This window comes from Artemia sp. Qi Xiang Cuo, chromosome 3 (assembly GCF_049724085.1).
Source record: "Artemia sp. Qi Xiang Cuo chromosome 3, ASM4972408v1, whole genome shotgun sequence".
Lineage (NCBI taxonomy): Eukaryota > Metazoa > Arthropoda > Branchiopoda > Anostraca > Artemiidae > Artemia > Artemia sp. Qi Xiang Cuo.
The window spans coordinates 51,256,655-51,378,550 of record NC_142796.1 but is presented as its reverse complement, the minus strand read 5'-3'; the positions used below and the strand labels follow the sequence as shown (position 1 = coordinate 51,378,550).

The 121,896-nt window shown below is 35.3% G+C and overlaps 1 protein-coding gene and 1 long non-coding RNA gene across 2 annotated transcripts; both read left to right on the top strand.

Moving 5' to 3' along the window:
- Positions 1-280: 280 nt before the first annotated feature.
- Positions 281-77,561, top strand: LOC148954251 (uncharacterized). The gene is made up of 6 exons (XM_089087003.1): positions 281-317; positions 10,804-10,955; positions 15,204-15,380; positions 23,050-23,236; positions 38,101-38,219; positions 76,409-77,561. Exons 1-6 carry the CDS (start codon positions 296-298, stop codon positions 76,604-76,606), a joined length of 855 nt encoding a protein of 284 aa, XP_088943129.1. The 5' UTR covers positions 281-295; the 3' UTR covers positions 76,607-77,561.
- Positions 48,331-51,344, top strand: LOC148954252 (uncharacterized). The gene is made up of 2 exons (XR_016141583.1): positions 48,331-48,501; positions 51,107-51,344. It is a non-coding gene; the product is annotated as an uncharacterized LOC148954252 (long non-coding RNA).
- Positions 77,562-121,896: the final 44,335 nt, after the last annotated feature.

Genomic DNA, 121,896 nt, shown 5'->3' with positions numbered 1-121,896 from the left:
CCCAAATTTTTTATACCTTGCACCTTTTTGGCGTACCTTTTCGGCAACGGAATTAAAGCCTCAGACGAATTTATTATCGGTATGCTGAATATCTTCTCGGCCTCCCCCCCCCCTTGGGCAAATAATTCTTGGGCCAACAGGAAATACGGTCTAATTGACCCCAATGCTGCCATCGACAGATGCATTGCAGCTTACAATAGGGGAGTAAATGGACACCCATGGTGTTCCATTTTAAAACAATAGGTCCTTCACATATTGGCAACTGTCCGAATTTGAAAATTCGAATTCTAAGGTCATGGCGGTCGAATTTTTACAAAGTAATTAATAATTCGAAGAAATGCTAGTAAAACAGATTAAAGTTTGAGTATTTTGCCATTCATGTCGTCATTTTCTTTGTTTATCTCAAATATTTAGAAAAGAGATTATCCTGAGAGTCAATCATAAAAGAGCATGGGCTAGGCTAGCATAATTTCAGGTTGCCAATAATGTTCAGTATGTTTAGTTATAAGGCAGAAATAAGATCATGAAAAAGAAACACCATTCAATTCCCATCCCCCTTAGGGCTAGGCTACTGAAGATAGCATAACCTTAATCTATATCAAATCTAGCCTTAGCATACCCTTAGTCTATAAAAGTTTGATGATTTATTGTTTATTCTCAAGCTCAGGTAAATTTATTGAAGTTTTAGATGTCTTTACCATTGATATGCCTTTTAATGCAGACTCTAAGCAGCCTAGGCTATCCTTATTTCTACCTTATTAGTACACTCCACTCACCTAAAGAGGCTAGATAGGCTATAACATTTTAGGATCTATCCATAGGCCAAGTAGCTTCATTGAGTTGCAATATGGAATATCACTAGATAAAATTTGAAGTGGATTGAACAAATTGAACAACAACAGCAACCTTATAAGAAAATTAAAATATATTTTCTTGTGAATTATTATTATTTTTCTAATCAGCAGTTTTACCAAACCAATCCTGCTCAACTCATACTCAGGGCTATACTGTGGTGTTTCTTCTCCCCATAGTATAGTGCAGACGGTTTGATATCATTCTATTTTCCCTTCTTGTTTTTGTTTTTTTTTTGTTTAAAGCTTTGTCCAATAGGAAATGTTTAGATGTCCTCCAAAAAAAAAAGTCCCACAAGATCCCAAATCAAATGCCAGTGAAAGTGACATAGTGAAAGATACCCATATTGGCTGGTCAAGCACACTATCTCAAAGTTCAAATGATAGCTCCAATTTGTAGAATAGGACAATGATAAGTGTAGGGGCTAATGTAACCATAAATGATGATAATGGGTTTCAAGAGGTCCTCTCTAGAAGCTCAAAAAAAAGGAAAAAAATCTCCCCAACCAAAAGCATTTCCCCTGTCCCTGCCCAAGATCCTCCCTCCAAAAATTTAGGAATTTACCTTAAAATTACTCTTACTACCCCCTTTGAAATAAAAAAGATTAGTGAAATAAGAGTTGCAATTTTTAAATTGCTAAAATCAATGTTCTCTCTTAATATTAACCATGATGGATCTCTGCTAATAGCTGTAGAAGATCAGAAATCAGCAGATACAATAATAAACCTAAAATCCCTTCTGAATACCCCAATTATTGCATCTAATTGGAACCCAAAACAATCACCAACAAAAACAGTAGTTTATAATGTTCCCCCAGAGATATCCACTCAGAGCTCTAACACTCCAAATATCAACAGAGAAGGCCATCCCATACCCCTTTGCAGCAATGGAAGCAAATGCTGCCCAACAATACCAAATGAAGCCTTTAATGAAACCAACCAAAACCCCCAAGTCAAATGCTCCCAATGCATCAAGCACCCCATATAAAACACCATCTTCTAAGCCCCCAAGCTCAAATCCCTATAAGAAAGAATCACCGAGCCAACAAGTCTCCTTGTCTGGTGAGATGAGGTCAGCCTGGCCCCCCCCTCCCAAGACGAAACAAACCAGAAACAATACCAGGAATCAATCCCTTAACCGACAAACAGGATGCACAACCAAAAATGCAATCTCCAAATATATGCTTATTCATTCTAAACTGTAATGCAGTTCAGGCCATGAACATACATCAACTACAGAAAACAAAAATCTTTGCATAATTGGCAAAAATCTACATCCCTGATGATAAGCTCATTCAAGCAAAAAAAGATCTTGCTTTACTTTTAACAAAGCTGAACATTAATACACAGCCATATGAAGAATAAATTAACAACACAACATATATCAATACTCCAATGGAATGCAAGATCACTCACCAAAAATAAGCTAAATGAACTAATATCTTTTATGAACAATAATTCCATTAATATTGCTTGCCTCCAGGAAATTCATTTAACCCAAAATCAACAAATTAAGTCTCTGGGATATACTATCCTCACTCAGAAAGGATAGATCTTCAGAGAGAAAAGGAGGTGGGGTAGCTTTATTAGTTAAAAATAATATAAAATTTTGTGGCATCAATTTTCCAGATTTTGCAAATGATGTTGATGTAATTGGTATCAGTGTTTGGCTGAATAATTTAAAAACCTACATTATAAGCTTTTATAACCCTAATGGCCAAACTACAGATGCCAAGGATTTCTTTAATTATATAAATAATTCTAATATGTTAAAAAATATCATTATTTGTGGATATTTCAATGACCATAGCCTTTTGTGGGGGAATAAACCAGCAAATAAAGCTGGTAAATTCATTGAGCATATTACTTCAAATAATAATGAATTAGCTGTTGCTACCCCTCCAAACCTGAATTCATATTTCAACCCCAAAAGTGGCAGATTCTCTACAATTGACCTACAAATTGTGTCATTAAATTTTTTGAACAAAATTTACATAAATAAAATTGATAGTCTATGTACTGACCACTTTACTATAGTTTGCTCCCTAAATGAACCTGCTGAAACTTTATCTCATACCTCCAAATATATCAACACTAAAGCAAATGGGTCTATTTTCCAAAATAAGCTAAATGATGAAATTACAAGTTTCACCCAAAGTTCAAGCATTTCTAACACAACAGTTGACACCCATGTTGAAGCCTTGACATCTTTACTAATAAATACAGCTAATCATGCTATCCCCAGGTCAATACCTAAAAAAACATTCCCTAAACAAATTTCTAAAGCATGGTGGACAAATGAGTGCCTAAATAAATGGAGGATAAAAAAGACAGCTAGGCCAGAATTCATATAAAAAAAAACATCACCTACTACATATTTAAAAAAATTACAAGCAGAATCTAATCTAAAAAGGACTATAATAGATGCTAAATATAACTACTGGAATAATTTTGCAAATAGTCTCTCAAGAGAAACACATGAGCCAATTATACATAAAATCATAAGCCACATCTGTGGGAAAAAGACTTCCCCCAACCCACTCCTGTATGAGCTTATACATAATAATACCCATTATGACAATGATAATGAAAAAGCTAACCTATTTGCAACTCTTTTGTTAATAAGCTAACAACAAATAATCAAAGCAAACTGTCCACAATTCCTATGAGCCCAAGTTACCAACCATGCCCAGGATCTGAGTAGATAACTAATCCATTTTCAATCCAGGAATTGAATAATGCAATAAATCATATTAGGACCAAAACTAGCGGTAGCTATGACAATATACACCCTACATGGATAAAGAATCTCACACCTTCATACAAACAAGAACTGCTAAATTGTTATAATCACGCTTGGGCATCTTCTAGGTTCTCCAATATATGGAAATGTTCGTCCCTCCTACCAATCCTAAAGAAAAATAAACCCAAAGATAACCCTGAGTCTTATAGGCCCATAATGATTACTCCTGTCATGGGGAAAATAATGGAAAAACTGATCTATCACAGACTCCTCTGGTTTGTTGTAAAAAATAATATGATCCCTGACACTCAAACTGGATTCAGGAAACACCACTCCTCAACAGATGCTTTCATTTTGCTAACAAATGCAATGAATGAATCTTTCTCAAAAAATAATGTCCTAGTTGCAGCTTTCCTAGATTTTGAAGGGGCATATGACAATGTGAACCACCAAATCCTTTTAAACAAACTTGCAAACCTTGGAGTACCTCCTAAGCTAGCATCTTTTATTAAATTTTTTGTGTTGGTTCAGCCTTTTCACCCCAAAAGACAACCAAAGGCCTACCTCAGGGAGTAGTCCTCAGTTGCCTCCTATTTGCCCTATATCTCTGGGACATGAACCTACCCCACACAAATCTACAATATGCTGATGATCTGGTGCTATGGCAATCTGGCAACACCTTTCAGATAGCACAGTCAAATCTGCAAAAGTCACTTTTCCAGTTTGAAAAATTCTCTCAACATTCAGATTTACTCATTGCACCCACCAAGTCAAAAATAATCCAATTTCACTGGAAGCAAAACCATGTTAATGCAAAACTAACTCTAAATAAAACAACTATTCCAGAAGATAATCATATTAATTACCTAGGTCTCATGCTTGACCAAAAACTTAATTTCCACCTCCATATTTCAAACACAATAAAAAAATGCTATAGAAAAGCAAATATACTAAAAAGACTTCTTTCCACACCCTGGGGTTGTAAGGAGAAAACCTTACTCCATTTTTATAAATCACATATAAGGCCCCATATTGACTATGGGCTCATTGTGTATGGTGCATGTGCAAAGACCCAGATGCAAAAATTGAAACAACACAAAATGATATAATACGTCTCATATTTGGTCTTAGGAAACCCACAAGCACCAAGTTTCTGCTTATGGAGAGTGGATTAACAACAATAAGGGAGAGACGTAGGTTTTTCTTGACAAAACATCTTAAAAAATTGAATCAAATAGCTCACACACATTACATAATTGGTTAAGAAATCCATCCATGTATAGAGGTATTGTAGATGAGTATGCCAATATTCAGAAGAAGTTCCCCATACCAGCAAAGTCTATTGCACCCACTTTCCCCCAATCCCCCCTATGGAATTGGTCAAGTCCAATAATAAATAATGAATTCTCAAAGTGGAATAAAGATTTAACCCACATTGCTTTTGTCCAGAAAATTTGCAGAACTTAATACAATTACCTCTAAAAATCACTTCAAAACATTTGTTGATGGGTCAAAAATGAATGAGAAGCTTGCAAGTGGTGTTTTCCTTCCTCACCTGAAAATTGCAATGGGCAAGAAATTATATAATAATTTATCTGTAATGTCTGCTGAGTTAAATGCCATAATCATGGCATTAGAACACCTTAAGGAAAACCAACCTTTGGTTGCAAATTCAAATAATATTATCATATTTTCTGACTCTCTATCAAGCCTTGAGTTGCTGGCCTCAGCTCATCAATATAAGTTGGACATTGACACTTATCATTGTCTCAGTATTATTGATAATCTTGCTTCAAGTGGCATAAAAACTTATTTTCAGTACATTCCTAGCCACTCTGGCATAAGTGGTAATCATCAGGTTGATGAAATAGCAAAAAATGCTATAAATATTGACCAGCCTAGTGGGAGACCAATCCCAATTAGAGATGTTTACCGATGGAGGCTATCAGATATTAATTTTAATAAGATTAATCCTATCCTTTCCCCCTTTCCCAATAAGTATCTTTCTAAAATTTATCATAGAATGTGTTCTGGAACAAATGGACTAAATTTCCTTGCATTCTCATATAAGCTTTCTAATTCAAGTGGTTCAATTCCCCTGTCCCCTCTTTGCAGGCATTGTAACATGATTAATGAAACAATTGACCATTGCCTGTTTGAATGTAATATGCTGACGTCTGCACAACATACCTTGCTTTGTAAACTGTTAAAATGCTTCAAACACCACAAAATCTCACTATCAGGCAAGAGCCTAGCCAACTATACCTGCACACAGAGCATAGAAATTGATATCTATCATCTTATATTTGAACTCCTTGAGTCAAAAGATCTACTGAAAGATATATGAGAATATCTAATAAATAAGAGACAACCAAGACCGTAGCTCTGTAGCCCACAGTGTGAAGCAAAAAGAAGAGGGCTAAATAGTACCAACTGAATAGCCTGCCTGGTGTGAATTAGAAGAAGAAGTGGATTAGGAGGATCTCTTTAGCAATTAGCAAATATAATAGCTTTGGTTATACTAATTGAAATTGGAAAACCAAAAGCTTAAAAAAATCTCTGAACTAATCTTACATCCTGTTGATTAAGGCTTTGAAGAAGTACAATATTCTTTCTATACTTCCAAATACTCCCCCTTTCTCAATAAGTATCTTTCTAAAATTTATCATAGAATTCGTTCTGGAACAAATGGACTAAATTTCCTTGCATTCTCATATAAGCTTTCTAATTCAAGTGGTTCAATTCCCCTGTCCCCTCTTTGCAGGCATTGTAATATGAATAATGAAACAATTGACCATTGCCTATTTGAATGTAATATGCTGACGTCTGCACAACATACCTTGCTTTGTAAACTGTTAAAATACTTCAAACACCACAAAATCCCACTATCAGCCAAGAGCCTAGCCAACTGTACCTGCACACAGAGCATAGAAATCAACATCTATCATCTTATATTTGAACTCCTAGAGTCGAAAGATATCTGAATATATCTAATAAATATGAGGCAATCAAGCCAGTAGCTCTGTAGCCCACAGAGTGAAGCAAAAGGAAAAGGGATAAATAGTTATACTTAAAAGCCCGCCTGCTGTTAAATATAAGAAGAAGAAGTCAAATCATCTGCATAAAGGCCAAACAATGAATTAGATAATTGAAATTCTGAAATATTCAAATTGAACAGAAGAGGACTTGAAATTGCTCCTTGGGGAAGACCTCTAGTAATGGGACTTGTCTCTCCCCTATACTCATTAACTTGAACATAAAAACTTCTATCATTTAAAAAGGACTTCATGAATCTTATGAAAGAGTATGGAAAGTCCAGACTAATTAAAAGATCAATCAGTTTTATCATGGACTACATTTCCATAGGCATCTGACCAGTCAAACAGGATGGCCATTGTGGCCTGTCTGGTTTTAAGAGAATTAAAAGCATCAATTTCAAGGTAAGTGATGTTATTGATAGACCTATGGCCTTTTCTGAAGCCCATTTATTCACTTGGAAAAAGATTATTAATTTCAGCATTTGTAGATTTAATGGTTTAAAGATTTAATGGTTGAGAGGAATGAGGGATTGAATCTTGCACAAAGATGGCATTTCCTCCTCCCTTTCGATTTGTAGATCTATCTTTCCAGTAGCATTTGTAGCCAGGAATTTTAATTTTCTTAAACTGATGAAGATTGGTCTCTTGTAGAAATACAATATCAATTTTATTATTAGATGCATATTGGATGAGATCACCAAGTTTATTTGAGTTAAGAGAGACACAATTCTATTGTAGGATCTGCAGTTTAAACGTCATGGGTTGAGTTGAATAGGTGACATGCTCAATATTTGGTGAGAATTGAAGATAAGTCCTTTCCTATCTCATCAAAGATAGAATTAGAAAAGTAATATTTAGTAATATCTTTTGTTAAAGTGGCTTTTAGGGCTTTGGCCAAATTTGATTGAATGATTTGATTCACTGATGTCACATACTTAATTAGTTATGACATATAAAGACCATCTCTGCCTTGCACAGTATTTACTTGAGTGGATATATTTTTGTGAGGCTGCCACTCTTTCCACCCATGATTTCTGACTAAATCTAGGATTTTGGAGGGCTGGGCTTGCTTTGATTACATTAGGGTGCTCGTTGTCATTCAGTGAATGACAACGGACAAAGACTGCTCCAGCTCTGCAATATGCATAATCTGGTCATATCAAACACGCTCTTTCAGAGACAAGATATACACAAATACACTTGGTATAGTAACGACGGCCAGACAAAGAAGATGGTCGATTATGTTATGATCTCGGGTCGCTGGCGCTCATCAATAACAAATTGCTGGACTTATAGGTCAGCCGAGCTTATAGGTCAGCCAAGCACAGACCATAGGATGGTAGTCACCACACTCAGGCTACGCCTGAGCACGAGGACAAGAAAGACGGCCTCCCAAGCTCGATCTGAGTAGTCTGGCTACATCTGAGATGCAACAGAAGTATGCTCTCGATATCTTTAACCCGTTCAGCTGTCTCCAAGTTCTGGACGACCCTGAAGTAGCCTGGAAGTCTTTCAAAGATAATATACTCGATTCTGCTGGCAGTACCATTGGCCGCAGCAGACACAAGGATAAACCCTGGATATCCCAGGAGACTCTGTCTGTAATCAAGCTGTGCTGGAAGGACCGCTTAGCAAAGAATACGCCAGAGTACAGACGACTCAATGGCCTGCGTAATAGCCTACTGCACAGTGATAGGAAGACCTTTGTCGACAAGAAAGCCAGCGATCTTGAAGATGCCTCAAAAAAAGGAGACACCTGCTCCCTGTACAAACACCTCCGTGAGCTGCCGGAAGGGAAGACTTCCACCGTGAGCCATGTTTTGCCTGCTGACGGAAGCATGCCAGATGACAATGCAGGCCAACTCTCTGCCTGGAGCAGTCACTTCTCAATGCTTCTGAATGCTGAGGCAGTTGCTGGCAGTGCACACCCGAGGCTACTTCCGACCTCGTATTGCAACCATTTCCCACCTTTGAGATCCAAAATGCTGTAAAACAGTTAAATAATAATTGAGCCCCCAGCGTCTGTGGTATTTCTGCAGAACTCCTCAAGTACGGTGGTGCAGCAATGATTCTGTGGCTCTAGATAATCTTCATAGCTGTATGGACGCCAGAAAGCATACCGAATGACTGGCGTGCTGGCATCATATTGCCGCTCTGGAAATGTAAGAGCAGCTGTCAAATCTGCTCCAATTATCATGGGATCATGCTTCTCTCCGTTCCTGGTAAACCCTTTTTGCCATGTCACTCCTGGACAGGTGTTCCACCTTTCTGAGTAGAAAGAGAAGAGTCCAGCAAGCCGGGTTCATGCCTGGCAGGTCGACGACGGAGAAAATTTTCACTATGCGCCAGTTGATCGAGAAGACGCGAGAGTTCCACCAAAAAGCGTGTATCGCATTTGTGGACTTTAAGGCTGCCTTCAATTCTGCTGATCGCCGTTCACTTTGGCTGATGCTAAGAACTACCGGTCTACCCAAGAAATATTGCTCACTTTTTGAAAAGCTGTATGAGAACACGAATAGCTGCATGCAAGTCAATGGAAGACGCAGTCCAACATTCGCAGTGAATACTGGCGTCCAGAAAGATTGTACCACCGCTCTCGAGCTCTTCAATTGCATGACAGACCATGATATGACCAGCGCGACGAATCACCTTCAGTTCGGTCTTCAGTTCGGAGATCGGTTACTCTCTGATGCTGACTTCGCCAACGACATAGCACTAATTGCGAACACCGTCAAAGAGGTCACCAAATCTCTCCAGGTGCTCTCAGAAGAAGCTTTGAAAGTTGGACTGAAGATCAACTTGCAGAAAACCAAATTTATGCTCCTTGAGCCCCCTATGTCCCGTTCTACTGTAAAGGAGGTCAACATCGGAAACAACCGAGTAGATGTGGTTGAAGACTTCACTTATCTGGGATCTATTCTGTCGAATGATGGCTTGATCACAAATGAGCTTACATCTCGAATTGCCAAAGCTTCAGCACTTGTTGGGGGGCTTAGCAGCATCTGGCGAAAGCCAAACATAAGCCGCTTTACCAAAATGCGCATTTAAAATGCGTCAGTCAGCACCGTCCTGCTGTATGGAGCGGAGACGTGGCTAGCTGCAAAATCTATCCTCAGTGCCGTCGATTTCGCACAGACGAAACATCTATGAAGAATCGAAAGACTTCACTGGACGGACTTCGTTAGCAACCAGACTCTCTTATCATATACTGCTTAAACTCCTTTCTCGACGCACCTCGGCCAGTGTACTGTTCGGTGGTACGGCCACCTCCTTCGCATGCCACGCGACGCCCCAACACGGGTCGCATTCGACTTCGACCCCACCCTACACGCATGGAAGCAACCCAGAGGATGCCCACCCACCAGGTGGAAAGACAAAGCCGATGAATTCCTTACCCAAGCCCACATCCCGGTGGAAGAAGCTGCGATCCTGGCAAGCGATAGGTCAACCTGGAGGCGCCTAGTCTCTTCGTTCTCTACGCCGAACCCTCGGCAGGAGCCTTAAGTCAAGTAAGTCAAGACATATTAGTTATTAGTTAGTTTATTTTAATATCATAAAATTCTTATTTTAGTATGAAGATTATGCAAAGATTGTACTTATATTACAAGTTATAAATCTCTTTTGATTATTTTTTTTAAAAACGATACATTTAAAGCCAAAAACCGTTATTCTTTTGAAAATAAAATCTTTGCTCGTTTTTAACTCTTGTGTTGTGTTCACTTTATCTCAAGTCTTAGGTACGGGTTATTTTTAGCACTTCTTCTTATATTTATTTATCCTCTTTTACATATTTATTGACTGGCAGAGTTTGATGTCTGCACTCTACTCTAACTTTTATTAATTCTCCAGACTCTTTTTAAACCGTTTACACACAGGGTTAAGCGAACAGCTGTTCATGTTCCTCCATTACTCACTTTATTCATGACCTACCCCATTATATACAAGCTTTCCTATAACACAAATAGTACTAATTAGATAGATAAATATACACAATAGTGCTATAAAATGTGATGTTTTGAAGCATTATTTTGTTTAATATACAATAAAAGTAAATTTTTGTATACTTGGTGCGAGGGTAGAATGTGGCTAACACCCCCCACCCCCCTTCAGTACAGTTTTGCCTCTAATTACTTCAGTAGTAGAAACTTGAAAAATTTAGTTTTTCTTTCAGGATGCCTGGAGAAAGAGCAGTCTTTTGTTTGGTATTCATCCAAAGCAATATTAGAAGATAACTCAGAAACTTTAAATGATGCTGTCAAACAGAATCCAGAACAAGCCTGCAAACTCTTTAAGAATGCATTGGCTCCTAATTGCTCAGAATTGGTAAATAATACTTTGAAGTCATGTATTAACACATTTTTCTATCCTCCATTATTTATAGGATCCCTCACAACTAATAACATCGTTTGGAGTAAGATGTCAAAACCCATTAAAATTTCAAAACTGGGCCTAAAGACATGCATTGTTTTGGTATCTGACCCTTTCCTGCTCAGGTCAGATAATATGATAATGGTCCTTTAAATGTAAAGCCCAAAGAGTATAGAACCAATGAGAGGAGAAACATTGGTTTAATGGGAATTATATACTACTAGGGTCTATGGGCAAGGCAATGATTGCTGTAAGGTTAAAAGTTGGTGTTTTAAAGATGTCTATTATATATTTTTTTTTTTTTTTAAGAATTTCCTATTGCCATATTTCTCATTATTATAGTGTATATGCTATAGGGACTTTAAAACCTTAAATATAAAGTGGGTTTCATCCTATGTATATAATTACATGTGCCAAGTAGTTAAGTTACAACAAACTAACCATAACCTTTCATACTTTAAACAAGCTTGTTCACACTGAGTACAAATAAAAATCCATAAACCCATCATAACCATTGTTGATTATCATCACAATCATCATAAGCTGACAATTGAAAAATTAAAAATGCAGAATGTAGTTCTTGTCAAATATAATGAGGTAGCGGACCAACTGGCCAGTAGCTCCTTAAATAATCTACTCGACCCTAGATTGAAAGCCCAGACCTTCAGAGATATGCTTAGAAGAATGGCTCCTTCAAAAACAAAATGCTCTCTCTATTCATATTTTCTTCACAGGCAGACAATATTCTTTATTATAGAATCAAAAGCAACTCTTTGATCCTGAGAAAAGAGGAGCTGATCCCTACTACAGATTTTGCAAAGGCTTTCTTGGAATAGTTTATTAATTTATTTGAAAAATTTGTTCATTGTTCATCCAGAACCTCCATTTTGTTGGTTCTATGTTGACTTTCCCATAAAATAGCATAAACATATGTGAAATAAACTTTTATGTAGGGATTGAGTCTACATGGAACTTCCTATATTAAAAACAAAATTTGCTCCATTGCCCTATTGCATAACGTAGTACAAAGTCTTAAGTTAAACTAATGCGAAAGACTATAAAGCATAGTGTACAAGCACCTTTATTCTCTGGGTTACAACAAACATTGTGACATTACATTTTTGAACCAAAATTTGGAGGCTACATGCGGTAAACTTGAAACATGCTTACTTATTTTACATTATTCTTTTTTTTGTGTATGTATAAGAAATTCCTGCATAGCATCTTTTTCATTAAAAGCTTTTACAGAATTGATTGCAAAGGGGTATCTTGACTTATTCATCAATGACCTCAGTATTTCCCTAATCTCCCCTTGCTAATATCCCTTACACTATATTTAGTCCTTTACCTGACATTATCAATAAAATAATTTACAACAAAAATTAAATGAAATAAATCAATAAGCTTCTTGCAATATATAGCAGTCAGGCAATCTTCTTGTAATAGCCTATATAGCACCCCATGACCTAGTAGATATGAAGGTAGGCTACCAATAAAAACTATTGCCCTTCCTATTGTGTTTCGTCTCCTAACGGTGAACCTATCTTTAGTGGTGGAATTCCATGACATGCTTGTAAGCATGAATTTGGAATGTCCCCAGAAAAGGTTTTTGTTAATCTCATTCCTTTTCTGACAACAGAAGGGGCTTTGCACTGGCAAAAGGGGGGATTTTAAAGGCTCTGCTTACAGACTGCTTTATTGACTGAAAGGTCTGCCGAAATTTCTGGTAGCAAGTCGAAGGTGAAAAAATGGGCGATCTATGCTGTAGATTTGGGACTTAAGCAAAACTGCAATGTATTCAAGATTTTGTAATGCTAGTTCCCTTCCGCTTCTGACAACAGGAGTGGTATCTGATTTACACTGGTTTGACGACTGGCAAGTCTGCTAAAATTTCAGGTAAGCAAATTCGGTTTAAAGTTTATTTACTAAGAGTGATTAACTCATTAATTACTTAAACTAAATATCTAAAGGATCTTGATTGGCTAGAGCCTTTGTTTGTACTTTTTTTTATGTACTTGGTGAGCTGCAAATTTCCACACATGTGTTTCATTGTTAAACAAAACAGAAAATAAAACAAATTAAATTTTATTTAAAAAAAAAAATTAAACGGCGATATTGAAGTCGTATAATTAATAACACCATTTAGAAACAAAATCATGTAATAAGTCAAACTTAAAACAAATGATTAATTCAGACTGAAAAGGAAAAGAAATTACTGAGAATAAATAAGTGAAACCTAAAATGACCAGAAATTAGAAAGAAGGATCAGCGGATAATTTTTATCTATGTCAAGCAGTGCTGTCATTTGGTGTTCCATAGAAAAATTAATCATGGGAAGCTCCGTTTTCCTATGCTGTGCTGAAACATAGTTTTCATTCCATTTACTGGTTGATTTTCTTCGTATTTCACCCTTAAAACGCCAAATTGAAGTGGTTATTAATGAGGTCGTTGATAACGCAAGCTGTTCATATAGGACCTTAAAAAAATGATTATGGCATTCCTATGTATACTGAAATTCTTTTTTCATAGTCTGTGCAGTAGCGTGACTTTTTAAAAAGATTTTCCCCCAGTTTCACCATATAGAAGGGACGGCCATAGAAGCTTGGGGGAGGTCTCACTTGAGGGGTTTTTCCACTGTCCAAACAAAAAACTGTTAGCTAACAATTCTTCCAACAATAGTGTTTCCACCATCGAACTAAAAACTGTTAGCTAACATTGTTAGAAAATATCTTTAACAATATCGAATACTTGTTGGATAAAATTGGCGGATGATTTATTTCTTTTAGCTATCAATTCTCTTTCCACGGTCCAAACAAACACCTGTTAGCTAACATTGTTAGCAAACATTTGGACTGCAGAAAAATCAAATTGATCTGAAGTTGAAATCTGTTATTCCAAAAACTACGATATATTTCATGTGATCCTATTATATCCTGGTAAAGTGAGTATATCCTGATCTAATTGAGTGTCTCTGAAAATTCTTACTACGAAGCATTCTGTCTGTAGAGTCATTTAAAAAGAAAATTGTTATCATCGATCGACTTCGAAAAAGACGCAGAGAATTCTAATTAGTTACTTCAAGTTTTTCAAACTCTCAGTCACATGAAAATGAAAATTTTCAATTTTGCCAGCAATTTCAATGGAAATTGCCAGGGGCTTATTTTTGTAAATTTGAGGTATGGACGGACGTAGCGTTTTACACGCTAAAAACGGCCGTATGTATTTAATGTGGGCATATTTTGCGCCAGCTTCTGAACTAAGATTTCTTTCTTGGCTAACTGTCAATTTGAGTTTTTTTTATGCTGAATTCTAATTGTTAGAATATTTTCAATACAAGATTTTCGGAGATATTTACTAGCTCAGGTTATATACACTTGATGGCTTGTCCAGTATGCTCCCAAAAATGCTGAAAGAAAACGCTATGTCTTTCTACTGTTTTATATCTGGGAATAATCCATCCCGAGTGGAGATTTCATTCTGGGAGTCAATATGGCAGGGATTGTGCTTTGACCTGACTGTCTTGCAATTTGTTGATGGAGTCCTCGACGAGAAGTCATGGCAAGTTGTACTTATGTGATGATTCAACAGAAGAAATGTAGCTAATAATTACCAACATATGCGCTTATAAGTATGGAGATAAAATTTGAAAACGATTTGAATTTTAGTTTGGCCAAGAACAAATTTAATTGAACAACCATGTTTTTGGGGAACATCTCCGGGATATTTTTTTTTAACAGCAAATAAGATCAAAATTATAAACTAGCCAAGACAAACTTAAACAATTCAAAATATTGTCCCGTTTTTTTTGGAAATTGTTTTCATATTTATTATAGACGGATTTTGTGGTCGTAGAATCTATTTGTCTAATTATTATGAATTGTGCTGACTACAATACCCAATCGGTTGTTTAAAATTTTTGAATTTTCTTTGCATTTCATTGCTTTTTTTGCATTTGAAAAGTTATTTTTTGCTTAAACCAAGAGATAATAAGTAAAAATTACCTTCATGGAACTCTGTTGACTGTTGAATTTAAACATGTCGAAAGTAAAAGAAGAACATATTCAATGAAAATTAAACAAAGAAAAGTAAATATCATTAAAAGAGAAATTATTAAACTAAGAAGTAAAAAGTCCTTTTTTCACACCTTAATCCACACAAGTTTTTCTTTTGAGATTCAAGTTTTTCTATTTTTTGTTTTTACAGGCTGTTGAATTTAAACATGTCGAAGGTAAAAGAAGAACATATTTCTCCTGTTTGTACGCCCTTGGGCAAAAGAAGAACAAAAAATCTCAGAAACCACGCTCAGTTGGCCTTGTCTTTTCTCACGAACAAGATGTTATCTTTTCCACTACGTCTAAGATTAATCAAATAATAATTGATGTAAGTGCAAAATTGTATACGTTATTTTAACATTATTCAGTTACAGGGCAATTTGACAAGTACGCTCCAGGAAAGTCTTTCGGATCTATTGTTTTTTATAACTCCATTTTAGAAAGTTTTTTTTTTCAGCAACAGAAAAGAAACAAATTTACACAGGGGACGGTATTATTTGAAAATTTGTAATGATAATCTTAAAAGTTTCTTGGAATGATTTTCAAGATACCAGCTACTCTACCTATCTCCTTTGTGAATTCCTAGGTGTATTCTAGTAATTAAGGGCATTATGAATAGTATAAATAATTTATTTTTTCTCTAGTTTTTTTGTTAAACGACACATTTGAAAAATATAGCTTCGTTGATAGGGTGAAGAAACAGGTTTAGTCACATGTTATTTCTTTATATTATACGTATTTATATTAAGTATTAATAGAATCAGAAAATGCTTAAATTGGCTTGTACCGAAATGCCTGTAGCCAAGGAAGAAGAAGAAAGATGTTAGTTGAATGGAATACAGTTGTTCATTGCAATAGCTTTCAGCTTACATGGGCATGTTATTATCGGTTCCATTGCAACTGAACCACCGTGTAACTGAACCCCATGCAACTGAACCACCAGGCAACTGAACCACCGTGCAACTGGATTACCGTGCAGCTGAACCACCATGCAACTGAACCGCAGTACAACTGAACCCCCTTGTAACTGAACCCTCGTGTAACTGAACCCTCGTGCAACTGAATCCCATTTAACTCAGCCCTCGTGCAACTCAACCCCCGTGCAACTGAACCCCATTTAATTAAACCCTCTTGTAACGGAACCCCCGTGCAACTGAACCCCCGTGCAACTGAACCACCGTGCAACTGAACCACCGTGCAACTGAACGCTCGTATAACTGAACTCACTTGCAACTCAACCACCGCACTTACACTGAGTAAAACACAAGTTGAAGCTTTACATGTTCAACCTTGTTGGAATTGTTTGCTTTTTAAAATCATAATAGAAATGAATGTCAAGATGATTAATAAAAAAGCTCTGTTTTGTTGTGACAAAAACAAAGAAAATCAGACGTCTTAAATTTAGCTTTATTTCTCCTTTTTTATGTCTGTGAATGGGGATTCCCTTTGCCCTGTCACTGTCTATTGGTGTAGGCCTTTATCCCCCCCCCTCTCCCATGGAAAACCCCCTCCCCTGGAAAATATCTCCTCGCGGAAAATAGGGTTTTCCAAATTGGACTATTTTATTTGGGTTCTGTTATTTTTTAGTTTAGCTGAGAAGTGCTTAAGAAAGCGGAAAAGAGGAATTCATGTGTAAGTTTTGCCCCCCCCCTCCGTGCAAAAATGTTCTTCTTATGGAAAATCCTCCAGAAACTCTCCCCCCTTCAGAAAACCCCACGCGAAAAATTTTCGTATGTTTCTCAATAACAAACAGTATCTGTAATAAATGGACAAATTACAGAACTTGAAAAGGTACTTAATCTTCTGCAATGGGTTTTTCTGATTGTTTTGTAGCCAGGGAGAGAGGGAGATACCTCAAAAGGCGCATTTTAATGCCAAAACATCTCAACTCTCATTCAGCCTTTGGATAAATACAGAATCAGCTCTAGGGGAGAGACAAGAGGAAGGTGGAGGTAAAAATTAGTTATAATCCCCATGCATTTCTAGTCTTTTTTTATAAGTCGAAAGTGATTGGATACCAACCAACCGCAAGGGGTATTTTTCACGGGGAAGTATTTTCCAGGGGGAGGGGGTATTTTCCGTGAGGTGGTTTTTCCCGGAGATATTTTCCACAGGAGGAGTTTTTCCCGGGGGGAGGGGGCTGGTTGGCCGCCAAAAACTTTTGACTTTTAAAAAGGGCACTAAAACTTTAAATTTTCAAACGAACAATAAAACGTGATTAACGGAAAACCCCACAGTCCTCGGGGCAAGTGCTGTAGGTTATTGCAAGTTACCCATTGTTAAGATTTCAGGATTTTATAGAAGGTATGGTCGTACAAACTTTGAAGAGGGCTCATTCGATTGGAAATTGAAAATTCAATTTTGAAGAATCACAGGTAATCAGAGGACAATCAGCCTCTCCCTGTTAACCACCATTTCCCCCCAAATGTATTCGATCAACATGTAAAAAAAAATGTTTTTTCAAAATAGTCTAAAGGTCAAAGAACCATGCCTCTGGGGTTAACAACCCTACCAACAGCTGTTGGAGCAAGAGCTATAAGTTTTGCTAGTTACTCAATGTTAACAAATAAGGTTTTTATAGAAAATATTTGTTTATGAACTTTGGCTCATTCGATTTGGAAATCAAAAGTTCCACTGTACTTTTTAAGAGGTAATCGAAGGGCTTCCACCCCCACCCTCTTTTTTCCCCAAATACATCCTATAGATAATTGAGATGACCATTTTATTTAAAACAGGACAGTGGTTAAATAACTATGTATCCAGCGTTCCTAATAGCTAGCCTCCGGGGCAGGGGCTTTAGGCTTCGCAATCTTTTTATTGTTAACAAGAAAGGTGTTTTTTTTTTATCTAGAAAAGAGGACATGTTTGATCCTATAAATAAAAAAAGCATGGAGCATCAAGGTCAAACCTTAGGGAAATGTCAAGAAGAATGCCAAACACAATCAAAAGAAATTTTTTCTTTATTGGTTGTGAAAAGGAAATACCAGTAATATTTATAATGGCTGATGGTATCAAACAAGGTAAAATTTCTAACTTGTATTTTACTCAATGATATTGCCTCATATTTTTGAAATAGGCTACTGAAAAACTAAGCTCAGTGGTTCAGTTGAACGATGGTTCAGTTACACGAGGGTTCAGTTGTACGGTGGTTCAGTTGCACAGGGGTTCAATTACACGGGGGTTCAGTTAAATGGGGTTGGGTTGCACAGAGGTTCAGTTACCCGAAGGTTTAGTTAAACAGGGTTTAGTTGCCTGGTGGTTCAGTTAAACGAGGGTTCAGTTGCACAGGGGTTCGGTTATGCAGGCGTTCAGTTGCACGGTGGTTCAGTTACAGGGTTTCAGTTGCTTTTGGTTCAGTTACACGCACACCGTTATTATCATAAAAAATAGTAAAATAATGAAGCTACAAAAAACAGCACTGACAAGAATTTAAAATAGTGACCCCTATTTCAGCATCAACCCTAAGTTGTGCTGGTAGGGAGGAAGAATGTGAATGTGATGGCGAAAGTCAGACAGGAGACATTTCATTCCCGAGTCTATGATAATTTTGTACCGTTTTATTTCCTATGTAGTCAGATGAAGCCCCTTGAAATTTTTATCCGACTCGTAAAAACGTAACAAAAATGTATATAAATAAATTTCTGATGCGCCATTTGTATTATCTTTTAAAGAATTAGATTTTTGTATATTCTCAATTTTAGATTTCATTTATTCCTAAATTCGCGGAACCAGGTATAATTAAATATCTGATTTGTCACTAGTCTTTTATTTGGGTTTTAGGGAACTGCTGAAATTTTGATTAGATAAGGATTCCCAATGGCACAGACGTAGTTCAAGTGAGGGTTGAACATGAGAAAAATGAATACTTGTTAAACTAGTTGTCTGAGTACTTCATACTGCGTTAGGTGAAAAATTTTGGTTAGCAGTTTATATTTCATTGTAGATGCCCAAAAAATCTGATGTTGTGCAGTGGTTTCAATTTGAGTAGGGGTGGCATTGAGGCCTATGTCACGTAATTTTTTCCCTCCCCTCTAGATTTTGAGCATTATCATTTTTGGTGTATTTTAATCGGAAAATGTCGGTTTTTGCTATTTTCATTGAAAAAGCGGCAAATTTGCCCCCCCTATACAAAAAAAAAAAAGATTTTGCCCTCCTCCCTAAATTGCGAATTGACTGGACTGATATATTGACCGGACGAATTGACCGGGAACTGCTGAAATTTTGATTAGATAAGGATTCCCAATGGCACAGACGTAGTCAAGTGAGGGTTGAACATGAGAAAAATGAATACTTGTTAAACTAGTTGTCTGAGTACTTCATACTGCGTTAGGTTAAAAATCTTGGTTAGCAGTTTATATTTCATTGTAGATGCCCAAAAAATCTGATGTTGTGCAGTGGTTTCAATTTGAGTAGGGGTGGCATTGAGGCCTATGTCACGTCATTTTTTCCCTCCCCTCTAGATTTTGAGCATTATCATTTTTGGTGTATTTTAATCGGAAAATGTCGGTTTTTGCTATTTTCATTGAAAAAGCGGCAAATTTGCCCCCCCCCTATACATAAAAAAAAAAAAAAAGATTTTGCCCTCCTCCCTAAATTGCGAATTGACTGGACTGATATTTTGACCGGACGAATTGACCGGGAACTGCTGAAATTTTGATTAGATAAGGATTCCCAATGGCACAGACGTAGTCAAGTGAGGGTTGAACATGAGAAAAATGAATACTTGTTAAACTAGTTGTCTGAGTACTTCATACTGCGTTAGGTTAAAAATCTTGGTTAGCAGTTTATATTTCATTGTAGATGCCCAAAAAATCTGATGTTGTGCAGTGGTTTCAATTTGAGTAGGGGTGGCATTGAGGCCTATGCCACGTAATTTTTTCCCTCCCCTCTAGATTTTGAGCATTATCTTTTTTGGTGTATTTTAATCGGAAAATGTCGGTTTTTGCTATTTTCATTGAAAAAGCGGCAAATTTGCCCCCCCCCCTATACATAAAAAAAAAAGATTTTGCCCTCCTCCCTAAATTGCGAATTGACTGGACTGATATATTGAACGGACGAATTGACCGGGAACTGCTGAAATTTTGATTAGATAAGGATTCCCAATGGCACAGACGTAGTCAAGTGAGGGTTGAACATGAGAAAAATGAATACTTGTTAAACTAGTTGTCTGAGTACTTCATACTGCGTTAGGTTAAAAATCTTGGTTAGCAGTTTATATTTCATTGTAGATGCCCAAAAAGCTGATGTTGTGCAGTGGTTTCAATTTGAGTAGGGGTGGCATTGAGGCCTATGCCACGTCATTTTTTCCCTCCCCTCTAGATTTTGAGCATTATCTTTTTTGGGGTATTTTAATCGAAAAATGTCGGTTTTTGCTATTTTCATTGAAAAAGCGGCAAATTTGCCCCCCCTATACATAAAAAAAAAAGATTTTGCCCTCCTCCCTAAATTGCGAATTGACCAGACTGATCCTGTGGGTGTTGAGAAGGAGGGAGGAGGTCTCTTCCCATGTTGTAGGGATGTAGCTTGTCACATAACCATTAATGCTTCCCATTGGGGATACGCTTTTACTATTATGAATATTCGTCTCCAGTGATCCTTGTAAATTAATATGCAAGACCACTTTCGGAACCTATTCTCCTCTGTTTGTCATCTTCGCTTAGGTTTGGTATCGTCACCTGAGTTTTTTTTATCAGTGACTATTGTTTTATATCGTCTTTGCTCTCGATAATGGCCTCTATTTAAAAAAAATAGTTCAATATTGTATTTGAAATTACTTTATATCCTAATTCATTAGGGGATAAACCTTTTACCGGTGGGCTCTCATATCACCCTCCGCTGTCTTATCAGTCTTCTACCTACGCTGGAAAGCTCAGCGCCTTTTCTGGTTATTTTTCAGGTTCAATTTTTGTTAAAGCCTTTTTTAGTTTAAAAATTTAATCAACCTCTTCTCAGAAATCAATGGTGGTATTCCTAAACGGTATATATTACAAAAAAAAAAAAAATTAAAAATACTAGGTAGCAATATTTGAATTCAAATATTCAAAAGTTTAATAAAATTTGAATCTAATTTGGGGGTTGCCAGTGGATGATTCAGAATTTATATACCAGGTTTGCTGCAGTTTTGGTAGTTTTCGACTCTTTATTTTTAGGTGGCTGTTGTCTGCGCACTTATAACCTCTGCTTTGAGGCAATTAAATGACAGCATAAAATCGAAACCCTGTTTCTACCCGCCGGTATATGGTATTATATCTTAGATTTATTTTATAATAACAACAATTATCTCAATATTTTAGGTTCATATAAATATACGGGAACTGGACAGATATTTGGGAATATAACCCCTTTCATCTAAAATCTCAAATATTTTTACGATGTTGCCATAATTTTCCATATTTTTCATAAATGTCACATATTTTATATGTTTGTTCTCAAATTTATTTCTTTAAAAAATTTCCCCAAAATCTCCTTTCAATTGCCAAGAGACTGTCATAAATTAAATTGTATGCAGTAGTATGGATTGTGGAAATTTGTATTTTCATTGGCAGTCTAAAAACAAAAAGTCTTAACTAAAATCTTTTTATATACGCTACCAAGTCGAAGTCTCTTAGCAGATTAAACACATTGGTTTTTGTAGATTTTTCATTTTCAGACATTTGAAATGAAAACTAAGTGTTTATAAATTTATACATTAAAAGTCGATCTAATTATGAGGTTTTCTGTGAGCAGAATGTACATGATTGGCTATATACACATCCTATTGCTCTTCACTCTTCTGAAGTCAATCCATACAAGAGCCCCGTTGAAGTTACCATAACTACCATAACTTTACCGTTGGATTTATACCTTTTATGTCGGCTTATAATAGCATATTGAACGTATTCAAAGAGATTATACTTTTCATACTCTATTAATCAACTAAATTAATATTTGATAAAACTAATTATTCCATTTTAATGTGCTTACAAATCTTGAACACAAACAAATCATCATTTTGAAAAAGCAAATGTCGTCAATTCACCTTTTATTGTGAATTTGCTGATTAAATTTATATTTTCTATGTCGCCATTGAAAACAATGACCTTTTTCTATCATCAAAAGACGACAAATTATCGGCGTGGTGTCGATATTTTGCTAATCGAACGCCCATTGTGTAGAATCAAATAAAAAGGAAAAATTTTGTTTCATGTCGATAGCGATGCTAATTCAAACGCGGTTAAGGTTTATGTATCATAATCAGTGCAATTGCGCCGTTTAAGTAAAGAGCGACGTGGGCACAATGCGTTACTCATTTATTATTATTTTTGGGTTTTAATTTTTTTTTTTAGACCAGAGCACTTCTTATAAAAGGAGTTGTCGTAAATACTTCAAAAGGGGCTCATTTGATTGGAATTGCAAGTTCTGGTGTCCTTTTTAGTAGTTGAAAGTGATTGAAGGGCAACCATCCCGCCTTCCCCCATACCCATATTTTTCCCAAACCCATCCAATCAAAATACATGTTTGATGGCTATTATAAAGTTTTTTTTTGCAAAAACATTCCTCACCCCTCCCAAAACAAAATCCTGGATACGGCCATGATATATATATATATATATATATATATATATATATATATATATATATATATATATATATATATATATATATATATATATATATATATATATATATATATATATATATATATATATATATATATATATATATATAAATATATAAATATATATATATATATATATATATATATATATATATATATATATATATATATATATATATATATATATATATATATATAATATATATATATATATATATATATATATATATATATATATATATATATATATATATATATATATATATATATATATATATATATATATATATATATATATATATATATATATATATATATATATATATATATATATATATATATATATATATATATATATATATATATATGGTAACATTAATATGAAATTTCAACATTCTAGGCGCTTTCAGAGATTTGCGGTATAGAACAAATCCAAAGTTTGCCATTAGATGGTCGAGACATTGATTCTTTAGTCAAAATGGTTGCTTGGAAGGGTAAAAAGCGAGTTCCCGTACCAAGACAAAGTATACACACCTCGGTTGTTTCTGCCCCACCAGCCAGAAAACGACGCATCGAGGCACTATCAGGTAAAATACGGTTTATTAAACTCTACTGTGACAGGAGTGCTAATTCACGACAATGACGAAGGGGACAAGGATTTTTCTTTAACTATTTTTAACGGAAGTACCATAAAAGGTATTTTTCAGAACCTAGGAAGGGCAATTTTTTTCAATAGAAATACCAAAAAAGGGTATTTGTCAAAATATACAGGGGACAATTAAAATAAATTCAAAGCGAATTTAAATTGAATTTAATTTCTTTTGTAAAAATTGGATTAAATTTAACTAATAAAATTAGGATTAATATTTAATTAAGGGTCTAAGTTTCTTTGAATCTAAACCTGGTATTTTCTTAAAGTAAGCTTTTTTTAAAAGTAAAATTTTTTGATTTGAAGCTCTTTATTTTGATTATACATGGCTTGGACTATGTTTTATTCAGAACACAGGCTAGTTTTAAAAATATGCTCAAATACACGGTGCTCATTATATCGTATCTAAAAATTGTGTTTGTATCTTCGCCCCAGTGTAAAAAAAAGAAAATTTAAACGACAAAAAAAGAAAAGAAAAAAAGTGCCCATCACATTAGTTAAAACTATCATGTTTTAACTATTAAAACTATTATGGTTTTATAAGTATCTTTGTTCTTCTGCTGGAAATAGCATATCATATTTTGGTAATATTTAGTATCTATGTCCTTAAATATAAAAGCAAGTTAAACATCATGTTTATTGTTGCCACCCTGATAAAATCAAATCTATAATTTAGTTTGCCATATATAATTGAATAAAAGCTGACTGACAATTCCTCCCTCCCCATAAGGCTAGACATCCGTAGTGATCAAGCTAAAAACGGCCGAATATATTCAATACGGCCATATTTCAGACCAGCTTTCAAATTAGGATTTATTTCTAGATTAACACTCATTCTAAACATTTTTTTACGCTGACTTGCTAAACCCGAGAAATTATCCCTATAAATTAGAAAATATATAAATTGAATATACATTTAGAATACAGATTAGAAACAAACAAAATATAAATTATACTATTTTAAAGTCATGCAATCTCCCTTAACATTCTACTTGATGGCTAGGCCCAATGAATTTATTTTGTTGAGTGTCCATATGTTTCACATTTAAAATGTTTGCCGAGAATGCACTGTCTTTTCTTTGAAAAAAAAAGAGCTCTCTACTCGCACGTATGCTTTTGAAAACACTGAAAGAAAACGCTACACCCGTGCAACTCTTCAAGTACCAAGGACAGTGACAATGGAATCTGATTGTTTGAATTGGTTAAGTGGAAACTTAACATAACCATGCATATCTTAAAAAAATGGAAAAAATCGAAATTTCAATTTTTTATGAAAAAGACCTCATATGCAGTTATGCAGTTTTAGGTATTACCGGGTGCCACATTTAAAAAAAGGAAACTTTACCCGTGTAGACACTGTCTTATCTCAGAATCTAAAGTATATTGAAAAATCCTGATTTGTTGTTGATGAAAAATCAGTACAAACTAAGCTGAATAAATGCGATACCAAACAGTTTAAGAAGGTTTAGCTCTCCCTTGATGTTGTAGTTGTCCTTGGGAATCAAAAGATTGTTAACGTTTAAATTTTGAAGGAAGAGAAACGCTGTACGATTTAACTAATTAATTCTGCTTATTTGTTTTCACGGTTCAATGTGGCAATACTACTGAAAGTGTGGTACTGCTCTAAAATTCCATAATTTTGTGAGAACCCAAAGAGAAATCTTAGAAGATCGTGAATTTTCCAAGATTTCGTATCTTCAGATTCATATCTTATGATATGAATAGACCTAAGATGGATCCATTTGCAAGAAAACCGTTTTATTTTAACATCCTTTGAATATAAGAGATAGATTCCCAACCTGAATCTCCTGGTCCTAAAAGCGTGGTTAAAACTCATCAGTGAATTCGTCAGGTTTACATTGGGGACCCTGACTCTCAACTTATGCCCGTGAGAGGCCAGAATTATTCAGCAGGGCTTTAAGATGTTGTGGCCATGCTTCTTTTTTAGAAGAATTTAACGTCTCAATGTAAACCGCCCTTGCCAGGTGATTATCAGGAAAACGTGATATCTCTAGCCGAAGCTTAATCACCTAAATGACCCTCAAATAGGATAGATGCAGTAAGTCTAGGTCACTCTTAAGAACCAAAATTCTAAAATTATTTTGATAACCCTTTTAAAATACATAAATTTCAGAGACTCGAGTTGTTTCTGGTGGGTTTTTAGCCATGAATAGGTGCTTGTGTATCTTCATGTTCTTAACTCCTATAGTGTAAGTGTTGTGTTGGGGGTCATTTTGCGCGGGCGACAATAACGGGCAATTGGTAGGACCTTAGCCACGAAAATTTCCTGGTGCATCTTAGTATTCTTAATTCCCATGGTGTAAGTGTTCCGTTAGTGGTCATTATGTACCGCGCAACACCACAATTTGCGCCGAGCACGACGGGAACGCCATTTGGTCACAATTTATGAGACACTCGAGAATTTTATTACGATCTAAGAGGTTTACATAAAACTTGCCATCTTCCAGCAGCATAGTGCAACCCCTTTGCACAATTTTGTAGTAACAAGTTAAAAAAAAGGTTAAATAGCTAAAATGGAGATGCAGGAGTGAACAGCTATTAATGACAGTCATGTAGCGGAGTTGATTCCAGTCAACTTGAAAGGATTTTTCTTATTGTATTATTATCAAGACATTTTTCTCATGCCCTCTCCCATTATCAGACTGTGGAAAATGTAACAATTATGTCGTTGACATGGAGATTTTTGTTTTTGATAGATCCCTGTGTCCCTACATGTCCCTATGTTTCTAGATCCCCACTTTTGAACTAAAGGTCACAACATAAGTTTGTCCTATAGATTATTTTTTTAGTTTTTTCATATAGCATACTTTTTCTTAGCATAATAAAAGTGTTTTTTATCTTCACAGGGTTTTTTCATCAGTTTTCAAAATCAATTTTCATTATTTTCACCGTTAAATTTATTCTTGGTACAAACGGTCAGAATTTATGGGGAAGGGGATCTGGAAACTTTCTCTGAATGGGCTAAAACCTTCAAAAACAGGCAATTTTAGAGCATATATTTTATGGACACCCCCACCCCGTCCCCATATTGCTCAGTCCTGAATAGTTTAATGGGATGGCTTGTAATAATTTATTTCTGAAGGGGAGAGGAGGTGAAAGATAATGGCTAAATTGATCATAAACGGATTATTTTTGGACCCTAATTACTTATCGAAGAGGGGTATACCAACTACCCTGCAATTGTGATAACTAAATAAATAAATACCCTCAAAAATCGTGAACAAGTCTTGAACATCACGAATAGAGTAACAATGCAAGCAGTGAATTTTAATACAAAGCTAGCTGCAGTAAAAAATTTAGCATAAAAAAATAAAGAAAAAAACTGAATAGGAAACTACCAAAAAATAAAGATTTTTGTTAGCATCTGTATCAAATGAAGTGTGGTTTTATGGGTAAAGAAAAAAAATGTGTTGAGCACGTCTGGTTCTGAGTAATTTTAGGTGGTCTTTTTTTTCATTTGCTTTTTTATAGCAGTTAATTTTTATAAAACACAAATTGTTTTAGTATTTGCGCTATTGTACTACTATTGCTAGCAACTCACTAAAGTACCAAACAGCCAGGCTAACACAGCCGCGCATGTTCTCCTCCATCCCAATGTATTCAAAGGCTCCCTGTTTATCCTTTCCCTGGTAGTTCCAATTTCCCTTAAATCCTTCCTTATGACCTTTTCCACCCCATTCAAGGACGACCTGCTTCGTAAAATTTCAGAATAGATTACGTATGTATTGTAATACAAACTATTTTAAAATCTATATGTATAGTTTAACACAGTGTAAGAGCTGAATCTGCACCTGGAAACTCTGGAGACTCTGTGAACTTTCTTATACCAAAAACCTTGTATATTTATTTTTCAAATTTCTGGAAAATCTCAAAATCCTCCTTTTTCATTTTTGGAACGAGAGAAATAGATGAAGATACAGGATTTCATCAGTATGTTTTTCGAAATCCATTCTTTTCTTCTATTTGCTACTCCTGTTTCGCTAAATGTTTATATTGGGTCTTGCTTGATTTGCTGGATTTGGCTGTGAAAACCAGCGGACCCTTTTCTTTACCCGTTTAGACACTGTCTTATCTCAGAATCTAAAGTATATTGAAAAATCCTGATTTGTTGTTGGACTTGCCGTGTTAAAATCGGAGAAGGTACAACTTAACTCAGAATAAGATTTTGTGTAGATGCTAGGTTTGGCCTAGTTCAATCCTGCCTGTCACATTGACCTTCTCTTGGAAGGGGGTTGCAACTCTTATGCGGGACTCCCACGATGTCAATAAAGCTAATGACATTTTTCATGAAATTGCAACCAAAAAGTTGTCCCGCTCACACAAGCAATTCACCTTTTTGACTTTACAGCAGTTTTTCATAGAAAACAACTGAATTAATCAGACATGGAGCTGAGAAAACTATCTTTTTAAGATTTTTGCTTTTATTATATAAGGCTTATATAATTTTTTTTTGTCAAACCCTTATCCTTTTACCACGTAAAATATTTAAACAAGCATACCCTATTGTATATATATATATATATATATATATATATATATATATATATATATATATATATATATATATATATATATATATATATATATATATATATATATATATGTTGGATGTTGTATATATGTTGGATTGTAAGTAAATGTTGGAACCTTTGGTCCCAGTTTGTTCAGATAAATGTCCCTCCCAGATTCATTTCTTTTGGCCCCTTAATTATTTTCCTTCCCCGAGTAATAAATATTAATTTTCCTTTTATTTTGTGACGCCATTTTGGGTCCTCTTAATTGCGTACGTGCTTAATAGACCACGAGGTAAGAAATTGCGCAGTTAGGGGGGTTGACCAGTAAATTAGTAAGTCCTAGGATTGGCTGGAAAGATTCATTTACCACCCTCGTAACCCCTGTCGCAGCACGTGACTAGCGGAGCGGGCTGGGAGAAAGAGTCCTTTTGAAATCAGTTCTTTTATACAACGTGTAGTGATTACAATAAGCTTTTTTTTACTATGTACTCTTTTAACTTTTCAGCTTAGGTCGAGTCTAAAGAGATACTTAGAAATCTTATCGGTAAACTTTGGCTTTAAATGTGGCCATAGACCATCCGATCACGTTGGTATATACGGAACCGTTGGAGTAACCGCGGAAATCCCACTAATTTAGGGCCGACGAGGGATCTCCCCTCCAGTAAGTGGCATAGCAACTCTTTGCGCCATTTTTGCCTTTAAAAGTGGTGACCCCCGCACATTAAACATCCAATAAGTGGTGGCAGCGGTACTCACACATCCAATAAGCGGTGGCAGCGATTTAAGGTCCTATCAGTAAAACTGATAATAAAAGAATTCTGCGTTTTCGAAGAGACGGGTTAATTTGGCCTAGAAAGCAGCCTATTGTGGGTACATATATACAAATCGCAGCGATAAAATTTTAATCTGAGCTGTGCCTAGTCGGATAATAATAGGTAATAAAATTTAAGAATCAATAAACCATGCGAATAATTAACTTGTAAGACAAGGGAGGCTGCGACACCCACAGATAATCGACAAATTAAAAGGAAATCATTTTTCACGACAGGATAAAAAGAGACATTGATAAAAGGATTTTCATTTGAACGAAAGACGTTAAATAAAGCTTGAAATAATGGCGTACAAACGAAGAATTCAGACAAGATCTACCACGGTAAAACAAAAATCGGATTCAGACAAACAATTGTATGCGACTCCCGCTGGAAATACCCTAAGAAAAACACCATCAGATAGAACCATATATCACTCAACAGATGAAGTAGACATTTCTGAGACATGTGAAGAGGATATCTTCAAACCAAAATCAGTAATAGAGCGATCCCCGGCTCGAGCCAGAGAAGAAGAGACAAGTCTAAAACAAGTGCAGAAAAAATCACTCGCAGATAGAGAAACCCGAACAAAAGAAACAGTGGCGATAATACACGAGGAAAAATCATTACATGAAAGAACGAATATAACAAAACAAACTCACCCTTCAGAGAAGGTACAAAAAGTAGGGGAGTTGCGGGGAGAATAAAATATTATACAACGAGCAGACTCAGAAAATGAATTAAGAGAATATAAAGACAATGAGATTCAGAGTAGGCCAAGTAGCAGGAGTAGTAGAAGTTCAATTTCGAGCAGGAGCTCACGAAAAAGCACTCAAATAGATATGACGCAGCAACTTTTAAATTTCATAGAGAATGAAAGATTAGACAGAGTACCAAAAGAGAAGGATGAAAGAGAACAAAGAGAAAGAGATAGAGTAGCCAAAGAAAAAAGGAGGAGGCAGACAGAGAGGAAAGAAAATACATAATGGAAATGATTGCAGGGAGAAATTACCAAGAGCCTCAGAAGTCGTCTACAATAGAGATAATGCAGGCAGTAAACCTTCAACCAATGAAAGAACATGAAGATGTACATTTATACAAATACAATTTTGAAAACAAGGTAGAATTAAACGGATTGCCGAGAGAACATTGGGTAACAAGGATACAGCCCCTCCTTAACTACAAAGCACCACTTGCATATAAAGCATTATCGATGGACTACTCAAAATATTTTGAAAGACTGAAACAAGCTATTTTTGAAAATTTCAACTCTCCCCCGAGCACTTTCAAAGAAGGTTTAGAAGCAAAAGAAAACGAGACAACAAAACATATAAAGAATTTGGGTACAAATTGAAAGATATGTGTTTAAAATGGCTAGAGTTAGAAAATTATAGAATGTATGAAGACCCGGAAGAGATAAAAGAAAAATTGACGGAAGTGGTAAATAAGACAGTAGGCCTAATGGAACAATTTTTAGAAAACACCCACAGAGAATTGAAAATATATTTGAAAGAAAAGAACCCAAAAACAAGCGAAGAAATCGCGTAAATTGTGAATAGGTGGACCGAAATAAGGGGAAAAATTGAGGAGACGGACATATTTCTAAACAAAGAATGTAACAAAAATCTGAGTTATACCATAGCGAAAGTAAGAGGTAATGGATAGAACTGTGGTACCCGAGGTCATTTTGCGAAAAAAGACTCAAATATATATGATCATGAACAACTTAACACGATAGCCTGGGCCATGACCCATAATAGGGAAAAAAATTACGCATTTGCAGAGTCGCACAAGATATACGGAAAATTGAACGGGGAATTAGTTGAAATGGTAATTGATTCTTGCAGTGATCAAACTTATGTGCGAACTGACCTAATTAATAGAACAGGGATAGACCATAAAAATAAAATTACAACATTATGTTATCATGAAGACAAGCACCCATACCCGTCTGCTTGGGTAAGAATAGAAAATCCAAAGAAAGACGGTACAAACGATAAAGTAGACTTATTACCTACTCTAGCAGTGGATGCTTTAGTAGGAGGAGACTTTGGAGATATCGGAAATCTCTTATCGTTAGAAGCGACTTCTTTAACAGAGGAAAAATTACACTACGACGGAAGAATATGCTACTTCATTGACAAGGCGGGGAGGTGGACCGGCCCATAAAACAAATTGGGAGGCTGTGCCACCCTGTCAGAAAAATGAAATACTTGATACTCGGGTTCAAAATGTTGATAATCCACAAAAATGGGATGCGGAAGTAAAAAGACCACAAAATATTGAAAAAAAGACGCGCGAGAATGATTTTTCGGGAAAATTTCCAAAAAATGGAAAACTTGAAAATACTTTTAATGAATATGAGGCGCTAACAAGTATAGGCCAAAATGAAACACTGATTGTACCAAAGAAAAATGAGACGAAATTTAATGTACGCGCTTTTCCTCGAAAAGTTCGAGAAATTTTGGTAGAATATGAAAAACAGAATGTTGGAGTTCAATTCCCATTTGATGATGAAATATTTGTTTCTGTGTTAATAATAAAGAAGAATAAAATAGAGAATAAAGACATGAAGCTTAAATACCATAAAGAAAGACAGTCGAAGATGGACAATGGAGTACAGTTAAGATTTCATGCTATTTTATTTGATGTTACTACAAAACAAAAAAAAACAAAAAAAGAGAAAAGAGATAATAAACAGAGTTACAATGAAATGATGCAGTCAAAGATGGTGGACACTGGAGTCCAAATCAGATTTAAAAATGATTTATTATTTTGCGCGAATGACAAAACTGAGAAAAGTAGAGATGAAAAGAGAAGTGTAGAAAAAAGACAAACTTTGGAGATTCAGTATGCTGTGGAGAAAAATAAAAAACTATCTGGGCTGTGCCTAGATAAAATAAATAAGAGTGGCGAAAAAGAGGTCCAAGACCCACAGGAAAAATTTCAAAATTACGATAAAACAGAAAAACTTAGGAGGGAGGAGAAGACCCATTACAAATTAAGAGAAACTACAGAAAATCTTGACATAGAATTGACTTGTCAACAACGGGTTACGGAAAGATTAAAAGGCACTGAATTTTGGGTTGGATCGAAGAAAGTTTGGAAGGAATCTGATATTGATCTGATCAACTCAAAAGAGGGTTTGTTCCTTTATGAGGGGGACGATTTCCTTGGGGAAGATCCCCTGCGGGAAGTCGTGAAAGATTGCTCTTTTCCTCAATACACAACTGGCGGACCAGTTGTGATCCCTTTACTGAAGCCTTGTCTTTCCAGTCTTCAATATTATCTTCATCCCTCATTGCCGAGTATTATTCATTCGATTATTTTAGGGGATGGGAACCAGAAAAAAGCGATTCAAGGTTCGCTTAGATTCTTACTTCATTTTCCTGAACTCCTATCGTTTTCACAGGCCTGTGTATTTTCGGCCTTAGACTATTTGAAATTATGCCAAGGGGCAATTTAATTTTTTATTGAGATGTGGGGTTGTTTCCACAGATGGAAATTAAGAGGCTAGTGCAGCCAATTTTTATTGCAGCCAATATATATATATATATATAAGTAAATGTTGGAACTCTTGGTCCCAGTTTGTTCAGATAAATGTCCCTCACAGATTCATTTCTTTTGGCCCCTTAATTATTTTCCTTCCCCGAGTAATAAATATTAATTTTCCTTTTATTTTGTGACGCCATTTTGGACCCTCTTAATCGCGTACGTGCTTAATAGACCACGAGGTAAGAAATTGCGCAGTTAGGGAGGTTGACCAGTAAATTAGTAAGTCCTAGGATTGGCTGGAAAGATTCATTTACCACCCTCGTAAACCCTGTTGCAGCACGCGACTAGCAGATTTGGCTGGGAGAAAGAGTCCTTTTGAAATCAGTTCTTTTATACAACGTGTAGTGATTATAGTAAGCTTTTTTTTTACTATGTACTCTTTTAACTTTTAAGCTTAGGTAGAGTCTAAAGAGATAGTTAGAAATCTTATCGGTAAACTTTGGCTTTAAATGTGGCCATAGACCATCCGATCACGTTGGTATATACGGAAACGTTGGAGTAACCGCGGAAATTCCACTAATTTGGGGCCGACGAGGGATATCCCCCTCCAGCAAGTGGCAAAGCAACTCTTTGCGCCATTTTTGCCTCTAAAAGTGGTGACCCCCGTACATTAAACCTCCCATAAGTGGTGCCAGCGGTACCCACACATCCAATAAGTGGTGGCAGCGATTTAAGGTCCTATCAGTAAAGCTGATAATAAAAGAATTCCGCGTTTTCGAAAAGACGGGTTAATTTGGCCTAGAAAGTGGCCTATTGTGGGTACATATATACAAATCGCAACGAGAAAATTTTTATCTGAGCTGTGCCTAGTCGGATAATAATAGGTAATAAAATTTAAGAATCAGTAGATCACGTGAATAATTAACTTGTGAGACAAGGGAGGCTGCGCCACCCACGGATAATCGGCCAATTAAAAGGAATTAAGTTTTCACGAAAGGATAAAAAGAGACATTGATAAAAGGATTTTCATTTGAACGAAAGACGTTAAATAAAGCTTGAAATAATGGCGGACAAACGAAGAATTCAGACAAGATCTACCGCGGTAAAACAAAAATCGGATTCAGACAAACAATTGTATGCGACTCCCGCTGGAAATACCCTAAGAAAAACACCATCAGATAGAACCATATATCACTCAACAGATGAAATAGACATTTCTGAGACATGTGAAGAGGATATTTTCAAACCAAAATAAGTAACAGAGCGATCCCCGGCACGAACCAGAGAAGAAGAGAAAAGTCTAAAACAAATGCAGAAAGAATTACTCGCAGATAGAGAAACCCGAACAAAAGAAACAGTGGCGATAATACATGAGGAAAAATCAATACATGAAAGAACGAATATAACAAAACAAACTCACCCTTCAGAGAAGGTACAAAAAGTAGGGGAGTTGCGGGCAGAAGAAAATATTATACACCGAGCAGACTCAGAAAACGAATTAAGAGAATATAAAGACAATGAGATTCAGAGTAGGCCAAGTAGCAGGAGTAGTAGAAGTTCAATTTCCAGCAGAAGCTCACGAAAAAGCACTCAAATAGATATGACACAACAACTTTTAAATTTCATAGAGAATGAAAGATTAGACAGAGTACGAAAAGAGAAGGAAGATAGAGAACAAAGAGAAAGAGAGGAGGAGGCAGACAAAGAGGAAAGAAAATACATAATGGAAATGATTGCAGGGAGAAATTACCAAGAGCCTCAGAAATCGTCTACAATAGAGAGAATGCAGGCAATAAACCTTCAACCAATGAAAGAAAATGAAGATGTACATTTATACTTATACAATTTTGAAAAAACGGCGGAATTAAGCGGGTTGTCGAGAGAAAATTGGGTGACAAGAATACAGCTCCTCCTTAACTACAAAGCACAAATTGCATATAGAGCATTACCAATGGACTACTCAAAAGATTTTGAAAGACTAAAACAAGCTATTTTTGAAAAATTTCAACTCCCCCGAGCACTTTCAAAGAAGGTTTAGAAGCGAAAGAAAAGGAGACAATGAAACATATAAAGAATTCGGGTACAAATCGAAAGATATGCGTTTAAAATGGCTAGAGTTAGAAAATTCTAGAACATATGTAGACCCGGAAGCAATTAAAAAAAAAATGACGGAAATGTTAAATAAAACATCAATTGAACAATTTTTAGAAAACACCCACAGAGAATTGAAAATATATTTGAAAGCAAAGAACCCAAAAACAAGCGAAGAAATGGCGGAAATGACGAATAGGTGGACTGAAATAAGAGAAGAAATTGAGGAGATAGACACATTTCAAAATGAGTATAACAAAGATAGGCATTATAACACAGCGCAAGGAGGATTAACTTGCTATAACTGTGGTACCACGGGGCATTTTGCGAAAAACGATTCCAATATATGTGACCAAAAACAACATAGAACGATAGCCTGGGCCATGACCCAAAATAGGGAAAAAAATTACGCATTTGCAGAGTCGCATAAGATATACGGAAAATTGAACGGGAAATTAGTTGAAATAGCCATTGATTCTGGAAGCAATGAAACTTACGTGTAAACTAACCAAACAAATACAAAAAAAATTGACCATAAAAATAAAATTACAACATAATATTATCATGGAGACGAGCATCCTTGCCCATCTACTTGGGTAAGAATAGATATTACAAAGAAGGACGGTACGGTCCAGAAAAAAACGATAAAATTAGGCTTAGTACCTACGCTAGCAGTGGATGTTTTAGTAGGAGGAGACTTTGGAGATGTCGAGAATCTCTTATCGTTAGAAGCGACTTCTTTAACAGAGGAACAATTACAAAATTACATTACGACGGAAGGATATGCTACTTCATTGACAAGGTGGGGAGGTGGTCCCGCCCATAAAACAAATTGGGAGGTTGTGCCAACCTGTCGGGAAAATGAAATACTTGATACGCGGGTTCAAAATGTTGATAATCCACAAAAATGGGATGCGGAAGTACAAAGACCACAAAATATCGAAAAAAAGACGCGCGAGAATGATTTTTCGGGAAAATTTCCAGAAATGGAAAACTTGAAAACACTTTTAATGAATATGAGACGCTAACAAGTATAGGCCAAAATGAAACACTGATTGTACCAAAGAAAAATGAGACGAAATTTATTGTACGCGCTTTTCCTCGGAGAGTTCGAGAAATTTTAGTAGAATATGAAAAACCAAATGTCGGAGTTCACTTCCCATTTGATGACGAAATGTTTGTAGCTGCGGTAAGAATAAAAAAGACTAAAAGAGAGAAGAAAGATATTAAGCGGTACTACAATAAAGAAAGACAGTCGAAGATGGACACTAGAGTCCAATTCAGATTTCATGACGTTTTATTTAATGCTACTACAAAAGAAAAGAAAACTAAGAGAGAGAAAAGAGATATTAAACGGAGCTACAATGAAGTGATGCAGTCAAAGATGGTGAACACTGGAGTCCAAATCAGATTTAAAAATGACTTATTATTTTGCGCGAATGACAAAACTGAGAAAAGTATAGATTAAAAGATAAGTTTAGAAAAAAGACAAACTTTAGAGATTCAGTATGCTGTAGAGAAAAATATAAGACTATCTTGGCTGTGCCTAGATAAAATAAATAACAGTTACGAAAAAGAGGTCCAAAATCCACGGGATAAATTGCGAAATTACGATAAGATAGAAAAACTTAGGAGGGAGAAGAAAACCCACGACAAATTAAGAGAAACTACAGATAATCTTGACATAGAATTGACTTGTCAACAAAGGGTTACGGAAAGATTGAAAGGTACTGAATTTTGGGTTGGATCGAAGAGATTTGGGAAGGCATCTGATATTGGTCTGATCAACTTAAAAGAGGGTTTCTTCCTTTATGAGGGGGAGGAATCTCTTGGAGAAGATCCCCTGTGGAAAGATGCGAAAGATTGCCCTTTTCCTAGATGCAAAACTGGCAGACGATTTGTGATCCCTTTACGGGAGTCTGGTCTTTCCAGTCTTCAATATAATCTTCATCCCTCATCGCCGAGTATTATTCATTCGATTATTTTAGGGGATGTGAACCAGAAAAAAGCGATTCAAGGGTCGCTCAGATTCTTACTTCATTTTCCTGAACTCCTATCGTTTTCACAGGCCTGTGCATTTTCAGCCTTGGGCTGTTTGAAATTATGCCAAGGGGCAATTTACTTTTTTATTGAGATGTGGGGTTGTTTCCTCAGATGGAAATTAAGAGGCTAGTCCAGCCAATTTTTCACGATGGCTGGCATCATCGAAAGTGCCAGGAACTGATTCTCAGCTCCTCTCAAATGTAAATTCGTGAGAGCAAGAAAATTTTTGTTTCTGATTGTGCTGTGCACAATGAATTTCTACGAATCTTGTGGACGTCAACTTTGAAAACAAAATGCGGATGTTAGACGATCTAGACAATGGTGGTCCTACAGTAGAGACGTGTCGAGGACGACCGATATTGTGCCAAGCGGAGGAAGCCCAGGCATTGATAGAAGAGAAGATAAACAAGTTTAGTGATTTTAAGTTTGGTGTTATTTATTTTATGTCTGAGTTTCCAGTCAATCCAGCCGGAGATGCAGGCCATTTATCTTAGGAGGGAGGTGTTGGAACCCTTGGTCCCAGTTTGTTCAGATAAATGTCCCTCCCAGATTCATTTCTTTTGGCTACTTAATTATTTTCCTTCCCCGAGTAATAAATATTAATTTTCCTTTTATTTTGTGACGCCATTTTGGTCCCTCTTAATTGCGTACGTGCTTAATAGACCACGAGGTAAGAAATTGCGCAGTTAGGGAGGTTGACCAGTAAATTAGTAAGTCCTAGGATTGGCTGGAAAGATTCATTTACCACCCTTGTAACCCCTGTCGCAGCACGCGGCTAGCGGAGCGGGCTGGGAGAAAGAGTCCTTTTTAAATCAGTTCTTTTATACAACGTGTAGTGATTACGCTAAGCTTTTTTTTACTATGTACTCTTTTAACTTTTCAGCTTAGGTCGAGTCTAAAGAGATAGGTAGAAATCTTATCGGTAAACTTTGGTTTTAAATGTGGCCATAGACCATCCAATCACGTTAGTAAATACGGAACCGTTGGAGTAACCGCGGAAATCCCACTAATTTGGGGCCGACGAGGGATCTCCCCCTCCAGTAAGTGGCATAGCAACTCTTTGTGCCATTTTTGCCTTTAAAAGTGGTGACCCCCGCACATTAAACCTCCAATAGTAAACATACCCAAAAAACTGACACGACATTGTGCTGTGTTTACTTCACATGGGTATGTGTTGTAAGGAGTTGTTGGTGGAAGTAGTAATAGTAGTACATCACAGTACCAAGGACATCAAAGGTTAAATCACCTATTGGCTTCCTGTGCCCATCTTAGGTCTATTCATGGGTGAAAACGACGATATTCTAAGTTTTTCATTTGTTTGTTCCAGAACTATGAAGTTTTAGGGCAGTATCACGTTTTCGTCAGCATTACCACCGTAAACCATGAAAATAAATAAGCAAAACTTGTTAATTAAATTGGACAACGCTTTTTGTCCGTAAGTATTGAAACAGTAACAGTTTCTTGATTCCCAAAGACCATTAGACGTTCAAAGCAAAACTATAGTTTCTCAAGCCGTTTGGTGCCATGTATTTTTAGCTTATTTTTTGCTGGTTTTTCCACCAGGCTTTTTTTTAAATATTTATTTTGCGCCCTCTACTGCCAAAAAGTGAATAACTCTGCAGGAGATAATCAATTCGGTTTCGAATAAAAATCCAATACCACATTTCTTATGATTTTGTAAAGATATATCTGGTTGTGTAAGATTTCACTTAACTAACTCAAACATCGAGGATTTATTTACACTGTCCTTGGTACTTTGATAATATATTAGTTAAATTAAGTTGCGTAATTTAGTACTAATTTTTAGAATAATACTATTTCTATTTTAGCGTCTGGACAGCATGAAATTAAATACTTAGACAGGTCTGTGCTACGAGAGCGAATGGAAAATTTTGACAAAGCATTCCCTCCTGCAAATCGCCCTAAGCTTAATCGCTACGTCATATCGGTGAGTACTCGACTTTTATTATTATTTCGTCTTGACTTGGACCTTACTTCTATGCGGCAATTAAGAAGGTATTAATTGCCTTATAATAAATTATATTTTAATGTAACATATAAAATTAAAGATAGTAATTGCCTTATTTTATATGATATAGGTTCTACAGGGAATGGAAAAGATTGCAAAATAAATGTCGTGTTTTCCAACTGCTCATAACGACTATTTGTGGGCAAAAATAGGGTTTTTACAGTATCAAGTTAATGGCAAAAAAATTTGATATTTTAAGGTCCGATTTCTAGCCATTTCTGTATTAAAAAAAAAAAAAATTCTGAGAGCACGCTAGCTAAGTATGACAAAATGAGAAGACGTAACGCAGAAAAAAAACGAGAATAATCACAGCTAGTGTTATTTAGCGTTGGTTTTTAAGGTTTTTCTTTTTATATTGTCCTATTCACTTTTATCTTTATTTTTATTCTTAATTTTGCACTGGTGATGGTTGAGCGGATTTCCCAACCTAAGTTTTTGCATTATGTTTTTCTTTTTTTCATTGGCTCGTGACCATATTCTGGTTGTTTTTTTCCTTCGTTATTTTTTTTCTCGTTTTATCATAGGCAGCGCAATAGCGCTGCCTGAGTAAGGAACGATGTTAGCACAATGTATTATTTATTTATTTTTTTGGTTTGTTTGTTTTAGACCAGGGCACGTTGTAAAGAAGGAGTTGCCGTAAAAACTTCAAAAAGGGCTCATTCAATTGGAAATTGAAAGGACTAGTGCCCTTTTTTTTATAGTGAAAGTGATTGGAGGGCAACCAGCCCCTCCCACACCCATCATTTCTTCTAACACATCCAATAAAAATTTTGAGATAGTCATTTTGTTCAGCATAGTTGAAAGTTCCAGAAATTACGTTTTTGAGGATGTTCACCCACAGCCCTCAGGGCATGGGCTGTAAGTTATGTCCTGGGGGTATATAAGGTTTTTATAGAAAGGGTGGTCGTATAAACTTCGGAGGTGGCTCATTGGATTGGTAGTCAGAAGCTCTAATGCCATTTATAAGAGTAACAGTGATCGGAGGGCAGCTACCCGCCCCCTACCCCCCCCCCATACACATACACGTCGTAGTGTCCCGAAGTGCATCCAATTGAAATTTTGAGATAGCAATTTTTCAAGATAGTCCAAAGATCATATAACAAGGCTTTTGGGGTTGAAACAAATCCTCAGAGCCGGGGGGTAAGGGTTGTAGGCTGTGCCCCGGGAGTATTTAAGGTTTTTATGAAATGGATGGTTGTATAAACTTTAGAGGAGTCTCATTTGGTTGGAAATTGAAGCTATAGTTCCCTTTTAAGAGTCAAAAGTGACGGAGGGAAAATCCCCCCCCTGACTGCCCCACTTTTCACAAAACGCATCTGATCGAAATAATGAGATAGCCGTTTTGTTCAAAATAGTCCAAAGAGCATATAGCAATGCCTCTAGGGCTGGCACAACCCCCCAGAGCGCTGGGGCAAGGGTTGTAAGTTATGCCCTGGGGGCATATAAGGGTTTATGGAGTGGCTGGTCGTATAAACTTCATCTGGGGCTCATTTGATTTGAAATCGGAAGCTATAGGGCCCTTTTTAAGAGTCAAAAGTGATTTGAGAGCACGCAGCCCCCCCTCCACACCCATCATTTTCCCCAACACATCCAATCAAAATTTTGAGATAGCAATTTTGTTCAGTGTAGTTGAAGGATCCTGACATTATGTCTTTGAAGATGACAACCACGGCAGCTACCCCCCACACGTCGTGTTTTCCCGAAATGCAGACAACAGAAATTGTGAGATAGCCATTTTATTCAAAAGAATCCAAAGATCATCTAACAAGGCTTTTGGGGTTGTTACAAACCACCAGAGCCTGAGGACAAGGGTTGTAAGTTATGCCCTGGGGGCATTTAAGGTTTTTATGGAAGGTATGTTTATATAAAATTTAGAGGTGGCTCGTTTGATTTGAAATTGGAAGTTATGGTGCCCTTTTTAAGATTCAAAAGTGACTTGAGAGCAACCAGCCTCCCCCTCACGCCCATCATTTCCCAAAAAAAAATCCAAACAAAGTTTTGAGGCATCTATTTTTTCAGAATTGTTGAAAGGTACAGTAATTATGCCTTTGGGGATGGCAACCATCCTCCCCCCTCCCCGAGGCATCATGGCAAGGGCTGTAAGTTACGCAATTTGTTCATTGTTTCCATATAATATATGTTATTGAGAAAAGGTATGCATGTTTGACTACTACTTTCCCAAAATATGAAGGGCATTAACGTGAGTCTTGCAAGGAACGTTTAGGGGAGTGTTGATCTAAATCAAAACATGTTAAGTTGTCAAAAGGATGTAACTCAGGAATGACTGAGTAAATTAATTTGGAACTTTCAGGAAATGATTAGGGAGATGATCAATTGACCAAAAAGGCAATATTTGCACGCTACTACTGCTACAACTATCGCTGCTTCTACTGCTACCACAACTACTACTATCAATAAATCTACTACTTCTGTAGTGGGTACTACTAAGGCTGAGGATATTGAAATAAACATCTGAGGAAATGTTGAAGGGAATCGTTGAACTAAATCAAAGCATATTGTGTGCATATAGATTGCTATATTTTTAGAACGGATTATCGTATCAAGAGGAAACTTCAGGGGTATCATGAGCGGGACATTCAGTTGATCAAAAGGCAAAATGTACCTGCTACTATTGCTATTATTGCTGCTGATGCAAATGCTACTATTACTAATAATAATACACTATTACTGCTACTACTGTTACCTACTACTACCTCTACTACTATGATACTAGTACAATAGGGTAAGCGTATGAAGGTGAAAATTTGACAGAATATTGAGTGGGGAATTTGCTCTAAATCAGAAAACACTATGTGCATGCAGATTGTCAAAAGGGCATATCTCAAGAATGGATTTGGGTATTAAGTTGGAACTTTCAGAGGATACTTCAAGGTGAAGATCAATTGACAAAAAGGTAATTTATGCATGTCACTATTAGCCTACCTCTACTACCACTGCTGCTTTTACTATTACTAGTACTGCTACTAAACTACTCCAACTACTACGTCAAGTGCAACACCTTGTAAGGCTTAGAGTATTAAGGTGAAAAGGGCGTCAAAAGAGGGTCAAAAGTGCACATCAGCAATATTTTTGGAACGGCTTACCATTTCTAGGTTAAACTTCCTGGGCATCATGAAAGGAATGTTCAACTGACCAAAAGACAAGATGTACATGCTGCTGCTACTACTGTTACTACTACTATTAACACAACAATAACACTGCAACCACTTCTCCTACTACCACCGCAACTACTGTGATATTAGTACTATTAAGGCTAAGTCTATGAAAGTAAAATTTGGGAGAATATTGATGGCAAATTTGAACAAACAAAAGACACTGTGTGCATTTACACTGTCAAAAGAGCGTATCTTTAGAATTGATTTGTGTATTTAGTTGGAACCTGGGGTGTTGAAGGGGATGTTGAAAGAAAAAGATGGTATGTGCATACTGCTACTAATGCTACTACAACTATTGCTACTACACAAGCTAAGGGTATTAAGGGTAAGTTTTCAAGGAATATTTAGGCTGATGTTGAACTAAATCAAATCCAACTGTGATAACGTAGATCGTCAATAGGATGATAAAGCAATATCGTAATAACGGCTGATATTATCTACGTAAGACTTTTCAAGGTAAATTGTGGCAGATTTCGAACTATGCCAAAAGACAATATGTATGCTTTTAATACTACTTCTACGGTTACTGTAACTAATGACAGTAAGGGTAATTTGAAACTTTTAGGGAACATTTAGGGGGAGTTTCAATTGAACGAAAAAACTATATACACGCCTGTATTAAAAGGGCATATAAACAACATCCTAGGCAGCGATGCTCTATCGTAACTAGTAATATCTTTGATATTTTAAAGGAGCTAATTTGATTGGAAATTAAAAGTTCTACTTCCCCTTTTAAGAGTCAAAAGTGATTGGAGGGTAGTCACCTTTCCAATCCTATTTCCCTGAAAAGACTGTGTTAATATAAAACGAACAGAAAATAATTTAAAAAAAACTCTTCCCACAAAATAATTTTTCAAGGAAAAGCAAAGAACTCCATTAAACCAATAATGAGCAAAATAGAATAAAATAACCTACCAAGCGTAAAACTAACATCAAATAAACACAAATAAACAAATAAAATAAACTCAAATAAACACATCAGCATCAATAAATAAATGAAATCCAAAACGAACCGAAATTACAATGAATAACCGAGTCAAACTCAAAATGAGCAGAAATTGACATGATTAGGGCTTACAACCCCTGTCCCTTCTCAAGGCCAGAATATAATTTGCACTTTACTGAAAAAAAAAATTCCATGTTTGAACTTTTACAACTTTAATAAATAAAAATTATTAATATTTTTAAGAATAAATATGAACATATATATATATATATATATATATATATATATATATATATATATATATATATATATATATATATATATATATATATATATATATATATATATATATATATATATATATATATATATATATATATATATATATATATATATTAAACTGACAATGCACATTCATCTGTATTTTTTTAATACAACTAAAACAATAATACAATACACACAATATTTGTTAATACTAATACAACGTATACAATGCATTCATTCCAAAATACAAGATAGATAGATAGATAGAGAGTTTATTTTAGCCCACCATCAAAACAACAAAATGGCAGAGTAAAGAAAAAAAAGATGAAAAACAATACTTGACTAATTAACGATTTACTATTAACGATTATTTTTTTTTTTTGAAAGGTCGAGCGGCAACTTACCAAGAGTGGGGATACATTTTCCTTAGTTTATTCAAACATACAAATTGTTAATTGAGTAGTATTACTCCACAAAAAAGACCAAGTAATTAGTCATCGTTGTCCATGCTCCTATGATTTACAACTCAGGTTACTATTATGTCACCAGGGGGACGTTGGAAGGTCCATGGTGTATCTCCAATGATTCAGATATAGAAATGGTAGTTCGCTTGAAAATTGGGCCCAAAAAAAGACATTATAACTTTAAGTCTAATGTGCAATGTATTTTGGGGGGCATCGTCCCCCTACTAGATATTGGCCCCGAAAGAGCTAAACAAATTTTTTTGTAATGGCTTGGCACTTCTAAGTACCATTGGTAAGCTAAGGGGACCATCCAGCTCTGTTGAGAGGGTGTTATGGGCCCAGGAAACGGGCCGAAACATTATTTGTCCTTGATTAGTTTCAAGATTACAGTTGTAATTCCCTGGACCAATGGAACCCAATGTAAAAAAATAAAAAATATTTGGGCCAGATTGGGCCAAAAACTTGGGTTTCTCTAACTCTAATTTTTCAAAACCATACATAGATATTTCACGGTCGGTTTTAAATTAACACGTAGACAGAGCCAAGAGAATTTTAGGCTGAATGCCACGTCGAGTGATAATAGTCACAGTGATTACAATAGACTTTATGAAGTTGAAACTGCTTTGGTTAGAAGTATCTATGAGAAAATACATTCTTACACATTCATCTTGAGATTCTAAACTGTATTAACTGCAATGTTTGATACACTGAATTTTATCATTTTTCTATTCAGCTAAGACTTATTATGTCCCGCCCATTTTGAATTCAACTTCTTTTTAGAATCAGAAATCATTAATTATTTCACAAACGCGGAGTAGAAATGATCTAAAGGGCGGGATCTAATTTTGTCAATCCAGCGATATGGAAAGCACCCTTAATGAAGACAAACGATCGGTTCGTGACGTCAGAAATTGTCTACCACCCGACATAGTATATTGCGTTTTTGTCATACGTACCTTATTCATGAAATGATTCTATTTTTGTACCATTATTTGTGTTGTTTTGCTAATTTAAAGTAAATAAGATCAATTACCGATTATATAGTTATATCCGTTCTGTTAAATGAAATCCTCGATGGCGCCATTAGAAATTGCATCAGTGTTACATAGAATTTTCCAATTTTACAAATCAGAAAAGTCACATAAAGAAAGCAATTTTAGTTTATTTATTGACAAAAAAGAAATGTAAAGTTGTTGAAAATTCTCCTTCCATAGTTGCTCTCCCCCTTTCAATCAAATCAAATGTAAAGATGACAGATGTTGTTATGAATGAATAGATGAATCCGAAAAATAAAATAAATTAAATTTGATATTCAGGTCAAACTTAAAAGAAATAGATATTAGCACAGATAAGGTAGGAATTTCACCCTCTAAAGCAAGTAAAGGCCAAACCATGATGTGCACTTATCCGACCCTTATAAAGATCACTAGAACATTTTAATGGGTCCCCTCCCATGTTTTTTACGTATGCTGTGGGCGAAAAAAAAAACACATTGAAGATACATGGATCTTTACTAAGGCAAGGGTGCGCTGTAGCGTTACCTCTGAAAATTACAGGAATCCGCAGAATTTCAAATGGAGGTTTCAAAAATCGAAAAAAACATTTGCTGAAACCTGGGATTGAACCAGGGACTTTTAGATTTTCGGTATACTGCTCTCCCAACAGAGCTATTTCGGCTTATCTGTATAGTAAGTAAATGTATATGCTGTAATTAAAGAAAGAAAAACAATAACAACTTGGTATTATTATAACCTTCTTTGGACATTTTCCCTAAATTTCAAGGACCTTCAAATACTGCTCATCTAGAATTTTACCCGAAACGTAGGCTATAATATTGTAGCAGTTGGTCTCCATGTGTAGAAATTCATTTTTGGGTTGGTGTAGAGCTTAAAAAAACATTAAAGCCAAATTATGTAGAAAACATGACAAATTATCAAGGGCACCGGCAGAAAATTTTCCAGGGGGGGGGGGGAACTCCAAAATATGAGTGGTGGTTGGTTGACAGGGAATATAATTGAGGAATTTTTTTCGTAGGAATAAGTTTATTTTTAAATAATTATAGGAAAAAACTCTTTCCAAAACTTTATGCTCTTTCCAAATATAATAATCATTTTTGTCGGATATGAATTTTACCCCCACCCCTATTTATACCAATTCAGGGTATATATTTGCACATTACGGGGGTGGGGGTAAATTTTATTTCTGATTTAAATGAGAGGTAAGGTTAAACTCCCCCCCGAAAAAAGGGGGAAAGACCCCCTCCAAGTCATATAATTTTAATGAAAATCACACCACCGGGTTCAACATATCAAAGAACCCTACTTTAGAGGTTTCAAGCTCACATCTGCAAAAATGTGGAATTTTGTAATTTTTGCCAGAAGAAACATCACGGATGCGTGTTTATTGGTTCTTCTTTTTTTTTTTTCAGGGGTGACCGTATCGACCCAGTGGACTTAAAACGTTGAGAGAGGGCTCATTCTAATGGAAATGAGAAGTACATGTGCCCTTTTTCAGTGACCAAAAAAATGGAGGGCAACTAGGCTCCCTCTCACGCCACTTTTTTACCCAAAATTGTCTGATCCAAAATTTTGAGATAGCTTTTTTCTTCAGCAAAGGTGAAAGGACGAATAACTATATCCTTAGAGACAAAATTATCGCCTACAGCCCCTGGTGAAAGGTTTTTAAGTTAAAAAATAAAATTTACCATTGTTTTATTTGCTATTGGTAAGTATGCATACATTTTTTGGGTGGGGAGGGGAGGACGAGTTTTCGCTGGGAGGATTTTGCACGGAGGGAAGTTTCCAGGGGGTGAAATATTGAGGGGAAGTTTTACACTGGAGGAATTTGCCAGAATTTCAATACGAAATTTCTTTATACGTTTTGTTTTTTCTTTACCGATTCAATTTTAGGCGTGGAGATGTTAAGGGTAATTGTCCGGGGTAAATTTACGCCAGGATTGAATGGAAAGATCTTAAGACGAACTGGCCAGTCATGACAAAAAACCAACAAAGAGAAAAATCTCAATGAAAAAAAAAACAACAACAAACGAGACTGCGGCCAGTGGAGAGTAAAGACAAAAAATGTAAAACAACGCGGATATTTCGCCTGTATCAAAACAAGGCGTCTCAGCAACGAGAGAAATACAAGAAGAACAAGATAAAAAACCAAACTAAAACTAAAAACAAATTTAACCACCACCAAAACAAATATACAAATGGCACCAACTAACCTAAGTAGGAAAAGATGCTATTAGAGTTAGGCTACTTCAGTGAGAACACCAGAGTAGCCTAACTCTAATAGCATCTTTTCCCTACGTGGATTAGTTTGCACCAATTGTATATTTTTTTGGGGTGGTTTTATTTGTTTTTAGTTTTAGTTTGTTTTTTTTTATCTTGTTCTTCTTGTATTTCTCTCGTGCTGAAGTCACCTTGTTTTATACAGGCGAAATATCCGCGTTGTTTTACATTTTTCGTCTTTACTCTCCACTGGCCGCAGTCTCGTTTGTTGTTGTTTGTTTTTTTTTCTATTGAGATTTTTCTCTCTGTTGTTTTTTTGGGGATTTATTTGCCCAGAGAATATTTATGTGGGGAGGGGGATTTTTCCGTGGAGTTGGAGCCAGGTATCCTGGCGTTATTTAAAAAACGACCAGAAATTAAATTAAAATAAACAAGTTTTTTCAACTGAAAGTAAGGAGTAGCATTAAAACTTAAAATGAACAGAAATTGTTATGTATATAAGAAGGTTACCCCCTCCTCAATACCTCGCTCTTTACGCTAAAGTTTAAATTTTGCTCCAGTTCTTTAAAAACAACTCCGGAAACACAAGGGTCGTATAATTAGAACAATACGTGACTTTTTTTTAAGTGCCGAAAGACTGTAGCTTGAAGAGCGAGGTTTTGAGCTGGAGGGCATCTCCCCTCATATACGTAATAATTTCTTTTCGTTTTAAATTTTGATGTTGCTCCTTACTTTCAGTTAAAAAAAACTTCGCTTTTTTATTTACTTAAGCTTAGAGACAAACAATTTTCTAAAGGCAACGGAAAAAGTATGTCAATTAAAGTAAAAGTATATAAAAAGAAAAAAAGCAATTAATAACAAAAAATACGCAAAACAATAGCCTACTTACAAAAACTAAGATATAAAATCCCAGCATACAGTTCTGCTGAGCAATGCCGAAGCGTTGGACGGATATTTTTTAACAATATCGACAGTTTTGAACTTGGCTATCAAACACCAAAATATTGAATGCCTTTAGAGTCAATTGCTTATAAAAAGTATCGCATTATCAAAGTAGTTTGTTCAAAGTAAAACACTAAAACTAAAATAAAGAAAATCAAATAAAAAATTTTAATTCAATTTTTTAATCTAATTTTTAATACCAAAAAACAATATGTTCGACACCTTAATGCTTCATAACTGTAAAAAATTAAATCTTTTTCGGAGTGACAACCAGATAAATACAATCACTCTTGGGGAAAAAAAAAATGGTGATAAAAAACAAAAAACTTATCCGTTCAGGGGGAAAATACAAAAATTCCCAGCATTCCGTTCAGGGAAAATATTTCTAATTATAGTGGCTTCATATATCAGCTCATGGGTACTCTTGCAATGCAAGCAAAAGTTGACGGCATATTTTTTTGTACCGAAATTACCCCTTATTAAGGCGAATGTCGCTAAATTCATTGCAATGTTAATTTTCCTATGCTACGAAAAGAGATCTTGCTCTGACCCAGCATACCAGCACAATGAAATTTTGTACAAGTGATCTTTGGACAAGTATCTAAAATTTGGCCTGTTTTTTTTCTGATTTAATTCCTAGGAAATAGAAAAAAAATCTAATGTGACACCTGGTAGGTTTTTTTTTAAAAAAGGTCTGGAGCCTAAGAAATGGAAAATTTGAGGTAATCGAAATTACTATAAATTCAAAAAAAAAATTGAAATTAAGTGGCCGGATTGAAAATTCTATATTATTTTAATTTATTCCTTCGTACTTATGTTTATTTTTTTATATGTTTGAACGTTGCACGGCATGGATAAAAGTGAAAAAATTGAAAATAGCTTCAAATTGTAGCTCTTTTTATTTAGTTTATTCCAAACTTTTCAGCTTTCTACTCCAATTCAGTAATTATAAATATATTTATAAATAAAATTAAATTTTTACTCTGTTTCTCCTGTCTTACATAACCCCACTTTACACCCCCTGAATGGAAACATACCTCAGGCTAGGACGGGTAATGCTTGCGTTTAACTGTCAACTTGTCTTTAATTGGAGTTTGTCAGCTAAGAGAACTACATAAAAATGACCAGAAGAAAAAAGATGAACAAAGGATGGCTTAATCTAAAACCAATGCGGTAAGTACATAAATTATAAAACTATCAACACAGTTTTTTCGTAGTTTGAAAAAGATCTTGAAGGAGGGGGCCCCGGGCTCATGACAGATTTGGAGACCAATTTGGCAGAACAAACGAAATACATTAAAAATCGAAAAGATTATATCCAAATATCGTATATGGAATAAGAAAGATCGTGTAAAAGCGATAATAGACAAAGGCATACACGTCGTAAGTGGACTGGGGGGGGGGGGGTGGAGGTCTTTAATCTATTTTGCTGGTTAGCAAACTCAGAATTGAGTTGATACCATTACTAAATTAAATTAGATGGATTATGTAGTCTGAAAAAGTAAGAGCATGGGCAGACTGACACCACGAAGAAGGCACTAAGTTTGAACTGTGGACGGTACCAAAAAGGGGAGTGGTATAAAATTTATAGAATCTGAGAGTCAGGAGGCCCTCCCCCCAAAATAAATGCAAAATTTATCATCCTATTTTATAGGGTATGTCAAAATAGCAAAGCTTCGTCGAATCTCAGTATTTTTCATAGTTGAAAAACCCAGTAACTATGTTTTTGAGGATAACACCACCCCCCACAGCCCCAGGGAGAAAAGTTTGCAAGTAAATGTATTTGTCCATAATTTACCAATAGTATTTCTTATTGGGAAGTAGACAGAGATTTTTCGGGGAGGAGGGGAATTTTTTACGGGGATGACAAAAGCGGTAAGTACATAAATTATAAAACTATCAACATAGTTTTTTCATAGTTTGAAAAAAATCTTGAAGAAGGGGGCCCGGGGCTCATGACAGATTTGGAGACTAATTTGACAGAAGCAACGAAATACATTAAAAATCGAAAAAGATTATATCCAAATATCGTATATGGAATAAGAAAAATCGTGTAAAAGCGATAACAGACAAAGGCATACACGTCGTAAGTGGACGGGGGGGGGGGCGGAGGTCTTTTAATCTATTTTGCTGGTTAGCAAACTCTGAATTGAATTGCTACCATTACTAAATTAAATTAGATGGATTATGTAGTCTGAAAATGTAAGAGCATGGGCAGACTGACACCACAAAGAAGGCGCTAAGTTTGAACTGTGGAGGGCACCAAAACGGGGAGTCGTCTAAAATCTATAAAATCTGAGATTAAGGCGGACCCCCCTCCCCACAAAAGTGCAAAATTTATCATCCTATTTTATAGGGTATGACAAAATAGCAAAGCTTCGTCGAATCTCAGTATTTTTCATAGTTGAAAAACCCAGTAACTATGTTTTTGAGGATAACACCACCCCCCACAGCCCCTGGGGGAAAAGTTTGCAAGTAAATAAATTTTTCCATTATTTACCAATAGTATTTCTTATTGGGAAGTAGACAGACATTTTTCGGGGAGGAGGAGAATTTTCTACGGGGATGACAAATGCGGTAAGTACATAAATTATAAAACTATCAACACAGTTTTTCATAGTTTGAAAAAGATCTTGAAGGAGGGGGCCCGGGGCTCATGACAGATTTGGAGAACAATTTGGCAGAAGCAACGAAATACATTAAAAATCGAAAATATTATATCCAAGTATCGTATATGGAATAAGAAAAATCGTGTAAAAAATACAATAGACAAAGTTATATGCGTCTTTTGTTTCTGAACGGGACTAAATATCTCTTTGGCTCTTTCTCCAACTCTCTCTAGCTCTCTCTCTCTGTCGCCCTCTCTCGAGCTCGCGAGCTCGCTCGTGCGCTCGCTCTCGCTCACTCGCTATATCTCTCCCTCTCTCGTTCTATCAGTCCCTCTACATTCTTTTGTAACAGTTTGTTATTTAATTTGTAAAAAAAAAAACATTGCCATTCGATCTAGCCTCAGTCCTGTATATTATTTTGTTTTTAAAAGTAAATTATTATGGAAATGATATAAAAATCTTATGGTAATGCCAGTAATGAATATATTTAGATTATATCTTAATCTTTTAGATATATTATTTATATTTAGGCTAAAAGAATATATTCCATGTCGCGTATGTGGAACACGGTATATATAATAGAACACTGTATATCAATAATTATATATACAATGATACGAAACAAGAAAAATCGTGTAAAAGAGATAATAGACAAAGGCATGCACGTCGTAAGTGGACTGGGGGGGGGTGGAGGTCTTTAATCTATTTTGCTGGTTAGAAAACACTAACTTGAATTGCTACCATTACTTAGTTAAACTAGTTGGAGTATGTAGTATGAAAAAGTAAGCACCGGGGCAGATGGACATCACGAATCCGGCACTGAGTTGTGCCGGGGGAGGGACCCAAAAAGGGGGGTTGTCTAAAATTTATAGAATTTCAGAATCAGGGGGCCCTCCCCCCCCAAAAAAAAAGTTGCAAAATTTATCATTCTATTTTTTCGGGTACGTCAAAATAGCAAAGCTTCGTCGAATTTCAGTATTTTTCTATAACAGTTTTAAATTAAATGACCATACATATGGCACATTATTAATTCTAAAAAAATCAACATAATTCAAAAGGATATATGGAGAAGCTGGTCGAACTAGAAAGTGCAAATTTATGAAAAATGTTAGCAGGACAATGATACGCCAAATGCAGTCACTGTTGTTGATATATATTTTTATTTATAGGAGGCAAGGTAACCCAGAAGAATCTATCCCTCTTATTGCCACAGGCAACACTCAGTGCAGAGATGAGTCAGAGGCTTCAGGAAGTAGTACACCTCAGTCATCGTCTCCGCCCCTGACGAATCGACATTTATCTGATGGGAAAGATATCTCCATGGTTCCTAGCGTCAACTGCATTGTGAACATGTCCCATTTTGTTGACGAGCCTAGTGGCGTTATGATTCACAGATTCAAGTGCTGAAACCTAGATTCCAATCTGTGTATAACTAAAGTGTTCTCCATTGGACTCAAAACAAGCATAGTCACGGAATGTGGTCTCTGTAAGTAGAAAAAAATCGTAAAAAACGAACCTGACTCTCCCATGATAAATGTAAGACTATTTGACAACCTTTACTGACAGCAAGCCTAAAGGAACAGCTGAGCGCTATACCAATGTACGAGGAGATGTGAACTTTAAGGCTGTGTGAGGTGTTAGGGGGACAGGCGGAGGCTATGCCACCCTATCTGAAAGATCGGAGATCTTAGGCATCTGTCCTGTATCAAAAAAGACATTCATGAAGCAACAATTGGCACGGTAAGGATGGAGCCATTGACAGAATTCTTACAGCAGAACGGAGAGGAGTCACTGAAAAAAGTAATTCACGAATACAAGGTCTTTAACAGTTCCTATTAGACTAGAGTAGTGTGTGACGGGGAACGGAATAAACGCAGCAAGGGCCATGACTACACAGCCAAAGGATGTGTAGGGGTCATTATTGATGCGTTCACTAAAAAACTATTATATGTGGGGATAAAAAATAAATATTGTTATATTTGCTTCAAAGTTGTTAAAAAGGGGGAAAATCCCTTCAGTCATGCATGCTTCATGAACTATAAGGGTCCGTCTAAAAGTATGGAGACAGACATTCTTGTTGAAGGGTTTCGCATTAGTGAAGAGATGCACGGGTTACAGCATCTTTGGTACACTGGAGACAGAGATTCTAGCGTTTTTTATAGACTAAAGCAAAGCGTCTCATATGGCTCGATTTGTGAAAAAGAATAATATGCAAACCATGTAGCAAAAAACTATACAAAATATCTCTACGGCCTTATCAAAGCAAAAAAAGGAATTTAAGCTAAAGGTCTACCAAATAACATGATCCAAAAACTTACAAAAAACCTTCGGGGAGCAATAAAGAAGAACTCAAAAGACCAAGGTACGGCTGAGAAGCTGAGAGACCTGCTCCGAAGAGGCCCCGAGCATGTTTTCGGGAATCATTTAAAATGTGATGATGCTTTTCCAGAGAAAGCTGGAGTACCCGAAGGGTGCTTAACAGAGGTTTAGTGGAGAAGCGTATCAAAAAAAGTTTTTCAAGATACAAGCTGTTATTGAAACTGTCTACTAGAAAACAGACATGCTCCACTCGTATTTGACAACCAATCTTGAGGAGAACTATGAGTCTGTAGCCATGAAATTTTGCGATAAAAAGAAAATTAGTTACTCAAAACGTTGGGCATACCTTTCACGTATAGATGGAGCAAGTCTTCCTTATCCATTGGGTCTTAAATTGCATATCCATACCTGTAAAGAAGCTTTTGGCTCTCGCCCAGCCAAAATTATGAAGCAATACTGCGAGAAGACCAGCAGACTTCGAACGCAGTCGAGAAGAAACTTAAATCAAGACCATGTTTCAATGGGTGGTAGGTATCAGGTTAAAAGGAAAAATAATCAAAGCATTTCTAGATTTCCTGATTATGAGTCCATAGTGCGACAGAACTGACAGGAGACAATAGGAGCTGGCAGGTGCCAAGTCCAAATATACGGTAATTTTTGTGAACTACGATCAAGCTACTTTGCAGCAGATCTATGAGAAGACAAAAGGGCAATCTTCCAATGAACAATGGATTTCTGAAAGAAGCAAAAAAATCACAAGTACTCCTTTTCATCAGATAACTTCTTGGAAAGAAATCACTAAAACAGGCCCCATTGTAAGAGACATCCAGATCAGCGGCAGCAATTATCGCTCGGCTGAAATGATAAAGGGACATGAATTAGAAGAAGTAGCTCTTACATTTTACGAAAAAAAAATTGGCCAGTCGATTACTAAAGGTAATAACATTGGACTTTTAGTCCACCCAACGTGTCAATATCTCACTGCATCTTTTGACAGACTTTTGCCCGATGGAACACCAGTTGAAGTAGAGACAGTACATAACATACCACAAGGGAAAACTATAGAGGACGGAGCTTGTACCAAAGACCAAATATAGTGATTCTTCCTCCGGGTAACTAGTTCAGGACTCAAGCTAAAAGAAAACCACAAATACTACAGCAGTAGTAACCTATGTGCTGATTTCACAAGTGATTGCGTAACATGTCTTACTACGGGCCAGTGACCTATTGCTACGAACGGTACATGCCTTACCAGACGGGTTTTCTGAGGTAACACCCATTTTTTTGGGGGTCAAACAGAGAGAGAGAGCGGCGGTTAGTCCAATATACAGTAACTTGATTAGTAGGTTTTTTTAAAAACTTGGCGAAGTATAATGTACTCAAGCATGTTTTGAGAGTTTGATTACATGTCTTACCAGACGGGTTTCTAAGGTGACAAAGGTATTGCGTTGATTAATAAAGCGTAGCGGGTAATTGAAGTATGAGGAATGGGATGCTATAATTAGAATGGTTTTAAGTTGAAAATTATAACGTAAAAATAACTCTATTTGCGAATTTTTTGCGAAAAGGTATTTGCTTAAAGGTATTGCGCTAGTTAAAAATGCCTCACGGGTAGTTAAAGAATGAGGAATGGGATGCTTGCATCAACAATACAAAGAATATGCTCAGATACTTAATAGATTTGACGCCTACAAGAGACTTTGGTAAAAGGTATTCAATAGCTTAATTGAAAAGTAACGATAGAATGACATTGTGACTTGACCTAGCTTTACCTCTCCGATGTGGTCTGTATAATACACAGGTAACGTTTGAAAAGTATTGTCAATTTAAAATAGGATCTAACGTTCCCTTCATTCCCCCATTTCTGAGGGGCAGGGGAGGGTAGGAGAGGGGGAGGGGGAGTCAATTTTGGAGGTAACATTCTAAATGAGAAATCGTAAAATAGCCGAGACAATGAACAAGTCCCAATATGGCAAGTATTTAGTTAATATAATGCTTGGAAGAGAAATTAAGTTTTGAGGGGGGTGTAAAAATGGTACTTATTTAATATCCCGGTAAACATACGACTAGAAATGCCTCAGGAGAAATAGACTATTGGAGTATTTATATTCTTGTCACTTTTCGGTCCCCCAATTTTTCCTAGCGGGTGTTTATAACTAAGGGGGAAACTGGCCCGAACTAAGAGTTTTTATATTCTTGTAACTTTTCGTTCCCCCAATTTTTGAAAGCGGGTGTTTACAACTAAGGGGGAAACTGGCCCGACCAAAGAGTATTTATATTTGTGTCACCTTTCGTTCACCCAATTTTTCAAAGTGGGTGTTTACAACTTAGGGGGAAACTGGCCCGACCAAAGAGTATTTATATTCTTGTAACTTTTCGTTCCCCCAATTTTTCAAAGCGGGTAATTTACAACTAAGGGGGAAACTGGACCGACCAAAGAGTATTTATATTCTTGTCACTTTTCGTTCCCCCAATTTTTCAAAGCGGGTGTTTACAACTAAGGGGGAAACTGGCCCGACCAAAGAGTATTTATATTCTTGTCACTTTTCGTTCCCCCAATTTTTCAAAGCGGGTGTTTACAACTAAGGGGGAAACTGGCCCGACCAAAGAGTGTTTATATTCTTGTCACCTTTCGTTCCCCCAATTTTTCAAAGAGGGTGTTTACAACTAAGGGGGAAACTGGCCCGACAAAAGAGTATTTATATTCTTGTCACATTTCTTTCCCCCAATTTTTCAAAACGGGTGTTTATAACTAAGGGGGAAACTGGCCCGACCAAAGAGTGTTTATATTCTTGTCACCTTTCGTTCCCCCAATTTTTCAAAGTGGGTGTTTACAACTAAGGGGGAAACTGGCCCGACCAAAGAGTATTTATATTCTTGTCACCTTTCGTTCACCCAATTTTTCAAAGTGGGTGTTTAAAACTAAGGGGGAAACTGGCCCGACCAAAGAGTATTTATATTCTTGTCACTTTTCGTTACCCAAATTTTTCAAAGTGGGGTTTTACAACTAAGAGGAATGGCAGAAGGGTGTATTTGCGAAGTTATAGTGGAGGACGAGTTGCTAGTGAAAAACCCGTGTGGATGAGTTGAAATAAAAATTTTAATGAGAAATGACTGAAAAGTGTTTTGGGGGATATGGCTTGATTGGCAGAAGGATGTATTAGCGAAGTTATAGTGGAGGGCGAGTTGCTAGCGAAAAACCCTTGTGGATGAGTTGAAATAATTTTTTTTTTAACAAGAAATGTCTTAAAAGTGTTTGATGGGCAGAAGGATGTATTAGCGAAGTTATAGTGGAGGGCGAGTTGCTAGTGAAAAACCCGTGTGGATGAGTTGAAATAAAAATTTTTTTTTACAAGAAATGACTGAAAAGTGTTTTGGGGGAGATGGGTTGATAACCCCGAGGGAGTTGTTAACTCAGGTAATTTGTTATAAATTTGAAACAACATCAGTCTATGAAAATGACTAACGACGATAGAATGACATTGTGAGTTGACCCAGCTTTACCTCTTCGATTTCTGCTGGAACTAGCTTCAAATATTGAACCTAAAATATTCATATTACCATGGGTACGAAATGTTTATAGAATTGGTGGTCTTTAAAAAGACTGTTGGGTATTCATGGGTGTGATGGCTATTGTAAAAATTCATCATTGTTCGTCATCCACTCGGTATGATTCCAATCTATATCATGGATTTGTTTGTTCTTCTTCTTCCTAAGAAATCTCACACACATATTCCGGGAAGGAATATCTATTGGTACCTATTTGCTAAAAAATCGAACCTCGTCCTCTGGGTTGTGTATCTTACTCGGAAATACTTCACAACTAAAATCTTCTAAGTTGAACACTGGTATATCTGATTTGCATTTTTTGATCAAAAGTTTATCAGTGGGAAAATTCCGTTTTGTGTACAGTGCTGTTACGCCAAAAAAACAGCATATCCCTCTAACTTCCTCTTGTACGTAGGATAAATCCTTCCCTTTGTTATAGGATGGAAGAATCATTCTATTATATAAACCTATTTTGTTTATAAAGTATAGTGTATTGCGCCACCTGTCTTCATTGTACTCATACATATTATAGTTTATATACCAATGGTAACAAGAGACTTCTTGATGATCAGTAGTCAACAGTAGAAACGCGCATTCAAAAATCACTCCACATGCCGATTTCTTCACGCCAATGTATTCGCAGTCAAAAACGCCATACATCTTTGAAGTTATATTGATAGAATGGAATATTCAAACTGTTTAAAGTTCCAAATTGAAACTACATTATATACTAAAGAAACTGAATATATTAACATCTAAAACAAGACACACTGGTTTATATTTAATAAAAATTATTTTTATTATTAAGACCTCAGAATATTTATCTTCACGAATGATAAGTAACAATTTTCCTTAAATTAGAATATTAAATAGATATCGCATGTAAACGAGAAAAAACCGGTGATTTAGACGTAATTTTCTCACACCTAGAAGAGACATGCATCTCATTAGTCCGAATATACATGCTAATTCGATTTCATCTCATGACATATTTTTACATGTCAATTGCTAAAGAACTTTATTCATCTCAAACATAGAAATCAAACCCAGGTTTTTTAGATTTTCGTGAATGTTTGTTTCTTGGAGTTTATTAATTGAGAAGTTAACTTTAATATTTCGTGGTTTTGCCGTGACTGAAATCATGAATTAGAATAGTTAATAGTTCGTCCTTTTCTAACTGTAATAGAGTATATAAATTCATGTCTTACTGCTATTTATTCTTCCTAAGCCTAGTAAACGCATTATTAATATTTCATAAGAAACATAAAAATTCGGTCAGTCCTTTTTTTATAAACTACATCAAACTGCAATGTATACCCTTCCTATACCATTAAGTTAAATGTTAACTATTAAAGGCTATGAGCCTGAGAAAATTTACCTGCTTTTCGCTAAAGGGGGAAAACCCCCCTAAAAGGCATAATATCTTAAAAGCAACACCATCAGGTTCCGCATATCAGGAATCTTGACTGCCTCCTATCTGCAAAAATGTGGAATTTTTGTATTTTTTTTTTTAGAAGAAATATTACTTGTAGTTTTATTCCCAAGGGTGATCATATCGATCTAGTGTTGCTAAAATATCGTAATAGGGTTCAGTTGACTGGAAATTAAAAGTTCTAGTGCCATTTTTAAGGGACAAAAAAGATTGGATGGTAACTACGCCGCCTCTCATGCCTCTTTTTTTCCAAAATCGTGCGGTCAAAATTTTGAGATTGCCATTTTCTTCATCATTGTTGAAACGCCTAATAGCTATGTCTTTGAATATAACATGAAACCCCCCTCACATCCCCAGGGGAAACATCTTTAAGTTATGAAATTTGTCTATTCTTTACGCATAGTATTGGTTATTTGGAAGTATGTATAAATTTTTTTTGGGGGGGAGGGAGGGAGGGATTTCTCCGTGGAGGTGGGGCTAGATTTACTGGCATTATTTAGAAAACGATAATACAATAAATAAAAAAGTTTTTTCAAGTGAAAGTAAAGAGCAAAATTAAAAATTAAAACGAAGAGAAATATTACGTATACGAAGGGGATTTCCCTCTCATAACCTCGCTCTTTGCACTAAAGTTTGAATTTTGTTCCAATTCCTTAAGAATAACTCCTAAAACACAAGGTTCGTTTGATTAGAACAATAAGAAGCTCTTTTAAAAGTACCAGGATTTTAGTGCAAAGAGTGAGGTGTTGAGGAGCGGTGCAATCTCGTTCATATACGTAATAATTTTCATTTGTTTTAAGTTCTAATGTTGCTCCTTACTTTCAATTGGAAAAATATGTTTTTTTAATTTAATTTATATGTAATGATTTCGTCAAATAATATCAAGAGGATTTTTTTTACACTGCTCACAGTGTAGAATGTGTTACTAAGATTTTGTTTCAAAATATTTTTGGTCTATCGACCTAGTGGTACTAAATTATCGTAAGAGGGCACATTTGACTGGAAATTAAAAGTTCTAGTGCCATTTTTAAGTGACCAAAAAGATTGGATGAAAACTACGCCGCCTCTCACGCCTCTTACTGGCATTATTTAGAAAACGATACTACAATATATAAAAAAAGTTTTTTCAACTGGAAGTAAGGAGCAAAATTAAAACTTAAAACGAATAGAATTATTACGCATACGATAGGGATTTCCATCCCATAACCTCACTCTTAGCACTACAGTTTAAATTTTTTTCCAATTCCTTAAGAACGACTCCTAAAACATAAGGTTCGTTTAATTAAAACAATAAGAAGCTCTTTTAAAAGTACTAAGATTTTAGCGCAAAAAGTGAGGTGTTGAGGAACGGTGCAATCTCATTCATATATGCAATAATTTTCGTTTGTTTTAAGTTCTAATGTTGCTCCTTACTTTCAGTTGGAAAAATATGTTTTTTTTAATTTAATTTTTATGTAACGATTTCTTCAAATAATATCAAGAGGATTTGTTTTTACACTGCTCACAGTGTATACATTCTTAGACCACACTGGCTATACATGACAAACGAAACTCAGAGAGGAGAGAAAGTAACAAATTAAAAATCAAATAAAAAAAGGGGGAAAAAACGAGGATTTTGTCAGCCAGCGAACAAGGAAGATGACAAAATATAAGCAAATATTTCAACAAGGACCTCTGCCAAGTCGTCCTAAGTGATAAACAAAATACGAAAAAAAACGAAAATCTAACCTTTCGAAGTTTACTGTACAAAGACAGAACAGTCAGAACAATCTGTTCAGAGTGTCTGTTCTGTCTTTGTACAGTAAATTTCGAAAGGTTAGATTTTCGTTTTTTTTTTAGCACTGAGGACGACTTGGCGGAGGTCCTTGTCGAAATATTTGATTATATTTTGTCATCTTCATGGTTCGCTGGATGACAAAATCCTCGTTTTTTCACCCTTTTTTTATTTTATTTTTCATTTTGTTACTTTCTCTCCTCTCTGAGTTTCGTTTGCTCACAGTGTAGAATGTGTTACTAAAATTTTGTTTCAAAATATTTTTGACCTAAACTTGTTTTGTGCATTGCGCGTTTATGTTTTAGTAGAGCATCATCGGTCGGAAAAAAAAAGTGTTGATAATTTTGTTGTATGGTTTCACATGTTATAAAACTGAACGTAAGGGCGCCACTAATGAGAAATGACCAAAAAGATTGGATGGTAACTACGCCGCCTCTCACGCCTCTTTTTTCCGAAATCGTGCGGTCAAAATTTTAAGATTACCATTTTCTTCATCATTGTTGAAACGCCTAATAGCTATGTCTTTGAATATAACATGAAACCCCCCTCACACCCCCAACTCACACCTCATAACCTCGTTCTTTGCACTAAAGTTTGAATTTTGTTCCAATTCCTTAAGAACGACTCCTAAAACACAAGGTTCCTTTAATTAGAACAATAAGAAGCTCTTTTAAAAGTACCAAGATTTTAGCGCAAAGAGTGAGGTGTTGAGGAGCGGTGCAATCTCGATCATATACGTAATAATTTTCATTTGTTTTAAGTTCTAATGTTGCTCCTTACTTTCAATTGGAAAAATATGTTTTTTTTAAATTTAATTTTTATGTAATGATTTCTTCAATTAATATCAAGAGGATTTGTTTTTACACTGCTCACAGTGTAGAATGTGCAACTAAAATTTTGTTTCAAAATATTTTTGGTCTATCGACCTAGTGGTACTAAAATATCGTAAGAGGGCTCATTTGACTGGAAATTAAAAGTTCTAGTGCCATTTTTAAGTGACCAAAAAGATTGGATGGTAACTACGCCGCCTCTCACGCCTCTTTTTTCCGTAATCGTGCAGTCAAAATTTGACACGACACACAAACAGAGTCATAGTGAGAGAGATATCCAAAAATTTGGGTTGATCTAGGTTCACTTAGAGTGGCGCGCCACTTAGAGTGAACCTAGATCAACCCAACTTTTTGGATATCTCTCTCACTATGACTCTGTTTGTGTGTCGTGTCAAATTTTGACTGCACGATTACGGAAAAAAGAGGCGTGAGAGGCGGCGTAGTTACCTTCCAAGAGAAGTTAGCGTAGTTACCTTACTTAGAGTGGCGCGCCACTCTAAGTGAACCTAGATCAACCCAACTTTTTGGATATCTCTCTCACTATGACTCTGTTTGTGTGTCGTGTCAAATTTTGACTGCACGATTACGGAAAAAAGAGGCGTGAGAGGCGGCGTAGTTACCATCCAATCTTTTTGGTCACTTAAAAATGGCACTAGAACTTTTAATTTCCAGTGAAATGAGCCCTCTTACGATATTTTAGTACCACTAGGTCGATAGACCAAAAATATTTTGAAACAAAATTTTAGTAGGATATTCTACACTGTGAGCAATATAAAAACAAATACCCTTGATATTATTTGAAGAAATCATTACATAAAAATTAAATTAAAAAAAAACATATTTTTCCCATTGAAAGTAAGAAGGAACATTAGAACTTAACACAAATGAAAATTTTTACGTATATGAACGAGAGTGCACCGCTCGTCAACACCTCACTCTTTGCGCTAAAATCTTGGTACTTTTAAAAGAGCTTCTTATTGTTCTAATTAAACGAACCTTGTGTTTTAGGAGTCGTTTTTAAGGAATTGGAACAAAATTCAAACTTTAGTGCAAAGAGCGAGGTTATGAGGTGTGAGTTGGGGGTGTGTAGGGGGGTTTCATGTTATACTCAAAGACAAAGCTATTAGGCGTTTCAACAATGATGAAGAAAACGGTAATCTCAAAATTTTGACCGCGCGATTTCGGAAAAAAGAGGCGTGAGAGGCGGCGTAGTTACCATCCAATCTTTTTCGTCACTTCTCATTAGTGGCACCCTTACGTTCAGTTTTATAACATGTGAAACCATACAACAAAATTATCAACACTTTTTTTTCGACCGATGATGCTCTACTAAAACATAAACGCGCAATGCACAAAACAAGTTTAGGTCAAAAATATTTTGAAACAAAATTTTAGTAACACATTTTACACTGTGAGCAGTCTAAAAACAAATCCTCTTGATATTATTTGAAGAAATCATTACATAAAAATTAAATTAAAAAACACATATTTTTCCAACTGAAAGTAAGGAGCAACATTAGAACTTAAAACAAACGAAAATTATTACGTATATGAATGAGATTCCACCGCTCCTCAACACCTCACTCTTTGCGCTAAAATCTTAGTATTTTTAAAAGAGCTTCTTATTGTTCTAATTAAACGAACCTTGTGTTTTAGCAGTCGTTCTTAAGGAATTGGAACAAAATTCAAACTTTAGTGCGAAGAGCGAGGTTATGAGAGGGAAATCCCCTTCGTATACGTAATAATTCTCTTCGTTTTAAGTTTTAATTTTGCTCCTTACTTTCAGCTGAAAAAACTTTTTATATATTGTATTATCGTTTTCTAAATAATGCCAGTAAGAGGCGTGAGAGGCGGCGTAGTAACCATCCAATCTTTTTGGTCACTTAAAAATGGCACTAGAACTTTTAATTTCCAGTCAAATGTGCCCTCTTACGATATTTTAGTACCACTAGGTCGATAGACCAAAAATATTTTGAAACAAAATCTTAGTAACACATTCTACACTGTGAGCAGTGTAAAAACAAATCCTCTTGATATTATTTGAAGAAATCATTAAATAAAAATAAAATTAAAAAAACATATTTTTCCAATTGAAAGTAAGGAGCAACATTAGAACTTAAAACAAATGAAAATTATTACGTATATGAACGAGATTGCACCGCTCCTCAACACCTCACTCTTTGCACTAAAATCTTGGTACTTTTAAAAGAGCTTCTTATTGTTCTAATTAAACGAACCTTGTGTTTTAGGAGTTTTTCTTAAGGAATTTGAAAAAAATTCAAACTTTAGAGCAAAGAACGAGGTTATCAGGTGTGATTTGGAGGTGTGTAGGGGGGTTTCATGTGATATTCAAAGACAAAGATATGAGGCGTCTCAACAATGATGAAGAAAACGGTAATCTCAAAATTTTGACCGCACGATTTCGGAAAAAGAGGCGTGAGAGGTGGCGTAGTTACCATCCAATCTTTTTGGTCACTTCTCATTAGTGGCGCCCTTACGTTCAGTTTTATAACATGTGAAAGCATACAACAAAATTATCAACACTTTTTTTTCGACCGATGATGCTCTACTAAAACATAAACGCGCAATGCAAAAAACAAGTTTAGGTCAAAAATATTTTGAAACAAAAATTAAGTAACACATTCTACACTGTGAGCAGTGTAAAAGCAAATCCTTTTGATATTATTTGAAGAAATCATTACATAAAAACTAAATTAAAGAAATATATTTTTCCAACTGAAAGTAAGGAGCAGCATTAGAACTTAAAACAAACGAAAATTATTGCGTATATGAATGAGATTGCACCGCTCCTCAACACCTCACTCTTTGCGCTAAAATCTTAGTACTTTTAAAAGAGCTTCTTATTGTTTTAATTAAACGAACCTTGTGCTTCAGAAGTCGTTCTTAAGGAATTGGAACAAAATTCAAACTTTAGTGCAAAGAGCGAGGTTATGAGATGGAAATTCCTTTCGTATACATAATAATTCTCTTTGTTTTAAGTTTTAATTTGGCTCCTTACTTCCAGTTGAAAAAACTTTTTTTTATATATTGTTGTATCGTTGTCTAAATGATGACAGTAAGAGATGTGAGAGGTAGCGTAGTAACCATCCAATTTTTTCGGTCACTTTTAAATGTCACTAGCAATTTTAAATTCTAGTCAAATGGGCCATCTTACGATAATTTAGTACTACTAGGTCGATAGACCAAAAATATTTTGAAATAAAATTTTAGTAACACATTCTACACTGTGAGCAGTGTAAAAACAAATCCTCTTGATATTATTTGAAGAAATCATTAAATAAAAATAAAATTAAAAAAACATATTTTTCCAATTGAAAGTAAGGAGCAACATTAGAACTTAAAACAAATGAAAATTATTACGTATATGAACGAGATTGCACCGCTCCTCAACACCTCACTCTTTGCGCTAAAATCTTGGTACTTTTAAAAGAGCTTCTTATTGTTCTAATTAAACGAACCTTGTGTTTTAGGAGTCGTTCTTAAGGAATTGGAACAAAATTCAAACTTTAGTGCAAAGAGCGAGGTTATGAGAGGGAAATCCCCTTCATATACGTAATAATTCTCTTCGTTTTAAGTTTTAATTTTGCTCCTTACTTTCAGTTGAAAAAACTTTTTTTATTTATTGTATTACCGTTTTCTAAATAATGCCAGTAAATCTAACCCCACCTCCACGGAGAAATCCCTCCCTCCCCCCCCCAAAAAAAAATGTTATACATACTTCCAAATAACCAATACTATGCGTAAAGAATAGACAAATTTCATAACTTAAAGATATTTCCCCTGGGGATGTGAGGGCGGTTTCATATTATATTCAAAGACATATCTATTAGGCGTTTCAACAATGATGAAGAAAATGGCAATCTCGAAATTTTTACCGCACGATTTCGGAAAAAAGAGGCGTGAGAGGTGGCGTAGTTACCATCCAATCTTTTTGGTCACTTCTCATTAGTGGCGCCCTTACGTTCAGTTTTATAACATGTGAAACCATACAACAAAATTATCAACACTTTTTTTTATCGAGCGACGATGCTCTACTAAAACACAAGCACGCAATGCACAAAACAAGTTTAGGTCAAAAATATTTTGAAACAAAATTTTAGTAACACATTCTACACTTTGAGCAGTGTAAAAACAAATCCTCTTGATATTATTTGAAGAAATCATTACATAAAAATTAAATTTAAAAAAAATATTTTTCCAACTGAAAGTAAGGAGCAACATTAGAACTTAAAACAAACGAAAATTATTACGTATATGAATGAGATTGCACCGCTCCTCAACACCTCACTCTTTGCGCTAAAATCTTGGTACTTTTAAAAGATCTTCTTATTGTTCTAATTAAACGAACCTTGTGTTTTAGGAGTCGTTCTTAAGGAATTGGAACAAAATTCAAACTTTAGTGCAATGAGCGAGGTTATGAGAGGGAAATCCCCTTCCTATACGTAATAATTCTCTTAGTTTTAAGTTTTAATTTTGCTCCTTACTTTCACTTGAAAAAACTTTTTATTTATTGTATTATCGTTTTCTAAATAATGCCAGTAAATCTAGCCCCACCTCCACGGAGAAATCCCTCCATCCCCCCCCCCAAAAAAAATGTATACATACTTCCAAATAATCAAAACTATGAGTAAAGAATAGACAAATTTAATAACTTAAATATGTTTCCCCTGGGGATGTGAGGGGGGTTTCATGTTATATTCAAGGACATATCTATTAGGCGTTTCAACAGTGATGAAGAAAATGGCAATCTCAAAATTTTGACCGCACGATTTCGGAAAAAAGAGGCGTGAGTGGCGGCGTAGTTACCATCCAATCTTTTTTGTCACTTAAAAATGGCACTAGAACTTTTAATTTCCAGTCAAATGAACCCTATTACGATATTTTAGTACCACTAGGTCGATATGATCACCCTTGGGAATAAAACTACAAGTAATCTTTCTTCTAAAAAAAAAATACAAAAATTCCACATTTTTGCAGATAGGAGCTTGAAACCTCTGCAGTCAGGTTTCCTGATATGCCGAACCTGATGGTGTGGCTTTTAAGATAGTATGCCTTTTAGGGGGATTTTCCCCCTTTTGTTAAAATCAGGTAAATTTTCTCAGGCTCATAGCCTTTAACAGTTAATATTTAACTTAATGGTATAGGAAGGGTATACATTGCAGTTTGATGTAGCTTATAAAAAAAGGACTGACGGAATTTTTATGTTTCTTATGAAATATTAATAATGCGTTTACTAGGCTTAGGAAGAATAAATAGCAGTAAGACATGACTTTATATACTCTATTACAGTTAGAAAAGGACGAACTATTAACTATTCTAATTCATGATTTCAGTCACGGCAAAACCACGAAATATTAAAGTTAACTTCTCAATTAATAAACTCCAAGAAACAAACACTCATGAAAATCTAAAAAACCTAGGTCTGATTTCTATGTTTGAGATGAATAAAGTTCTTTAGCAATTGACATGTAAAAATATGTCATGAGATGAAATCGAATTAGCATGTATATTCGGACTAATGACATGCATGTCTCTTCTAGGTGTGAGAAAATTACGTCTAAATCACCGGTTTTTTCTCGTTTACATGCGATATCTATTTAATATTCTAATTTAAGGAAAATTGTTACTTATCATTCGTGAAGATAAATATTCTGAGGTCTTATAATAAAAATAATTTTTATTAAATATAAACCAGTGTGACTTGTTTTAGATGTTAATATATTCAGTTTCTTTAGTATATAATGTAGTTTCAATTTGGAACTTTAAACAGTTTGAAAATTCCATTCTATCAATATAACTTCAAAGATGTATGGCGTTTTTGACTGCGAATACATTGGCGTGAAAGAATCGGCGTGTGGAGTGATTTTTGAATGCGCGTTTCTACTGTTGACTACTGATCATCAAGAAGTCTCTTGTTACCACTGGTATATAAACTATAATATGTATGAGTACAATGAAGCCAGGTGGCGCAATACACTATACTTTATGAACAAAATAGGTTTATATAATAGAATGATTCTTCCATCCTATAACAAAGGGAAGGATTTATCCTGCGTACAAGAGGAAGTTAGAGGGATATGCTGTTTTTTTGGCGTAACAGCACTGTACACAAAAGGGAATGTGCCCACTGATAAACTTTTGATCAAAAAATGCAAATCAGATATACCATTATTCAACTTGGAAGATTTTAGTTGTGAAGTATTTCCGAGTAAGATACACAACCCAGAGGACGAGGTTCGATTTTTTAGCAAATAGGTACCAATAGATATTCCTTCCCTGAATATGTGTGTGAGATTTCCTAGGAAGAAGAAGAACAAACAAATCCATGATATAGATTGGAATCATACCGAGTGGATGACAAACAATAATGAATTTTTACAATAGCCATCACACCCAAGACTACCCAACGGTCTTTTTAAAGACCACCAATTCTATAAACAATTCGTAACCATGGTAATATGAATCTTTTAGGTTCAATATTTGAAGCTAGTTCCAGCAGAAATCGGAGAGGTAAAGCTGGGTCAACTCACAATGTCATTCTATCGTCGTTAGTCATTTTCATAGACTGATGTTGTTTCAAATTTATAAAAAATTACCTGAGTTAACAACTCCCTTGGGGTTATCAACCCATTTCCCCCAAAACACTTTTAAGTCATTTATTGTTAAAAAAATTTTTTATTCCAATCATCCACACGGGTTTTTCGCTAGCAACTCGCCCTCCACTATAACTTCGCTAATACATACATCTGATAATCAAGAACTTTTCAGTAATTTTTTTTTAAAAAAAAATTATTTCAACTCATCCACATGGGTTTTTCGCTAGCAACTCGCCCTCCACTATAACTTCGCTAATACATCCTTCTGCCAATCAAGCCATATCCCCCAAAACACTTCAGTCATTTCTCATTAAAATTTTTATTTCAACTCATCCACACGGGTTTTCGCTAGCAAATTATCCTCCACTATAACATTGCAAATACCCCCGTCTGCCATTCTCCCTAGTGCTAAACTCCCGTTTTGAAAAATTGGGTGAACGGAAGGTTACAATAATATAAATACTCTTTGGTTGGTCCATTTTCCCCCATAGTTGTAGACATCAACTTTGAAAACTGGGGTTACCGAAAAGCGATAAGAATATAAAACCACTTTGTCCAGGCCAGTTTCCCCCCTTAGTTGTGAACTCCCACTTGGAAAAATTCAGGGAACTAAAGGTGACAAGAATATAAAAACTCTTTGGTCGGGCCAGTTTCCGCCTTAGTTGTAAACACCCTCTTTGAAAAATTGGGGGAACGATAAGTGAAAAGAATATAAATACTATTTGGTGGGGCCAGTTTCCGCCTTAGTTGTAAACACCCGCTTTGAAAAATTGGGGGAACGAAAGGTGACAAGAATATACAGACTCTTTGGTCGGGCCAGTTTCCCCCTTAGTTGTAAACACCCGCTTTGAAAAATTGGGGGAACGAAAAGTGACAAGAATATAAATACTCTTTGGTCGGGCCAGTTCCCCCCTTAGTTGTAAACACCCTCTTTGAAAAATTGGGGGAACGAAAAGTGACAAGAATATAAATACTCTTTTGTAGGTCCAGTTTCCCACTTAGTTGTAAACAACCTCTTTGAACAATTGGGTGAACTAAAGCTTGCAAGAATATAATTTCACTTTTGTGGGGCCAGTTTCCCCCTTAGTTGTAAACATCCACTTTGAAAATTTTGGTGAATGAAAGGTGACAAGAATATAAACATTCTTTGGTCGGGCAGTTTCCCCCTTAGTTGTAAACACCCACTTTGAAAAATTGGGGGAATGAAAGGTGACAAGAATATGAACACTCTTTGGTCGGGCCAGTTTCCCTCTTAGTTGTAAACACCCGCATTGAAGAATTGGGGGAACGAAAAGTGACAAGAATATAAATACTCCAATAGTCTATTTCTCCTGAGGCATTTCTAGTCGTATGTTTACCGGGATATTAAATAAGTACCATTTTTACACCCCCCTCAAAACTTAATTTCTCTTCCAAGCATTATATTAACTAAATACTTGCCATATTGGGACTTGTTCATTGTCTCGAGTATTTTACGATTTCTCATTTAGAATGTGTTACCTCCAAAATTGACTCCCCCTCCCCCACTCCAACCCGCCCCAGCCCCACAGAAATGGGGGAACCAAGGGAACGGTAGATCCTATTTAAAATTGACAATACTTTTCAAACGTTACCTGTGTATTATTCAGACCACATCGGAGAGGTAAAGCTAGGTCAAGTCACAATGTCATTCTATCGTTACTTTTCAATTAAGCTATTGAATACCTTTTACCAATGTCTCTTGTAGGCGTCAAATCTATTAAGTATTTGAGCATATTCTTTGTATTGTTGATGCAAGCATCCCATTTCTCATTCTTTAATTACCCGTGAGGCATTCTTAGCCAACGCAATACCTTTACGCAAATACCTTTTCGCAAAAAATTTGCAAATGGAGTTATTTTTACGTCACAATTTTCAACTTAAAACCATTCTAATTATAGCATCCCATTCCTCATACTTTAATTACCCGTTACGCTTTCTTAATCAACGCATTACCTTTGTCACCTTAGAAACCCGTCCCGTAAGGCATGTAATCAAACTCTCAAAACATGGTTGAGTACATTATACTTTGCCAAGTTTTTAAAAAAACCAACTAATCAAGTTACTGTATATTGGACTAACCGCCGCTCTCTCTCTCTGTTTGACCCCAAAAAATGGGTGTTACCTCAGAAAACCCCTGTGGTAAGGCAAGTACCGTTCGTAGTAATAGGTGACTGACCCGGGGTAAGGCATATTACGCAATCACTTTTGAAATCAGCACATAGGTTACTACTTACACCCAAATTCAGGGCAAGCTAGAGATGACTAACCAAGAGCAATGTCATTTGCTGGTCTACAATAATGAAGAATACTGTAAAATAATAATAGTTAAACGATCAAGGGATTACTGGTCAAAAGTATTTCCGAAATTTGAGTGTTTTTGGACGGAGTGACTGTTACCTGAAATACTTGACTCGAGACTGGAAAGGAACCTAGAACCAAAAGAGAAAACATTTTTCACCCTAGCCATAGATAAAAAACAAACAGTCGTTTCTATTTACAATGAAAAACGAGCATCAATTTATGAAGAGGCAATCAGGGAAAAACGAAATATTGACCAAGATTTTTCAGACAGCAAAGATTATTCGTTGATTCATTGATCGGAATTGGACAATGAGCAATAGTTTTATATTTTAATTTGTTACTGTAAAAGGATAGCAAGCAGCTTCTACTTTCGTGTTTGATCCGATTTCGACATCTTGAAGCTTTTTCTTTTGCTTTGCATAGTTTTTGCGAATAACGATCTGCCACGTCCTTACTTGTGGGTAGGGTTGCTGTCCCTTGTGGTTTCTCACTATCTATATTAATTTTTATGTTGCTTAATGATTTTTTGGGCTAGTAATTTTAATTAATTATTTCCAAAACATATTTTTTTCTCAAAGCTTGGGATTTCTTACGACTTAGCAGGTAAATTCTTGCAAATAAATCACCCAGGAAGCGAATTATTGAAAGCTAAAGGGATGCTTTAGTGAAAGCTCTTTATGAAAAAAGCTCTTTTTATGGAACATTTCAATTGCTTTTGTTGCTTTATTTTTATTAGCACTGTTATTGGACAATGAGCAATAGTTTTATATTTTAATATGTTACTGTAAAAGGATAGCAAGCAGCTTCTACTTTCGTGTTTGACCCGATTTCGACATCTTAAAGTTTTTTCTTTTGCTTTGATTAGTTTCTTCGAATAGCGATCTGACATGTCCTTACTTGTGTGTAGGGTTACCCTCCCTTGTGGTTTCTCACTATTTATATTAATTTTTCTATTGCTTACTGATTTTTGGGCCAGTAATTTTAATTAATTATTCCCAAAACATATTTTTTTCCCAAAGCTTGTGATTTTTTATGATTTAGCAGGTAAATTCTTGCGAATAAATCACCCAGGAAGCGAATTATTGAAAGCTAAAGGGATGCTTTAGTGAAAGCTCTTTATGAAAAAGGCTCTTTTTATGAACCATTTCAATTGCTTTTTTTGCTTTATTTTTATTAGCATTGTTATTAGGAAAGCCAGGTTACAGCTTTGATATTTAAATATCCTAACGGTTGTCACTTCAGGACCAACGTTTGTTTGCTTCAGTATAAAGGTGTATATTTATTTAGCAGATAGGCCTACAAGAAGAAAAAGTCTGACCATAATGAAAAAATAAATGTAAAAATCTCCTTTCATGGCAAAAATAGCTTAAAGGAACAGTTAAACAGCTAACAAGCTGTTCGAACAGTCAGTGTACACCAAAAATCTATGGAAACAACCCCTCAGCTGAGTGAAAATATACAAATCTCTTTTGTGTCAGAGCAGTTCCTCACCTAACACAAAGCACCGTGGATGCTAATGCTATGCTTCCAAGGTCTCTGGTTACAAAAGATGTCCTTATTTCTAAAAAATAGAATTTATTCTGAACAAGTAATGTGTCTTCTTTTTTGGTGTACTCTATCTTTGAACCTATCGGCTTTTTGTTGGATTAAAAATATAATTATCATCACTAGTATTGTTCTCTTGTAATAGATTCAGTTTCTGATACGCATTGTTTGCTACGATCAAGCGAGTACCCAGACCCCTTCATTCAAATCCTGGGTCTTAGGACAGAACCGTTATTGATAGATTTTTGATAGAAAATTTATTCATTTAAAATTTATCGCTGCTCCATGGCAAAGATGGTTCTAGACGTTTACCCTCCAAGAAAATAACCCCTGGGCCCCTCCTCCAATGGAAAATACATCCCCTCAAAAAAATTAGTCCCGACAAATACCCCCAAACTAGACACCCCCCCCCCCCCGCTGCAGAAAACTCCCCCGCGAATCATGTTCGTATGTTTCCCAATAGCAAATACTATCTGTAAGCAATGGACAAATTACAAAACTTAAAAAGGCGCTTGAACTTCTATAATGAGGCTCTATGATTTTTTTTAGCTAGGGAGGGAGGGAGATACCTCAAAGGGTGCACTTTGATGCCAAAACATCCCAGCTCTCATTGAGCCATCGGAATTAGTTCTAACGGGAAGATGAGGAGAGTGTGGAGGTAGGAATTGATGTATAATCCCCGAGGCCATAACGAGGATTTGTTTTGGGGTGAGGACGTATTTTTTTAGGGAGAGTGGGTACAAAAGCAACTTTAAAAAACATATCAAATATGAAATTGATATATACTCCCTTTTGATTTCTGGGAATATTTCTGGTCTATGCTTTTATTCTGGATATAAAGAGTAACATTAAACCCCAAAATGAGCATAATCTATTTCGTATAGAAGATGGACTGCCCTTCCTCATCCACACCTCCGCCTCATGATCGGAGAAACTTCAGAGGGTGCTCATTAGATTAGAAATTGAGAGTTCTAGTCTTGAGAGTATAAGTTCTTGAAACGTATTTACAACGCTATTTTATTAGGTGGCCAGCAATTACCCCCCGGATAATACCCCCCACCATAAAATAACGCCTCGCAAATATTACCCCCGGCGGAAAATCCCCTCCCCCAGGAAAATAACCCCCTGTGGAAAATAAGGCTTTCCAAATTTGAGAATTTTATTCGAGTTTTAGTTTTTTAATTTCCGTAGGGAAAAGAAATTTTGGTACTTGTGTATTATGCGCCATTCACTCCAGTTTACACTATGTGTAAAACACGAGAAAAAACCGGTTTCTTCGTTACTTTATAAACAAATTTCGGCGATAGATTTGCACATACGGAGGGGGGGGAGTATAGTGGGGCTGTATCGAAAATATGTTAGATGCAATTATTTTGCATATAACGAAGTAAGAAGTTCTTTCTGTCTTCAAACTATCCAAATAATTAGCCCCCCCCCCCTTATGTGCAAATATATAGCCCAAATGGTACTTGTGTAGAATCTGGGTATGCACGCGAGAAGGGAGGTCTCGTTAATGCTAGTGAAATAAAACAAAATAAGATGAAAATATAATAGTTCAGGAACAGTACAATACTGCCTCGCGCAAATAACCCCCGGCGGAAAATCCCCGCCCCCCCGAAAATAACCCCCCGTGGAAAATAAGGCTTTCCAAATTTGAGAATTTACGAAGTAAGAATTATTTTCTGTCTTCAAACTATCCAAATACTCTGCCCCCCCCCCCCCCCTAATATGCAAAAATATATCCAACATGGTACTTGTGTAGAATCTGGGTACACACGCAAGAAGGGACGCTTCGTTAATGCTAGTGAAATAAAACAAAATAAGATGAAAATATAATAGTTCAGAAACAAATTTGGGCTATATATTTGCATATTAGGGGGGAGGGTAAAGCATAGCACATATTAAATACGTAGGTACTTTTCAATTAGCTGGTACCCACGCGATAATGCGAAAATCAGATAGGATAAAAACCTGTTAGTCTGCACCACGCGAGACAGATACCCGGTACTAAAACAGGGGTACTAAAATAAAACAAAATAGGATCAAAATATAATGGTTTATAAACAAAATTATAAGATTTACAAATTACAATTATGCGCCCAAAACACTGTAATATAGTGGGTACTGTCTTTGGCAGAACCCACTCTTTTTCTGTCTTTGGCAAATCCCAACTTGTAATTTTAACGTCCATTCAGTTACTTATCTTTGCAGACTAACAGGTTTTTATCTGATCTTCGCATTATTGCGAGGGTACCAGCTAATTGAAAAGTACCAATATGTAACCTAGCCTAACCTAGCTACCTTTTAGTCCCCCTAAACCCCAAAATATTAAAGTTTAAATCTTTGTAACGGAGTATCTCACTATGCAGCGGAAACCTGTTTATCTACAGCGGCTTTGAGATTTCGATGCGGTCTTTCTTTTGTGTGTCTTTGTCTTGTCTTGCGCTAAGCTGAAAGAAACTAACGAATAAACGGGTTTGTTCTCTAGTTTTACACAGCTTAAACCTGAGTGTGTGGGGCATAATACATAAGTGTCAAAATTCCTTCCCTCTACGGAAATAAAAAAAAAACAAAAAACAACTCAAATAAAATTCCCAAATTTGAAAAGCCTAATTATCCACGGGGGGGGGGGCATCTTTCATGTGCATTTTCCCCGGAAGGGGGGGTGTCAACGCCTAGAACCATTTTATTAGTTATTCTTTTTTCCTTTTCAAATTATCGAAAACTTTCGGCCTTTTCAAGACAAGATATCTTGTCCAAGACAAGATTTGATATCTCCTCGAAGCTTGTCCTTTACCTGCTGGTTTGACAAGTGTCAATCCCCTGTATTATCACCTCTGAAGACGAAGGATTTTTTTATTATTATACCGGCCTACCGGGTGTTTACTATTGACGGGTGATACTATTCCAGTTTTTGGGCTGTGACGTTGTCATCTGAAAGGCTGTGACGTTGTCGTCCCAAAGAAACAGGCACATTGGCCTTAAGTTGTTTTCCTTGTGTTTTCTATAATTATACGAAATTTCTTGTGTACTAAAAATTGCACTAATTACTAATAAACAAAGACATATGTAGAATCACCATAAGAAACTGATTCTTTAATTTAATGTTATCAATAGTTAGGCTGTTAGACTTTCGTTATTGACAAGGATAATTAATTACTTGCCATTCATTACTACGAATAATTTGATTTTTTTTATTCTGTGTTACTCCAACTTTCCTTATTAAGTTAAATTTTCGTTATTAAGGGTCAAAATCTATTGTCAGGCAGCCAACAATGGGGCAACACACATTTTTTCCATGGTTTTCACCTATTCTGCTTTCTTTCCTTTGGTTTCCTTATAATTACTTTATAGTCTCGAATTTCCAGGGGGGCATGTCCCCCTGCCCCCCTCTCGGCACCCATGGAAATTATGGCAATATTTTTGCATCTTTACCCGTCTAAAACTAACTACACTGACAACAAAATTATGACTTCATTCGTAACAAATAAACGACTTGATTTATTTTTATTGGTCATTTTCAGTTTAATTGCATGCCACCCCCACCCCTGCCTGAAAACTGGATTAATTCCTAGATACAGATCTTTCAAGAGGAATAAAAACTGCAAACGAAAAAATCAGCAACCTTAGTGTCCAGGCTGTATCCAGGGGGGGGGGGATTGATTTGTTCGACCCCCTCCCCTGTCCCAATTTTTTTTTAAATTCATAAAAACGTAAAAAAAAATGCATATAAACAAAATTTTGATGCGTTTTAAAGTTTTTTTTATACCCCTCCGACCAAAAATTCTAGATACGTCTTTCTTAGTATTTAACCTAATAGAGCCGTTTGTAGGGTTGGTGGCACCTGGGGCAAAATTAATAGACCCCCCTCCCTTTGAAAAAAAATATGCAAACTAGTAAATGAACGGACTCAATCGCTTTTAGAAAAGAAATCTTGACTGCAGTACCCTGCCCAGCCACGACGTCCGGAGCAGCTGACCCGGTCGCCTCCCTTTTTAACAGCCTAAGGCTATAGCCATGCATTATGAGGGCGTGGGGCTGGGATGCATTTAAACCAAACCTACTATGAAAGTCCATTAAATAACAATTTTATGAAAGTTAATAGAGCAATAACTTGCGTTTAGTTCACGAGAGGCGAAAAACTGTCGCTGAAAAATCGTAAACATTGAAACACAGACGTAGGATCATTGACTCCAATCGAGGGGTGTGGCTATTCCGAAAAAAAAATAAAATCTTTATTCCTCCCCCAACGTTTTCGTGAATTGGCGTCATTGACGAGGACACGAGCTCGAAGACCCTCTAGAGATTAATGAAGCAAGCTGAACTGTATAAAGGGGACCAATGAATTTATAGGGGTTTTTGTTTGTTTTCACTAAAATAGGATGAAAAATTATTATACTATTTCACATTTAATTTAACATTCCTTTTCTTTTATCTATTTTAGAATTTAAATGAAGGCTCACTGGAAGAATCTTTCTGTTTTTCACTGAAAGGTAGACAAAAATTGTTTAAACATAAAAACCCAAAAGATTAATTTTTCCACTTAAAGACGTTTTAACGTTTAGCGTTTAATTTCACGTGTAATTTTTCATTTAGTATTTAAATGATTGTTTAATATTAATAGTTAAATTAACCTCGTGTTAATTTCGAAGAATTTTTCGCGTTTTTGCTAAAAAGTGTCAGAAAGTTTTTTTTTAAGTTGATTGTTTTTTTTGTTTTTTTTTTGCACTTTAACACTAGAGGAATTTTTCAGTGTGCTACACGTTATGCTAATAATGTAAGGACAGACCCAGCTGTTAAAACTAGATCTTTATTTCCAATACGTCATAGTGGGCCAAATGTTTGGAATAATTTGCCCGAATCTTTGAAAAAGACGGCTATGGTGGGATTTTCGTACAGATCTTAGAATAATTTGTCTCCGATTGAAGGATTTCGAAGTACAGTTAAACTGAATTTCATTCGCTCTCAAGTTCCCTCCCAAAAGATAAAAATGGAAAAAAATCTGTTTAATTTTTTTTTGGATGGAAGGGTTTTTGGGTTTGTCGGTAAGTGGAAGGAATTTGTGTTAGGATGGGTTGTTGCGACCAGGAGCCGCGCAAATGCAGATTTTTTTTTTCTATCTTTCTTTTCTTCTCTTTTTTAAGCTTTATTCCTATGTTTAAGGGGCTACTCCAAGCAAGCAAAAGCTTAAGGAAGGTTAAGTGTTCTATTGTATAATTTTTTGAATAAACCCTCTATCTCTCTGATTGAAGATTTTGTCTCGTTTTAACTAAAAAGTGCACAGACATAAACATTTAACATTAACAACAGACATTTAACATTTTTTTCATCAGGATTTTTTTCGTCCTCTCTTAAGTGACAAAAATATTATTTTTAATATGGAACATTTCGGTTTTTGATTTTTCCATTCTGGGTCATTTTAAAAATATTCAGTCTCTCTAATTTATTTCAGTATTAAAATTTGGTCGAATTTTTATTTCATTGTTTATTTTTAGTTTAGTATTTATCACATAGTCGTGCCTTTTTGATTAAAATCGGACATGGACCAGAACGTTCACAGGCAAGGGCTAAGGGTGTTTTAGCCTCCCCAAGGGGAAACAGATACTTTCGGACATTGCAATACTTAGTAACATACGGAAAAAACATCATACATTTCTGAAAAATTTGTTTCTCAAACCTTAGCCGCATACCCCATAAAACTCCTTTGGACGCCTCTGCCTGCGAACCATATACTGTGCAACCAAGTAGGGTTCAAACAAAGAGATGTTACTTTCCTGTGATTACGTAGCTTGCTTCATTTTCACTCGTTAACATCTATGTTGTATTTTTGTAAGCCCGGTCAAACTATTTTAAGTGTTTGTCAAAAAGAAAAGCCAAATAACGGAACCTTTTTAAAACCTGATTTGTTCTTCTGTGTGAAATTTTGAGCCAGTTAAACGAACAATAAATTAAATTTCGTTTAATTGGTTCCTCTGTGTGAAATTTAAAGCCAGTACCGAGAAAGAAACGTTTTTGAGTCACAAGATTTTTTAAAATGTAGTCCCTCTATTTTTCTGTTGCTTAAACACCCGCTCTTTACTTAGGTCAAAGAAGAAAATCCAAGAGCAGCATCTGGATTTAGCGTCTCCAAATTGGAAATACGTTCTTCTAACCTAGTGGAGACGCTTGAGGAAATGGTTTCTGACGGAGTCATTCCAAATCCAATGCCTGAACACTTTCAGAAGCTCCTAGTTTCAGGAAAAAATCATGTCGAAATTATAGTGCCCAAATCTTCAGTTTAATTAACTTTTTGAGTGTATCGTAATTCAGATGATTTTGTATACAAAGATGATAAAACTGTGACTGCGTACTAACATCTGTTATGCGACTTGCCCGCTTAATATTAGCTTCCTCGGATATAATTCGTAAAGCTAACAACAAATGCTTAACTGGCAACTTGTCAACTGAAACGCTATAGGTAACTAAACGAATAAACACAGTAATCACGTGTACTCCACTGTAAATATAGCTTAATTAGAAACCCCGTGAAGTTGTGCCACATTTCACAGTTACTGTCGCTTTTTTGTTCTCTGCATCTAATTTCACATATTTTTCCAGTTTTGAAAAGGTTTTGGTTAATATATGACGTAAATTTTCCTCTGTAATCCTATATTTTCCAGGATTAGCAGGTATAACCTATCCGACAACTAATCCAGACCGTTTCAAGTAGTAATCCTACTAACCTATGACGTCATGTACGTCTCATGAATGCTAAGGAAAAGTAATCGGGCTTGTTGGATAAGTAATCGTAGAATGTTTGAAGGCACTATGTATATATTTCTTAGTCTTTTTTTAGATGTCTCTGGCAGTACAGACAATCTAATTTAAAAATATATATACGTGCAGTGTTCATTGTTATGAGAAACCGTGGCTCGGTGATGAGAAATACAGATTGATAGTAAAAAATGATTAAAAAAGGGAGCTTCAAATGTTCCTTGTGTTTTGTTGTTGCTGTAATGATCTTCAGAATATAGAAAGGCGTTAGAATGCTACAGTCAGCAATTAAAGGTGACTGATCTGAACCAAATGAGCCTTAATTTTTAAAATTTAATCCAATGACAAAGGGAAAAATTCAAAATTTCCTTGTGTTTTCCTATTGCTGTAACTGTTTTTGTATGCACAAAGGCCTTAGTACTTGTCACCAAATAATAGTGGCTTATCTCGTTTCTGGTGAAACGATACTGATTAATTCTAAAAGCTAATTATACTGACAAATAAAGGGAGCTTTAGATATACCTTGTGTTTTGTTGTGTCTACAAAGAATGTGTAAAATATGCAAAGGTGTTAGAATAATACAGTCGCCGAAGAACTATTGTTCGTCTGGTTTACAGTGAAACGAAACTAACGTCAATTCAAAAATTGACTAAACGACAAATGAAGGCGGAGCTTCATATCCGCGTTGTATTTTCTTGTTGCTATAGATAGATAAGATAACGTATATTTCAAGCCAAAATGTGGCCATGTACACAAATAACATACAAGATTAATAAATTACAGCACTCGTTACAATAATAAAGAAAAAAATAAAATAAAAACTACTCTCTTCTTTTTGCAAAATACTCGTCAAGATATCTTCCCACTAGACAAATAAATTGTGACGACGTACTTTTCAAGGCATCAGGAAGCAGCACCCATCATTCCCAAATAAATTTTCCCTTACCCCCAAAAGACCTCGACAACGACTCAGACAATGCTCCAAATTCTCCTCCTCTTCTTGGCAAAGAGGGAAAGCAAACCTTCCGTCCTGAACACTTTCCCTCCTCTCAAAAACTTTCAATCTCGAACGATTCGAATGGCACATAGATCGTAGCTGTATCCAATATGTAAGGTATCTAGACGGTAAATTTAACTTTAAGTAAAATTCCTGACCATGAATTATCTTAACCTCATTAAAATACCTTAAAGTTTCCGAATTCTTAATATCCTCACCCCATTTATGTATCGTCTGGTCGTCCAGTACCCGTTTAATTTTCTTGTCCAACTGTAATTGTTGACTATTTGGTCCAAGGCCCTCATTCCATGCAAAAGACAAACCCGTTTTATCCAATACCTCTTTAACTTTAAAAGGCCAAGATCTTTTCCTATGTAGCTGAAGTAACTCATCATGTGCAGCCTTCAGTAGTCTATCACTGGGTAATTGTACAACCCTTAGCCAAAATTTTACCATTTGGACTGTCCTATAACTTTTAAGAGACCACAGTCCAAGGTCTCCTTTAAGAAACTGGGTATGGGTCATTCTATGCAACCCGTACAATCTCTTAAAATAACCTAGCTGAAGGCTGTCTAACTGGGCAGAGTTCTCATGTCCCCAGATATCTGCCCCGTAATGGAGAATCGTAATAATCTTAGATAAAAAAAAGCCCTCTTATACAAAGGTAAATTCTTCATTCAACTAATTTTATTCCTGTAAAGCAAAAATTTTGTAGTTGTTCCTCTATTTAATACGTCTTTAATATGAGAACTCCATCCGCCATTACTGTGGAAGATATAACCAAGATACTTTATTTTTTCAACTACTTCTAATTGCTGTCCTCCAAATACAAATATATTATCTATTTTTTCATTCCTTTTACTGAAAACAACGACTTTAGTTTTCATAACGTTCAGCTGTAACTTTTTCATTTGTAAATATTCCTCAATTAAATCCAGTAACATCTGAAGCTCCTTTGCCGATTTCGCCACCAATGCAGTGTCATCCGCAAACAATAACACCGAAAAATTAATTTTTCCAAGACACAACTTTGGAGCCAAGTTTTTTCCAAAAACTCCCCCATATCATTCAAAAACAAACCGAACAGCCTCGAGGACATAGTACTACCCTGCTTAACTCCTGCTTTATGGTCAAATAACTTTGAAAATCTTAAACCTGCAACCCTGACCACAAATTTAGTCCTAGAATACATACCAACATATAAACGAATAAAACTTAAAGGTAGATAAAACGTAAATGTTTTCCTATTGCTGTAACTGTTTTTGTATGCACAAAGGCCTTAGTACTTGCCACCAAATAATAGTGGCTTATCTCGTTTCTGGTGAAACGATGCTGATTAATTCTAAAAGCTAATTATACTGACAAATTAAGGGAGCTTTAGATATACCTTGTGTTTTGTTGTTGCTACAAAGAATGTGTAAAATATGCAAAGGCGTTAGAATAATACACTCGCCGAAGAACTGTTGTTCATCTGGTTTACAGTGAAACGAAACAAATGTTAATTCAAAAACTGACTAAACGACGAATGAAGGCGGAGCTTCATATCCGCGTTGTATTTTCTTGTTGCTATAATGGTGTGTGTAATGTTCAAAATCATTAGAATACTACATAGTACAGTCATTAAATAGCCGGGGCTCGACTGGTTTACGGTGAAACGAAACATACGTGAATCCTAAAAATTGATTAAACAGCAAATGAAGGCTGGAGCTTCATATCTGCATTGTATTTGTTGTTGCTATAATAGTGTGCGGAATGTTCAAAATCATTAGAATACTACATGGTACAGTCATTAAATAGCTGGGGCTTGCCTGGTTTACGGTGAAACGAAGCAAACGTTAATCCTAAAAATTGATTAAACAACAAATGAAGGCTGGAGCTTCATATCCGCATTGTATTTGTTGTTGCTATAATGATGCGCAGAATGTAAAAAGGCATTAGAATACCACAGTCATTGAATAACTACGACTCGCCTGGTTTACGGTGAAATGAAAAAACATTAATTCGAAAAATTAATTAAATTTTAAAAACTGAGATTTTCAGGAAATCATAGCATCAGTAAATTGGAAAATTTCTATCTCCAAGAAAACTATGACGTCTATGTTCCTTATATCCTCTATTTACCTTTCAATATACAATCGATGAATTTCTTTTAGTCATTTAATTTCTGGCTTTTTCACTAGTCCCTCAAGCTCTGTCTTCCAAGAAAATAAAACACATAAATTCATTACATGTCAAGATTGGTCGCTTTGACTCTCATAACAAGCAGGAACGGAATCTTGGGGGGCCGGGGGGGGGGGAGTAAACATAAATATTCTCCCACTGTCAATGCTTTTTTCTAACAAATACGCTACGAAATTAAAACGTCACATACACGCAAAAATGTAGTTCAAGATGCCAAGGTTTCAAACAGTTCGAGGTAACGAACTGTAAGTAAGGAGCGACCCGGCTCAATGGTAACCGAAACTATAGAAAACGGATTTTTGATACCAATTGTTACATCATAAGAATTAGATTTCAATGCTGATTTCAAATATATAACTTTCATCAAGTTTTGTGTTGCCCATCAAAAGTTACGCGCCTGAGAAAATTTGGCTGCTTTTCGAAAAAAGGGGGAAAGAGCCCCTAAAAGTTACAGAACCTTAATGAAAATCACACCATCATATTCAGCGTATCAGAAAGCCCTACTGTACAGGTTTCAAGCACCTATCTGGAAAACTGTAGAATTTTCCATTTTTTGCCATGAGGAAGATCATGGTTACGTGTGTATTTGTTTTTTTTTTTGTTTGTTTTTTTTCCAGGGGCGATCGTATTGCCCCATTGGTCCTAGAATATTGTGGGAGGGCTCATTGGAACGGAAATTAAAAGTTCTAGTGCCCTTTTTAAGTGACCAAAAAAAATGGAGGGCAACTAGACCCCCTCCCACGCTTATTTTTTTCCCAAAGTCACCCGATCAAAATTTTGAGATATCCATTTTGTTCAGCATGGTCGAAAATATGATAAATGTGTCTTTTAGGATGACTTAATCCCCCGAAGTCCCCAGGGGGAGTGCTAAAAGTTATGAACTTTACCCAATGTTAACATATAGTATTGGTTATTGGGAAGTATACAGAAGTTTTCAGGAGGGTTTTTTTCTGGTAGTGGGAGGGAAGGGTGGGTCGGGGGTTATGTTGCAGGATCTATCCATGAAGGAAGTTTTCATGGGGGAAGGGAAATTGCCATGAAGGGGGTGCCGGACTTGCCAGCATTATTTATTGGTTATTGGGAAGTAAACAGACATTTTCAGGAAGGGTTTTTTTCTGGAGGGGGGGGGGCTAGATGAGGGGGTTACTCTGGGGAATCTTACCATGGAGCATGTTTCTTTGGGGGCAGGGGTATTTCTATGAAGGGGGGGCCGGATTTCCAAGCATTATTTAAAAAACGATCAGAAATTAAATAAGAAATACAAGTTTTTTCAGCTGAAAGTAAGAAGCAACATTAGAACTTAAAACGAACAGAAATTATAACGGATGTGAGGGGGTTCTCCCCCAAGTCAATACCTCCCTATTTACGCTACACTTTTTTTATTGGTTTAAAAATAGCTATATATTCTAAATAAACCGACTATGTTTTTAATGTTTTTTTTAATAAATAATGTTTTTAACTTTTAACTCAAATTGGGTCGTATTGGCTACGGTGAGAGCCCTATCATATACATACTGACACATGCGTTTTAAAAAAAAAACAATAAAAAACAAGCGATACGGATAAAAAGTAATATAAAATTTTAAAAACTGAATTTTGATGCCAATAAATTAATCAAAATAATGTGTTTATAATGCTGATTATAAATATATAAATTTTATTAAGTTTAGTATTACTCATCAAAGGCTACGAGCCTGAGAAAATTTACCCGATTTTTTAAAGAGGGGGAAAACATCCCCTGCAAGTGAAAGAATTTTAATTAAAATCACACCGTCAGATTCAGCGTATCAGAAAACCCTATTACATAGGTTTCAAGCTCATATCTGCAAAAATCTGCAACCTTGTATTTTTTGCCAGAAGAAAAATATACGAATATAGAAGTTAGTTACGTAAGTTAATTTGTAAAGACATCCATTTAACAAAAGAAAAGTAAAATTTTTATGCAAATTTTGTTTACTTATTCAATGACGGTTAGCCAAAATAAAAGCTGCATTAACTAAAAAACGATCAGAAATTAAATAAAAAAATACAAATTTTTTAAACTGAAAGTAAGGAGCGACATTAAAACTTAAAACGAACAGAAATTATTCTGTATATGAAAGGGCCTGTCCCCTCCTCAACGCCTCGCTCTTTACGCTAAAGTTTGACTCTGTCTCACAACTTTATTTTTTAAACCAATAAAAAACATTAGCGTAAAGAGCGAAGCGTTGAGGAGGGGGCAGTCCATTTCATACACGGAATAATTTATGTTCGTCTTAAGTTTTAATGTCGCTCCTTACTTTCAGTTTAAAAAACTTGTTTTTTTTATTTTGCTTAACAGAGCCAGCTTATTTGGACATTTAGCCTTTCAGAAGCTATACTGACTAGCCTCATTTGTCGCAACTTGATTATTTTGCGGTAAAGCACATGGAACTATGAAACCAAAGGCGCTAATTACGGGGGGATTATCTCATCCCACTAGATTCCCCCCCCCCCCAACTGAGGTTTCGACAAGTATCTTTTTTGGTATTTGATTTAAAAATAAAATTTTTGCGTATTTTTGTTGAAAAAAAAAATCAAGCTACCTCCTCCCTATATTTTGTGAATTAGTCCCACTGGATAAAACTCCCCAAAAACCAAGATCATCCTTTCCTGCATGTAGAAATAAAAATGTTAATTAATACTCAAGAAGTACAACTTGACTTGCTCTCTTTTAAAATATACTTACACTAAAGGTAATAATTCTCCACATTCTAATAAACGCAAAATACTTGACATATTTTATTTGAAGTTAGAGCTGCCAACATTTTGATGTAAGTAGGAGAGGGGAAAGGACCCCCAAAGGTAAAAATAAAACTAGCCTGCAGAATGAAAATACATCTACGGTGGAAAAGCTAGTTCATGAGGTCTTCGATTGTCAAGAGTTAAATCGAAGTCAACGATCGAATCTTCAGGTACTGGGGATTGAATCGAAGTCGTCGATTGTGACAACAAAACAACTTGTTTGAAGGGTTTGAAGCACGATTGTTAGGAATCTTTATCTTAAAATAAATTACTTGTTTACTGAATAACTTAATGGCTATGAACCGACAGGTAAATCCGATTTTGATTCGCCAGCCTTGTTGACTAAAACTCCGACAGAAATCTTCTTTCAAAATTCTTAGTGATGTCAGACAACTTCAAATTAGCTTTTAAAGTAAATGCAAGCGAGTAGTGGTAAAGATAAATAAATTGATTGAAAAAAATGCAGCAGGAAAAGGCAATGCTATTAGAAAAGAAACCCAGCTATTTAGTTAAAGCGATATGGAAGGCCGCCAAAATACAGGAAAGAAAGGAAAAAACATATCATGGATAAAACAGGCTATAAATGTGTAATAGGGCTTACTATTGTCTTGTCTTGTACGATAGTAATGTACGTCATATTGCTGATTGACATTGATCTTTTAACTTTATGATTTTGGATTGTTTTGACATTTTTACTGAATGACATTGACCCTTTTATTTTTTTTTTTTGTTTGTTTGGTGGGGGGGTTCTTTTTTGTTTATTGACGCTAATGTGTGAATTCGGCCCATTTGGGCTCGTGATAGCCATTTTTCGGTAATAAATCTTAGTTTATACGAGGCAGAATCTACGCCTGGAGTGAACTCATGTTGGAGGTCCGATTACCGACATTCTGACTAAAATGCAATGTATATAATTATGTCAGTAAATTAATATCTTATAAAAAAATCGTACACATTTTAACCATTCATCCAAAAATAATGTCGGTTTATGGCCTCGTATACATAGAAAAATAGGCGTACGCAGGCCTGACATTTGGGAGAGGGAGGGGTAAGTTTCTAGGAGATGGTGGGCAAACAAGCAAGTGGGTTTTTGAGTACCATCTTTTTACTTTTCTATAGGTTTTTACAACTGGTTGGCGCCCTCCCCATCTCTACGCAGGTACGCCGAAGAAAATGAAACTATATAGGCCGATATTAGTACCTTGGGCTACGTTTACCTCTTAGGTCTTCAAGGTCAAATTCGTCGTGGGATCGGGAAAAATTTCCTAGACTTGATGCCCACCTTATGTGTAGTTGTTGGGGTTCTACCCCTGTTTCTTTTCTTTTCAGATAAATGACCTGTTTTTGTTCCGTAATTACATTTGCTTAGATTTGCCTATAGTATAATTTCCAATGACAATTTAAAGTCTCGTTGCTAAGCTATAGTTGTTTTGCAATAAGTAAGCTTTGAACTAAGTTCTGTTTTGGACTTCCTGGTTTCAGTCATTGAAAGATAAAGCTAAGAAAAAGTGGAATGGGTTTTGAATGGGGATTGAGAGGATTGGCTGGGCCAAGCGAAGGTCCATCCCTATGAACAGTTGCTGTACAGAATATTATTTTTGAGTTAGTCTGCATTTAGACCCCGTTTGGGAAAACATATTTTTCGGTTGTTATATGAGACCGTTTGGAAGAATAAAAATAAAGTATTTTCTAAAAACTGTGTATTAATTTTCCCGGAACCAAGGCAGGGTAGGAACAGAGTTACGAGATACCGTCATTATTATATTGACAGGGGGGTTCGTACCTCCAAGGAGAGAGTTAAAGATTTTTAGTGGTAAACCAGGCCGGGTACGCTTGGCCTTAGAAAGTGGCCGTTTGACCACTCGATCACGTTATCATACCCTGAGGCAGGGTATACTGTAAATAGGGTAGTATCAAACCCGATATTTGCAGAACCGGTGTGGTAGACGCGGGCATTCCATTGTAATTTGGTGCCGCGGCTTTCCCCTCCAATAAGTGGTGACACCCGTACATCACCACACCAATACTGGTGGCAATGTAGCTTACCACTATAACACTGGTGGCATCGTGGCCTACCGGTTTAATATTGTTGGCTAAATACCCCAACAGTAGTAATAAAATGCGGTTCGCTCATAATTTCTAGGGCTTTAATGAAAGAAAACATGAGACATTTTACAGATGTTAGGTTGCCAAAAATTGTGCTTGTTGGAAATTTGCCGGAATTCATATACAAGGATCCTTATAAGTGTCCTACTTTCTGTTTGGCGACTCCATTTTATGTGTGGAGATATTCTTTGGGAATTATCCGAGGGAAATTTTCAGCGGAGTTGGAACTTTCTGGGAGATTTTTCAGTGAGAGTAGGGGAGGGGAAGGCGGATTCACGTAAAAAAAAACAAAGCAACATTAAAACTTAATACGTACGGAAATTATTCCGTAGTTCAGCGTGTTTGACCCCTTCTCCAAACCCCACTATGCTAAAGATTTTAGCAGTTTTTAAAAAGCTACTAATTCAAATCACGCGTATTAAAAGGTGGTGCATATTAACATCATAGAAATTATAAATGGTTATTTTCTTAGGTAGCGGGCTTAAACACGTGGCCAAGATCTTCTCCGGAATCGCTTAAAAAAATATGATAATTTACAATTTTTGTTCCTTTTTTGAAACTAAATTTCAAATACTATAATTCGATAAGCTTGATTTTTAAGACAAAGAAGATAGGCAATATCAGTGCTATAAAATTTATTACAATATAAATGTGAAAGATAAATTCATTCTATAAACATTTAGTTATAATAATAAAAGGATTGCCTAAAAATTGACACGAGCCTTATCGTCACAATTATTTAATGGTATGTATATTGGCAAATCACAGTTAAACAAATTCTAAAATATTACGTGTCGATATCGCCAATTTTTTTTAAACTGGATACTAACGAAATTTCGGTTTTTATAATATTCTCATCAATATTACGCTAGCCTTTTTTGTTGGCATTTCAACGTAAGTTTATCCGTAAACAACGTAAGTATTATAATGTGTTAATTGCTTCTTTTTCCCAACTTCTTTTAAATATGTTGTAGATTATTGGTCTGACTCTGTAAAACTATACAATAATTCCACTTTATTTTTACAACATATTATTTTCTTGCGATCATTAATAAACTCATACATAACGTGAACCTAGAAAGAATAAATAAAATTGTTTCATAAATGCACGCTCAAAATTAAAGTAATAGTCTTCTAGCTATAAGTCTGGTAAAATATATGCAACGTGTTTAATTTATTATAATATTAATTATAAACGGGGTATATACCTAACCTAACCTAGGTACCGTCCCCCCCCCTAAATCCCAAAAAACAACAGTTTAATATCGTATACGTAATGAAAACCACGCTATCATTGCCTAGACTATAGCGGTAAACAGGTCAAAAAGGGGTTTTATTGATGCCTACTCTATAGCAGTTAACCCGAGAGGCCCGCATAATGCAAGAGTACCAATTATACAGTGATTTCAAATGTTTCTCTAAGAACCTTTTTACTTTTTCTAAGTTGTTGAATTTATTTGAAGAAAGCCAAAATTTTTCCTTAATTTCCATATTCTCTTCGGGCGTTTTGTGCTGTAGCAGCTCTGGATGTTTGAGCAAATCAACCATCTAGAGAAGGAACAGATATTTAGTCTCAGTGGCTGAAAGTTAATACGCTCCTCACAGTACATTAATGGGTAACTCCTGTAATTTTAACGAGCAATATGTTATATACATAGCCTACTTTATCCTTACATACGTCATATATATGAGAACATACATTATATATAAAAAACTAGAGAGTTCTATTTCGTTTCGAATGAGCCCTGTCCTGATATTGTAGGACGACCGACCCTGGTGAAAATATAAAACCAAACAGAAAAGAACCACGCATCTTGGATTTTTTTCAGCAAAGAAATATGAAATTTAACATTTTTGCTGATGGGCACCTAGAACCGTTACATTATGGATATCTGATACGTTGGATATGATCATATCACTTTTTGATTCTTACAACTTTAGGAATCAGCACGTAAAAGTTCACATGTTGTTCAATATTCGAAACTCACCATTGAATTACTTATTTTTGTAAACGAAACGTGAATGACAAAACTAAAATGATAGGCTATGCTTTATATTTTGACTTTAAAAAATGTAATTCAATTAGGTTAACCTTGATTTTCATAGTGACAAATAAAGCTTAGCACATGGAAAATTTTTTAATATGGGTAATTTACCTTTGCTGAAAAACTGAATATACAAAGAGTGTTCAAACGTTTAATATTGAGATTTTTAAAATTGGATTTTTTAATATCTATAATCTTTATATTTGACTCAATTTAATGCTTGTAACTAGGAATTAAAATTAGACGACGAATGAATTATATTTCTTTGGTTTTTGAAGAAAATTCATGAACATTAATGCTAAATTTATTCAAACACTCCCACAATATTATAACCAATTTTTTCCATAATATCACTTTTAACTATATCAAGAGCATCAACGTTAATCAAGCACTTACCTAAAATACATTAAAAAAATCAAACAAGTACAGAAAAATCATTAGAAAAATCATTTCAAATATGTATTATGCTACTGTGTTTCGTACTAGCGAGTTTAATACCATTCGCAAAAAATAACGTAAAAAAAATAATTCAACATTGCATACTAGAATCTCAGTTACAGAGGGAAGAACAATTAACTATTGCTTCTAAATACAAGCTGTATTATGGTCAAATTGGCGAAAATTAGGATATTTAAATCTGGGTAAACATTAAAGCCACAATGAAGACTAGTATTCGACAAGTTTTTACATTTTAACATTAAAAAATTAACTTCTTAAGACTGTGAGTCTAACTTGCAAATTTTAATTTCCAACAATTTTCCTCTCTTATAGTTGCCAAACGACATATTTGCGAGCTAAAAAGACTTTTAACAAGGGTAAATGCAAAAGTAAAATTTAATGGTGTTTTTTAATGTTAAAGAAATATCTATCTTGTTTAAAATTGACCTATCATTAGCCTATGTTTTAATAACATCCAAAAAATTGGATTTAAAATAATTTAAAAGGGCTCAGGGGGATCTTTATCCTTATATCAATCATGCAATAAATTTACTAAATACACCTAGACATTGCTTTCATTACATTTCATTATTTTTTTGTCCCTACACTGGAATATTTAAACTTATCTTTGGTACAACACATTAAAATATCAACATGGAAAATTTACTGCCTCAATTTTATTGTAAATGATTTAATTAAAATTGGGCGAACTTTCAACACTTTCCAAGAAACTAATTAAATAAGTTTCGGATAAATTCTATGGTTAACTCAAATTGCTCCAAAAAAAGGAACTACATAATGCCATTTACATTGACATCATAATTGTAGTTAGAATTTTTGAAGCATCGGGGGAATTAAAATTTAAACTTCTTTTATCCGAAAGTCAATTTTTTTACACGGCTATATTGTATTCATTTTCTTTTTTTCTTTTTGTTTGATTGTCAGATTATTAGCTCAAGTTTTTGAATAAATCTCAAACCATTTAATATGTACAAATATGTAACTACTGGGCAAATAGGGCCTATTTGTCCTTTGTATGTTTTGGACTAATGATGATTTTAAATACTAACTGACTGCGTTGGCCCTGCAAATTAATGACATAGCCGAGATCGAACTCTATGTCCTGCATTGCCAAGCTGGTTTCAAAGCCAAAACTCCACTACAGAACTCATTTTTTTTTAAATTTATTTCCTTTTATAATGTCGATTAGAAATCTCTATGATCAACACACTCGACATTTCCAGTGATGATTGCATTTAAATTTATTAAACGATTAAAACAATCAAACATGAATGCACTCACCCAATCAGCCCTCTGTTGCTTTTCCTGGATCATCTGACGGGTGTTCAGTTTTTTCAATATATTCATTATAAGTGGAGAATATGCTGCTCTGAGCCACTGCTTTTCGTTAAATTTTTACAATTACAAAATGAATTGAATTGTTATTTATATATTAAAGGAATAATCATTTTTTCTAGATATCAAGCGGATACAAATAGGAAATATGCATAACCTTACAATTGAGATAGGAATTAGATTTGTAATTCCAACTAATAGTCTGTTTATGGAGGTCTAAAAACAAAAATAATTTAACAGTTTGGTTCAGTATCCTCGGCTTTCATCCCCTCTTCAAACTGACTTCAAGATTGACAACTTGAGGTGAAAGCTGTGTCCTATCAGGCCAAGTTAGGAATAAATCGATTAGAGTACAATTATGAGTTTTCTATGCACAAAATCTAGGCTAGAACATTGAAATTATGTCTAATCTTTGTCCAATCATCGAACATTGAATGAAGTCTAATCTTAATGAAAGGTGAGACTTTAACTGAATAATTTGTGCTAACTCTTATTCGTTTCTTATGTTGTTCCAAAGTAATCAGTCTGTCACACATACAAATCAAATATAAATATAGACATTAAACATTTTTTTTACTGAGCATTAGTTATAACTATGTACATGTATTATTTTTATTTATACAAATTGTATATCTGTGCACATATTTTTTCATTTTTGTCGGATATAGAAAAATATTTATTCTGAAATTAGGAATACATTTTTAGTATTATAAGAAGTCACACAAAAAGAGCTCACGACTATGATAAGATTTGTTTCCCTGACCGAGAAAAACTAATTAGAGACAGAACTAAAGTGGTACAATTTATTAATCCCTATACAGTAAATTATTTTTTCTTTTAAGGCAGTTGTGATGCTGTAGCTAATTTAGTGTGCATTAGAAAATGATTTGGGAAATAGGGTAAGTTAGAAGCTATTTTAGTAACACTTATTAAAACCGCTTGAAACAAAAGTCCAAAAATTAATCGTGGGAATTATTGAAACATTCATTTACTTTTGGTAGGAAACAAATTAATTTATTGAACTTTTGAACTTAAAAATGATGTAGATAAAAATTTTGAAGAATAAAAATGTACTTGTAATTAGAATAAGTAAATGTTCTTTGGGCTTACATTCCTCTTTTTCATTAGGGGCGTTGCAAAGACTTCGGGAACACACTGTTGCATCTTTTCTCCGTAGGAACATTTTCCAATAATTTTTTCCCGATTTTATATCCAGATTTAGCTTCTGGAGCTTCAAGTGCCCCTAGCACTGGTCTCTTAGACCTTTTTGGGACATCAAGATTTTCACTGCTCCCACCTAAGAAAAATAATAATAAAAAATTACAAATTAGTTCAATCAAATATATATGTTACCGTGAATGTCCGAAATTGGTGAAAGTCGACATTCACCGGTGAATGTCCGAAATAGCTTTTACCTCCTTGGATTTAGTCAGTGTTGCCAGTCAACTTTTTCAGTTTTATACAAGGTTTGGTGGTGGCAGATTTTTAACTCATTTCTGAGATTTATAACCCAATTTAACATAACCCAGCCTAACCTAACTTTAACTTTTACCATTGAAACTTGCATAAGAATGAAAAAGCTGATTCGCAAAGCTAATTGAATCCAAGCAGATAAAAAGGAGTTTCGGATATTCGCCGGTGAATGTTGACATTAATCCAGATTTCGGACATTCACAGTAGCATATATACTCATGAAAGGGAAGGATGAATACAATAATCCTATTGGGTCTCAATGTTAAATATCGATAACTTTTCAAATTAAAAAAATAAATAAATAAATGAACAACTTTAAAATCGAGCTGCAACAAAAATGGTGAATTACAAATTTTAATATTGGGAATATGTATAAAACCATAAAAATAAAAATAGATAATACAGTAAAAGCAATAAAATATTTAATTTATAAAGCTTCCAAAATACCAAGTTTTTTTCTCGGTCTTTGCCAAAAAAAGAAATTAAAAAAAATCAATGCACTCAATTTCTTAGAAGTGGTGAACAGCTCCCTATCAATAAATTAGCCACTGCATGAACGCTCTATCTTCGGCCATCCCGGATCACTTCAAAAACTTCAGCAATGATTAGGTCAGTAATCACAGACATGGTGTGTCTGAATTTTCATTGATTGTAGATACAACGTTCCAAGTTAAGTCAAGAATGTAAAGTTCGAACGGTTCGCCTCGTTAACGCCAAATCACATGCTTCGATGGAGAGTTTCTTACTTCTTAAACTACAGCAATTGATTAGGAAAGTTGAGCATCATCTATTATCATGTTACTAAAACGGCTATTGACTCGAAATCCTGGATTTCGAAAGAGTTTTTTACTCCTATATTGCAGGAACTGATTAGGAATATTTTCCATCATCTAGTGCCATGTCCCCAACGGCCAATACGTTGCTTGATCCTGTATTTGGAAGAAGAGTTCCTTATCCCCTAGTGTACCAAACTGAAAGGGGAGGTGTATAATAAGTAGGTTGTAAGACCTCACTAGCTGTACACGACTCACGAAAAACCGAAGAAGGAAAGCATCGACGAAACAAAACGACAATGCTTTACAACTAGTGAACATAGAAAAAACAACAGATTTTTCAGGGAAGACCTTCGCTAAGTTATTTCCAGGGCTCATTCATCTGCTCCCCGTAAGCTTGATTCTAAAATGACACCACATTTAGCGAAGGTGGTCACTGGCTGAAAATATTGTTTGGTCTTTTGCTTTTTCGTTTTTTTTGTGATTGTTATCCTCCCGGATCCGCCAATGGGCATATTGACACATGTAAGGGTCAAATTTCTCTCTGACCCAGCCTAATCATTCAAGAACCTGGGCTACGATACATTTCGGTTTGAAGGTTATATCTGGTATTTGCGGTTTTCTTCAATTTTCTGTACTAATGCTAAATTTTTCCCCAATCGATTGATTTTTTATGTTTTTTACACTGACACAAGAAAAACTAATAGGCTTCCATGATTCTAAGTTTTTTTTTTCGAAGCGCATACTATCTAGACATCAATAAAAGATTCTTGAAGTTTGAAAAAGATAGAAAAAATATTGAACCACAAATCAGCTGGTTATGAAAAAAAAACACTATCAAACTAAGTATAAACTGATCCGTATGTTAAGTATATGTGTTTGATTTCATAAACTAATTATTAAGAGTAAACATTTTATAATTGCTAAATGTGACAGTCTCCTGAAATTTTGGACTAATGCTAGATTTTAGTTCAACTATTTCAATGTTTATGCTGGTTATTTTGACTCAAGAGAAAGTAATATCACACTTCTAGATTTTTTGCCACAACCTCTTCTAGTAAATTTATCTAAGGTCCCGAAAATTTGAAAAAAATACGGTTATTGAAGCACAAATCAACTTATCGCAGAAACAGTAACATTCAATACTAAGCAGCCTATACGCTCATTTCCCTTTCATGATTATGGGCAGAAGAAAACCCTAGACTCGGAATGAGTAAAGACACAGGGAATCAAGGTAGTATCCAGGTTTTTTTTTTTTTGGGGGGGGTAGGGGTTTGTACGAAAAACACCAAAAACTCATTAAAATTTGTTTATATACATTTTTGCTACGTTTTTACGAGTCAGACATTTTTTTTGGGGGGGGGGCAATTTCCACTGGATACGGCATCGATGAGATCCCAAAGGGATTAGAAGTGACCTAAAGCGTTTGTAAGTTATATAAAAGGTTTAGAAGGGACCTAATTTGTTATAAAGACCAAAAAAGCTTATGAGCGATCTAAAGCAATTATAACTCTTTTAAAGCGTTTGAAGTGACTTAAAGCGTTATAAAAGACCTGAAGTACTTATAAGCGATCTAAAGCGTTTGTAAGTGATATGAAGGGTTTAGAAATGACCTAATGCGCTATAAAGACCTAAAAAGCTTATGAGCGATCTAAAACATTTATAAGTGGTTTAGAAGGTTTTACAAGTGACCTAAAGCACTATTTATAAGCCGTAAGTCCTTAAACTTTATAAAAGACCTTAAGTACTTTTGAGTGATCTAAAGTGTTTATAAGAGATATAAAGAGTTTAGAAGTGACCTAAAGTGTTATAAAGGACCTACAGTCTTTATGAGCCATCTAAAGCGTTTAGAAGTGATATAAAAGGTTTAAAAAAGACCTAAATCACTTTTAAAGGGTTTGAAGTCCCTTAAGTGATACAAAGGGTTTAGAAGTGAGCTAAAGCGTTATAAAAGACCTGAAGTAATTGTGAGTGATCTAAAGCGTTTGTAAGTGATATGGAGGGTTTAGAAATGACCTAAAAAGCTTATGAGCGATCTAAAACATTTATAAGTGTTTTAAAGGTTTATAAGTGACCCAAAGTGTTATAAAAGGCCTAAAGTGCTTGATAGGTAGATTAATTAGAATTATAGAAGTTTATAGGTAGATTAATGCTAGATTTTAGTTCAATTATTTTAATGTTTATGCTGGTTATTTTGACTCAACAGAGAGTAATATCACACTTCTAGATTTTTCGTCACAACCACTAATAATAAGACCTAAAGACCTATAAAAGACATAAGTGCATATAAAAAACCTAGTGCTTATGAGTGATCTAAAGCGTTTATAAGTTATATAAAAGTAGAAAGGGGGGGGGGTACCAGTCGTGACACTCACCCCTGCTGCCACCTACAACTTTTTTTAACACCAAATAAGGGTATAGAGTCATGACGGAGAACATGGGGTTAATGGGGTCAATTACCTAAATTTCCAAGGTCGATGTTGTTGTTGTTGTAAGTGCACGCTCTCAGCGAATGTCAAGGGTGAGTTATTTGTTGTTGTTGTAAGTGCACGCTCTCAACGAATGTCAAGGTCGATTTATTTGTTGTTGTTGTTGTAAGTGCACGCTCTCAGCGAATGTCAAGGTGTCCAGAAATAGGAAACACTATTTGTTGTTGTTGTTGTTTTGGGCACGCTCGAGGCGAATGTTATGAGTTTCCAGAAATAAGAAACAGTTAGATCACATTTGTCTTCTCAGCTAATCAGAGGGCTTGCGAACATGTTAGTTACGGAGTGAATATGAGGAAAGGGTTTTTGCTACAGTTTTATTAGTCTGTGAATAGAATTCAAAGGAGTGAGAAGAACAGTTTGACTTTACTCAGTTGGTTATATATTTGTGTTGACGGCGATGAGTGGAATGTTTACCCTCTTAGAAGTTGATAGTGGAGTTGATGGTAATAACACAAGAGCACCAAACATTGCGGTGGAAATCAAGAAAGGATCACTTCTTTGTCTGGAATGGGATGCAGTATATGCAAGATATGTGAGATCCTTGAGCAAATTTAAAATGGAGGATCAATTATGTTTCGCAGCAAAAGTTGATATAGCACATGTGAATAGACTTCAATGTGCTTTAAATGCATTAGTGAAACACATCGAAGACAATAAACAGTATCGCTAATTGCACATGCTCTGTATTATTGATGTTGTTATAATTATTCAATAAAATTGTTTCGAAATCGAAAATGTTTTCTTTCTTTTCTGGTTAGGTTAGGCTATGGGGCTAACGAATCAGGGTCAGTCTAGAGTCAGCAGTCGGAGTGAAAGGATTGAAAAATGGATAAATTTGAGAAAAAGAGAATTAGTTCAAATCTAGAGTCTATGGAAAAATATTTGATTTTAGATGACGATTTTCTCGATTTATCTCTTAAACGCAGGATATTCTCTTGTCATGGAACACACGACAACATAATGAGGAGTGATTATCCGCCATCGGACTATTGTATGAAACTTTTAAAATGTGACTCAAGTGCTTATAGTCAATTTATTGATATATTAATTGGAACAAAGCAGAATCATATTGTGGATATACTTTTTAAAACAATGCCAATGGATTCAATGTAGATGGCTCCCCCGTTATTCGAAAGAGGTAACGTTACAGAGCTACTCCTCTCCCCCATTTCTCCTCATTGAATTTATGGAACAAAGACGATCGGACTTGTTTTAGCTGTGAGTGAGTTGACATCAGAAACCAACAATGTTAAATGTAGGCCCATTTTACATGTGCACTCACGGCAGTTGGACTCAGTGTGAGAATTGTACAATTATAGATGACTATAGTGAAAAGTGTAAATTATGTAATCCTTGAAAATTACATAGAGGCTATGCAGTACAAATTAAGGGATGTAATTCATGTCTCGAAGAGGTTTGTGACTCTCACCCTAGAGGGCATCTATGTTCCAATTGTCACAATGATAAATGTGATCAGTGGGAGAATACTTATCCCGCTATGATTAGAAAGAATCCCAAGCGTGATTTTAGTTTATTTCTACAAGATTTGTATCGTCACGGATTTAAATTATTCTGGGAAGAGAAATCTGGTCTACGATTCAACTGTTGGGGTAACAAGACAATTTGGTTTCTACGTCATCGTTGTGACGACACTGCCTACTATGACTATAAACCAAGTGATTTTTATTGGGGAGTTACCGAAGGTGACTCACCTCTTGAAAACACTTTATGTGATATTGCTTCAAATAGACAGATTGAAACTCGTAAATTTCATAATATGAATGCAAATATTATCATTGACTATACAAAGAGATATGACAAGAGTGAAGTTACATTGTACTGTAGAAAATATGACCCTGACCTTGCACTCAATCAAGATCAATATACGCTGAATCCAAATGATTTACCAACATTAGTGGTTTGAGACAGTCGCCTATGCAGCGAAGAAGAAATCTAAGGTGAAGATTTAAAGACATTGTTGTATATATGTCTCTTTTATTAATAAACAAATTCACAAACATTTTTTAAGCACTTTATTCGTTGGACACTGAAACAAATAATGAATAGGTCTGAGAGGATATTTTTCACTAGAAAGTCGTTCAGACTTGGATTGTCACTATAAATATGGAGGAATTGCTTGTAAGTATAGCGCGACATCGGAACACAAAATATAATAGTGCATGGAAGCCGCAGCTTTTAGTCGTTAGATCCTGAACCCTCTTCCGATTTTGAATAATAGTTTTCCCACTGCTCTCAATATAGTTGCTGATGTGAGGCGTGTAGAATGTATAGGGTAGACCAAGAGGATCAAAAAATTCAATTGTCTTCATTATTTGAAAGATGCACAGCCAATGACCCGTCAGCACAGTCGACGGACTGCTATTAACAATAATTAAGGTATTGTTGACACTTTGAATTTTTCCAAGATAGTCTGTTGGTAGACAATAGGATTTGTACTGGGATATGTAGGGGTCCATATTAAATAAATTGATTATTTGACCGGTGTTCATGGTGCTAAGTATAGTAGAACACTGCCTTCGGGAGTGATTTCCCAATAGGTTTCATATTGATTTAGTGAAATTAGTGCAATACTCTCAGCCAATGAGTCGACAAATGTACACTCTGAGCGCACACTCCCCGTACGTACTATACTCATATCCTGTGTACCAGACAAATCCAGAACAATGATACCATGTGTTTTAGCAACCATATCTTCGGTTATACCATTTTCAAATAGTTGAGAATCATGATCTAGGGTTTGCATGGTCAACTCGTACAATGTTCTATAGGATTTATCAAAAGATAGATTTTAGATTGGGATAACGTTTACTTTACACAAAAGAGATGAAATTCCAAACATCTCGAATTTATGTGGGCATTTAGTCCATGATCCTATTGCACTGGCACTTTTTACAAATGCCAATGCTAGTTTTGACGGACTTTCGCCATTGATAAAGGATGAATCGGTGAAGGTGCTTGAGCCCATTGCAATATGACGTTGATTGGTGATTGTATGACGAACAAGTAGTTTAATATTATTCCCATTGGCTCTCAGTTTTTCCACTGCCAAAGCAACAGAACTCATGACCTGTTGTTTGCGTACATGAAGTATTGCTGAGGTGAGGGAGAGACTTACATCAGGATTGCCAGCAAGTTCTTTTCTCAATATGAAATTGGATGGTGCAAGCGTCAATTTTATATCCACTTTAACATTGGGGGGCAGCCATTGGGGTATATTAAATATTTCATGATATATTTTTCCAACTAGATGTAATTCACTAGTTGTAGCATTTTTAAGTGCATCTGTACTATCAGTATTAGTAATATATTCATATCCATTGGAGGTGCCTCTAAATACCTTGTATGACTTGGGTGTCATGAACATGCATTGCATATAGTTTGTATAATTTGAGAGATCGTTGCTTGTGCGCACCAATGTGCCATTGATGTAGACACTAATTTGGAGGAATAGATTTTGTAATATACAATTTTCATAGGAAATTCCATCGGTACGAATTGGCATTGCATTATCGGATTTCAGGACTTTCATTTGCAAATCTATAAATGTTGAAGACATGTCCATAAAGTAGTCTTCATTGAAATAAATTTGAAAGTGGATATTCTCGGAGAGGGGTTGTAGTGGATAAAATTGTTCTTAGTATCCATGCTTGACACACACAACAACATTTTCAGCATTGAATAGATTCAATGAGGCGGTGATTGAAGGTTGAGAATCCTTATGCGGTAGGTAAGACATTTTAGGAGAAGAAATCTAGTTTCGATCTAACAATTTTCTTCCTGGGACTTCTGTTTACAGCACGTGTCGGCTTTTTCCTTCTTTTCTTTGACAAGAGTGGTGATGTCTTTCGTTTCCAACCTGAGTGGAGACTGATGAGTGATGCATTGTTTCTTGACCTTTTTAAGCCTTTACCATTTTGTTTTAATTTCTCGCCAAGGGTTCGCGCACTGGACCTAAGATTTTCCGAAGCACTTTTTTTAAAATACTTTCCTGAGCCCCAATCGTAAAGTATAGAGGAGGCAAAATCTTTCGCAGCCGGTACAAGATATTTTACAGTCAGCTGTAGTAAAGAATAAAAGAGCTTAGCAAACCAACTACCAAGACTGAAGCAAGACATTAACGTGTGTCCTTCACAATAGGCCATTTCATGCCATGTTGTCTTTGGACACGAGTATTAACAAAGCATCCAATATCAGGACAAGAGAATACAACTTTTTAATTAGATATCATGTTTTTGAACAAAGTGTCGAAAATGGCATGTAATCACAGACAAACCTTTTGAAATTGATAGGGGATTACCCAATTCGGTTTTTAGTGTTAACTGACAGAGTTCCAAATAGGAAGTGTTTACGGGAATATACTGAAGATGCTTTATATTGTAGTGGTGAATATGATCTTGATTAGTTTTTCGTTCGAGAACTCGTAGGAGGGGTACATTTGAATTACCGACAAGATATGTTTCCAGAAATGATGCGTAGAGAAATATACAAGTGTCTGTGGAGAAGGCAGGCGGATAGTCAGCAAAAATGAAATTAGTGTTTCCGGCACATTTATCATTGATTATATTGAGCTTAAAGCCAAGAATATCCTTTAGATTATCAATGGGAATAACCTTTTCATTGGCAATTGGTGAACTAATGTAGATTTTGTTCTTCTCATTTGAATATGTGAAATGAATGACCTCCTTTTTACGAGTGAATATTCTTTTAATAGTAAAACGAAGTGAATAGTCCACACCGGAGATGTTCTCGTATAGTAGTTCAATAAACGAACTATACATCAAATCAGTTTTTCGAATTTTTTCTTGATCACTCGTTAGTGGCGCCAAATCACGGGGTCTATTTTGTATATCATATTTAAAATCCTTACTCATGATGTGATAGCTATTTTTTAGAAAACAGTCGACAAGAGCCATTTCATACTTTCCAATCTTTTCAAATCCGATTGCGGGAGAAAGTTTTGTCTAAAATTTCCTAGTTCTATTTAGGTCATTGTATAGAGGATCAGAAATACTAGACATGAAAGTCACATAGAAATCATTGGGACATTGTCATTAGCTTCAGCACCGACCCAAGAATCAAAATTTGAGTTGTATTCTAGCCAGCAAACAAGCAGCTGTCTCTTGCCCCTACGAGTATGACTCTTTAATATCTTTTCCATTTGATAAATTTCACTAGTGTTTCTAACTTTTTGCAATTCATTTTGATAAAACCCGCCGAGAGTCTCATCATCTTTAGGGTCTCGCAGTCGGTATGTCGTGGGTTCGGTATCCAGGATTTCGGACACTTTAAAAAGTTCGGTGCTCCATAAATAAATCCCCTTTTCAAATATATTGGTGGTTCTATTAATTCGATCAGTATCACCAACATTGAATTTCCTCTTAATATTTTTTTTTCTTTTTCACCATTGGAATATTGCTTTAGAAAAGCATCCAATGTATTTTCACTGTAGTGAACATCCCGAGGGCTTGAGCTGGATAGAGATCGATGAGGTCAATGGTTGTATATCTGCATGATTTTATCTAAATCATGAATAAAAGCCGGTTTATTTTTCAGGGTACAATATCTTGAAATTAATAGACGAATCGTTCTTATTAATCGTTCAGTCAATGCAGCCTTTATCGGGATGTGACTATGATAAAGTGTTGTATTATATTTCAAAAGAACCTTTTGCACATGGGGATTAACAAATTCACTGCCACGATCCGATTGAATTTTTCTATATGAATCCTGTTCAAGAATACTTTCACTGGCCCGAGCAACTTCAACACCTCTCTTTGATCGCAGTGAAATTACATAGGCATAGCGAATAAAGACCCTGATTGCCACTAGAATATATTTGTAGGGCGCATTGTGATACCGTTGAACTGGGTCTAAAGTTAAAAGATCCGTTTACACTATATGCAAAGCGAAAAAGGCTTTAGTTTGTCGATATTGTTTGCCGCGAAGCCTGTGATTCCGAGGTAGTGTGTAACTCAGCTCCTTCTCTAAAGATTCTTTTTCTTTTTTCAATGTGGTGCCGGAGACAGCTTTAGAAAGCGTTTTGGGAGAACTTAAACTTCCCGCTTCACCAATATTTTCATATACACCTTTCAGAACTTCATCCATTTTGAACATAAACACTTAGTGTAATGTCCACTCCCCTTTTGCACTCTGCAGGGTGAATAGATTCGTCTTCCCTTTTACCTAGTAGTCACAGGTGTTGTAATATCAGTGTTGCTAGTATCTTCAAATACTGAATCTTCTTCTTCTTTTTAAATGGTGTTGGTGTTGGTGTTGGAGGAGGACTATATTCTCTTAGTTTCTTTAAAATTTACTTATTGCCAATAAGACTTTTGGGGAAGTTTGATACACATAGAAAGGTGTATAGATTATTGTCAAAGGATAAAAGTCCTTTACGATTCGTCACCATATCACAAATTATAACTTTTTCCTTGAATTACTAGATTATAACTTTTTCACTGAATTATAATTCGTGTCCCTCTGCTATTGACTTGAACTTGATTATCACCAGTTTTCTGTATGAAACAAGATAATACTCTTTTACTCTGTTCTCGATAGGACACTGGCAATAGGTTTCGAATTTTCGATACACTCGAATCCAATTCCTTCTCCTTTGATTGCAGTGCTGCAGAATCTTGAGGAGATGTTTCCTGTTTAGAGGGATCAGTGGCGGCGGCGACGGTGGGTCTCTAACGATAACGTTTATGTTTGTCCATACGACGCAATGCATCTTGAAGTAAAAGCCATTTTTTAACATCGGCAATATTCTCATCATTAATTAATTTGTCTAAATTGTTTTAAAAATACTCGATGATTCAGAGAACAAGCTCAAATGGTGTCAATTTATATGGTTTTTCCATTTTCTAGAGAAAACTGTTTACAGGTCCTATACTTATTGGCAGTAAAAGTTTAAAAAAGCTACCACCTGCCTGAAGGAGACGTTTTCTTTAAAAAATATTTCCCTTGTTTTTACAAGCCAAGGCGCGTATAGTGGAACGATGTTGCTTTGTTTGTTGTCTAACACCTTCTGGCAGTTGAACATTGACCTCAGTTAAATTTAAACAAAGTTCAGATATTAGATTAATGAAATCATTGTCAACCCCATGTTTGAGTATGGCCTTCCTAAGCAATGGTTTTGAAGTGCTTAAAACGGAAAATAGATGCCGTTTTTCGTGTAGTTTCTTCAGTGTCATAATGGCAACTAATAGCCTTTTCTACTGTTCACCGGAAGATATACTGTAATTTCATTGTTGAAAATGTCGGTGATTACACGTAGATCCTCGGGCGTGCTCTGATTAAGATCCAGCAAAATGTAACCGTAGGGCTTGCTAGTCGCCTGAGTGTACGCTGACAACAGACATTTAGGGGCGCCGGTCTATATCTGTTTATTGAGATTTATGAGTGAGCTAGAATCATAAAAAATTCGATAGATAATATAGATAGTGCAATTCAAAGCAATGGTTTACATGCATTTGCTCTGATGAAACAGATTGTGTGGAATTAGAGTTATAGAAATGGGTTTAGGGTGAGAGCAAACAATAAACAGCTTTATTATTTCCTGTGAGAACTGTTTTATGGATTCAAACAAATTATCAATAATCCACCATAGATTTGGTTCAATAATACTGAGAATATCAAGTCCTCTTATGAATTGTATTGGTATGGTTTAGGCAATTGCTTTTATTTTATCATAGGACTCCTGCCAAATACTATAGTAATAGTAAATTTGTTTCGGCTTTTCCAAAAACATTTTGTTGCAATCTTGAATTATTTTAGCAGAAAGCGTTGTTTTCCCCGACATTGAAGGACCGCACAGAAACGATCTGAAGGGTGTTTTAAATTGATACATGCTGTTGGCAACATTCTGAATACGGCTAACTGTAAATCATACGTATTCAATGAATTAGTAGCAATTTTCCCATAGATATATCTATTCAAGAACAAGAAAAAAAATATTTCATAGCAGCATTAATTTCAGCAACATGAAAACAAATATTTGTTCAACATGAACAACGATGAGAATAATACTTGTTCAACAAGATCATGACAATATTTCATGGTCATCATGAAAACTCTATTTGTTCAACATGAACTGCAACGATAACACTTTATGTACAATATAAATGAAAACACTTTTGTACATGAAGAGCAACACTTATTGTCTTTAAACACTTTTCTGTACAACACTTTTGTCCATCAACAGCACTTATTGTCTTTAAACACTTTTCTGTACAACAAAAACACTTGTCTGTACAACAACAAAAAACACTTAGAACCTGAACTAAGCACAGTTGAAAATTACAGTGAATTTAACGGTGGGATCCCCCCCCGGGCCGCGGGGCCAAAGGCCAGCCGGGCGCGGGGGGGACCCCTCATCCCCCTGGGCGCCGGCCACGGGAAGGACCCCCCACCCCCCGGGAGCCGCGGTGGAAAAAACTTTACAATAGTTGTCGTCACTGCTGCTGCTATAGGTTAGGTTGAGAATGGGTTAGTGGTGGTTAGATTAGTTAATTTATGAACGGGTTGAGTGGTTAGTTGGAGCATTTAATTTATGAACGGGTTGGTGGTGGTGGTTAGTGGTAGGGTTAGTCAGGTTAGGTTAATTTATCCAGACCAAGTTGATTGCAATAGTCTATGCATTCAACTCAATCTGAAAAATGGTAGGGGCCATGAGGCAGGACACGCGCACCATTCTCGAGCACATAGACTTTGTCGGGTATACACGACATTGCATTCTTTTCCACTCCCACAGTATAATTTCTATACTGTAGAGAGCGAATTGCAAGCACTTGTGCTCTCGGCACTAGGCTACTTTCTACACAGTCTCTGTACACGCTCATGTTGAAATTGCTCTTTACAAAATGTGTAGGCACCCCTTTACACGCCTTTTTTTCAACCCCACTATGTGTTTCAACGCAATAAACTTTAGGGCCCGGGAACACCCCCTGGATATCAAATCACTCCTCGTCTCTGATTTTAACATTAATAGTTGGCTGGGGGCTAGACGTTTCACCAACTCGGGTTAGAAGGATGGATTCCAGTTGGTGAAATCCATCTGCGAGCTGATGTATCCCCCCTTTTCTAAATCACCCAATAAATCTTCAGTCCCATTTACCTTTAGCAGCAGAGAATCTTTATCCCCATAGTAAAATTGAACCTCCCCCTCCCGTGGCCATTGCACCTTGCACACATTGTAAAAAAACGACAACATGAGCTTATTGGAAATTTCTAGTACTGAACTACCGCCTGCAATATTCTTGCTCAGTACCACATTTTACTTTCGCCTGTGTAGAAGAACCATGCTAGCCTCTATGCTCGTGAACGATGTAAAATTGGGATTAGCAATAATTTTTGCATAGTCTAGAGGATCAGTCACAACATCGCAGCAAGATCTATTACGAACGATTTCACCCATTTTTCCGAAAGCCGAATTTACGAACAATTTATACAATTCCTTTTCCACCTTTGAATTTGCCCTAAAACATTTATCGACAAAGGTATCGATAAACGTTTCTAAGTAGGGTCGCTAATTGAACTGCAGGACCCTATGTATTTTGGTGATCTTGAAACCATTGCTCCCCATCCAGTGCAAAAGCACATAATGAACATTGATATTCTCCTTAGGGTCCAAATCAGCAAATAGTGTTTGTTTAAAGGGGGTCCAATGTATCCCCATATGCTTAACCACTGATCGAGGGTAGAGACTCTGCGAGTCCCTGGTCCCCGGTCGCGTGATACAGGGACAGCTAAAATCTTCGACGGAGTCTTGTCGTGCCAGGGGACTTTGACCACCAATTTCAAATAACCATTCGTGGGGTCCGTTGTCCTCGACGGTGGTAATGTCGGGGAACTCACAAGGATTCTCAAGCCATTGATAGTTCCCACACGGCAAAGAGTAGTGAGACATTGCCGAGGGGTACAATGAGTTCATGTCCAAGAACACTGCATTTGACTCTACACCGGTGCTTTGTCCACTCGGATCGGTTGATAAGACGTGGTCCCCATGGAAAACATACCCTCCCCTCAATGAACCCTCTACAAAAAGGTGCTGATCTACGTCGGTGATTAGGCCTATTTCCTCCCTACTAATTTTTAAAATTAAATCCATCACCAAATGTGGTGTGGAAAAATAGTAGCCTAGATATAACCCGAACTCTGAATAGATTTGGTCTGTCTTCTTACAGACTATATCCAACAGAGTTAGAACGTCACTGGCCAAGTACAGTCTACAATAATCCCACCCATTTTTACAATCCTCCTTAGACCACACCTTCTTGGCAAACTCGTACTTCTCGATTGTGCATTCACTGCTGGTGAGTGAATTGTAAAAAAGCTTCAATTGGCGGTAGTTTCTCTTCGCTTAAGCGAGCGCCAGAACAGTAATAATGGTATGCATATATACATTTGCAGGTCAAAAAGTCAGACATTTCACTGTCTGGACAGTGCTGTTTAAGCAAGGGAAAGCTATCAAATTGTCACTTTTCTGCAATTGAATCAATTGACTCAATGCCTTGGGAAAAAAACTAAAGGAATCTAAAAACCTGATTTTATTCCAACACGTATGCCCATTATCCACTGCCTGCCATTTCAGCTCGAGAAGCAACAACTTTTCGGCCGATTTAGGAATAATGTTATAGATAAATGAATTATTTACCCATAGACTATCTACTCCCCCTCCCTCCCTATGCATACGTGCCAGTGCTGGTAAAATAAATTTTAAATCATAATTTGAGTTGTGGATAAAAACAAGAATAAAAAACGGTTGGCTAACATGTAAGTTACACGAATAATGCGCAACACCCCTAAAATTGCAGCCTCCGGAGGCTAGGTCCTGCCACCTGTGCTCATGATCTCTGACTTTCCTCCTCCCCCCTCTTTTCCCTTTAGTCCCCTTATCCTCCTTTTCAAACTCCCCCTTGCAAACCCAATATATTTTTTGATTTTTAATCACGACACGAATCTCTGCAGACAAAACCATTGGATAGTGGGCATTTCTCAAACGAGAAATAGCACCATTAGCCGTGCAAATTAGTTTAGTCAGTGCCTTGACCATGCACTCTTCCCCCTCATCCAATGTTTCTACTATTTCTAACAACCGCATGGTGTTAGAACTGTCTCGTTGCGCGTGAGCATAGGAAACTGCGATAGCCTGGTGTTCTTTGACACGGCTTAGAAATCGTGGATCGTTCACCTCCACCAGCTTAGCTTCACCGTCTAAAGATATTTAGTTGCACTGGAGAAGTGTGTTTTAGAAATTTTTAAATCGTAGAATGGCCCTCTCTCCTGAAACCATTTCCACTGTCTGATAGCCGTGTCAGCTACAATGTTTCATATGATCCCGTAGTTTCAAATCACAACGGACTCGCGACAGGCAAGTTGGACAGTAGAAACGTACCCCTAGCTCCCTACCACCACCCCGACGTCTACTGATGTCAGTGATCGGATTAAAATGGCCGATTGCATTCGGTTCACCTTATGGGGGTGTATACAACAACCAAACCCAGTGTCTGACCAAATCAATTGCCGGGCCCCTTACAGGGAAGACCACCCCCTTCTTTTTAAACGAACCCCATCTTCAAATTCAGTTTCATACTGAACCACAGTAACGCCGATATTTAAGTGGGCATAAGCCCTTTCAAAAATATCAATGGATCGAACCGTTACTGGGTATTTCCCTTCTAAACACGAGAAATCTACAATTGGGAAAATGGACCATTCCTTCCCATGTACAGCCCAATTGTATAAATTCATCTTGGAAGCGTCACGTGCTAAAGGCTCGAATGCTGATACGAGGAAAGCATACTTGAAACATTTTTGACGTCTTTCTAAACAAACCCGCTGGACACCTTTATAGCCTTCTAAATCTGAATTATATTTTAAAACTATATCCATCTCATGCCAACCTGTCCCCCCTCTTAAAATAAAATCTTTCTTAAATTTACAAATATTTACACTTAAACTTTCAACAAAAAGAACTACACAACCACTACCGTTTTCATTAAAGTTCTCAAGATGCTTTATAATTTGATCTACCCAATCTATGAAAGCACCCTCAAAATTTTCTAAATTCGAATAAACCAAACACATCTCGGAATGTATATAATGGTAATAAACTTCACTTTTCCCCTCATTTAAATAGAATACTTTTAAAACAATAGAAACCTTATTTGATTCCCTCCCCCACAATTGAATTTGGTTATCCAGTAGTGCACAAATTCTATCTACATAGTCATGCATAATTTCTACAGGATCAAAAACAAAATTCCCCCCCATTAGAGTATTAAAGGTGTCTCCAAAAAATGCAATTAACACCTCTGGTGAATATAAGATTCGATTGGACACTGGGCAGTCGGGGAATGTTATACCCCCCTCCCCCTCTTGTAGAGTATCATCTCATTACAGGGTGGAACCAAAATCGTGGATATTTACCCTTTACGTGTTTCTAATGGGACTAAGGTGGGTAAAAGTGAGTGGAGGAGGAGAAGGGTTACGAGTTAATTCGTTTATGAAATCCTTTAAAGGCTATAGTGTATTTGGGCTCAAGTCCCCCAGCTCAACTGTGTTATTATCTTCATTAAAAAGAAAATCGCTTATAAACTCATCAATGTCTAATAGTACTTCCAGTAGAGAGTCACTCCATGGTGAATTGTTTTGTAAGTCCACCGATGCGCCCTCTCCTTCACCAGCTGATGAGGACGATGGTGAATATTGGACCAATGGTCTTCCAACCTATAAATGAAAAATAGCTTATTTTAAAAGTGTTCAAATCATCCCTACTGTTTTTGAAATTTGGATTATTATTTAAAGTCATCGCTTAGTAATAGCATTTGGTTAATTGAACTGAAAGTTCCAAAATATCAAACTTAATATAAGATATTTACAATCTATAACACCACTTTACATAGAAGACGGCAATTTGATTTTGTTCCAAAAAAGAGATAGTCAAATATTTAAACTACTAAAACTAAATAATTATGTGCTATTTTGTTTTTTTTTTGTTTTTTTTGCGGTGCGTCTTGGGCCCGCAGCGCGTCCCACAGCGCTTCCCGACCGGCTCCCATAAAAACTTTACATAATGCGCGTCAAAAGTTGATATATTCGCTTAGACTGCATAAGTCGCTATTTTTCTTTAATTCCACACTGGTTCGGTGAACTCTTGAGCTTAATTTTTGTAACCTATCGCGCGCGAGTGTTCTGATTTCCAAGATTGAACTTCAGACGAGGAAAATGCCGGAAACCGTTAGCTTGGTTTCCCCTCGCTGAAATCTTGGCATGATAGAAAGCTATTTAGAAATATTCAGTGTAAATTAGAACGCTGATATGTGACAGATGGATAAAAAGGAATAATCTCTCTCTTAAAACTATGTGAAGAATAGCATTCACAGAGTTTCAAAGGTACCTAAAAATATTCGCTTATGAGATAGCGGCGAAGAGATAGGGGAATGCATAGAAAATAGTAAAGATAGAAAAAAAGAGCGGTTTCTTTGCAAAAAAAAATTACATTAAAAAAATTACAAAAATTACAATTAAAAAATTACATCTCTGCCCTCTGAGGGAGGGCAGAGAAAATAAGGGTTGGGGGGGGGGGGGTTATAGTGAAAATAACATTTTAATGTCTTCGACAAGCTTGTATTAGGTTGAAAAATCGGTTTGCTTAGATATTTCTTGATCTTGAATAAAAGAAAAAAGTGAAAAGACAAAAGTAAAGAGCAATAGACTCTTTAGCAACTTAAATACAGCTTATTTGATTGAAAAAAAAATACTCGCGTCTTCAAATTGATCACCCACTTTACTTGAATCTGGAGGCTTGGCCATTATATGATAGGTAGCCATTGGTTGGTCTATGACTTGCCTGAAGGAGCCAACCCTTCTATCTTGCATGGAAGGCTCAGGACTTGACGGAAACAGCTGAGGAGAGTGCACTGGCACTTGATGGGGAGCTGATAGCTCAGATATTGCGTGAGAAGGAGCCAATGTTTGGCCTACGGCTTGTCTTGAAGGCCCAGGCATTGTATCTTGTCCTGAAAGCCCTGCTGTATGACTGGGGTTCAAATGGATCATATCATGTCCATTACTATCTTTTGCAGTCGGGTTAGTGATACACCGGGCTCGTGCAGCCGAGGCTGCAACTTGACGAGGCGGCATTGAGGCTTGATTAGAGGGGCTTGCATATATGCGGTATCGATGTCGCTGACTTGTATAGCGGGGTTCTCCACCCTTGTGGCCCATTGTCTTTTCGGTTTTTGACCAGACTGTATTGGGGCTGGCACTGATCGGGCTGTCTCACCCTCTCTTGCTCTCTTTACAGCTGGAGGAGGCGTGCATTCTTCGCTATATGCGTTACCCCTAGCTCTCTTTACAGTTGGAGTTGCCGAAATACATTCTTCATAATTTGCCTTAAAGAAGAGAAAAAATTACTATCAAAATAATTTCCCCCTTTATTTTAAAGAAGGAAATTAGTACCCCCTTCTACAGAATTAATTGTCAGACTTAATTTGTCTAGAAAAGCATTTATCTCAAAGAAGCCCCCTCCTCCACCCTTTTTCATCAAAGCAAAAAGTAAAAATTTCGCGAGAAATATATTAGGCTTAGAAATCAAACGTTTTTATTAGACAACTTGTAAAAACATTAAATTTTCCAGTCTATAGGCTTTAAATTAGATAAAAAAAGATCGTTAACCCAGCGGCCTATAGGCCTAAATTTTGCAAACATAGGTTAAAATGCTATTCAATTTACACATAATATAAGCTTCATGCAACTCCCAAAGACTTTTCTTTCCAGCCTTGCATATCAGCATTGCACAGTTTGTTTTCATTTTACAATGATGGCGATAGAATTGAGGCATTGCCCTCTCCCTCTTCCCTTTTACATAATTTACTTACAACGAAGCTGTTAGAAGTGAGGCATTGCCCCCTCTCCCCCCTTTTACATAATGTCCTAAATATATTGTTAGACCTTAATTTGAAATAATCTGTTTCACTTCTCCAAAATAGAGCGTCGCGTCTGCGCTTAATTATTGCAAATGCATATTAGTGTTTTAATTTTGACGGAAGAACAGTTTCTTTGACGTTCGTAAACAAAGCCGGAAAAGGGTGATAGCTAATTTTAACCTCGCATAGAGCATTGTGTCAAAACAGAGCGGCATTTTCTTTAAAAATTGACAGAAGTCAGTAGACACTTTAAATCACATTAATTTAACGAAAAGAAAATTATTTCTATTTGCGAGAATTTTGGTTGTAAAACAATGGGGGAGGGGGTTAGGTTTTGAGGGTAAAAAGAATATATTTTATGTTTTCTATCGAGTATAAAGATTGTATAGTGATGTTTGTATTGTATGGGGGGGGGGGGGTGACCACCTGAAGAGACTGGAGGGTGACCAAGGAAAATAATTTTATTTGAAAATAAAAAATGAAAATGTACTTACATGGTAAATTGTAGTTGCCAAGGCTTCTAATTCATCAATATTATCCATTGTTGTATCAACTAAGTCAAAATACTTTCTGATAATTTAATCACATTGCATGTCCGTTATATACGAAATCTCAAGGGTGAATTGTTATGTAAGCAAGCCCTCTGATTGGCTGAGAAGGAAACACGTGATCTAACGGTTTCCTATTTCTGGAAACTCATAACATTCGCCTCGAGCGTGCCCAAAACAACAACAACAACAAATAGTGTTTCCTATTTCTGGACACCTTGACATTCGCTGAGAGCGTGCACTTACAACAACAACAACAAATAAATCGACCTTGACATTTGCTGAGAGCGTGCACTTACAACAACAACAACAACAAATAAATCGACCTTGACATTCGCTGAGAGCGTGCACTTACAACAACAACAACATCGACCTTGGAAAAAAGAGGTCATTGACCCCATTAACCACGTGTTCTCGCTAATGACTCTATGCCCATATTAGGTGTTAAAAAAAGTTGTAGGTGGCAGCAGGGGTGAGTGTCACGACTGGTACCCCCCTTTCTACTTATAAAGGGTTTATAAAAGACTTAAATTGTTATAAAAGACCTATAGTGGTTTAGAAGGGTTTAGATGTGACCTAAAGCGCTATTTATAAGCTTTAAGTCCTTAAACGTTATAAAAGACCTTAAGTACTTTTGAGCGATCTAAAGTGTTTATAAGAGATATAAAGGGTTTAGAAGAGACCTAAAGTGTTATAAAGGACCTAAAGTGTTTATGAGCCATCTAAAGCGTTTAGAAGTGATACAAAAGGTTTAAAAAAAGACTTAAAGCGCATCTAAAGGGTTTGAAGTGCTTCTAAGTGACACAAAGGGCTTAGAGGTGACTTTATATATAAAAAAAGATATAAAGTGCTTATGAGCCATCTAAAACGTTTATGAGTGACACAAAGGGTTTAGAAGTGATCTAAAGTGCTATAACAGACCTAAAGTTCTTATGAGTTATCTAAAGTGTTTATAAGTGATACAAAGGGATTATAAGCTATATAAAGGGTTTTGAAGGGACCTAAAGCATTATATAAGACTTAAAGTACATATGAGCGATTTAAATCGTATATTAGCAGTGCAAAGGGCTTAGAAGTGACCTAAAGCGTTATAAAAGACCTAAAGTGCTTATGAGTGTTCTAAAGTGTTTGTAGGTGATACAAAGGAGTAGAGTAGTACCTACCATTTTGCTTGCCTGTATAGGAATTACCATGTTATTTGCTTGTCTGTATAGGAATTACCATGTTATTTGCTTGCCTTACGTTCCTTGGCACCTTTCCAGAGCATGTACCTATGGATTCTAGCAGACTATGTTCCTTCCTGTGCTATTTGGGGCCTTTACGTTCCTTGGCACCTTTCCAAGGCAGATTACCAGACTGGTTATTGCTATTGATATCAATTGCACATGGAAACAGTTTGACATGTTTGGGGAGATTACGTTCCTTGGCACCTTTTCAGAGCATGTACTTATGGATACCTTTCCAAGCAACGTGATTAAACACGATTTACCAATCGGAGTTGTTTGATCGACATTTCCAAAAAGGGATAAGGAATTCCCAAATTGAACACTATGAATGATATTAATTAATGTTTGAATAATAGGAGTGTGATTGATTATAATTAGTGATTGGATAATTTTTTAACAAGAAATCTCTGAATAAAATATTTTTGGAGGGATGGGAGAGAGTTTTGCTTGCCCTTCATTGATACCTTTCGAGAGTATGTACTTGACGATGGAGAAAAAGGGTTAATGTGATTAGCAGTTATGAGTGGGGGATCCCCGCTGGTTCCTGAATTGCCTTACGTTCCTTGACACCTTTCCAGAGCATGCACTTGACGATGAAGAAAAAGGATTAAAGTGATTAGCAATTACGAACGGGGGGTCCCCGGTGGGTACTGACTGGCATTACGTTTATTTCGCACTTTCTAAAGCATGTATTGGGCGATGGAGAATAAGGGTTAATGCGATTAGCACTTACGAGCGGCGGTTACCCGCTGCCTTCACAATTGCATTAAGCTCCTTGGTACCTGTCTAGAGCATGTATTTGACGATATAGAACAAGGGTTAAAGTCATTAGCAATTACGAGTGGGGATTCCCTAATGGTTCCTGAATTGCCTTTTGTTCCTAGGTACCTTTTCAGAGCAAGTACTTGATGTTAGAGAAAAAGGGTTAAAGTGATTAGCAGTCAAGGTAACTTCAATGGAATTTGAACAGTGGTATCAGTTTAAAATAGAGTTTAAATTAATTCACAACAATCCATAGAAATCCTTACAGATCAAGTAGTGAGGTATACATGAGTATGAACCATCATGGATCATAAGCACCAACGACCCTAACCATCAGGGACTTCAACCCTCTATAGGTCCCCTATCCCCAAACTCGAAGGGCACCCCCTCCCTCCAACTTTTTGGCCCCCCCTCCCCTACACATTTTTTTTTATTTTTTTTAACATGATATATTTTTTTCAGCTTTTTTTTACATGTCTTCGAATGAGATGAAACATACTTAAATTCAGTAGTGTTTTGTCAGTAGTGTTATGTCACAGTTAAATGCTTTTAATTCTTCCAAGTTCATTTTGGAATTTCTTTCCTTAAAATTCAAGATATGGAATATTTTAGAAGTGTTTTTTCATGATTTACCTTTTCACAATTAAAGTTCCATGATATTTAAATTTTCATTTTGGATTTCTAAATTGTTTTTATTTTTCTCTTGATTTTGAATTTCTTTCATTGAAATGCAAGAGTTAGAATATTTCAGTAGTGTTTTGTTGTGCTTTACCTTGTCACAGTTACATTCTCTTGATTTTTTTCAAATTTCAATCTTTGATTTCGTTTCTTGAAATGCAAGAGTTGGAATATTTCAGTAGTGTCTTGTTGTGTTTTACCTTGTCACTGTTAAATGCTCTCGATTTTTCAAAGTTTATTTTGGATTTCTTTCGTGAAATACAAGAGTTGGAATATTTCAGTAGTGTTTTGTCATGGTTTTCCATGTCACAGTTACATTCTCATGATTTTTCAAAGTTCATTTTGAATTTCTTTCATGAAATGTAAGAGTTGGAATATTTCAGTAGTGTTTTGTCGTGGTTTACCATGTCACAGTTACATTCTCTTGATTTTTCAAAGTTCATTTTGGATTTCTTTCCTTGAAATGCAAGACTTAGAATATTTCAATAGTGTTTTGTCGTGGTTTACCTTGTCATAGTTACATTCTCTTGATTTTTCAAATGTTCATTTTTGGATTTCTTTCGTTGAAATGCAAGAGTTGGAATATTTCAGTAGTGTTTTGTTATGGTTTACCTTGTCACAGTTACATTGTTGTCACAGTTACATGCTCTTGATTTTTCAAAGTTCATTTTGGATTTCTTTCGTGAAATGCAAGAGTTGGAATATTTCAGTAGTGTTTTGTCGTGGTTTACCATTTCATAGTTACATTCTCTTGATGTTTCAAAGTTCATTTCGAATTTCTGTCATGAAATGTAAGAGTTGGAATATATAAGTACTGTTTTATCGTAGTTTATCTTTTCACAGTTACATTCTCTTCCTTTTTCAAAGTTAATTTTGAAATTCTTTCATCAAAATGCAATAGTTGGAATATTTCAGTAGTGTTTTGTCGTGGTTTACCTTGTCAAAATTACATTCTCTTTATTTTTCAAAGTTCATTTTGAATTTCTTTCGTTGAAATGCAAGAGTTGGAATATTTCAGTAGTGTTTTGTCATGGTTTACCTTGTCACAGTTACATTCTCATGATTTTTCAAAGTTCATTTTGAATTTCTTTCATTGAAATGCAAGAGTTGGATTATATCAGTAGTGTTTTGTCATGTTTAAACATGTCACAGTTATATTCTCTTGATTTTTCAAAGTTCATTTTGGATTTCTTTCGTTGAAATGCAAGAGTTGGAATATTTCAGTAGTGTTTTGTCGTGGTTTACCATGTGAAAGTCGCTTTCTCCTAATTTTGTCAGAGTTCATTTTGTATTTCTTTCATTGAAATGCAAGAGTTAGAATATTTCGATAGTGTTTTGTCGTGGTTTACCTTGTCACAGTTACATTCTCTTGATTTTTAAAAAGTTCATTTTTGTATTTATTTCGTTTAAATGCAAGAGTTAGAATATTTCAGTAGTGTTTTATTATGGTTTACCTTTTCACTATTACATTCTCCTGATCTGTCAAAGTTCTTTTTCGATTTCTCTTCTTGAAATGCTAGAGTTGCAATATTTCAGTAATTTTTTGTTGTGGTTTACATTGTTAAAGTTACATTCTCTTGATTTTTTAAAGTTCATTTTGAATTTAATTCATTGACGTGCAAGAGTTGGAATATTTCAATTGTTTTTCGTCATTGTTTACATTGTCACAGTTACATTCTCTTGATTTTTAAAGGTTCAGTTTGTATTTGTTTCCCTGAAATGAAAGAGTTGGAATATTTAAGTAGTGTTTTGTCGTGGTTTACCTTGTCACAGTTACATTCTCTTGATTTTTCAAAGTTAATTTCGAATTTTTTTTTCGTTGAAATGCAAGAGTTGGAATATTTCAGTAGTGTCTTGTTGTGCTTTACTTTGTCACAGTTACATTCTCTTGATTTTTTTCAAATTTCATTTTGGATTTCTTTATTTGAAATGAAAGAGTTGGAATATTTCAGTAGTGTTTTGTTGTGCTTTACCTTGTCACAGTTACATTCTATTGATTTTTTTCAAAGTTCTTTTTTAATTTATTTCGTAAAATGCAAGAGTTGGAATATTTCAGTAGTGTTTTGTCGTGGTTTACCATGTCACAGTTACATTCTCTTGATTTTTCAAAGTTCATTTTGAATTTCTTTCATGAAATGCAAGATTTGGAATATTTAAGTAGTGTTTTATCGTGGTTTAACTTTTAACAGTTACATTATATTGATTTTTAAAAGTTCATTTTGGATTTGTTTCCTTGAAATGCAAGAGTTGGAATATTTCAGTAGTGTTTTGTCGTGGTTTACCTTGTCACAGTTACATCCTCTTGATTTTTCAAAGTTCATTTTGGATTTCTTTCCTTGAAGGGCAAGAGTTAGAATATTTCAGTAGTGTTTTGTCGTGATTTACCTTGTCACAGTTACATTCTCATGAATTTTCTGAAGTTCATTTTTGGATTTCTTTCGTTGGAATGCAAGAGTTGGAATATTTCAGTAGTGTTTTGTTACGGTTTACCTTGTCACAGTTACATTCTCTTGATTTTTCAAAGTTAATTTTGGATTTTTTTTCCCTTGAAATGCAAGAGTTGGAATATTTCAGTAGTGTTTTGTCATGGTTTACCTTGTCACAGTTAAATTCTCTTGATTTTTCAAAGTTCATTTTGGATTTTTACATTCTCTTGATTTTTCAAAGTTCATTTTGGATTTGTTTCCTTGAAATGCAAGAGTTGTAATATTTTCAGTAGTGTTTTGTTGTGGTTTACCTTGTCACAGTTACATTCTCTTGATTTTTCAATGTTCATTTTGGATTTTTATATTCTCTTGATTTTTCAAAGTTCATTTTGGATTTCTTTCCTTGAAATGCAAGAGTTGGAATATTTTCAGTAGTGTTTTGTCGTGGTTTACCTTGTCACAGTTACATTCTCTTGATTTTTAAAAGTTCATTTAGGTTTTTTATATTCTCTTGATTTTTCAAGGTTCAGTTTGGAGTTCTGTCGTTGAAATATAACAGTTGGAATATTTCAGTAGTGTTTTGTTGTGCTTTACACTGTCATTGTTACATTCTATTAATTTTTCAAAGTTCATTTTGGATTTCTTTCGTTGAAATGCAAGAGTTGGAATATTTCAGTAGTGTTTTGTTGTGCTTTACCTTATCACAGTTACATTCTCTTGATTTTTAAATGTTCCTTTTGAATTTCTTTCGTGAAATGCAAGAGTTGGAATATTGCAGTAGTATTTTGTCGTGGTTTACCATATCACTGTTACATTATCTTGATTTTTCAAAGTTCAGTTTGAATTTATTTCATGAAATGCATGAGTTGGAATATTTAAATAGTGTTTTATCGTGGTTTACCTTTTCACAGTTACAATCTCTTGATTTTTCAAAGTTCATTTTGGATTTATTTCATTGAAATGCAAGAGTTGGATTATTTCAGTAGTGTTATGTCGTGGTTTAACTTGTCACAGTTAAATTCTCTTAATTTTTCAAAGTTCATTTTGAATTTCTTTCGTGAAATGCAAGAGTTGGAATATTTCAATAGTGTTTTATCGTGGTTTACCTTGTCACAGTTACATTCTCTTGATTTTTCAAAGTTCATTTTTGGATTTTTTTTCGTTGAAATGCAAGAGTTGGAATATTTCAGTAGTGTTTTGTCATGTTTTACCTTGTCACATTTATATTCTATGGATTTTTCAAAGTTCATTTTGGATTTCTTTCCTTGAAATGAAAAAATTGGAATATTTCAGTTGTATTTTGTCCTGGTTTACATTGTCAAAGTTACACTCTCTTGATTTTTCAAAGTTCATTTTGGATTTTTTTCCTTGAAATGCAAGATTTGGGATATTTCAATCGTGTTTGGTCGTGGTTTACCGTGTCATTCCTACATTCTCTTGATCTTTCAAACTTCCGCTCGTATTTCTTTCCTTGAATTGCAAGAGTTTGAAAATTTCAGTAGTTTTTTGTTATGTTTTACCATGTCATTGTTATATTCTATTGATTTTTCAAAGTTCATTTTGAATTTTTTTTTGTTGAAATGCAAGAGTTGGAATATTTCAGTAGTGTTTTGTTGTGCTTTACTTTGTCACAGTTACATTCTCTTGATTTTTTTCAAAGTTCATTTTGGATTTCTTTCGTTGAAATGCAAGAGTTGGAATATTTCAGTAGTGTTTTGTTGTGCTTTACCTTGTCACAGTTACATTCTTTTGATTTTTTTCAAAGTTCTTGTTGAATTTCTTTAGTTGAAATGAAAGAGTTAGAATATTTGATTTGTGTTTTGTAGTGGTTTACAATCTCAGAGTTACATTCTCTTGATTTTTCAAAGTTTATTTTAGATTTCTTTACTTGAAATTCAAGAGTTTGAATATTTAAGTAGTGTTTTGTCGTGGTTTACCTTGTCACAGTTACATTCTCTTGATTTTTAAAAGTTTATTTTGGGTGTCTTTACTTGAAAGGCAAGAGTTAGAATATTTCAGCAGTGTTTTGTCGCGGTTTACCTTGTCACAGCTACATTCTCTTGATTTTTCAAAATTTAATTTTGGATTTGTTACCTTGAATTGAAATAATTGGAATATTTTCAGTATTGTTTTGTCGTGGTTTACCTTGTCACAGTTACATTCTCTTGATTTTTCAAAGTTCATTTTGGATTTTTACATTCTCTTGATTTTTCAAAGTTCATTTTGGATTTCTTTCCTTGAAATGCAAGAGTTGGAATATTTTCAGTACTATTTTGTCGTGGTTTACCTTGTCACAGTTACATTCTCTTGATTTTTCAAAGTTCATTTTGGATTTTTACATTCTCTTGATTTTTCAAAGTTCATTTTGAATTTCTTTCATTGAAATGCAAGAGTTTGAATATTTAAGTAGTGTTTTGTTGTGCTTTACATTGTCACTGTTACATTATTTTGATTTATCAAAGTTCATTTTGGATTTCATTCTTTTAAATGCAAGAGCTGGAATATTTCAGTAGTGTTTTGTTGTGCTTTATCTTATCACACTTACATTCTCTTGATATTTCAAAGTTCCTTTTGAATTTCTTTCGTGAAATGCAAGAGTTGGAATATTTCAGTAGTGTTTTGTCGTGGTTTAGCATATCACTGTTACATGCTCTTGATTTTTCAAAGTTCATTTTCATTTCTTTCATGAAATGCAAGAGTTGGAATATTTCAGTAGTGTTTTATCGTAGTTTACCTTTTCACAGTTACAATCTCTTGATTTTTCAAAGTTACTTTTGAAATTCTTTCATTAAAATGCAATAGTTGGATTATTTCAGTAGTGTTTTGTTGTTGTTTACCTTGTCAAAATTACAATCTCTTGATTTTTCAAAGTTCATTTTGAATTTCTTTCTTTGAAATGCAAGAGTTGGAATATTTCAGTAGTGTTTTGTCATGGTTTATCTTGTCACAGTTACATTCTCATGATTTTTCAAAGTTCATTTTGAATTTCTTTCATTGAAATGCAAGAGTTGGATTATATCAGTAGTGTTTTGTCATGTTTAACCATGTCACAGTTAAATTCTCTTGATTTTTCAATGTTCATTTTGGATTTCTTTCGTTGAAATGCGAGAGTTGGAATATTTCAGTATTGTTTTATCGTGGTCTACCGCGTCTAAGTTAAATGTTCTGGATTTTTCAAATTTCATTTTCGATTTCTTCCGTGAAAAGGAAGAGTTGGAATATGTCAGTAGTGTTTAGTCGTGGTTTAGCTTGTCAAAGTTACATTCTCTAGGTATTACAAAGTTCATTTTAAATTTCTTTCATTCAAATGCAAGAGTTGGATTATCTCAGTAGAGTTGTGTCGTGGTTTACCTTGTCACAGTTACATTCTCTTGATTTTTCAATGTTCATTTTGAATTTTTTTCATTGAAATGCAAGAGTTGGAATATTTCAGTAGTTTTTTGTCATGGTTTACCTTGTCACAGTTAAATTCTCTTAATTTTTCAAAGTTCATTTTGAATTTCTTTCATTGAAATGCAAGAGTTGGTATATTTCAGTATTGTTTTGTTGTGCTTTACCTTGTCAAAGTTACATTCTCTTAATTTTGTCAAAGTTCATTTTGAATTTCTTTTGTTGAAATGCAAGAGTTTGAATATTTCAGTAGTGTTTTGTTATACTTTGCCTTGTCACAGTTACATTCTCTTGATTTTTCAAATTTTATTTTGAATTTCTTTAATTGAAATGCAAGAGTTCGAATATTTCAGTAGTGTTTTGTTTTGGTTTATCTTTTCACAGCTACATTCTCTTGATTTTTCAAAGTTCAATTTGAATTTCTTTCGTTGAAATGCAAGAGTTGGGATATTTCACTAGTGTTTTTGTCGTGGTTTACCTTGTCACAGTTACATTCTCTTGATTTTTTCAAAGTTCATTTTGAATTTCTTTCGCTGAAATGCATGAGTTGGAATATATCAGTAGTGTTTTGTTGTGCTTTACCTTGTCACAGTTACATTCTTCTTATTTGTCAATGTTCGTTTTGGATTTCTTTCGTGAAATACAAGAGTTGGAATTTTTCAATAGTGTTTCGTAGTGGTTTACCATATCACTGTTACATGCTCTTGATTTTTTCAAAGTTCATTTTGAATTTCTTTCGTTGAAATGCAAGAGTTGGATTATTTCAGTAGTGTTTTATCGTGGTTTACCTTTTCACAGTTACATTCTCTTGATCTTTCAAATCTCTTTTTGGATTTCTTTACTTGAAATGCAAGAGTTGGAATATTTCAGTAGTGTTTTGTCGTGATTTATCTTGTCACAGTTACATTCTCTTGATTTTTCAAAGTTCATTTTGGATTTCTTTCCTTGAAATGCAAGAGTTGGAATATTTCAGTAGTGTTTTGTTGTGGTTTACCTTGTCACAGTTACATTCTCTTGATTTTTCAAGGTTCATTTTGGATTTTTACATTTTCTTGATTTTTCAAAGTTCATTTTGGATTTCTTTCCTTGAAATGCAAGAGTTGGAATATTTTCAGTAGTTTCTTGTCGTGGTTTACAGTGTCATAGTTACATTATCTTGATTTTTCAAAGTTCATTTTGGATCTTTAAATTCTCTTGATTTTTCAAAATTCATTTTAAATTTCTTTAATTCAAATTCAATATTTGAAATATTTCATTAGTTTCTTGTCGTAGTTTACATTTTCAGTTTTACATTCTATTGATTTTTAAAAGTTAATTTTGGATTTATTAAGTTTAAATGCAAGAGTTGGAATATTACAGTAGTGTCATGTCGTGGTTTACCTTTCAACTGTTACCTTCTCAAGATTTTTCAAAGTTCATTTTTGAATTCTCTAGTTGACATGAAAGAGCTGAAATATTTCAGTGGTATTTTGGCTTGGTTTACCATGTTACTGTTAATAACTCAGGATTTTTCAATGTCGATTTTGAATTTATTTCGTGAAATGCAAGAGTTGGAATATTTCAGTAGTGTTTTGTCGTGGTTTACCTTGTCATAGTTACATTCTTTTAATTTTTCAAAGTACATTTAGTATTTCTTTCGCTGAAATGCAAGTGTTGGAATGTTTCAGTAGTGTTTTGTCATGGTTTACCTTGTCAGAGTCATATTCTCATGATTTTTCAAAGTTAATATTGGACTTTAGTCGTTCAAGTGCAAGAGTTGGATTATATCAGTAGTGTTTTGTCATGTTTAACCATGTCGCAGTTAAATTCTCTTGATTTTTCAAAGTTCATTTTGGATTTCTTTCGTTGAAATGCAAGAGTTGGAATATTTCAGTAGTGTTTTGTCGTGGTTTACCATGTCACAGTTACATTCTCTTGATTTTTGAAAGTTCCTTTTGAATTTCTTTTGTTGAAATGGAGGAGTTGTAATATTTCAGTAGTGTTTAGTCATGGTTTAGCATGTCAAAGTTACATTCTCTAGATATTACAAAGTTTATTTTAAATTTCTTTCATTCAAATGCAAGAGTTGGAATATCTCAGTAGAGTTGTGTCGTGGTTTACATTTTCACAGTTACATTCTCTTGATATTTCAAGGTTCATTTTGAATTTCTTTCATTGAAATGCAAGAGTTGGAATATATCAGTAGTGTTTTGTCATGGTTTACCTTGTCACAGTTAAATTCTCTTAATTTTTCAAAGTTCATTTTGAATTTCTTTCATTGAAATGCAAGAGTTGGAATATTTCAGTAGTGTTTTGTTGTGCTTTACCTCGTCAAAGTCACATTCTCTTAATTTTGTCAAAGTTCATTTTGAATTTCTTTTGTTGAAATGTAACAGTTTGAATATTTCAGTAGTGTTTTGTTGTGCTTTACCTTGTCACTGTTACATTTTCTTGATTTTGCAAAGTTCATTTTGGATGTATTTCATTGAAATGAGAGATTTGTAATATTTAATTAGTGTTTTGTTGTGTTTTACCTTTCAACATTTATATTATCTTTATTTTTTAAAGTTCATTTTTGATTTCTTTCGTTTAAATGCACGAGTTTGAATATTTCAGTAGTGTTTTTGTCGTGGTTTACCTTGTCAAAGTTACATTCTCTGGATTTTTTCAAAGTTCATTTTTATTTTCTTTCTAGAAATGTAAGAATTGGAATATTTCAGTAGTGTTTTGTTGTGCTTTACATTGTCACAGTTACATTCTCTTGATTTTTCAAAGTTCATTTTGAATTTCTTTCGTGAAATGCAAGAGTTGGAATATTTCAGTTGTTTTTTGTCGTGGCTTACCATATCACTGTTACATGATTTTGATTTTTCAAAGTTCATTTTGAATTTCTTTCCTGAAATGCAAGATTTGGAATATTTAAGTAGTGTTTATCGTGGTTTACCTTTTCACAGTTACATTCTCTTGACCTTTAAAATCTCCTTTTTGATTTCTTTCCTTGAAATTCAAGAGTTGGAATATTTCAGTAGTATTTTTGTTATGGTTTACCTTGTCACAGTTACATTCTCTTGATTTTTCAAAGTTCATTTTGAATTTCTTTCGTTGAAATGCAAGAGTTGGAATATTTCAGTAGTGTTTTGTCACACTTTACCTTGCTACAGTTACATTCTCCTGATTTTTCAAAGTTCATTTTTGATTTCTTTCCTTGTAATACAAGAACTGGAATATTTTCAGTATGGGTTTGTCGTGGTTTACTTTGTCACAGTTACATTCACTTGATTTTTCAATGTTAATTTTGGATTTTTAATTTCTCTTGATTTTTCATAGTTAATTTTGTTTTTATTTCTTTGATACGCAAGGGCTGGAATATTTCAGTAGTGTTTTGTAGTGCTTTACCTTGTCATTTTTACATTCTCTTGATTTATAAAAATTCCTTTTGGATTGAATTCGTTTAAATGAAAGAGCTGGAATAATTCAGGACTTGTTCGTTGTGATTTATCTTATCACAGTTACATTCTCTTGATTTTTCAAAGTTCATTAAGAATTTCTTTCGTGAAATGCAAGAGATGGAATATTTCAGTAGTGTTTTGTCGTGGTTTACCATATCACTGTTACATGCTCTTGATTTTTCAAAGTTCATTTTGAATTTCTTTCGTGAAATGGAAGAGTTGGAATATTTCAGTAGTGTTTTGTCGTGGTTTAAATTGTCAAAATTACATTCTCTTGATTTTTAAAAGTTCATTTTGTATTTATTTCATTTAAATGCAAGAGTTGGAATATTTCAGTAGTGTTTTGTTGTGGTTTACCTTGTCACAATTACATTCTCTTAATTTATCAACGTTAATTTGGGATTCCTTTCATTAAAATTCAATAGTTGGATTATTTCATTAGTGTTTTGTTATGGTTTACCTTGTCACAGCTACATTCTCTTGATTTTTCAAATTTCATTTTGAATTTATTTCATTGAAATGCAAGAGTTGGATTATATCAGTAGTGTTTTGTCATGTTTAACCATGTCGCAGTTATATTCTCTTGATTTTTCAAAGTTCATTTTGGATTTCTTTCGTTGAAATCCAAGAGTTGGAATATTTCAGTAGTGTTTTGTCGTGGTTTACCATGTCACAGTTACATTCTATGGATTTTTCAAAGTTCATTTTGAATTTCTTTCATTGAAATGCAAGAGTTGGAATATATCAGTAGTGTTTTGTCATGGTTTACCTTGTCAAAGTTACATTCT

Coding starts and splice junctions, on each gene's coding strand:
- LOC148954251 (XM_089087003.1), top strand. CDS start 296: ATGGCGGTCGAATTTTTACAAA. Junction 318..10,803: donor GGCGGTCGAATTTTTACAAA/GTAATTAATAAT, acceptor TTTTTCTTTCAG/GATGCCTGGAGAAAGAGCAG. Junction 23,237..38,100: donor ACGCATCGAGGCACTATCAG/GTAAAATACGGT, acceptor TTTCTATTTTAG/CGTCTGGACAGCATGAAATT.